The sequence below is a fragment of the Vicugna pacos genome, chromosome 15 (assembly GCF_048564905.1).
Source record: "Vicugna pacos chromosome 15, VicPac4, whole genome shotgun sequence".
NCBI classification, from domain to species: domain Eukaryota; kingdom Metazoa; phylum Chordata; class Mammalia; order Artiodactyla; family Camelidae; genus Vicugna; species Vicugna pacos.
The window spans coordinates 8,223,808-8,327,894 of NC_133001.1; the positions used below are offsets into that span (position 1 = coordinate 8,223,808).

The following is a 104,087-nucleotide window of genomic DNA, read 5'->3' on the forward strand; positions in this document are numbered from 1 at the left end:
GTACTTGTCAGAGCATCCTTAGTTAGTTACGTCCAGCATATAGAATAATGGAGGCAAAAGAGATTTAAAAAAAAAGAATCATATAACATGGCTGCTATAGTCACCACCTCTGTATCTGGTAACAAGGCCGATGTTGATAATCTCAGCTAATTTTTCCACTGCTCATTCCACCTCTGCTTACAGGAAGGCAGGGCAGATTTGCGTCCTTGCTGGTCTTGTCTTCATCGGGTTGCCACAGTTTTGACTGAAACTGTTGGGAAAGTGAGTTCTAAGAGGCACCCCACGAATCCCCTGGGTGCCAAACACAGTCCTGCTTGCCCCCTCTGTGTAGCAGCAACTAATTTCCTCTGGTCAACAAGACCAATCACCCCATCAGGCATATTACCTCTTTCCCTGCTTTTTGGTCCAGTGGCATGAGAAACCCCAAAAGGTGAGAGGGCGGTCTCAGCTTCTAATTCATTAGAGTCACGTCCTTATTTCCTGGTGTATACACATTCTTCTTTTGGGTACTTGGACTTCCAGAAAGACTAGGTCAAGGTCACACAGAAGGGAAATAAAAATCCTTCCAGTGGGTTAGTAGGTATAATAGTGAGGGGAACACCCCAATCCATGCTTTCTGGCCACGGGGGAGATGGTACCACATACTGGTCTCTAATATATAAAGCATCTGTAGCACAACACCCACACCTTCCAGCACGCTGTCTCCAGTTTGGGCCACAACTGGTCTTTAGCAGGTCATTCTACCTATCAGCCAGCAGCTGCGGGGTTATGGAGCACATGGTAAAACTTGTGAAGTCTGTGGGCACGAGCCCATGGCTCACACGTCCATTTATCAAAAAATGTATCTCCTTGTCAAAGTGATGTTGGATGTTATTCTATGGTGATGAATAAGTCCATCCCTAAGTCCACAAACGGTGGGACTATCAGAAGCCCTGAGTTTAGGGAAGGCAAATCCATACCGCACGTGTACGTGCCTGGTGAGGAGAAAGCACTGTACCCGCCACGATGGGAGGGGCTGAATAGTCAACCAGCTAGCAAGTGGCTGGCAGGTTTCTGAAGGGAACGCGTCACACCAGGAGCTCCTCACCCGTACCTGCCTGGTGATGCCAGATGAGGAGTTCCTTCAAAGCTGCCACAGAGACCTTCCGGGTCTCCATGCCTGTTTCAACTGTATGCTCATAACTTTTCTCTTTCTCCCTAAATACGCTCACTGAGGCCACAGGAAACGAGGCGACTCTAGAATCTTTGTAATCACCATCGCTGTCACAGCGACTTGAGTGCCACAGAAGCTTGGTCTTCCGATGCCTGCCCTCCACTGCACTTCACTCCCTGCTACCACTGGCAGTAACTGGAGTAACTGTGATGACACTGCATACCAGATTACCATGTCCTATTCACCCCCGACAAAGAGGTTATCCATGTACTCTGTGAATATATGATCAACGCAATCCCAGAATCCAAATTCTAAAATTTTTCTTCTTGAAATAATTAGAGACTCACAGGAAGTGGCAAAGAAATATACAGGGAGGTTCGTATACACCCTTCTGCCAACGCCCCCCAGCGTTAACATTTTAAGTAACTATAAAGTTATATGAAAATCAGTAAGTGGCATTAGTACAACCCATAAAGCTGTTCAGTTTCACCAGTTATATATGCACTCGTGTGTATACAGCACTATGCAGTTTTGTTACGTGCAGCCCTCCTTAGCCACCAAGAAGATCAAGACACTCAGCTGTACTCTCCAAGACTACTTCACGTCACCACGCAAGGAGAAAGGCCCTCGGTGGACACAGGGAGACAGGACTCAAGCTGTCTGTAGGTCACAGATGCCCATCTCAGCACGTACAGCTCTCCCTACTGAGCGCAATTCCAAGTTTAATGATAATGTATTTCTTAAGTAAGTAAGAAAGGCCTAAAATACAAGCCAATTACTTAATCAAGGGCTCACAGAAGGATAAAAGAGATTCAATAGTGTTCTCTGATAGTTTCCTTATGTTGTGTTCCTCAGGTTTCTAACTAATTTAGCTTTAAATTCTGAGCTAGAAAAACCCACAGCAGATGTTACCAGAAGCAGAAGAAATATCTTCCTAACCCATTAAAAAAATCAAGCAAAGTTTTACTCAAACCTACGTGGGCCAAACACGCCATAATCTAATTTTATCCAGAAAAACTGAGAGTTTTAAGAAGTCTATGACCTGTACAAAGATGGCTGAAACAAAGGCAAATACTGTCATGTCTGTGACTTCCAGTAATACATGAAGAAAATCCAAATATCCCGAGCCACAGTGGTTGCAAGAAGCCTGTCTGCAATCAGAGGCAGGCAGATCCTTAATAAATCAGTCACAAACACAAGCTTGTATTTTAAATATACAGTAGGAACATTTATTTAACACTTCTAAAAGATATTTCTCCATGCCTGATGATTTGATATAAAAATCAAACCCATCATACTTTCCCCATCAGTCTCTCTACATCAAGGGCAATCAGAAATTTGTACAACATGAATATTCGCTTCTGAAACAAAAATTACAAATTAAGTGATAACAAAAATACACAAATCAACTGGACCCTAAACGAATTTCTAATGAGTTCTTTCCCCTTTCCCCCAATCACCTAGAGCTTCTTTCTTCAGCCTCATTCTGCTCCTTTTCCTTCCTTTGCTTGGCCATGAACTTCTGTTAAAAGCAATTCATAATATAAAATATTTATTAGATGTTGCTTTGCTGTGTATACAAACATATCTAATATATTTCATTTACAATTTAAAAGCACTTTGATCCTACAAAATGAAGATTAGAAACACAGTGCCTTACATTAACATTCCTTCCTTCCATTCATGAATCATCTGATATTTATGATATACTAGGCATTATGCTTGATGCTTGGGGACTCAGTGGTCAACAAGATAGGTAAGGCCCTTTACCTCATGGAGCTTACATTCTAGTGGGGGAAAAAAAACAAAAAAATAAATAAACAAGATAATATGGGTGGTGGTAAGCATTATCAAGGGAAGAAATACAGCAAAGCAAATGAGACTGACACTTTTTTGGGGGTGGGAGGAGAGTTCTACTTTAAGCTAGGTCTTTCTTAGGCAAAGGCCTATCTGGGAAGCTATTATTTGAGTCTAGATCTAAAAGATGAGGAAAAATCAGCTATCCAAGGGGGTCTGAGACAGGGCAAAGGAAGAGCGGTATCAAGGTGCGAAGGCAGCAAAGGGGCCTTTCTTGTATGAAAAATAAAACAAAGAGAGCCAGAAAAGCTGGAAAACAGCAAGCAATAAAAAACAGATCAGAGAAGTCGAAGAGAATCAAATTATGCAGGGCCTTACAGACCCACAATAAGAAGTCTGGACATTATTCCAAGTGTAATGCGAAGCCAGAGGAAGATTTCAAATGGAAAAATGACGCCATAAACTCAAGAGCACAAGTAGCACAGCACAACGGTTGAACACGAGTCTAGAATGACACAGACACGCAAATCCTCAATCTGCCACAGCTTGGCCATGCGACCTTGCGATTAGATACTTGCGTTTAGATACTCTTTAAGCCTGTTTCCTCATCTTTAAAATTGGAACGATACACCTACCTCATAAAGTTGATGGGGGGGGGACTGAATAAGCTTCTAGCAAGAAACAGCTCAATGAATGTTAGATGAGTGTCTGTGCCACAAACAGAGGACATAGAAACCAACTCTCAAACATGTAGGAGGAATCAGAGCCATTGTTTCAATTATGGCTAATGGTGACTTTCTACAGTTCTACTCTAAATGCTTCCCAAAGTGATGTATAACTAAAAGGGGAGGGGGCAGAGTGAGGGGTGTGACTAAGTCAGTTTAGGAAATGGGTTAAAGTTTAGTGGATTCTTTGGTCAGACAATTCAGAAACTTACATATGCTATGTCTACGACTCTGCAAGAGGGCATCAGAATACAGTTTCCCACATTTTAATGATATCACATGGGACTAGTGATGTGCAGCATCTACTCTGGCAAATGCTGCCAGAGGAAAAGGAATAAAAACTAAAAGTCACTGGCAAGGTACAGTGAAGGACATGAATGGGACTCTGAACTCAAGAGAAACATCTTGCACAAACCTTACAAAGTTCTCCCACAGAGGGAAGGAATGCATGTTTCGGGTGGAGACATCAGTACTTTGGCTATAATACCACTACTTAAAGGTTTTATGAGGAGTAGAGAATAAAAAAATTTACCTCTGTATTTTGCTTATGACGTGTACTCTTGCAGTGATTTGTCATTGCTTTTTCACCTGAGTAGAAGAGGGAACAAATTGGACAGAAGAATCCAGCCTTCGGTACAAGAAAGTCTAAATCTAGAGGACCGGGGGAGAGAAAGGGGGAAGAGGGAGGGAAAGAATGAATAATTTACCTACAGCTGTGTTAATCAGTTTATTTAAACATGATAAACACACTAAGCACAGTATATACTTATATACATACATAACATATACTGCTGTATATCTAGGGATCAAGGACAATTAAGCCTTTAATCACAAAACCGAGGTCTTTATTTTTTTTTTAACAAATTCTGTAATATTCCAGTGCCTCCAAGAATGTCATGGAATTTCTTCAAAATAGCAATTCATCAGGAAAGAACCTAATAGTTTTTGAAATAAACCTCTTAGGAATCTACTGTTTAAAAAAAAAAAACCAGGAAGAAGAGGCAGAATGACAGGCAAGTCTGCTTGAAGAATATACTGGGTAAACTAACAAGGTGCCCCTTAGCTCAGCTGGCCATGAACAGTTTACCAGCTGAGCTTTTTTAGCACGTTATACTCAACTGGAAATGCCTGCCTAGGCAAGGAGAACTCAATTTTTACCAGAGTAGCAAAGAAAGTACGAGGAATACAAGAAGAGACACACCCCAGACTTCAAGAGTGCAATAAAAATATCTTTGCTAGGTACAAACACAGCTCAATAAACTGTTCTCAGAAATGCCAATGTGCTAATTTCCACCTTAAAATAATCTTCTAAGCAAGGCTGTCCCATTACTCATCTAAACAACAGAACACTGATTATTTCACATGGGTAAGGAAAAAATGTCATTTGTACTTTACCTTCAGGGACATCAGGTGCCACTGATTTCCCTAAAGAGTCGTCCTCAGTCTTCTTGCGTTTTCGTTCTGGTTCTGAATCCTTTAATTCAGATTCTTCATCAACTAAAGTCATTAAATTTTTCAAGAAAGAAAGTTATTCAAAATAGACGTACTTACTTTGTGCAACTAACACAGATAATCATCTCTCAAAGTAAATCTTTCTTGGTTAATCCCATCTGACTACTCTTTCAAGATTCTTTATGAAAGGAATAAATGGGTAAATCTGTTCAATCTTATTACATGTATTTAAGGATATGGGACTAAAGCTTATAGCATATTTTATTTATCCACAGTTCCAGAAAAAATTTAAAGGGTAACAGAAGAAGTTCAAATTCTATGTTACTGGCAAGTTAACACATGTATGCAAAGTGCTGGGTTGGGGGAAGAGTGTGGATTAAGGGGAAAAGGACACGAGCAGACAGTAATGCTGACGCCCTGTACTGAAGACCATCCAGTCAAGAAAAACAGAGCCTAAACTGATGGACTAAGACCCTTGTCAGACAGAATCACAAGTGACGTTACAAACATTCAAGCCCAGCAAAGTGAATTAGCATCTAAGAGGCGCTCAATGTTATTAGCAGACTGCATAACAGATGAGAGGAAGACAAAACAAAAACTAGTATCAAGCAATTCTGGTTGCCCTCAGCAGCTGAAATACCTAACTGTTGTACATACAGTACTTGACAAATCCCTTTCCCGTATATGTCATTCATTTAGCTTTTATCTTGTGTGAGACACAGAGGTCAAGTCATTATTAGCCCCATTTCTTCACAGATGGAGAGAACAAAACCAAGAGAGTTTTGTAAAAGACTGATCTGTCCAAGATTGCATAGTGAGTAAGTGGCAGACTTGCGACTTCAAGTTCAGTGCTTTCCCCATGCAATTAGGCTACTCTTTACCAGATCTGAGGGGATGGCTACAAACGATGAAATCATTATTTACTCTTCTCTTTTTCCTCGAATTTACCAGTCACCAAGCCCAAAGATGGTCGATTAAAAAAGCTGCCTCTTCCTTTTCTTGACTTGATGGTTAAAACAGCCTCTGGTCTCTTGCTACAAAAATTTATTCCCTCACCAGAGTAATAATCTTCCTCAAACACATTTTCTCCTGCCACTCCAAAGGCACCTTTATCTAACAACAACAACAATAATAATATATTATATATAATTATATAATAAGTTTAATAGGTTAAAACAAAAATTTTAAGTTAAAAATCGTTTAAAAAATGACTTTTTCTTAAGCTAGGTTCTTTTGTCAAACATTGTCCATTAATGAAAATATAATATGGTTATAAAAGCAGTAAGGAAACAATCCTCTCTCTATTCTTCCATTGAAGTAAGGCAGTTCTAAGCAAGCTGGTAGCTGAAGTTGCCCTGTCACAACAGAAATTCTGGTGGTGGGGGAGAACCCTCATGAAATCATGTTAGAAGCATTTATCAGTTAGTAAAACCACTAGGTATGGCTTGGTATCAAGGAGAGAGCAATAGAAAAGAACAGAAAAAGGAAGAACACCCACTTGGCCAACCAAGGCAGAGAGCAAGAAAGAGTATGGGATCAACAGTAACAAATGATGCAGAGAAGTCAAATAAGACTAAATTAAGAAGAAAAAAACTCAGTAAATCCAATCTGACAGCACACAGAAGGGTTTCAGGTTTCTACTACACCTGGTTAGGAAATGGGAAAGGAAGGAGGCCTAAATAGTGGAGCAGCACTGAGGACCCAGCTGAGATGAGACTCAATGAACTGAATCACAGCTGGTAGTTTTTTCTTATAGAAGGTAAGATACAAAAGCAAGAGGGCAACGAGGGTGCTACAAAGAGAATGACACAGGGGACATCCTTATAGTGCTGTTTAAATCACACCAGTAATTGACTTTTTGCTTTACCTCTCTGAATCAATCAACTCGAGATCTGGACCTGTGTGCTTTTCTTTTTTTTAACTTTTTTTTTTTTTTTTTTAGCATTTTGCTATGAATATAATGGACACAATGACAAATGCTTGGTAGGTAACTGGAGTATTCTCCCTCACTAGACACTGTTCCCTATTTGTTTCAACATAAATCGTATTAATGTTATTAAGACATCTTATTTAATTCATTGGCAGGTTGCTTGGCAGCATCCAGAAAGCAAGGGATCTGGTCCACAAATAAGAGCTAGTTAATACGTGGTTTCTACTTGATGCTGCAATACGGTCAGAATAACCTATTGTGGATTCCACATATTTGTCACATTCTATTATATAACAGGACTGTCTTTATTATCCCACTCCATTGTGTTCCATTATCTCTGTGAGTTACAAAGACAAAAATCTTCATCCAGATCTAGTCGTTGTAAGGCTGCCTTCCCCCACCCCCTCACTCCTCCCTCTGCCCAGGTCACTGTTTTTCTATTTTTCTTCTTAAATGGTAGATCTTTAGAACTTTAACCACCTCACTTCTATCAATCCTGCTTTACCTTCACTAATTTGGAAGGCCTCTTCACCTTTCGCTGGTTCTGCCAAAACAGCTTTTTCTGATGGTGGTGTTTTCCCAATTCTAACTCTCTTGGTTGGCACTTTAGCTTTAAAAAAAGAGAAAGTCTCCTTTATTGCCACAGTAACAGAATTTAAATTGCTTTTAATTCTGAACAACAACTTTAACTTTTTTTTCCTGCAAACAAGATAGATATTACTCAAATTTGGGAAGGAAACTTATTTCTAGGTTAAAATAGGAGAATTTTATTTTTAAACATCCAGCATTAATCTAAGCATTTTCCTTTTATCTTCCCATTTATCTTGATCAAAATTACACCTTCCTACCTGCTTTCTTCAAGGAGCCTACACGTATTTTTTATTTTATTCCACAAGACTGTGGGACCTACTAGTATTTTTTATTCTTAGTTTGGTTAAATTTTTCAAGATTTTTGTATTGAAAATTATTTTGATCTCCCTAAAGTACTGAGTGAGCTGACCTGTTATTCTATACCATCAAAATATTACTTAAAAGTGAAATGGTACCTTCACAAATTTTTCTAAATCCTAAGTCTAAGCAAAAGCTAGGAGGCAGTCTGATATAAACATCCTTCTATTTATCAAAAGCTATGTTTTCCCAAAAATACAAACATATTAATTTTCATTCCAATTCTAATGGGTACTCCAGTTTGCTTTCTGGTTTCATCAATTTTTCTTAAGGTATATATAGTACCTTGGGGGTAACGTCTGCTTTTGAACTAAAAGAAATTTGTGAAACTTGAACATATTTATTTGGAAAATATCATCTGGCTGTAAACCTGTCGGCTTCTTATGTCAAAACACAGTGAAATTGTTAGTAATGGCTGCAACATATACTTAAAAAATTTTAAATGTAGTCCTCTCATAAAACAAAAACTACAATTTTTAGGCATCTACCTGCTAAGTGTCTTTCAATCATGGTTTTCAGATCTTCTTCCATAATACTCTCATTTACTGGGCCCACTTGGGACAAAGCTTCAAGTTTTGTCTTCTTTGTGTCCACAGCTCTCTTTTTTCTATCCCCTCTTTTTTCGGTAGGATGGTCACTTCTGCTTTGTGCTAGCTCCACTTTTAAATCGCTGTCTCCGTCCTCCTCCTCTCCAACTTCATCAACAGTAACAAAATTAAGCTCTTCTTTAAGGTTGTTAAAATCTGCCAGAGAGTCTTCATCCTCTTCAGTTACTTCATCTAAAGTCACTAAATGCAGGTCACTGCTGTCATCCTGGATCTCATCTACAGTAACTAAAGTGGAAGGGTCTTCAGGCATCTGAGAAGAAATGAACCCAATGGAATCCCTCCCAGTATTTCCCTCATCTCCTTTAGTACCTAAAGTGCCAAAACTTATGTCTGTGGACTCATTTAACGGTAGTTCTTCTACTTCTCCGATTTCATCCACAGTCACCAAGCGTTCCTGTTTGAGAAGATCTTGTTCTTCAGCCACAGACAGTACAGTGACATCTTTAGCTTCACTGTGGGAAATGCAATCATCTTGATCAATTAACTCATCTAATGTAAGAAGTGAATTTGAATTTTTTACCATTTCTTCCATATTTATTTCTTCTTCATCAATTACTTCATCCACAGTGACCAGAGCTTGTGCTAGAGGCGCAGCTGCATCTTCCTCTTCTCCGATCTCATCCAGTGTCACAAAAGATAATTCTCCCTCAACCACGCGAGGAGCAGAGATTTTCCCCTTCTTCTTCTTTAAGTTAAGTTCAGAGGAGGGGGTATTTTTGAGAGCTTCTTTCCTTTTCCCTTTTAGTGGATTCTGTCTGGCTTGAAAAGGATTCACTTCTTCTATAACCTCATCCACAGTAACAAATTCATCCAAATTAAATGGAAATACATGTTCCTGTTGGAAAAGTTAAGAAAAACAAAACAAAACACAGAATTGTGAACAATTACTGACAACTGGCCAGGTTCCAAACAATCTCAATAAATGTGCAATATAATTTGTGAGAATTTCAGTGTAGACACGTTTCCTAAAACTAGTATTAGTTATATTTTTTAAAGCCCTACAAATAAATCTACAAAATAACACAGAAGGTAAAATCCTAATGGTATCAATCTAATTCCACCTTTACTTAATTTCAGTAAGATTACAGCTATTTCCTAAATGATGTACAAGTTTTGAAACATGATGCACAAAAATACTATATTTAAAGCATTTATCAAACAATTAATATAATGTAAAGAATTCACTGTTCCATATGTTAAATAATATCTAGCAAGTCTTTTGGAGACTTTGTGGACTATTAAAAGCACCTCAAAGGCAACTAGAAAGTTAGTAGCTAACTAGATTATTCCACTGATCAATTTATATATATACACAAAAAAATTTATATAATACGTATTTTAAGATATGCAATACTAAGTACAGGCATATCTCATTCTATTGCACTTCACAGATAATACATTTTTTACAAATTGAAGACTTGTGATAACTTTGCAATAAGCAAGTCTACTGGCGCCATTTTCCCAACAGCATTTGCTAACTTCATGTCTCTGTACATTTTGGTAATTCTCACAATATTTCAAACCTTTAATATTATTTTATTTGTTGTGGTGATCTCTGGTCAGTGATCTTCAATGTTACTACTGCAAAAAGATCACGACTCAATAAAGCCTCAGATGATGGTTGGCATTTTTCAGCAATAAGGTATTCTTTAACGAAGGTATGTACATTGTTTCTGAAGACATAACGCTACTGCACACTTATTAGAGTACAGTACAGTATAAACATTTTTATATGCACTGGGAAACCAAAACAATTCACGTGACTTGCATTTATTGCAATATTCCCTTTACTATGGTGGTCTGGAAGTACTTTATCCACAGTGACTAGAGCTTGTGCTAGATGTGCAGCTGCATCTTCCTGTAGTATCTGTGAGGTATGCCTATATGAGGTGTTTTTTTTTTTTTGGAGAAAGTTATATGGAAAAATTAAAGCCAAATAGAACTGCACTTGAAAAAAAACAGTATCTGTAATTTGAAATATGGTGCCAATACTAAAGAAAATAAATTCCTGGCAGCCCTCCTACACATTTAGTATGCTATCAATGGTCAATTACTAGCAAATATAATAATGATATCAGAATATATACTCAGTAATTTTGGGGTAGGGGGAGAAATCTGTAAGCAATTGTACTATCAATTTATTAAGCCATGGAACGAACCACAATCCTTATTTCTGCTTCTTAAACTACTGACATTTCTCCTTGCCCCAACAAAATCGGCCTTAATTTATTCCCTACCAAGGGAAAAAATACAGTAACTGAAAAAATATTCTATGAATGATGGAAACCTAAAATACCAAACAATCAAATATAAACTGTTCTATGTTTACTTGGCAGTAGAGGCCAGTACCAAGAAAGTAAATCTTAGAGCCCATCCAGTGGGTTAAACTAAGCCATACCCAAAGGACCACAAAATGGAGAGGACTCCAGTTTAACACCAGTCTCCTTTACACAGATGCATTTATAACGAACTCCTATCGATACGAGACTGGAGGTGTCTTCCTACTCTAATTCCCTTTCCACCCCTGTGTAACCTTTTGCCCTCCACCAAGAACACAAACTATTTAACTTAGCTCAAGGTCAGATAAAGAACTGGTGATGGAGGTCAAAGGTAAATTTCTCATTCCTGTCTCTTGCTATCAAACTAGTCATTGCAGGAAAGACACAAGTTACACAGTAGATGAACTCTTTCATGGAGTGATGGACTAGATGGGTTAGTATGAGTGGCCTATTTCTTACCTCTTTGGATTTGGAACTTCTACCAGTGGTGCTTTTAGGATTCTTAGTGTTTTGCCCAGTCAAAGTCTGAAATATTAAATAAGAAACACAGAAAAACAGAATTTATAAAGAGGTTATTAATGTTCCTTAAAACAAAAAAGAATTCAAACAGCAAACAGTATCCAAACACGTTCATTTATACAAGTATTTAACAGGTATACCAAGCTAAGTCAACAATCAGTTAACAGGACAGGCATCATCTCTGTAAGTTGTAGTCAAATTCAGTTTTACTGGTCTTTTCTTCCCTTTAGGCACAATGTCTAAGTTGGGCAGTCAGTAAGCTGATAAAGGAAGCTTCAATTTAAAAGAGAAAACCGGTTTCCCATTCAGAAGCAGAGCGCTAAATCACCTTAGGAGATTCACTGCAGACTTTTTAAACACAGTTGTATTTCTGGCCACATTTTATTTATCCAAACAATGCTTTCAAACCTGTTAATAAATTACAAGCTTGAGCTTATTATTCTAAGTGTCTATTGGTTTAAATCAAAGGAATCATTTAAGAAAGGGAAATGGGAGCTTGGGGGTGAAGGGAGTGAGGAGGTGAAAGCATAAAACAAGATTACATCTCCTACTCCTTAGCTACAGCAGAGAGCTAATCACTTCAAGGATACTCTGGGCCGCTCTTCCTACCCGCCTCACCTTATTGTTGCTGTCATCCCGTTTCATGACGGAAGGTTTAGCCTCTGTTTCCTGAGATTGTTTTGTAATATCCCTGTAATCCAGTTTAGAATCCTTGCCTTGCAGGGCTGAGATCCTTCCACTGCCTCCTCTGGTAACACCGCTCTGAGTGGGTTTCAATTTACTGCTGTTTTCAGCCAAGCCTGACCTGGCACTTGTAGGTTTAAGCAGACCCAATTCCTTGGCTGAAAGTTTCTTTTCTGCATTTATTTGATCTCTGAGTACAGATTTTAGAAAACTTTTCTGATTTTCAGATTTTGAGGCCGTAGCTTTTGCCTTTGGAGAGGAGATCATACCAGCCTTGATGCTTGACTTACTGCTAGATGCATTTGATGCAGCCAGCATACTGATTTTACTAGTTTCATCAGGCTTATTGGCCTGACCCACTCCTTTATTTGGGCATGCCTTGGTCACTGAATTTTCTGCAGGCTTTTCTTTTATTGTAGCCACAACCTTTTCCAACTTCTCTGCAACCATCCTATCATCATTCTTCTCAGCCTTCTCTATTCCCATTTGCAGATCCATTCTGGTTTCCTTGGTATTTAATTCATTCACCTCCTTTTCATCCATGTTACTTTTTTCAGAAATTCCCTTTGTGCTCACTGCCTGCTCATCCCCAGTGGAAATTCCCGGTACTAAGGACACAGCACAAGTAGATGGTATTATTTCTGAAACAGTTTCATGTTTGTCTACTTCAGCTACAGCTTCTATCATAGACTGTGTAATCCCAGAAAAGAAATCTTCCGCTTCACATGGCGAGTCTTCTAGAATTCCTTTGATGTTCCCTTCTTCTATAAATACACTATCAGATGTTGATAATTCTGTTTCAGGGTTAATAATTTCTGCCTCTTCCTTCTCAAAGTCACTGGTATACACCTGTTGATTTAAAACAGACTCCTCTACATTGTCAGTGAATAAGTCAATACTGCCTGGAGTGGATGCGACAAGAGGAATTTCCACTTTGACCTCCTCTCCGTGGGTTTCAACTTCCAACGTTTCAATAACAAAGTCAGAGTCACACAGTGCTTTTTCAGGTTCTTCCTCACAAGGCTCTTCCTGCTGTATAGAAGTTCCTATTTGAATGTTGGAAACAGATTCTTCTTCAACCTCACTAGGTTTAACAGAGAGACTATCAGCTGCTGTTTGCACCTCACTTTCATCAACTGGATTGTTTTTCAAGTCAGGGCTAAAAGTATTTAAAAACAAACAAAAAGAACACAAACAAAAAACACAAACAAAAATCAAACTATGATGAGAATCAACCATCATAAATAATCCTGTCAATGCTAATTGTTAAGACTTCCTGATGCATTAGCAGTAAGCATTGGGAAATCCAGCCAATCAGCATTAAAAATGGTTAAGTTTTGATGTAAATATATAAACAGTGTAAAATTTTAAAGAGATCCTCCACTGCACTGAAGACTTCTTTTTAGTTAAAAGGAAATAATAGCAATATGATATGATCCTTTCACTCATGTAAGTTACAGCCAATTTTTTTCCTTCTGTGTCAAGTTTGCCTCTGACATCAGAAGACCGTATGTGAACTTGAGACATCTCAAATTATTAGGTCTCATTATCCCAACAGTTGTAGCTGAAATAATATGTTTATGGTTCTACAATGAAACTAATGATCTATGGATTAAAATTTTAAATTTTGTAAGTGAGCCTTACCTAAAAGGAAGATAAACAGAAAATGATAGGCCAGACTCTAACCACTTCTTTTTTTTGGATGTGTAACAGATTTGTTTTTAACTTCCCAAGAACTGTATTTATTAGTAATACTTAAAAGAAAACTTTCTTTGGAAATATCTTTTAAATACACTTTTGGAGATTTAAAGTTAGAGGCAAAGCTAATAGAATCACCTTAACATAAACATGTAGTCTTATTATAAAATATACGCCTTTGGGTATATTATTCAAGAAATATGTTAAAAGAAATCTTTCCAGTTACAGAGAATAATTTAAAATTACAATACATAACTTAAGATTTTAAGTAAAATTATTCAGAAGAAATGCAGAAAATACACGGCAAGTACATGCGATTGATCTCATTTCACCATGGTCCTCCGAAATCCAACATTTTTAAAAGTATGTGATTCAACTATTTTCACTGACACAGAGAGGATAAACTGTTTTGATATTAATGCTCCATACATCAGCGGTTTTCTTGAAGAGTAACAAGGAAAATCTTAGCTTCTGAAGACAATGTTCAGCACGCTATCAACACAAATTAAAGTTTAAGAGATACATTCACTTAAGTACATCAGAATAGCAGCAGGTTGGAAAAAGACACCAGAGAGTGATCATGCCATATCAGTATCTCAGTATTGACTTTTCCCCCTACTTTTTAAGGAAGGAGGGGATGAGACATCCCCTTTGATATGCTTCTCACAGGGTGGCCATATACTCTCAGGTTAATGTAAGATGACGTTTATTTGTATCTTGAGATGTTAATAATATTTCAGAAGTTTGGAAGAAGTAAGCACTACCACATCAGGGTCCAATCATATGAGCCAATAAACCATTCTTCCCTCCACAAAAGATCGTAAGTTTAAACTTCCAAAGGAGAAAACTTTTCTAAGAGATCAAAGAAATATTGAAGAAAAATTGAAGAAAAGTTGTTAAAGCCAAAAAATCTGAGGAATTTATTTAAGTTAAAAAGTCAGTAATCACAGACCTTAATCAACGTGTATTCTATTCATTTGTATAAGCTACCCTTTGTATGATGAAAGGGTTTAAAGTTTTTTTATTTGAAATAATTCACATCCCTTATATTCAAAAATAACAAAGACTAATTTCCAGTGTTCCAAATTCTTAAGACAAGTCAAAATAAAACTTGTTGCCAAGCACAAATATGACAAAGATAAGAAAAAGTTGTGATGTTCAGTTACAGCAGTTATGTAAATATTTTTTCTCAAAAAATAATCTTTCATTTTTAGGTTACAAGACTCATTTCCAATAATGACTGAATTTAAATTCCTGCCTCATTACATAAGAGGACATTAATCCTAAAGGCTTTACAAATTAGGGCTATACAAAAACACCAGTTTACTGGGCTAGAAGGGTAACAATGGAGATTTTGATTCCTGGCTCTAGGGTATAGCAAGTCTTTCCCCTTTACCTATTTATATCTTGCCAATAAATTTAAAAAGCTATTATCTTTTATACAAAATGAATCACTATGCAAGTTCCATACTTCAAACAGACAGCACAAACCTATTTGGAAAAATGGCTTAATTCCATATTTGTTCTTGTGTCAATCTTTTAAAATTGCAAGTGCTTTCTTCATAGGATTCATTTTCCAAAAATTAGTATCTAGTTTTCTGGCTAACATAGCAAAAAGTTTCAGTGTTCATCAAGTAAGCTTGGAAAGTCAGTTTGAGATGTCAAATAAACAAAATTAATACCAGAGTTAAAAAAAAAAAAGTCTTCTAAAAGATCAAAGAAAACATAATCATATTCTGGGAAATGGCCCTAAAAAGGATTGCAGAAGGGCTAGATTCAGGATACAGATATCTAGTTTCCCACCCTCCTGTCCTACTCCCATCCCTCCATAACACCAAGGTTTCAAAATCTTCAGAGAATGTACACAATAAAAGCTGGCCATGAGAACAAAGGTTAGCGTCATACCATACACTTTCCGAGAAACTTTAGACTGAGACTTAACAACACTGAAGATTAGTATTTATTTCAGAGGGCCACTGAGTACTTCCCAACATTGTTAATGAAGTGGTGAACATTTCATCTTGCATCTGTATTTGGAGCCTTAATCACATAATAAATAAATAACATTCACTTGGGGGGGGTGAGAGAACAGGCAAAATGTAGAATTTTATTAAGTTATTAATATATCCATGTGAAATTTCTTTAAAGAGGAAATAAATACTTTACATTAATTATAAGCAATAGGATCATATTCATGATGAATTAGCACCCGCAAGCCCTTAAAACAAAAAACAAAAGACACAACAACCACCAGCATTTTCCCAGAATCAGTTTACTCCAATAAAGAAACTGTGAAGTATTTGGCTACATCCAATGTATTTTGTCTCTAATGTCATACAAGTCAGAAAAAACTGATTGCAAAGCGGGAATTAAGAAATTATTAGTGCTAGAATTTTAAAAATTAATTTTATAAGATTAGACAACTATCTGAAAATTCATTAAGAAATACCTGGTTTTAAAATATAAGAGAAGTCAAAACAATGAGAGAGAGAGAAAATGACCAATACAGAGACAATAACCATTCTCTCAGATGTAAAAGAAACCGTCAAAGAAAATATACAAAATGGACTTTTGGAAGAGCCTACTTACTTACCAGCCAGAGTTACTTGTGGCCAAACTGTAGGTCTATTCATAGTACTACACGTGGCACTGTTACCTTCTCAGCCCTCTGTGGGCTTTTCTACCAAGCACTGCTGCTGGTATTACTTTGCAGGCGTGTAAATATAGTTGGTATGATGATGTGCAACTTAAAAACTTGCTATGTAAACACATACAGCAAAAACCTATTGCTTAAAGTTACCAATATACTTTTAATGTACTCATAATCATCTTTATCACTTTAAAGTCTCATTGTATAAAAATTAATCACTGAGAAGAAAAATCCGTAAGACTTTTTATTTTTTAAGAATCTTATAATTAGGCAGTGCATCAAATAAAATAATTAAACTTTCTGTATTTAAACACTTTCAAACTGATCAGCTCTTATTACACTGACTAAGAAATAAGGGTAAATCACCTAGTATAAAAGAAGAAAGAATTATCAGTCAGTGATTCCCAACAACGAGCAGTAAAAGGGAGGTTATTCATTGGTGGGACAAGGGTGGAGTTCATCAGGATGAGAAAGTGACTAAGAAGAGGGGTGTGTGTGTGTGTGTGTGTGTGTGTGTGTCTTGAAAGCAAGACTGTGAGTTACTAGTTTAGTTACTGCAGATTCTGAAGAACAAGCTTTCATCCTCTGAAAATATAAAGCAGTGTACATATTATTTTGTTTTACACTGAAATACATAGTAATTATTATCTTTTTGGTTTTAAAGTCAGTGAAATTTAAAAGGATTACACAAAAATATTAAAAACTTACTACCGTACCTAACTATTCTGGAATAGAAAAATCTATGAATATAGTGGTAACAGAATTGAGCTGTTCAAAAGTCTTAGCAAAACACGTCATAAAGAAGTCAAATTTATATATTTAATTCAAATTGTGTTTATAGATTCAATTTTCCTTAAAAGAAAATCCCTAAATAATCAAAACAGACCCCAAACAACAACAAACATTTAAACCTTAGGTCAAACAGAACCAAAAAAACCTCCCAAAACAAAACAAAACCAAAAACACCTTCCTAACACTCTTACATACAAAATGATCATGAAAGATAAAAACTTTTTGTTATAAGTGAATGATTACCATGAAGTATAGAAATAAAATTCAGTAATTAACTATATACTATAGAAAATGTTAGCAAACTTAAAGCAACATACCTTTCTTTTCCTAGTTCTGGGTCTTTCTCAGCTTCAACCTGTAATATAATTCCACATTTTGTAAGAGGCTATTCTACAGGATTTAAATATTTAACCCATTAACACAGTATTTTCAGTTCTTAAAATCTAAGCTAAGAAAACAAAACCACACCTTAAAATATATCAAAACAGCTAGTTTTCAGTGTCCACATAACTATCAGACTCTAGAATTTTTTCTCATTTTTAGATAAAGAGCACTAAGTAAGATTAGACAGAATAAATGACACATAGCAATTAATGAGAAAAATAAGTTTCCATAATGATGATATAAATAAGAAATTTTTTAACTTTAAAAGCCCAGAAATACCAGCTTTTGCTAAGAATAAAAACAACTAACTCGAAATATCAACATCTTTTTCGTGCAATTATTATTTTGAAAGACTTTTATAAGGGAGACCAGCTGACTTAAAAAGTTTTCTACTCGGGGGGTGAGGGTATAGATCAAGCGGTAGAGCGCAAGCTTGGCATGCAAAAGGTCCTGGGTTCAATTCCCAGTACCTCCTCTAAAAATAAAATAAGCCTAGTTACCTCCTCCCCCCAAAATATTTTTATTAAAGGCCTTTGAAAGAAAAAGTTTTCTATTCAAAACATGTAAAAGTGCTAGACAAAATTTAACAATAATCCTTTTAAATATGTGTATACACACATACATATATCTTAATCTATTTATAGTCTGTCTCCTCCACTAAAATAGAAGCTCCTTGAGGACTGGGACACTGACTCCTCTGTTTACCAATGTTTTCTTAAGTCTAAAACAGTGCTGGCATAGAGAAGGAATTAGGTAACTGTTTAATGAATTAATAAATAAATGCTAAAAGCTTTCAGAGAGAAAAAAATAGAATACATAAAAAAGGTATGGCTGGAATCAGCCTTCTCCTTAACATTGGTTAAGAAAAACAAAACAATAAAAGGAAGAACAACCTGAGCATGGAATTCTCCACCCAGACATACTATCAATGAAATACGTAAGAACAAAATAGTTATTTCCAAATATGCAAGGAAATCAGAAAGGTTACCGTCCACACATACTTTCTGAAAAAATTATCTGACAGCGTCTTCTAGCAAACAGAAAGTAATCTAAGAGAGTATGAGATAGAGTCCAAGGAATAACAGAAGTAACTCAGAAGAGCAACAAACAGAAAATCAAAGGTATATAGGTGCTTATGAAGCAAATGGCCATAAATTTAAACAGGGTGTCAGAAGAACAGCTCTGAAAAGGAGAGTAGATTCTATTCAACAAACAGTAATTAAGTTATATGACCCAAGTAACATGGAGACAGTCTTCTTTTTCCCTATCAAGAACAACAAAAAACTCCTTAACTATACAGGAAAGCCATAATTCAAATACTGAAGAAAACAAAAACACAGCATCATTTTGAAAAATGACTGAATATAAGACACTTCAGCATGTGCAAGTTACTGACACGTATTTCTTTTCTTTACTCTTTATTTTCCTTACGCACTCATTAAATATTTCAGTCAAGGTATCAAAAATGCAGGTATTGGTTTTCGGTACTTAGAATTACGCCTTCATGCTTTGTATGCAAGGTTACTATAGTTATAGAATTAAAGGCTGTAATGTACTACCTGTGGAAGTAACATTACAGGTTAACAAAAATGGGGGGAGGGTGTTAAAGAGAGGGTAACACAGGATGCTAATTCATTATGAACATGGTAAATTTAAAACTGTTATTAAAAAATCTGGGGGCAGAATTTATTTCCATTTCATAGTCTAGCTTAGGCTTTCACTCCTTTTCACATAGACCATTGCAGTATCTTGAAATTAGTCTACTTGCCTCGACTTATGATTTGTTGAATGGATATAATGGACACTATGTGACATGCTCGAGATTAGGAGGCTCTCTTATCAGTAGTGGAGCTAATAAGTCTTCTACAATAAGTCAATTGTGCTCTCCAACTTAATGAGCTGAGTCAGAATAAGGCTGAGTAAGGACCTGGGAAGCAAAGCATTAATTCAGGCAGAGGTTTCATATAATTTCCACTTGTTTCATTAAGTCTACTCGGGACCTTGGGACCATATTTCTGGAAGAAAATTTCTGTATAGCCAGAGTTTATTCTAATTCTGAACACAGTTGAAAGTAATAACCTGAAACATATCAAACCCACAAAATCTTTAAACTACAGGTTCTGTTGAGGAAAAAAATGCTAAAAACTTTAAAATTTTTTTCTGAAATCAGGTTAAACAAGCCATTCAAATTTGTGCTTAAGTCAGTACCTACCATGGTGCATTTACTTAAATGTACTTTAATTTGGATTTAGATGGTGGAATTATTTTTTTTGAGCTAGCACAAGATTTTGGGCAGATTAAGAAAAAACATGCAGACACCAAAGGTAAGGCTTTATTTACCTCCCTATTTACTTTTCACTGAGATACAATAAAACTATTAGAAAGAGAAAACATCTGAGTTTGAATTTAATTCTTCCATAGGCAGACTATTTATAGTTTTCATAGATTATCACTATGCAAGCCAAGAATCTAACATCTTGTTTCTTATATAAGAAGAGAGTTTATAATAATTTAAACAAATAAATGAACTTTCTATCAGAAGGAAATCAAAATGGACTCTGTAGATTCTGCAGTCTGGAGATAATCATATTATATACATGGAATCACTCTGCACATATGTCCATAGTAAGTAACAATGAATATACTACATTTTCCAAAATTACCTCAATTTATTCACATTTAGACAAATTTGTACTATTCCATAAACCATGAAAATTGGAATAGTGATTGCAAAATAAAAATTTAAAACCTAGTGTATCCAAACTCAGAACCAGTTGACTACTGACCAAGAATAATTCTCCAAATTACCTTCTGAGTATATCTTCTACTTTTGGGAGAATGACCTTTAAGCTTTTTTCATTTTCTAAAAGCACAAAAATTGATACAAAATAATCTTACCTTCAATGAATCCATCTTTGGAGACAATGTGCAGGTCAATACATGGTCACCTATGTTCTGTGGATTTTGTTTCAGAAAGCTGTACATTGATTGAGCAGCTTCAGGACTATCTAACTGAAGAATTGCCTTTGGAGTAAACAAAAAAGTATAATTAATAGTTCCTTACAAAATTAAAAGCAGAATTACCATATTATCCAGCAATTTTATTTTTTCGGTATGTACCCAAAAGAACTGAAAGCCAGGACTCAAAACAGTTATTTGTACACCTACATTCATACCAGTATTGTTCACACAGCCAAATGTTAGAAGCAACTGAATGTCAATCAGCAGATGAGTGGATATGTGGTATATGCATACAATGGAATATCATTCAACCTCAAAAGGAACAAAATTCTGATAGATGCTACAACACGTGTTAGAAGAAATTATGCTAAGTGAAATAAGCCAAACACAAAAGGACAAAAATTGTAGGATTCCACTTATATGAGGTACCTAAAGTAGTCAAATTCATAGAGACAGGAAGTTGAACGAAGAATGGTGGTTGCCAGGAAAAAGGGGGATGGGGAGTTACTGTTTAATGGACAGGGAGTTTCAGTTCGCAAAAATGAAAAAGTTCTGGAGATGGATAGTGGTGATGGCTGTACAACACTGTGAATCTACTTAATGCCACTGAACTTAAACTTAAACATTGTTAAAATGCTAAGTTTTGTTATGCATACTTTACCACAATAAAAAATTTAATTTTTAAAAATATTTTTTCTTCCACACTTCAAAACATGATTACAAAAAAGTAAGGTTAGTCCTCATTTCAAAGTAAACAAGAGAAAATATTTTTTATATGTTGCAAAGTCAAGGCAAAACTGAAAAAAACAGTATGTATTTTTAAAGATGGGATTAAAACCATCTAAAGCACAAGTTCTGAATTCTTTATGCCATCTGTCATTTCCCTTCCATCTTAGGTCACACTGTTTCTAAAGTACCAAACATGCTCCATGTATCACTCAGAAGTACGTCAAAGAAATAAGTATCTACTTTTTGGTCAGTTAGACATCTTTTATGAAGCAAACACTGTCAACTTTGCTATAAAAGCAAACACTGCCAATTTTGCTATAAAACCCTATCTACCATTCTAGGTAATATATGGTTGACCTAATTATAAAATAATAAAGAAAATGTGATTTTAACGGACACATCTGAATTAAACAGAAAAGACAGAGGGCATAGTAAATGTAAAGAGGATAACAATTTCTTTTAAGGAAAGAAGCCAATCACGGAAGTAAGGAATGATCATTTTCTACTTCTTTCCATATAACACTTATCTGTGTTTTATGGCTGGAAGGGACTTTAGAAAATACCTGGTTTTACAAATAAAAATTAAAACTGTAAACCAACTTAGCCAAGGTTACAAAGGTAATAAAGGCTAGATGAACTCAAGTCTAAACTTCCCCATAAGATGATGTTCTTTGCACATACTTCCTTGTGCAAGTTTTATTTCCTTTTAAAACTAGGAGTTCTGAGAAGGGGGAGAGAGAGAGAGCATCTCTTCCTTCCAATCACAGTGCAGGAGAAAGTATGCTGGTATATCATAATTCTAAGAGACTGATTAATGTTTACAGATGCTTCAGTTCAGAAGCTGAATTCAAAGTTGCAGACCATAAGAATACATGGTTCAGTACATACATGTTCCCTACAGAATATACAGCTGAAATAGGAGGGATCTTTTTACCTTGTTTTTATTATTCATGTGTATGTGGTGATCCACTTTTCCAAACTGGAGTCCAACACAAAGTACACACTGAAGTCCATCTTCTGGTAAGTTATCAAGATGTACAAATCGATCGTAAATTTTATCTACATTTGCCTATAGTTTTTTTTTTTAAGAAACAGCACAGAAAAAGAGAAACAAAGCTGAAGTATCAAACTGTAAAACACAGATTAACAATAATGTAATTTTTCAGAGGTCAAGTGATGTCCTATCCCAAGAGTAAGAAAATGATTATATGGGTAAAGACAATGAGGTCTCAGTTTTAGATTTGAGAATCAGTGAAACAACATACCAAAACAGAAAGAAGTATAATCTTTCTTCTATCAATGTAGTATTCACCCAAAACACTTAATATACTCAGTATTTACCCAAGCCAGTTAGTATGGCTCCAGTATCTAGAAAATATTTCACATTAGGACTTCTTTACCCTTTCTTATTTTTACCAAGAGAAGACTCATATGACATCTCCATCACCTCAATATTTTACAATTAGTGCTAAGATTTTCCTTAATTCTTAAGAGGTGAACAATAAAATAATCAGTTTCTATCAATCAAACAAGTGTACACAAGCATTTAAGTGCAAAACTCACCTCTGGGTCATTTTCTCTAATCAAAGTTGTAAATACAGCTTCCTAGAAAGGCAAATAGAAGAAGACTGAAGGTATAAGCTCTTTCTCATTTATAAATTTAATTAGTCAAAATTTATAGTAAAATAACCTATATTAAAAAGCATTAAGAACTATTTCATAAAATGAGAAATAAGCAAAAGTTCTGTTTCTTCCAAAATCCTTCCCTCTTCCTAAACAAGTTATCTAAGTCCCACCCAACCCATGGACCTTAATTCTTCCTAGTCCCCTAAGTACATTTAAAGACTAATAAGGTCATAGGTACCATTTAGGAGAGAACACTCAAATTCATATACAAGGAAAAGGAGATTTAACTTAGCAGACAGTAAGAGAATTCAAATTATAAAACAAAAAGTTTACTAAGTAAAATAGGGGATGAGGAAGAGCAAAAATGTAGGCTGGTAAAAACATCACAGGGTTTTAAGTGTACAGTGATTTGGTGCTAATTATAAAGAAGCCAAGAGTGACATGAGACTAGGATGTCAAAGCTGGGAGACGCTAGCTAACAGAAGGTTTCAATGTATAGAAAAGGAACTTTATGAGACTACAGTTCTTATTTTTTTTTTCTCTTTGACAGTAGTACTGACATATATAGAACAACCTTAGCAATTACATCCCATTAGAGTGATTCTCAGTGGAGGGCTTTTCCAAGATGCATGCATTTCCACCTTCCTGTAGAGATTCTAATATCTCCACACAGAAACAATGCAGTTTCTAAATCAGTTAAATTTGATTAGGTTCAAATTTTATGCAGGCTCATACTTTGTGAAAAGGGCTCTGAAGGAGACATAATTGAAGGTAGAAGATACAAAGAGTAACTATTTTAGTTAAGAGTTTTTAAGAGGTGAAGCAATGGTGAATGGGATGAAGAGGGAACAAACTCCAGAACTATTGGAGTTAAAACAGACAAGACTAGTGACCAATTGGTTGTGAGAAATGAGAGGGAAAAATTAAAGATAACCTCTGGAATTCCAGTTTGGATGATGGATAATGGCAGGGAGACAAGAATAGAGTTCTCTACAGGCTGTAGTTCACAATTTTTTTCCATTCCAACATACAAGAGGGATTATATTCCTTCAATATGGAAGTAACTCTCAAACAGTGAGATGGGAGAGTATGGAGAAACAAGAAGATGCTTTCTCACTGTTTGAGGAAAAATATGCGACCCAGCGAAGAAAACTAGAAAACATAACAGCCTACAATAAATTTGATTTAGAAATTTAATAATATTCTAGTAAATATGATGTTAAGTCTATTATTTACCTCGTCTTTTAAATTCATGTTTTCAGGAGCCATACTTATTGAGAGTTGATTTCCATCCATTGATATTGGGAAGCAGGTATAAAATTTTACCATAGAATCTGCAGACTTTCTACTTATTTCTATAAATGCCTTTTAAAATAGAAATTACAAGAATGAAAAAATAAATGTCTTAATTAAGTCACTTTTTCTTGAAAAAATTTAATACGTAAGAGTCAAATGAACTGAAAAACTTAGTAAATATTTTTAAGATAAAAAAAATGCATTCCTTAGAAAGGTGAGGTCAATAGACTTAGAACATTACAACCATAACCAAGAAATAATGAATGACTGAACTCATAAGGCAATATTACAGAGAAATAAGAAGGGACATTGTAGTAAATGACAGTAAGGAAAATCTTAATTATCTTTATTATTCATCACTGTAGCCTTAGTGCCTAGAGCAGTATCTAGAATGTAGAAGACATTTAGTGAACAGTTACTGAGTAAATAAACTTAATGATTGACAAAATATGAGAAATATATGAGAAATGAAAGAACCAAAGAAATATGTAATGATTGCCAAGTTATTTTATTTCATTGTTTACAGTGTAAAACTGTAGTTCCATGCATTTTAATTGTCATACCTGGGTAAGTAAAGAGACTGAACATTCTTCTACATGTCTGATAATTAATGAGGCAGAAATATCCCATACTTTTGTTTATAGTTGTAATTAAAAAATGAATTATCTTTGTCAATTGCCAATGTATTAAACTTTCAATATTTTATAGCATGTTTAAACAAATCCTTTGTTTACCATTTACACAATTAATTTTTACCTCTATTTTGCTTTATGTTAATTTTAGCTTCACAAATTTTTAAAATGTTTGTATGACTAAATCAGATATCTTCCCATCTAACATCTAGAAAAATATTAAATCTCCAAATACTTAATAATTCTACTCAACTCTAAGCAAAATTGGGCATGTAATAATCTAGATTTTCTGTATTTGGACTTCACATTTATCTATATAGACATCTACTTTGGTATATGATGCAAAGTATGAATTTGAATTATTCATTCCCAGATTCACACAATTTCCCCCTATTTCAATGTACTGTCACATAAAATTCTTACATTAAAAATGCATTTTTTATTCTTATCTATCACTGAACATTACAAATAATGTGCTTTCTAAAAAACAGCTTTACTGAAATATAGTTTACATATCGTAATGTTCACTTGTTTAAGTGTACAATTCATCAGTGTTAAATATATTTACAGAGTTGTGCATGATTCAAATAACCTTTCTTCTTTTTTTTTTTTAAGAGTGAAGGTAGATTTTCTCAGCGAGATGCACACTCCATAGAGAGAGTGCAGGCACATCTCAGAAGTCCAGAGAGGCCATGAGGCATGGGGGTAGGTGTTCAGTTTAAAGTAAAAGCAGATACACACTCCAAAGACAGAGTGTGAGCCATCTCAAAAGGCAAAAGGAAGGCCTCAAATAATCTACTTTTAACATAAAGTGAAATTGCATATAACTACTTAAACTCAGTCTCCCCTCTTACTTTGTTTTCTTAAGCACAGTGGCTGGGCTCTCAAAAATCTCTACTGATCATCAACTCCTTTCTATTTTAAGAACACTACTTTCCACCACTCACAACAGTGTTGTTTCCTTTATTTAAACTTGCCTGAAATTTCACCTCCTATAAAATACCTTCCACAAGTTGTTCTATTATTAACCATACATTTTGTTTTGTTTAAAAATTACAAAAGCAATATATACTTACAGAAAACTGAAAACATACACATAAATCTAGGTTGTTCTAAGTTCTAATGACTTCACTAGTCTGAGTCTGAAAATGGTTACTTCTCATTTGAGTACACTGGTCAAACAGCAGAAATACTAGTAAGAGTATTCTATAAAATTTTATAAGTTGTTTAAAACTCTGTATTAACAATTAAAGATGCAAAATACCTTCTGTTAAACCAAACGTTTGAGCAGAACTTTAATGGGGAAATCCATCCTTCCTATCATAAAACTATGTCTGATTGGAATAATGGATTTTTAAAATGAGGGATTATTTGTGTTTTACATTTTAAAATGTCTTAGCTTGAGACAGCTTACTTTGAGGTGTTGCTTTTAAACCCTTTCTTCCTAGTTTTGTGAAGCACATTTTTCAAAATGTGCTTGCAGCCACATGAATTCACAACTATTTTTAACCCTTACCTTTTTATGAGATGATAAAATCAAAATATCCTTTAAGCCACCAAATGGTTTTACTAGGTTGTAAACTTCTTCGACAGAATATCCCTTATTAGGCAAATCAGAAATAAGCACCACACACATCTCTTCTGTTTCCTTCAAAACAAATTTAAAAGTCGACATTAAAATTGAACTGCTATTTAAACACTGCAGATCATGTTAATATTTAAATTGTATTTAATACTAAGTCTGATCAATTCAGAAGGTTGGTCTGAACTACAAGTTAAAAACAAAACAAAATGCAAATTTCCTCTCTTCAAGCACACAGAATAATTTCAACAATCATACCATCTGTCATCTAGTCAAGGTCTTTGGTTCTTTTGCAACCACTGCTTAAAAAGAGGTTTAAAAACACAAGTGTGTCAGTATCTAACTACAACTCCTTCCTTTTGTATACTGTTGTCATTCCTGTGCCTTGTGATGCTAACATGTTCAAGGTCAGAATCTGAGCATATCTTTTTACCTTACTGAGCAAAATAAACCCCCTTTGGGCAATATAAAAGAAGCTTAGTCAGTCTCTTAGAGTCCTCGCTCCATAACCCAATCCCCACAATAAAGTAAATACTTTCATTTCTGCCTTCTCTTCTCTCAGATCTATTTTATTCTTCAAGATGACTCTCATTAATAATGCCAACTGTTCCTTTAGTGGATGTGAAGGTGATCCCAAGTATACATTAGGCAACTTGTGACTTCTTTTGGGAAGGAAAAGGGTGGGAAATTATAATTTTCATAAGTCAGCTGAGAATGATTTTTAACTAGCATATCAATTGCATTCACAAATGGTTCCTTCTAAAGTGCTTTAAGTAAACCTAAAATATTCTATTGATGCTTTAAAATATTCTTCCTAAAAGAAAATAGTAAATTAGTTACTACATGAAGAATGGCACAACCAGTCTAAAATAAACTTACCCTTAGCACCTGAAGGATCTCAAGATTTCAACCAGTAAAATCTAAATTAATGAAATTTTAATACATTCATGACATATAACCACAAGAAAACAATAAAGTGAACTTCCTGCTTGTAAAATAAAAATGCAAACCCTACCTGCTACTCTAAAAACACAAAAACAACTGGTATTCTAAATGTTAACATATCTCCCATTTGACTCTGTGGAAAAAAAAAAGATTTCATAAAATCCTATTGGTTCTAACATGACAAATTGCTCTACTCAAAAACCTAACTGGCCTAACATTTTCTTCTCAGTTAAAAGTAATCTTCAATAACGTGTACATTTATTGATAATCTGCACCTAAATTTTTGTGACTTACTCTACAACTCAAGGTTTTTGAACTGAAACTGTATGTATAAAATCACAAATGTCCAGGATGTTTCACCATGCCAAATCCTGTACATTTTTTACCTGGGTTTATAGTAAGAAAAATATGTTGTGTCAAAATTCCTTAAGCTTTTAAAAAACACATAAAATATAAAAACTGACCTTAACTGGTTCATTTTCTGTGATCTCCAAAGCAGCAGCTTAAGATAGAAAATAACATAAGAATTCATGCAGATATATTTTATTTATCAAGATCCCACTTTATTCCACAATAGACTAAACAGTAGCTACATGAAAATGTATACAATGGGCAAAAGATTAGAGAATTTAAATAGGAAATAACTACAAAAGTTATACTGGCTTTATATAGTACATTTAGTTTTATTTCTTATGAGAACAAAATTTCAGACTAATCAAGAGACAGGGTGAAGATCTGAATCGTAGCATTCTTAATTTCACGTAAATATGACCCTGGTATTGAAAAAAAATATACGTGACACAAAATTAAATATCTTATTTTCTTAAAATTTAATTTTTTACCTTTAAATGTAAGAGAAGAAAATAAAATTTCTATCAACCTACCTGAAATAGTTTCTTTAGCACCATTTTCAGTGACTTTGACTTCCACATTCGTCTTTATTTCAGAGTTTTCTGCATGAAATAGTCTACATTAATAGTCTAGAAATACACACTAATAAAATTAAACTAATGAATCTATAAACAGGAAGATTAGCTAGTTTATTTTGTAATTTCAAGTCTTCCAGGCTGACTTGATTTAAGTCAAAGCTAATACAAGTTTTCCTTTGAAACACAAAACAATCCTTTTGAAGATTTTTAAGCAATGATTTCAAAATATACCTTGAATGTATACCAACAGGGTTTAAAGAAAGCACTGAATGACAGCATTTCAAGCTTACCTGGTACAATCACAGGTTTACTGGCGTCTTTGTTTTTGACAATTCCAGTCTTTTTTACTTCCAGAGACTTCTTTCCACTAGATTTTGCTTTTAAAAGTAGAATCGAACCATTATTTTAAGGTCTATTCAATCAATTAGCGTGTTTCATACTATTAGTAAATGTAGCTTAACTTTATTATAAAAGCAGCTCTTTCCCACATATATATTTCCATTTATTTTCAGTATCTGTTTACCAGTAAGATTAAAAGTAAATTTAAACTGAAATACAATTTTTGTTGAGAGTCATTAACGATTCACAAATTTAATCCTCATATGGCAAAAGCACATCATAATTTCACAGGAAAAAAATCGTAGTTTATAATTTCTACAAAAGGTCTTTAAAATTGCATTAGGCAATTGGAAAAATGTATTAATAAATGGTCATGTTAGTTTCAACATGTTATAGTTTAGTGTTCCATTTCTTTATTGAGGGTACATTCTTACAACATCGAATGAAAACCTTCTTTAAAGTAACAAGTATCAGAGGAATTGTATAAGCTGGGGAAGGTAATATGAAGTGACAACTCTAAAATGAGGAAAACAAAGATTAAACAATTTGTAGGAGGGAGTGGCAGAGCAGTCTGTGATTATATAGCTGTCAAAAATGTTATCTGCAATGGCAGATACTCTCAAAGACCAAAGCATCAAAAAATAAAAGTCTTACGTGTGTCAGGTTTTAAATATCTAAGAAGTATCTACTAAACTTTTCAAGACGTTATTAGATACTACAAATTATATGAATTTAAAATTTGCTTTTGATATCATATTTATTAATTCTTCTAAGGCAACTTTAGAATAAACAATATAATCTCTCCTTTCCAACAGTCTTACCTGTTTTGAGTGAAGCTTTATTACCTTTAGCAGCTACTGTTACCACAGATTTTACAGAACCCGCTGATTTCCCTAAATCACAAAAGCTTGGTCAAAACTGGTTTATTTAACAAGTATCAACAATCCCCAAAGAACTTCATAAAAAATATTTTAAAGAGCAACAGACTACATATTACTCAAAACATAAAACGCTGTCATCTTTAGGACACAGGTCATTTGCTAAATTAGAAATGATAGTTTGTTAGGAAGAGAAACATCACTGCCGTAAGAATTCACCTCTCCATTGAAGTACTTAAAAATAGCCATTCGGGCAAATTAAATAAATCTCCAAATGTGTGAATGAACTAGAAGCAAAATTACTAACTATAAGAACAGAAACAACCCCTTGATGCCTTTAATGGTTCCAAAAGCAGTTATATTTAGGGCCCGCCAGCCCATGCTTCCTTCGCTCCCAGCTGATCAAAAAGCATTTAAGAATACTACATCATGGTCAGGCCACATAAAGACTGGTTTTGACTTACTTCTAATGGGCTCTCTCTGAACAGGACTATTTAAGTTGCTCTGACCCTTCTTTGTATATGTGCATATATTACTGTTGCTTATAAAGACTATAATCATCTAAGCGTCACTAAAAAGACTGCCAAAGAGCCAAAATCTTTTTCCTTCAGAGAACGACAGGTTTAGCTCTGAAAATAAGGATTCCCAACAACTAGCAAGGTACTATGAGGGAAAACCCCCGGATAGAAGTCAGTAAATTCAAGTTAAGTTCCAAGTTAAGTAGTGAAGTCTTGGGAAATTTTACTGATTTCTGTGCACGTCTCCCCGTCTACAAACAAGAGTGGTAATTGTCCTAACAACCTAACATGACTTTTTGTGAGAATATGATTATGCTTTCGAAAAGTTATCAAACAAATAAAAAGAATTATTGACATCTACAAAAATCAGTTGTTTATAAAACCACCCTTTATATCTAAAGACAGATCTTAATTTTTGGTCAAAAAGAGAAAATACCAATCCTTACAGGTTGTCACTTAACTAGTCATTTCTTAGTCATTTCCAAGGTTTGTCACACAGCAGTAACCTCAGCCCCAGTAAGCACTTAAGGTGTTTCACCACCACAAGCCAATTCACTTTACTATTTGTAACTGAGGACTAGAACTGAAGAAAAACTATCCAGAATTAATTTCTAACACTTAACGGTTTTAGCACCCGCTCCCCCAAATCTCCACCAATGACTCCCATAAACTTACTATTAAAGTAATACTAAAGTGTTTGCTAAATAAATCTTCAAAACAAGTTTTCTAGTCACCCCTGACTCCCTCAGATTATTGCTTCTAAGAAACTACTATATGAAAACTACAGATCTGCCATTAACAACGGTATCTGCTAGTTCAAGACTGCTCCCTTTCCTTTCTACCTTTATAAGGAAGACAATTTAATACACTGATCTCTATCCACTTAAGAAAATAATTAACCAGCATTGAGCAGAAATGGGAGGGAAAACAAGGGGATAATGCTAGAAGAAAAAAAAAATTAACAATTACTTTGAAACCCACTATAGCCCATAAAAACTGCAAACAGAATATAATTTGATTTAAGGTTGTTACCTGGACTATTTTATAAAATTAAGCAGAGAGAAGACCTTAATAAAAGAGAAAGAGGGAAATATCTCTCATATTCACCATGAGAAATAGTTTTCCAGTTAAATTATTTTGATAATTATTATAAGGAAAGAGCATTATCTACTAAACCCACTTTCTCAAAACTTCTAGATGACTCTAAATTTCAAAGGTTAGTATATACTCAGCACACACTATGTCACGTGTAATCCAAGACTACTGACAAAAACTTCTTAAATAATTTAAAGTTAACTCATCTGCTTAGAATCCTAATACACACACAAAAAAAATACCTGAAGATTTATTCATTTTGGCTGCAGATATCTTGGTTTGTCCAGTTTTAGCTAAAATAAGAAAAATATATTAATAATACATTATAAATAACATCATTTAGACTTTCACTTAGACTTCGAAAAGAGCTAACTTGGCAATAATTTTGGAAAAAACACTGCAAGAAACATCCTTGTACTCATCTTTGCATGCCCATGGAACTATAACCTATACATATATTCTTAGACATGGACTTGCTGAGACAAAAGGATAGATTTAAATTTTAACAATTAAAATTAAATTGCCCTCCAACAAGGTTGTACAAATTAATGTTGTCATCAATAGTACGTAAGACTGTGACTTCCCCATTTTCACACACAGTATGTGAGAAAAGTTATTAATCACTCCAATCTGAGATGGAAACTAGTATGATTTAATCTTTTCTTTAATTTTAAGTAAAATTATGTCAATTTTTATATGTGTAGTTCATCTCTATTTCTTTGTGATCTGCCTATTCTTAATATTTGCTAATTTATCTTTTGGGTTGTTGAGGTTTTTACATATTAAGAAAGTTAGCCTGTATTACAGAGGTAACAATTTTTAAGAAAACAGTTATGCAAAAATACTTATACAAATATACTTTTCCTGTAGTCAGTGTCTTCCTGATAGGGGAGGGCTTTCTCATTGTGAAATTAAAAATAAACCAAAAAACCCTCCACATTTTCTTTCAACACTTTAAATTACCATCTATGTATCACATTAAATCTTTGATCTTGCTAATTTATTCTGATATTACAAGTGCATTACCTTTACAAAGAGGCTAGTCAGTTTAATGAATAATTAATCTTTTCCCTGCTAATATGAAATATTACCATAATGATTTGCTGATATTCCACGTTTGGAGGAATATCTAGAATCTCTTCTGTTTTACTGATCTTTTGTCTATTTATGCAGCTGTTTGATACTATATAAATATTTAACTTTGTAATATATTTTAGTATCTCTCAGTACTAGTCTGTCCTAATTACTCTTCCTTTGCAGAATTTTCCTGTCTACTCTGTGTATAAACTTTATAATCAGCTTACAGAGTTTTAAAAAAATCTTACTTTAATTCAGTTGGTTTTTTTACTAGGTTCCTAATATTTATGTTTTAATATAAGAAAAAAGGCATATTCTAATAGAGCTTTTTATCCAATAATGAACTGTTTTCTTATTTAAGCCTTATTTTATGCCTCTTAGTATTTAGGTTTTCTTTTCATAGCTTTTACCTTTCTTATTATTGTATATGGAGTATTTTATTAGTATATAAATGGTTACTCCATTTATCTAATAAAGCAATTAAAACTTTTAAAGTATTTTAGAGAATTAAGATGGCTAATTATATTTAATAGCATTTCAATAGACTCTGTTGCGTTTTCCATCAAATAATGCAAATGATGTTTTATCATACTTTCCATTTTGTATGCCTCTTGCTTGCAGTGTGCTGGGTAATGGCTACTAGTTTCAGAACAATATTTATGTTAACTCATAGATATGATGAATGGTATCCTTTGTTTTGTTCCCAACCTTAATGGGAACGCTTCTGCTGTTTTACTCTTAAGCATACGTTGGCTTTTGACTTGATACATGTGTCTGTATGTACATAAATCAAAGTATGTTACACAAACATTCTATCATATTAAGGAAGTAGTCATCTACTTTTAAGAATTTCGCACTTATTTCTCTATTTAAGATAGTAAACTGAACTGACAAATGTCTTAGCTTTGAACCGTCTTTATATTTCTGATATGACCCCCTCTTGGGCATGGTACATTATTCATTTAATGTACTTCCAGATATTATATGCTAAAATTTTACTTAAGAACTTTACATCAAATGAAACTGATCTACAGCTTCAATTTACTATGATAGCTTTATCAGCATTTTAAACCATTTCTTTAACTTTTAATTTTGAGATTATTGTAAATTCACATGGCCTTCTAAGAAATAACAGGAAGAGATCCCATATACACTTTAAGGAGTTTCTTCTAATGGCAATATTTTGCATAACTAAGTAGTATATTGCAAATAGGAAACTGACATTGATACAATTTACACTCAAATTTCCCCAGGCTACATATGCTCAATGTATATTTAGTTCTATGAAATTCTATCATCTACGTGAAGATTACTGTGACCACCAGTCAAGATACAGAACAGTTCCACCACAGGGGTCTTTCCTAGTACTCACTTACAGAGACAGCTACCTCCCTCCCTCCTTCTTCCTCAAGCCCTGACCACCACTGATTTGTTCTCTATCTCTTTAGTTTTATCATCTCAAGAATGTTATGTAAATGAAAGCTTACAATACATAAATTTTTTGATTGATTTTTTCAAACAGCATTATTTCTCTATAATCCAAGTTGTTACACGTATCAATAATTCATTCCTTTTTAATTGCTGACTGGTAGTAGGTATATACCATGGTTTGTTCATTCATTCACCCATTCACTCATTCTCACTGAGTCCTTAAATTTATTCCAGAAGAGACTTCATAATTAAACAGTACTAAATACTAATCACAAGCCTAATACAGGAGCCAATGCAGGTCCCTTCCACTAAAGCACAATAAATAATGTTTTCCTAGCACCATCTTGCAAGAAGTTTCTAGTAAACTGACAAAATATACTCATTTGGAGGAGTATTAAAAGTAACAACTTACTACCAGAGGCTGAAGTCACAGTTTCAACAGCTTTGGAAGCATCTGTATCTTTTCTATTAAAAGAAGAAAAACTTTAACACAGAATGAAATTCTAACTTCTAAAACTTCTAAAGATGCAAAGCTTAAATATAAAAAAGTTTAAAATAGTTCAACTTTAACAATGTCCCATTTAAACTGGAGTCATGGCGATAAAAGGTATTAAAAATGTAGTTGTAAAAATTAAAATTTAATTCATATGCATATTCATTCTCACACAGGAAATCATGGATTTACTTACTTTAAAGTAGATGCAGCTGTTTTCTTTGAATCTGACATCTTTTTCTTCACCTCTTTGTTCTATAAAGGAAAAGTATTTTGAAGAATTTAGCTTCTTCCCTGATTATAAAAGGCTATTTAGAAAATACACAAAAGCATTAAGAAATATATACACACAAAAAATCTAAAATTTTCCTAAAGAATAAATGCTAATTACCTTTTTCTATTTATAGATAAGATTAAAATATTTTCTTCAATTCATGATCATACAGTGTAATTTCACATCCTGTCTTTTATCACTTATCTACATTTTCTTATCAGTATTTTCCAAACACATTATTTCAAACAGTGCTATAACATTTCTGATGTCTAACTGCTATCACCCTGGTCCAATCTACCCCCATCTTTTGCTTTAATTACTACAATAGCCTCGTAACAGTCTCTGCTTCTGTCCTTGCCTTTTCACCCACTCTCACTCCATTCTTAAGGTAGAACCAGATTGATCACGCCATTCCTAAACTCAAAAACTTTTCATCACACTCAGAGAAAAAGCCAATACGTCAGAGTTTACACCACACTCTCCACCCACTCTACCCACAAACCACCTATCCTTCTCTAGTTCTAATCCCAAGCACCCTTTACACTCCTCATACAAGCTACGTAGGCATGGACCTCAGAAGCATTTTGCAGTTGCTGTTCCTTCTCTCTGGAATGCTCTCAATCCAGGGAACAGTTTGCTCACATACCACCTTTTCAATGAGACCTCCATCACTGCCTTACTGAAAGTTGCACAGCTCCTCCTTCCCTGACAAGAGCACTTCTGTTTTCCTTTTCTTGTTATTTTTCTCCACAGCACTTGTTGCTAACAGACATAGTATGTATGTACTTTTAATTTCCTTGTGGTCTTTCTCTTCTTCACTACTCTATCTCCAGTGCTTAAAATCATGCTTGACAATTAGTGAACATTCAATAAATACGTGTAAAATTGATCTGAACTTAATTTTAATTGTCATGTTTTCTGTTTGTTTGGGGCATCCTTGCCATTTCCTTTTGTGCTATGTAGGATTTTATCCCAAATACCTTCCTCACTCCAATGGTTTAGAAGACATTCATCCTCCTACTTCTATTCTACTAATGGGTATCTTTAGTTTTAAAAGAAATTTGAAACTATTGATTTATTCTGTATAAATTTAAGAGCCCTTACCCCTTGGCTTACATGCCAATTTTAATAACACATTTTAGACCAAAATTACAGTTTTTAATTTTAATTGACTTTTTTTTTTACAATTTATGTTATTTTATAAAGATATGACTGTTTAGGCTTCATGGTTAAATGATTTCATTACTCATTACCCATCATTTTATGTCATAACTTCTCCACTTAAGTTCATTTTTATAAAAGCACTATTTTAGGAAAGATATACAGGTGAAATGTTCTCTAAGCTCATGCACGTCTGAGAATACTGTCCTAACACAACTTAGGATCTGACTTGAAACGCATGTACTGAATTACAACTACTCAATCTTTTTCCTATTCATTCTTGAGAATGTGTTGCTAGGCTATCTGAGGCTAGACTACTCCTGTTTGCATTTATACTTTCTGCCTTTTTTTTCCTGGATTACTATAGCTTGTACCTTTATATCTATGAAATTTAAAATATTCACCAGTATTTCAGTGGTGTCCTCTTTCTGGAATTCCAGTTATTTGCAGGTGGGTCTCCTAGATGAAACCGTCATGCCCTTCCTCTTCATGATTTTACAATTTTTAACATTCCCTAATAAACTGAAAGCGCTAAGAAGGATGGAAGTACATTCACCTTGTTCATCACTACATCTTCTACAGATACCACAATGCCTGACACATAACAGATGTTTAATAGTTTTTGAAATAAAATGAAATCAAACTCTCCTGAATTGGCCGTATCTCTTTGTCTTCTCTCTTTATTATTCACTGGATTTTCTGTAACTCTCAAACTATTGCTCACTGCCTCCCAGCACTGTTTATTTCCATGCAGTCTTCTTACATCTTAGCTGACTGCATGCTTTAGGTTTTAGATGTAATGTCCTGTTAATCTTGCTGAAGACCATTAAAAATTTTTAAATCTTTTTTTTGTTTGTTTTTGCAAAGGGTTGAGTTCAGCACTATTTTATAGTTGCAAAGGTTTTGTTTGTTGAAAAATCTGATTATACTTTTTTCTATATCAAGGGCTTTTTGCTCCTTTAAGGAAAATTTTGTGAGTATAAACATGTGTCCATTTCTCTGGGAAAAAAAAAAAAGCTTGCTTTCAGCAGATTATAGGTAGTGGTGATGGAGAGAGTAGCTCAAAAAAGGTTAAGAATTATTGTTAAGGACTGAGGTCTATGCTGACTTATAATTAAAGACAAGGTTATTGAGTTTGTCAGAGTTATGCCGACCCATATTTTAATCCTTCAGGCTTAAATACAGGGATGTGGGAAATTTTTACCTTTTCTCTAACATTTCATTATTGATTCCAAGAAGTAGCAAAATGAAGAGAATGTTCTATGAATCACAGCCAGTGTCAAAGGCAGTCCTAACATAAATATCAAATGTGAGTAGAAAAGTTTTGTTGCGGTTTTGACTATTTACGCCAAAATTAAGATAGAGACCAAGAAAGCTATAGCACTGCCCTTTTTTCTCCTCGTTTGAATTTTTAGCCTATTTTGTGCTTTCTCTGATAGGAAAACTTGATGTCTTCCCCTGTGATAACAGGCCAAAGAAGACTGTCCACATACTCCTAACCTGAAAAAGCCATAACCAGAGTTCTGCAGGGGGTCCCCTCTAGTCAATCCTGAGGCATTTTGCTCTATCACAACAGAGAAGTCATGAGTTAGCCCTCTGAGGCTTCTTCAATTCAGCACCATCCAAACCATATTTAATTGAAGAACATCAATGTTTTGGACAGATAGGTGACATGTTTTCATGTTCCCAGTGCTAGTACTCACCCCATTCATTACTATGAAAATCAAAGTAGTAAATACAACTGTGCTATTCGACTTAAGTTGCTGCCTTACCAACCTTATAAAGAAGTCATCCAAGAGAATTATTTTAATATGTTTGAAATACTCTAATACCCTAAATGTATCCTTACTCACCTATTTTCCCATATTAAACTTCTTAGAATTAAAGAAGACCAATCTCCCCAGTTCTCCACATTTAATGATCAGCAGGTCTTGCTTGAGAATCACTGCTATAAGCTATTTCTCCTTTCTATTCTGGGTTACTAATCTACCCCCAAACCGTTACTATTACTATAATAGTCTGGCTGGCTAGCTGAGTCTTCTAAATGGACTCCAGTCATCTTTTCTCTTCTCTATTTTAATCAATCTAAGCTTTCTTTGCCTTCAGTCATTTACCCAACTAATTCATTCCGCAAATCACTTCCTAATGAATCTTTCTAATCCATCCATTTCGTTATGTCCCAGCCTTGTTAAAAACCTGTAATTAACATTTAACTGTCTACAGGATAAAGTTTAAATTCTTAAATTATGCATTCAATTCCTGCTTCCCCTTACCCCCCTCTGCAACTAGAGGTAGCTATGTGTCACAGTTCTAGTAAATCAAATGTAGGTAAAAGCTGCTGGGGAACTTCTTCTTCTGGGGGAAGGGTGGAGGTGGGGAGAATCCATTCTGTTCTTTTCATTCCTTTTTTCTGTTTAGAAGACAGAAATAATGCCAGAAGATACAGCAACCATCTTATGATGAGGTTGATGCTAAAGATAGTGGAGCACAAAAAAAAAAAGGCTGGGTTCCTGAAGATATTTTGGAGTTGCTGTACCAGTATTGGACCACCTATCTGCAAATTTCCTGTTATAAGATAAATAAACCTCTTATTTGTTTAATATACCACTGGTGAAGTCTTCTGTTAGTCGGAAATGAAAGAAATTCTTAATTGTAATAACTAGGGTCACCATGTAATTCATATTCAAATCAGGACAATGGGACAATGGGATGGGCATGTACATAGTAAGTGTTAATAAACTAGGATGATGGGTTCCTCTAGTAGTAACTAATCAGAAAACATAAGAAACACAAAAAATAAAACTCCTTTCTCTAATCATGACTGAAATACTGTTTATGATATATACAAATAAATGTAAGTAAGAAATAAATGTAACACCTCCTCCAAAATGTACATTATGGAAACGTAACAAACGAATGTTATAGAAAAAAATACAGAACTTTCTGAGGGACACTAAATGAAATCTAAGTAAATGGAGAGATAAGCCAGGTTTTTGGACAGAAAGACTCAGTATTGTAAAGACAAATTCAATATAGTATCAATTAAACTTCCAGCAAGATTTTTTCAGTGAACTTAACCTGATTCTAAAACTAATAGGCAGGAATAAATTTCAAGATTAACCAAAATAAATTTTAATATAAAGAAAAAGGATCCTATTAGAAAAATAGGCAAATATTATAAAGTTATAATTGTTAATAATAACTGAAACCACACAGGATTCATACAAAAATAAACAGACTGAAACAGATCTGTGTGTATAGGGTAACTTATACACATAAAGACAGCTTTTCAAATCAATGAGGAAGTACAAATTAATGGTGTTGGGTCAACTGGTTACCCATTTTGGAAACAGTAGTCATCCCACACATAGTATCACCTATCATAGACTTAAAAAATAATGGAGGGAAGGGTACAGCTGAGTGGTAGATTGTGTGCCTAGCAGGCACAAGGTCCTGAGTTCAATCCCCAGTGTCGCCATTAAAAAAAAAAAAATTTTTTTTAAATAAATAAATAAATAAAGGAGGAAGGAAGCAGTATCTTTTTGGCACTGGTATAAAGAAGATATTCTAAAATAAGACAAAAGAAAAAAAGCAAAAGCCATTAGGAGGAATAAACTTGAGTGCACTGAAATTTAAAACTTTATACATGCATACATACAAGTAAGACTAAAAGAAAATACTTCTCATGCATAATACAAAATTAGTATCTAGGGTATTGAACAACTTCAGACAAAATATTTTTAAAAAGGAAAATGACCCAAAAGAAAAATGTGAGAAGGTCTACACAACTCACTAAAACAGTAATAGAAATAACTAATAATCATATTGAAAGATGCTGAAGTTCAATATACTCAGGAAATGCAACTTAAAACTAGATATCATTTTTTACATGCCAGAATTTAAAACTTAATATTAAAGATTTTAATATTATGATGTCATTGATAATACAGAAACACCAGTACTCACACATATTATCAGACTGTAAATTATAATAGCTATATAACCGGCAGTCTGATATTACTTACTTCTGGATATCCTATAACCCAGCAATTCCACTGTAGATATCGACTTAAAAAAACACTATCATAAATGTGTACAAAGGCCTGTGAAAGCCATACACAAGGAAGTTAACTAAAGTCCTGTTTACAATAATGAAAAATTAGGAACAACCTAAATCTATAAGGAACTGGCAAAATACCTGTAGTATATTCATACAAAGTAATAACACACAGAACTTTAAAAGAATGATGAAAATCTGTATGTACTAACATGGTTTGACCTCCAAATCAAGTAACTGAATGAAAAATGTGTGCTTCAAAGCAGGCATTCTTCAGCAAATAAGAAAATAAAAAAAAAAGAACACACAAACACAAAGCAAAACTTAGTGGAGATTTTAAAGCACTTTTATAGACATTATCTATGGATAAATAAACTAAAGCATAGAAAATTATCTACAAAGAGAAAACTCATAAACATTGATACTTCTAAAGAAGTAAAAGGCCCAAAGGAATATATACTCTACGATTCTGTTTATACAAGGTTCAAAACAGGGAATACTCAACTATGGTATTAGAAACCAAATTGGGGTTACTATGAGGCAGAAGAGAAGGTGTAAGGATTCAGAAAAATGCAAGGGGCTTCCAAGATATTGTTAATGCTATAGTCTGTGACCTAGGTAGAGGTTTCATAGACGTCTGTTAATTCTGTTAAGTATTTTCTCCTAGTCTGTTGCTTATCATTTAATGGTAATGTTTTTAGTGCAATATATATATATATATACACACACAAAGAAGTTGCTAAGTTCAGTGTATCTGAATTTATACACAATCTGCGGAGTGAACATTTGTGTTTTATGCATTTTTCTGTATGTGCCATACTTTTAAAAGTTAAACTGATCAACAACAAACCATATAAGATCTAAATCCAGTTTACCTGTGATTTTTTCTTTCCTGGAACACATATTTTCACACTTTTCCCTTTTATCAGAAGAGGTGTTGTTTCAATGTATTTCATGACTGCAGTAATTGCCTCTTTAAATTCCATTTCTAAGTAAGCCTAAAATAAAAAGTATTCCATTTTTAGTCAATAATCTACTTTAAAATTCTCTGTATAGCATTTCTTTGTGGAACATAAAACTATGAAATTACCTCAAGTCCTGGTTGCTTTTACGTCTTTTTGTTTTGCTAAAGTGTACTCTGATCTTTAGGATGCTTTCACATAAGAAACAGATATTTAACCTTACAGATATTAACCTTACATCACCAAGGTAAGAGGGAAGCAGTGGTCCATGGCAGGATCATGGAACAATAAAAAATGGGAAGGCAAGGCTCACTAAAAAATCAGAGAGAAGGCAGGATCGGATCTGTTCTAGATGCTGTAAGTTTGACATTTTTAAGACTTCTTGCAACAAAGAAAACAATACCAACTATGTTCTCTTGTCTTATCTCACAATTTTATGTTCTGCTTAGTCTAAGGTTCGTACTTTTGGTGAACTTTTAATTATGTGAGTTGCAGGAATAAAGCTATGTAAAAAATACCGTACAAACAAAATCATTTTTTCACCATGACATTACTGATGCACTAAGGCAATGGATGGCAAACTATGGCCTGCCACTTGTTTTCGTAAATAGTTATTTTTGAACACATCCATGCTCATTTCATTTATATACTATCTATATGACTGCATTTGTACTTACAATGGCAGAGCTGAGTAGCTGAAACCCTATGACATGCAAAGCCTAAAATATTATCCAATCCTTCACTGAAAAAGTGTGCTGTTCTAAAGGATATAAATCAATATTTTGGGACCTTGTTAATTCAAATCCAAACATTTACATAACTCTCAATTAACAAGTATATATGTAGTAAAAGCAGCTAAAAGATCCAACAACAGTCTTTATAAAACAGTGACTTTGTATGAATTTTTAGAACAGACTAAATGACTCACCTCCTTTCTATATGGAACAACCAGGACATCATTAACTTTTCCAAATGGTTGAAATAGTTTTCTAATATCTTCTTCAGTACAGCCATCCTCTGGTAATTCAGATATAAGAAGAGCGGAACCATAATGCGAAGACTGGTCTTTCCGAAGCTATTTTTGGGATGAAAGAAAAGTAAACCAAATTAAGTGACAAAGTACAGTTACAATAATTCCCAATATAATTTCTTCCATCATTAATCTCAGTCCTTTAAAGTCTTTTCTAAATATTTCAGCACATTTATTAAAAATTTTAAATGCTACAGAAAAGTGATAAGTATATTTTATATTTTATCATTCAAACCCAACAGTGGTCAGTTTATAGGTAACCAATCACAGAAGCTCTTTTCTGTTTAGAAGCATTTTGTATCAAGTAAGACCTGTGAAATGGTCCACAACTATTAAAGAGTATTTTCCTATATGAGTCTGCATGGCACATCAATAATGAAGCTGAAATTACAGCTTTGTTCATTCCGTGTTCTAATAATTAAAAATCGTATCTAGATAGGAATGATATTTTAAAGGATTAATATACACTACATACAATTTAAATATACTTCAGTGTCAAATTTACCACCTATGTTAAAAATTGACTCAAAACAAAAAAAAAACTTTAATACTTTCAGGATGCTTTATATTTTATTTGCTGTAATAGTAATTTAATTAACATATACAATAAAACAATGCCAACAAAATACACCAATAAATCAGTACCCAGGAGACAGACTAGTATTCTACACTGGACAACAAAGTATTTGACTTTTGAACTGTAATGCAAAAGTATAAAACAGCTTAAAAATGATCAATTCTCAGCAGAGGATCTTACAGCTTACTAACAAAGATTATAAAAGCTCACTAATGCTACTGATTACATCCACTTCCCCAAACAGAGAGCAAAACTCATCACACGGATCTCCTTGTGTGGCTAGCCAAAAACACCAAACCATCAAAATTCTCACTTTGGATGTACCAAATGCTAAACCTCTAGGGTTTGTAAACCAGAAGATTGTAATTACTGGACTTTTATTATATTCAGAAGAGGAACCAATAAAAATATTCCATATCAACATAATTTAACGAGTCACGATTTTAAACTTTCAGAAATATGAAAATAAAAAATTCAGAACAACTTTGTTTTCTCTGTCATATTAACAAATGTATGCACACACTTGCACTAACAAAGAACTACTGACCTTACGTTGCAGAGAAACAGCTTTATCAGACACCTGTTTACTTTCTGGTGAGGTGTCATCTTCAAGATCCTTTAATTTGTAACGAGTACAATGTCCTCCTATACTTGAATCACTCTTTGTACAGCTTGTAGATTTAACTAATGGCTTTGATCCACTGCCAGTTTTAAGTTTTTGTGCTGGTGAGTGTCCTTTTTCAACTGCTTCAAGATGCTTCTGTTTATTGAATTCTGACCCATGCCCAGATCGTTGTACTACATCTTCTAATGCTTTTTTTCTATCTAGTAAAAAAAAGACATAAATACAACGTCAGTTGAAAACAACTTAAGGTAAGAAACATCTCATCACATTATTAAAAAAAAAGAATAATCTCTCAACAGCCCAAATAATAACACTGAGTCATTGTTAGGCCGAACAGGTAGCAGATACACACAAAAACATTATAGTCTTTAATTCTTCACTCAAAAGACTTTTACTTGAAGATCCCTTATTCAGTGAGCTTCTCTTATACCAGTGGTCCTCAAACTTTTGCTTTTCAGTATTCCTTTATACTATTAAAATTGAGGACTCCAAAGAGATTTTGTTTGTGTTAAATTTGATCAATATTTACCATATAAGAAATTAAAACAGAATGTAAAAAATATTAGTTCATTTAATAATAATAAACTCCTGTGTTAACATAAATAATATATTTTTATGAAAAACAGCATTAATTCCAAAGCAAAAATTAGTTAGATGAGTAGCACCATTGTATACTTCCCAAACACTTTAATGTTGGGCTTAAAAGAAAACATCAGAATTCCCATATCTGCTTCTGCATCCAATCTGCTGGATATATTATTTTGGTTGTAATATTTAAAGAAAAGATCTTAGGAAAAAATTATATAAGAGCTATTTCTGGAAAGGTCACTAAACCAATATTAAAACATAGGGTGAAAATATGTATGACTTTAAAATGTTTTAAGTTATAATTCATGGAATTTAAGTCTATAATCATTACTAAGGCAAACCTAAATGTTTGTATATTCCTGGTTTTTAAGTTTGCTGGATGGATAGATACAATCTCCCACATTTCTTCTGATACTTGATGAAGGGAAGAGGAATGGACTAGGTTGGGATGTAGGTAAGATTTCATATGGCAATTCTAAAATTTAATAAAATAGAACATTTCATTTTTTAAAAACCTTAAGTTTTTAAAGGTGAGGCAAATATCTCAAAATGTCAACTAAAAAAAAATTCTTGACAGTCGTATGTAAGTCACCATTTCAATCTTAATAGAAATATGGAAGTAAAAAATTCAAACAAAAAACTAAAAAAGTTTAGTCAAAATAAGTATTCACAACCATAAGTGTACCTGATGATCTCACTGATCTCCTTGATATCTTTTCAGGGCTAACTGAGCGATAGCATTTTGGACTAACTCTAAACGGATTTCTCATTCGATATGGTGAACGGGATCTGGATCTGTATCTAGGAACAAAATGATGGCAAATTCTTGGACTTCGACTTCTTGCTCTATACATATAATGCACTGGGCTTCGAGATCGATGGAACCTGTGACTTGAGCTTGATCTCCTAGACCGTCTAGGACTGGGGGAATGAGACCGTCTTCTTGGAGTTTCATTTTCTTTTCTATTGCCTTCATTTCTACAAAGTGTGGGGGAAAAAACCACAAGATTCACCAATTTAATGTAAACTTAAATTTACATTAAATGACAGATTTACCTTCTTAAAAACAAACTATTAACAATGCCAATATTTATTTATTTATTTATTTTTTTTTTTTTTTTTTAAAGCCAATATTTATTTAAAGTAAAAACCTGTTATGATGCAATATAGCCTTGTAGATAAGAAACAATCAGAGCAGATAACCCCTCTAATTGCTTAGACCCCTCTGTTTTAATAATTTACAAAAGAATATCATCAATTTCTTGCACTTTTCCTATACCACTATTATATCCAATTATGTTTTGAAAGTATTAAGTTACATAAAGAATTTAGGGGGAAAAAAGAATTTAGGGAATGACATATAAAAAAAGTTTTTCAACAATTTTTCCTCAAAGATTATGCCATCCACAAACACTTCTTTGACTGCTGTACTTATATGTGTGTGTATATATATATACGCACACAGTGAATAGGGAACCCTATCCCCAGGGGACACAAAGCTTAATAAAGCCATTCCCAGCTTTCAAGGCATTTATAATCTAGGATCCCACAAACATAAAATAATGTTAAAAGTATAAAATATTTTCAGAAAAGACTGAAAAAAAAAAAACTTCACGGACAGGAGCTATCACATTTAAGCTGGAGTAATTAAAGAAAGAGTCATAGAAATGTTTGCATCTACCTGCTGTTTTAAAGTAAAAATGGTCAAAATAAGACCCTACTCAAAATACTACTTTAAAAAAAAACTACTTATTTACTTTTAAAAGAAAATTAAACTTCAATAATACCACTATTTAAAAAAAGTCAACTACCTTCTTGATGGGAGGATCTCAGGATTCCAATCGGGATACCTAATTTTGAGAATAAACAGTATTAAGGAATAGTTAAAATAAGATTATAAAGCTCAATTAATCTTTCCCTGCAACATATCTAGAGGGCTGTTCAAAACCAAAGTTAAAATAACATTATTTATTAGTATATTAAAATATGGAAATTGTCTTCAAAGTAAAATATTCTGAGTGTCTAATTCAGTAAATAATCCAAGTATTATGTTAGTATTATTCAGGGAAAGGAAACACATTCCTCATACTTTAAGACCTCAATATTCATTTAGGTAAAACAGACAGTACACATAAAAGTGTTAAGAGGTGTAGAAGAGATATAAGACATAAGACTAGGCAGGGGTTAAAGACAGATCTTTACAGAACTCCAGGGGACAGCATTCTACAAAATAAGATATGAATGGTGCCCCTTACATTGTACCAAGTGATACTTAGATCAAGAGAGAATTCACAGAAAAGGTTGCTTTTCACATAGCCCTTAAAAAAGGTCTATCAATAGGCATGGATAGGGTTAGGTTTCATACAATGGCAATACGTAAAAGAAGGACTGGAGGCAAAACATGTGCTCTATTCCAGGAACAGGTATGGCTGCAGCATAGAAATGATGAAAAACAATCATGAGGGGGAAAACCTGGAAAGGCAGCTCAGAGACAAACGGTGAAGGTCCCTGACATCAGGCTAAGGAGGTTACACACAAGTAAAAGGCAATGGAGAATCAATAAACATTTCTAAAGTGAAAGGAACATAGAAATGTTTTCAGAACAACTGGAAATAAGTATCTGGATTAGAGGAAAAGATGAGGGCTGAGATATTTAGAAATCAGGCATACAGAAGCCACAGCTATAGTACTAAGAGTGAGATGAAAGGAGAATGGAGTTTGTAGGGAAAAAAGGGCTCAGGACAGATTCTTATGCACACTAACACTTAAGTTTACTTTTAAGAGTAAAGCAGATAAACTAATGAAAAAGATTAAGGAGTAATCACAGAAAGAAAGGAGGAATTTAACAATAACATCACAGAAGCCTAAGAAGAACACACCTTTTCTAGAGAATCTAGACTTTAAAAGTTAACTGGAAATGGTGATTAAATCAAATCATCAAATCACTGATGTTCAAAAATTTCAGTAACCAAGCCAGGTAAGGAAATAAAGGCTGCAGACTCTTCAACAATTCACCTGGCAGGAAAATAAAGTGAGGTCAAAACCTTACTAAGGGTAAAGTGGCTTTTACTTGTTGCTGTTTGTCTCAGACATTGTTAGCGGGTTAACTAGAAAGCAATTCTCAGTGGGTGGATATACCTCAGTGATAGGTTCAAACCAATGAGACATATGTTCAAAACCACACTGGCAGACTTCTAACCCCTTCTTCCTGTGTTGAGAACAGATATGATGCTTCAAGCATCTTCTAATTATAAGGTGACAAACTATGAAGGTAAAAAAACTTTAATGTACCCATCACCTAGCGTCAACAACTATCAAAACAATTTTGTTTCATCTACTACATTTTAAAAAACTTTCACGACCCTGTACCATTTAAGAAGAAACATTTCCAGTTTTATGGTATTGTGTTTAAAAGCAAGACCTGTGGAATCAAACACAGCAGGGTCTAAGTGTAGGTGATGCCACTTCACAGCCACATATCAGAAAGCCAGTTAATTAATATGAATTAGCTTTTTCTCTTATCTGCAATGCTAGAAATAAAGCTGGTTGTCAACACACATAAGTTATTAAATTTCCAGAGCTCTCTACATATTCTTGTCTCTGTTACTCAGAGCAGAACGGTAAAGCATATACACTATTCTGCAACTAGAGTCTGGACTACTTATATATTACCTAGCTTTAAAAAATGTCTTTCAGAAGCATGATACACAGGCATTATAAAATAATGGCTAAGAACAAAGACCTATGTAAATGGCATTATCTGTGTCCCAATGTGATGCAGTAAGTATATACACCACCTACCAATTTTTTGTGACAAAAATGTTCAACTTGAATTTATTGAGGAAAAAAACTCCAGAAAAGTGCAGAATGTGGAATATTCTACAAGACAACTTTCATGGACACTTCAGAAGTCAACTATTGTGAAAAATATCCTTCTCAAATAAAAAAATGATTATAAAATCACTGTTAATCAATATGTTATACTGTGGTTGTAACAGATAACCACTATAGAAAAATTTCCTTATTCTTAAGAGATAGATGTTGAATTAAGGAGTGAAGTGTTATAATGCCTACAATTTATTTTCAGGTAGTTTTTAAAAATTTATATAAAGATGTAATAAAATAGATGTGGCAAATGTTAATAATTGGTTAATAAAGATAAAGAATATATGAATGTTTACTATCCCTTCAACCTTTTTGCAGCTTAGACACTTCACAATAAAATGTTGAGGGGAAAAAAGGAGCAAAAAATCCATGAGCTAGACAGATTAGTTGTGTCAATTATTTGCTGTGTAATAGCAAAAAAAATTGCTTCTTAGTTTCCTCACTGGTAAAATCACAAATATTCGTTACACATTTCATAGGGTTGCTTTGAAGATTAAAGACGCTATGTAAAACACTTAGAAGAATGCCCAGCACACAGTAGGCATATAGGTCTTATTATTTTAATATTAAAACTCTAATGCACTGTATCTTAAGTTAACCAACTACTCTTGTGTCACAATCCAGAAGGATCCAACAAGACAAAGAGAGGGAAGAGACAATAAGCCTTAAGAAAAGGAATTAGAGCCTAAATACACATCAGCAAAAGAGCAACCAAATAAAGTATAGAAACACAATACAACTTACAACACAATGCAGCTTAAAAAAAAGAATGAAGTAGTATGTATCTTGCCATGGAGAGATCCAAAGCACCTAGTCAAATCTTATGTATTTGTTAAATTTTTCTTGCAGTAGAAAGAAAGCCATGAAGAAATTATTCAAGAGCACATAACTTGAAAAAGGTAAAAATGTAAGACAGAGCAATGAAGTAGCAAGTATGGGAAACACACGCTTTAAAATCAGGGTCCCATGTGTATGAAAAAAAAGGCTCATCTAGACAAAAGGCTTTAAATAGGTATACATGCCATATGACGTAGTAAATTAATGGCAATGCATGTAGCTAGAACCCTCTTACTAGCATTAATGCCTACCTACAGCAAATAAGTAACCCCTACCTAAATCCATTACCTTCATAAAAATTAGACATCCCATCGGGTATCTGTGGGAGACTTACGGCTTAGGAGAGATTTTCTATTTACAGTGGCAGGAAGGACTATCCAACTCAAGTAACAAATTATCTTTGTATGATAACCTATGTTTGTGTGCACAAGATCTATACAGGTAAGCAACTCCATCTCTAGTCTTAGTCTGTATGGTTCAGGCAATGCTTATATCACACTCAGCACCAGGAGTGGGCACACGACACCAACTGAGGTAGCGTATCCTATTCCCATTGAAATTGGTTTAGAGATGAACAACTAACCTAAAGTGGACTGAAAGAGTCAAACCAAGAACTTCTACATAATTTACGAGGAAAGAAGGGTTTTTATTTAATTTTTTAACTCCTGGAATTGTTAGCTATACAGATCACGTAAGTCTGGAACTATGGGGTCACTCTGCTTTGTGCAGCACTAAGTGTGCCTGGGATCTCGTAAGGCCAAAGCAGAAGAGAACAGCCAAAAAAAGAAAATATTTCTGACACTTTCGTTTTTGTCTGAGCATCTAATCCAGCTGTCTCTGAAAGCAGAAATACTCCTGAAGCTTCCCAGTTTAATGTGCGAACAAATTCCCTTACTTTAAAAAACTAGTCTGAGTTAAGTTTATCACATACGACTAGAAGAGTCCTGAATAATCTCAAAAAGTTTTTGTGATGTTTTCATAAAGAATAAAATCAAAAACCAAAACAGCCGCCACAAATCCATTTGCTCAAGAGCATGTTAACTATCGTCAGTCTGGTGACCAGGAACTTGACACACAACTGTATCAGCATGTTTAATGATGCTAGGGGAGCACAATTTAACATCACGTAACTCCAAGGGATACAAAAAAATTCTGCTAAAATCACACTTTGCATCTTCATAGGTGCCTTGTCTTTTATTTTTTTAACTAAAATATATATGATTTACAATCGTGTACAGCATAGTGTTTCAGTCATACATATGTATACATACATATAATGAATACAGTTCCTGTCACAGGTGCCCCGTCTTAAAGGAAAAGGTGAAAGAACTGAAGAACCAATGTTAAGAAAGCACCGTATCTAGCTTGTTCATCTCCTACTTAAGGTTTATTCTGAAAATAGGTTCTAAACCAAAGAGGTTTAGACTTGAAATTAAACACTAGTGTTTGGTTTGGGTGCTTTTTTAGTTATTTACCCTTTGGGAAATGGGCAAGACGGAGGGGGAGGAAGTATAGGAAAAGTGAAGACTATGTGCTCTGAAATGAACCATTCCAAGGAAGGCAAGCCAGCAAGGAATGACCCAACGACATTACAGTCTATATACTGGGATTAAATTAGGAAGGAGTCAGAAGAAAAGATCATATTAATTTCTCTCATTTTAGAAAAAGATTAATATATTTATATAAAATTACTATTTTAAATAGGCAATAGCTTTCTAAAAATATTTTTCTCCAAAGTATCACACTAAAGGTATTAAGCAGTCATACCTGAAACATTAACTATTTTGTACACTTGCTACATATAAAAAAGAAATTGTTCTTACTGTTGACGTAACTGCCGGCAGCTCTCAATATGATTAGATGTATTTTGATGCTGAATCCAATCCTATTGCAGAAGAAGAAAAGTGCATAAATTAGAATATTCCTCAACTAATAGTTATTAGGCTTTTAAAAATGACACAGCATACTTAGGTTTTTCAAAAATTAAACAAATCTAATTATAAATAGCATTTAGCTACTTAATAAAATTTTCACAAATAAAAATAAAAGGCCTCAAAACAAAAGCACTTAATATCATACCTCATTGATGCCATTTTAACACATTTTAGTATAGACAACGTTTTAAAAAAATCACACCCATGGACACTCAATTTGAAGAAAAATATGTATTTAAACTTGGAGAAAATAAAAGCATGAATCAGAAACAACTCATCTCAAATATGAAACAACACTCCAGAGAAGACCAAGAACTCTATAAATAGAATGGTTATCTGAAATGGCATCTTCAAAATATCATCTCAATGCCCTACACCTCTAAAATTCAGGCAAACATTAACAAAAAAAATCCTACCTCTTAGGCCAATACCATTCCAAACAAAGTACTCACTATATTGGCAAAGGATAAGATTAGTAAAAATATGAAAAAATGCTGCTGATTAATTCTAATTTATTGTCAGGATATAAGGGAAAGTAACACCATTTCAAAGACACAGTATCCCTTACATATGAAGCTTTACAATGAACAAAAGGCTTTCTTATACACAGCTTCATTCACAAACCTGCCCTAAAATTACAGTCTGTACTCATAAATAGCTCCTGGAAGATACATCTGATTTTTTTTAAGGCAATACAATTTTTAAAGATACAGTCCCCCAATTGAAACAGTTAGTTAAAAGCAACATGCATATTACTCAATGTTTTATTGTTTCTCCAACATTTAGACAGGCAGAAAACTTACTGAACAGCTCCGTATTTTAAAACTCTCCTTGAGGAAAATATTACTCATTTCATTTCAAGAACATTTTAGTTTGTCATTGCTAAAGATGAACTAGAAGTATCCAGAGTTAAAAGCCACAGTTCACACTAATTCTGGAAACTTCCTTGTCAAGAACTATCTGAAAATAAGTGCATGCCACTTGGAATATTCAGCAATAGCTTATAACAAACACTAAATTATTTCATTAAGCCATGAACTGACTATGGATTGCAAAAAAGAAATGTTTCTTATCCTGCTCAGTGATACAAAGAGAAACCTAGAAGAGACTGGCAGTTAGAGTTTCTAGAACTGCTAAACCCATGTCTTTGGCATTAACTGCATATTGTTTACATCAAACAGACACACTGGCAGGTAGTGATTTGGGCATGACTTAATTGGACCATGAAATGTTTTATTTGAATAAGTTGCCAACATTTAAAATACCACAGATTTCCAGCTTTTCTTAAAAATACATGAAGATATAATTAATACTGAACATGTATTTGATGGATGAACGATCAGCTCATACTGATAGCTAACTTGTTTAAGGCTTACTCTCTCCAGTTCTACACACATACACACACACACACACACACACACACACTTTCTACTGTCTTTTAACAGGCCCACTTTACTCACTGACATTACTTGCTTCAAGCTCAGTAAATATATCTATGCCACCCCAGACTCTCCAGTAAGACAAGGGTCCAAAAGCAGTACTGCCTCTCCAGAGGAAAGTGATAATTACCTGCTAAGCAGGAGATGCTGCAAGGACTGTGGACTAGCATGGGCCTTGAATCAAACTGCGAAAATACCAATCCACAACAGAGCTCATTCTCTAATCCTCCAACTATCTCCAAAGTCTTTAATGCCAGTCAGCATTTTTTTGAACTGAATTACTTCAGTTTAAAAGTCATGGCTTCTAAACCAAGGACAGGCTTCTAAACCAGCTGGGGACAGTCAAATAAAAAGTAATTTCTAAACTAAGCTTCTTCTCTAATGTTTAAAACCCAATTTAGAAAAGAAATAATTTCACATTCTACTGTTGCCTTCTTTAGGCTATAGTTTTAAAGACTCAGAGGTGGGGAACATATTGTCAGATGTTACTTAACAAGAAAAAAATTTGCAGTTGGTAATTTACATTTATTGGTTACACATTTATAATGTCAAATACATGCTCACTTACAAGGTAGCAAAATATATCACAGAAACAAGAAAGGCAGTTCACCACCTAAGTCCATGTTCACAACATCTGTCATCCAGCAGTGAAGAATTCATTAGTTAAGTCCAGTATGCTGTTAAAACGTCTTTATTTTAAATGGCAATCAATCTCTGTGAACTCTAACGATCATTAAATGATTTCTTTTCCTAATTTTTACATTTATCTTATTAACCCATATGTTTACCAACTTACGTCTGAGAAACTAGGGAAGCTTCAAATTAGGTGCCTTACCCCACTCTTCTCATTCCTATTCATCCTGCACACATCAGCCAGATTTCCCTGAAATACACTTTTAACATATCACTTCACATATGAAGAAACTTAATTAGCTTCCTAATGCCTCTCCCCTCAAGTCTTAACTCCTTAGGCTGGCTTTTCAAGGTCTTTCATACTTGTTGCTCCTACCTGAAACGGCATCCCTCCTCCCCTAGGTGTATCTAAGCCTACTCATCATTCAAGACTCATCTTCAACCTACTCTGTGAAATGTTCCCTCCCAGATTACTCTAGTCCAGACAGACTTAGTGCAGTCAGTCACTCAAGTAGTCCTTACTAACTAGATTACAGAAGTCTCCTGATGTCAGAAAGTATACTTTTTCATTACATACTACTGAATACACAATAGGCGTTGGTAAATTGATAATGTTGGCCTGAACTGACATAAGCCTACAATCAAGATAGAAATATTAAATATCTGTCTTCCTACAGAATACACAATAAGTTAATTACAATTACTGAACCATTTGTTGCCCTCCTCCAATTTTTAAAAAATTATTTAGGTGTGAAATTTTTCTCCTCAGTGAGACTGTATAAACTGCTTAAGAACATGTAAATTTTATACAGCTCTTCATTTCCCTCCTAGCACTTAATATAATCTTATGTAAAACTGGTAATCAGTAAATGCTTACTGAATAAATGTGTATCTTTTCTATCCTACAGATTAAATATTATAACTTCAAGAGACTTTCCTTGGATTCATCATGACTAATTGAAAGTTCAAAATAAATGGAATACAGAGAGCCTAACACTCAATTCAGTATTTAGGCCAGGGCTGCTTACAGATTTTAACTAAGTGCTATGAATTATTCTGAGATTTTTCAGTACTTTGCTATCCCTTTTGATAGGGCTGGACAATAATTATTTTATTACAACTCAGCAAACCTGGCTAAAATGAGGTAGAATGCTGCTTTCCTTTGCTAGAGGCTAGCCTTTATGACAAAAGCATCAATTCTAGGTATCAGATTCTTGTTGGTTGAAACCTGGTGAGTGGGTAATAGAAAGACAATAAAAAGGCAGCACTGGAAGGAGTAAAAAACCAGATAATTAACACCTACAGACTCTTAAGCCTATTTAAAGTATAGAACCAATGTTACGGCCTTGAATCACAGCTTATTCCCATGGGAAGTACACTGCTTCTGCCCATTTGTAATATACATCTTCAAATCACATTAGTAAATATAAAAAACAGTGATTTCCAAATACATATAAGTATATAAAACATACTTGGAAATTTCTACTCAAATCCACCAACGATTACTATCAAAAAATATATTCTACATTATTCTTCGACACCTCTGTAAAATACTTCCTTCTAACTATTATAACCATGAAGATACCTAAAGCTTCGTTGTTTTTAAAAGATTTGTTTCTCTAAAGTTCTATCATTCTACACTCTATATACTCTGAGCCCACAGCCGGTCCCAAAATAATTCATCTTAACTCAATTTTGCTATGGATTACATTATTTTAGAAAGCTCTTTCTCATGAAACACTAAAAATCCTATTCCAGGTAAGAGTCAGAAAACATCTGAATTGACAGTAACTGTCTTTAGCCCAAGACTGGTAGACACATGCAAGGCTATGATATACTGTCTCTTAAAAGTGTGCAGTACAAAGGTTTTATTTCAACTTTTTATACTAACAGATTCTCTTATTTAGATAAAAGTAACTTCATGTGACATTGTCTTATAAGTACCCAGTTTATGTCATATAAATTTTTTGTTGTATTTTCTGGGATAATTTATCAAAAGCTCAAAACAAATGGACAAATCCATGTGGTGTGCCCAGTCACAGGAATACAGAAAGCCTAACACTCAGTTCAGTGCTTAGGCCAGGGCTACTGAGATTACATCTAAGTGTTGATGTTGCAATCAAAACTAGTTTCTGCCATTTCCTTAATGACTAGTTAATACCAGCATACATATGAGAATTTAGAGGAAACTTGGGCGCTGAGTATCATGATACAGTGATCTTTTAAAAACACTCACCTTCAAATGACTACATTCTACGTTACACAGAGAACACAAATGTGGAAATATTCTTGGAGATGCTGCATAATAATCATTCATCATAGAAGGAGTTGGAAGTCTCTTCATCTTCTGGGCATCAGCATGTGAAAACTTTGGTAGCCATGATGCTTTCACAATCCCAAAGGGAGACTGAATGGGAATATCAGCCTCTGGCTGGTAATTCTTTTTACTTCCTCCCGGTCTATGTACATTAGATGAATTAATGACAGGTTCATGTGGGATTCGCTCTTGCTGGCTTACAGCTGAAATCAATTCTGATGAAAAAGGCTGCTGGTTCACAGATGGAGGAATCAGAGACTGACTCATTGTCTGGTTAACTGTCTGGCTAATGGATTGGCTGACAGATTTTACAGGTTCAAGAACTGACTGTCCTGAAATGTGTAAGCCTGACATCTTGGTTCCACTCTCAACTGGGAAAAACGACTGATTATTGGAGGACTCATTGGGGAAGTCCATCTGTCGAAACACATCTTCAACAGGAAACATAGAATTACATATCACATTTGGAGCGGGAACAGATGCAGAAATGCTTGACTGTGACCGAAATTCATTCTTGATCTCATCAGTTGGAATTTCAGGATCATAAATACGTACTTCAAGTGGATCTTCGGTGTAGCCATATTTGCTTGCATGCCCATAATCAATCACATTACTCGAAACTGCCTCACTACCAAGTGTTTCTTTATTTCTGCTCTGAGAAGGTAAATTAGGTAATCGGCGCCCCATTTTTCGCATTCTTATATCCCTCAAAATTAACGGCATGTTTTCAGGAGTTAGCTGTTCATCAGGATAGCGACTGAGTTCTTCTAAGTCTTCATTAGATAATCCAAAACTTGCTAAGATACTTGAGGCACTCTCCTTTGTATAGCGGCTCTGTACTTTAGGACTCTGCTCTGTGACCTGCGTTACAGAGCTCTGTTTCACTCCCACTGCTGCAGATATATGAGGCTCATCATCCCACCGGCTACCATGAGGCTTTCCCTTCTTTTGCTGTGCTTCATGAAAATCCAACTTTTCTTTGGTCAATCTTGGATCAGTTCGGTGGTGTGTTACCTGAACATTCATTCTCTGTGGTCCCATATTCTGGTAAGATTCATGACCAGCAAATCTGTGTGGAATTCCACGGGCTCTCCCTGCTGGGTAAAATCTCGGGAGACCCATAGATCCAGGCCTCATAAATGGTCCTGGAGGCCTCATCCCAGAAGGGTTAGGTGCTCGTGGCCTCTGAAGTGGAAAGCTTCCTCGAGGATTAAACCTGGGTCTCGACATGGCTATTTTCAAGAAAGCCTGATTTAATAAAGTATAAGGTGGTGTTGAATTATGTGAGGCAACGGCATTCAGCTGCTGAAGAGCCAACTGAGTCTTAATCTGAGCAAAGTGCAAAGGAGATGGGCCCAACAGAAGTGGGTTTGCAATGCCCAGGTTCAAGGAATTCACAAGTGGTGCGAAATTTTCCAAGAATAACACAAAGCTGAAAGTTAAAACACAAATATTAGATCATTTTAACTCAAACTACTTCATGAAGTGGGTTCTACAGCCAGTGTAAAACATTTTGAAACAAAGCCATGAAACCATTCTGCATTTCATATACTTTTAGAGTAAGTGCTTATGAGGATTTTAAACTTCCCCAAAAACTTTCTCTTCTTTTCTTTCCCGAATCCAGAATACAAACCCCAAACCTCAAGCCAGAGTTCATGTACACTGTGTTGCACTGGGTGCTGTCCTAGGTGCTGAGCGGTAATTACAACGCCTTTTAAAACTTCTCAGAAGTGTCCAAATCCTGCATGCCACTGGGGGAAGGGGTGAGGATATACATTCAGTTGCTGTAGTCAGTTAAGTTCTCAGTAGTTGCTTCTTTATCACCATAGATCTTTTTCTCCCTTCTTTTTGATTTTAGTGGAAAGGGATGAGTTCAGAATCATTCATTCAATTTATTAAACATTTTTTGTCTAATATGACAGTCATTATGCTAGTCTCTGGAGTTTTAAAGCCAAATAAAACGTAATTCCTATAGCCAAAGTACAAGCAATCTAATAAGAAAAACAAATCAACTGTAGTAGGGTCTGTCAGTATTAACAACAATGCTAAAAAGTATCAGAAAAGGATTTATTTCTGGAAGAGGTCATGAATTCTTGAGTTTTATAGGATGAGTATCTTCTAGAGTTTTGAGGGACCTGGGAGAAGAGAGATTTCAGATAACAAGGTCTTACTAAACCTGTGTTTATCGAATTTTAGAAAATGCAGAATAGCCTAGGTTAAGGTCTCTGAAATAAACTGTAGTAAGATGAAAACAGCTTGCTGGAATGATCTAAAAGTTTATAACTAACTAAACCTATTAACTGCATGTTTATGACAAAGCTATAAAGTTCTGGACGAAGATAAAATACAGCTTCAGTTAAGACATTTGTATCTTCAGTAGCCCCATGACTATTTAATAAAAATCATCTAAGAAGTCAGAAAAAAATTTGCCAAGAACCTATCTCCCTTATGACAACTTTCAGCGACTGTTTTTACTGACTTTGGAACTTTCTCCAAAAACTACCCATTTTCAACCCTGTTTTCTACAACTTTAGTCAATGAGGTCCAAAAACATTTTATTTTCCATTTCTAACTAATCATAAAATTCTATGTATTCCTGTCAATATCTCTAATATGTACCTTTCCTTTCACCACCATCACCACTACAAGCTCTTATCACTCTATACCACAGCTGGCCTCCATCCCTATTCATTCTGTCATTATTGATTAGTATCCTTAAAATACTTCTTTCAATATCACTCCTCTACATAAAAATCTTTACCACTTTACTGCTTGCCTGTAAGATAGTGTCCGAACTTGTCAACCTGGCACTTAGTATATAACCTAATCCCAATCTATCTTTCACACTTTACTAGACAATATTTAACAAAAGTTTACACCCAAATTGGTTTATTTGCAATCTCCTGACCACTTTCAACATACTCTTGCTTCCATACTTTATTCATACCCCACCACCCAGAATACTCTTAGCTCTCTGAATCAAACTCACTCTTCAAACACAAGAATCTCTTTGACCATCTCCTATGGCACACATGAAACTATTAATCTAATAAATGCAGTAATATATGCAATGTTTCAAATTCATTTCTAAGCTAGTATCTCTGTATGTCAGATGAGAAGGGTTTGAATTCTACTGGATTCACCATTTACTACTGAGATCTTGGATAAGTAGTTAACCTCCAGATCATCAGTTTCCTCATCTGTAAAATGAGGAAGTTATCTTCCTCTCTGGATTACTGTTAAGGACTAAGTCAGATGAAATATGAGTATGTATAGTGTCTAACAAAGGAGCTGCCCAATAAATGTTAGTTCCACACTCCCTACCCTCACTCCACTGAGCAGGGGCCTTTCAGGCAGACAAATCACAGTCCTAAGCATCACTATCTTTTAAATCTGTCTCTGCAAAGCAGAGAGTAGTTAAAATTTAGACAGGTCAAAAAAAAAAAAGCCTAAGAGATGAGCAAAAGCAGAAATTATAAAAATAATTTCTATCCCTATTCACACACAACCTCTTTCTATCTTAACAGATTCTTAAGAATACAGTTAGCTCTCCAGAAAACAAAACCTATCTTTGAAGAACTACAATATAATACATGCTCTGGAGGCCCAAAGGTGAAAGCAATCCAAAAAGTCAGCTGTGCTTTATAAAACACTGTTTTGAAGAAATTAATTCCCAATAATGTTAAAATCTTAAAAACAAAAAACAAAAAAAACCTCAAAATGCAAAAAGATTTAAAAAAGGCAAGCTCCTCAACCACACAATAGTATGTTCCAGTCTAAACACTAAAAACACTTTTTCCTTGGCTATTATAAACTGAAAATCTAGTTATCCACATAGATTCACTGAAGCACTGGCATTTAAACAATCAAATATTATTGACTCCAGAATCTAAAAAGGGAAATGATGGAATTTGGGATTTTCATTAAAATTAATCTAGTAAACAAAGGATGCACATCAGCAGGAGGGAAGGGAGCAGCTGGTGGATGAGGGAAGTCTAATGAAGCACAACTGACAAAAATATTTGTTGTGGAAGTTGAGTGACGGGTCCATAAGAATTTATTACCTTTCCTCTCTACTTTTTTTTACATGTTTGAAAATTACCAAAATAAAAAGTCAAAGTGCTAAATATTAGGTATATTTTTAACAGAAAGCAAAAAAGGGGTGTGGGAGAGTATAAAACCGACATAATTTCATACTTCTCAATCTAACATTATCACACCAAGGTCTAACAAAAGCCAAGAGCAGCTAATTTGTTATGATTAACAGGAATGTACATGTAACAAATACAGATTTAAGTCTAAAATCTCATTTTAGTTCATTTTTACCTACATCTTTCCTTCCCACCTGACTCAAATGACAGCATTTATTAAACAGTTTCATATTTCACTTTCTGTTTCATTCTACCTTTTGGTAGGAAAAAACTACTTGTGAGATGAAGAAAGTAAAATCAAGCAAAACAAGCAAAGGGCTCTTGATACGAAACCTCTGATTAAGAATTAGGTTACACCACACCAAAGAAAACAAACCCTCAGTTTTTCAAGAATGAAACTGATATAACCTAAAAACAGCGTGATAAGAAACAAGAACTAGTAAGACAAGGGTAAATTTGGCATTAACACATGGAAAACAACTGAGCAGACAACAATTATAAAGCCTTTTTCATTTAACTCCAGTTCTGGCCATAAAGAGGTTCCTTAACTTATCAGAATTTATGGAGAGTCAACTTCATTAAACTAACTAGGAAAATCTGAGATCTGAGTTCTTAATTATTAACTTCTTTGAAAGTAACTGCAATTAAATTATACTAACCCTTTAAAATAAATTTTATTCCTGATGATAAAAATAACATGCTCGTTAAAATAAAAAGTAGTAAATGAAATCCTTACCAGTGAACTACTAGCTTGATATAATTCTAGTTTTCTGTACGTGCATACATACATGGATGGGAAGGGGAGGAGGGTATAGCAAACTTTACTATACTACTGAACTATACTACTTGTTATTTTTAATCAGCATTTTCCTGTATTTAAAAATCTTCAAAAATATGGTATTTTATGGTCACAAAACATTTTGAACTCCTAAAAATTATTTTGACAAGTAGCAGTTCAAAACTCTTCTACATTCTACTAAGAACTAACATATGCCACTCTTAAACAAGAAATAGTCAATGTCAACCATAAAAATTCTTTTAGAAGCATCTAGATGAAAATGAGTTCTTGAGGTAGACATGAAGAAATGAATTAAAAAGATATCACCATTATACCTCATGAGATATTACTGAGATATCCACCACCATGGACAATCAAAAACTACCTGCTTTTTTGATGCAGTCTTTCAGAAGGAAGGGAATCCTTAATTTTCTTTACAAATATTGATAAACAAATCTGAAATCTAAAAATATAAAAGCATCATCAAGAATTAGCCAGATCATGATATCTCCATTAGATTAATAAAAAGATTTACATTAAATCCCATACTTGAACTTGACAGCACTTCATGGTTTAAAAGCACTTTGATTTTCATTATCTCATTTAAGCCTTACAACAACCCTGTGGGCAAGTGAATCTAAGTTTGCAGATTAAGTAAAGCCTTAGAACTAAGTGGCAAGGTCACAAATAGAATCCATAATTCCTCTCAGTGTTCTTTCCATGCTGTATTCTAAACAAATAAAATTTATTTTATAGCTTTGCTTTTTCTAATTTTTTAAAAAAGCAAAACATGTTCATTACCATCCTCCCCTAGAAGAAAGAAAAATCATCCTCATGACACACAGAAAAGAATAAAAAGTTTTCTATAATCTTATCGCAAAGGGAAAATTACCATTAACATTACTTTTCTAGGTATACACCCACATAACTCATTTGATACCCTTTCTTGGAGCAATTGTTTGTCTTAGAATATATAAAATCTTTCACACCTTAAGAATGCAGATACTACACCAGCCAGTTAATACAGGGTGAATACAAGTCATTCTGTGCTTCTTTTCAGTGTAACTGTTACTCAATCTTCTAATCTTCTCTAGTATATAGATATGTTAAAAATGCCAAACGTGGTACCTCAATGAAATTATCCAAGAAACAGAAAGAAAAAAATAAGCAGAAAATTAGAAATAGTTTTATCATGAAGGACATCACAACTTCACTGCTACCTGGAAAGACTGATAACCATGATTTCAAACTTGAAAGAAAATGGAAGATCAACTTACTAACAATGCACAATACCAGGAACAGATCACCATGAAAACCATTAACAATCTTATATAGCAATGATTTAATAGTTATTATTTCCAGGAAAACAACTTGTTGATAAACAGGATATGTGAGTATAATCTGATGATTTTCTTTTTTTAGGATTATGTGCATGCATAAATGGGTCTCTAAAGACAACATAGTATTCATAATAAATGATGCTCCCCCTGAGATGTTCATTGGTGGTCCTACTTATTACTTTGCTTATTACCTCAACAAATACAACACATTAGTCCAAGAGAAACCACCAGATCCAAGTTGGAGTAAAGAAATCTCTTCTGGGATTTTTTTAACTAGAAATAAGGAAGGTCGTGAATGCTGATAAAACTCAAATGCTGTTGATAGCATACTTACTGCCTTAGGAAGAAAGCACAAACACTGAAACAAAATAAAGCCAATAAACAGGAAAGCAGGACCAACGGGTAAATACAGTATTGAAGACACTCACTAATCAGTTCCAATTGTTCTTGAGGTCAAACTACACCCTTGCCCTCCTTGCCATGTGATTGTTCACTTTAAGTGCATGAGCCAAAAATTGTTCCCATCTGCCTAAAACGGGTTTCCAAAATCTTCAGTTAAGAATACCTAAACTACCTGGCCAAATGCCTTAAAATGGCAAATGCTTTAAAGTCTTCACAAAGTACAAAAAATTATATATACTGTTACTTTATATAAAAAAAAGGAAATAAGAAAACCTATCTGCTTATGGTTACAAAAATAGACATAGGGTAACACAGAAAACAATGAAGTTGGTTATTTATAAGGGGCAACAGAGACAACTGAAAGGAAATAAATGGGAATGATAGTTCATGGAGTATATCTTACTACATAGTTCTGATTTTTAGAAGCATGTTAACAATCTACATTAAAAAAAAATTAAAACAAGGATGGGAGGGAGGCAAAAAAAGCTAAACCTGAAAGCAAACTAATTCATTTTTCAAATAAGTACCGTAACTCACTGATGGGGAAAAACACTAATGCAAGTAATTTATGAACACACTATTTGATTTATACACTCTCAGTTGTGGTGGAGCTAGAAGAAAAGGGAGAACTACAAACAAATTCTCTTTTTAGTAGTTTATTTTGTTTTTTGCTTTTTTTTTTGTAGTGGTATGGGAGAGGCAATCCTTAAATTACTGTAGATAATGGTAATGAGTAAATAAGCAAATGTTTTGATAGTGCTGGGAACCAGAGCTCTTACTGTGGAAAACAAGACATATATATGTATCTGTGTGTGTGTGTGTATATATATACATATATATGAGAAACATATATATATATATATATATATATATATAAGAAATGGGAGAAAGCAAGAAAGAACTGGAAAGTAATAAGTTACAAATAACTGCGAAGACCAGGAGTCCATAACTCCATACCAATCAATCACTATAAATGTACAGAAACTGCTAAGTTGGAAAATCTTTTTGTAACCAATATAGTAATGTAAAGACTGGCTCAGACAAGAATCATCTATACATGTTAAACCTTGAGTGAAATTTTGAAAAGGAATAGAACATTTGCATAGTCTTGAAATATCTTTCCACAGATCAATTAGTTCAAGGGGAAAAAGAAAAATCAAATGTTTTAACTAGACATATGATCAAACATCATATTATCCATGAGAAGCAGATGGACTTCATGCATCTCCAATCTGACACCACTGGGGAAAATAGCAGTTTGAGTTTTCTGGCCAGGGACACATAATTTGAATCTATTCAAGAGAAAACACCAAAAAAAAAAAAAAATCCAAAATAAGAAATGTTCTATTAAAAAAAAAAGCAGATAGTATTTTTCAAAAATGTCAACTTCACAAAAGATAAAGTGACTAGAGAAATATTCCAGAGAAAGGAATACTAAGAAACATGACAACGAAATGCAATTACCTAACCCTAGACAGACTCTGTACTGGAGGGGGCAAAAACATGCTGTAAGAAACATTATTGAGCCAACTAATAAAATCAGAATGTGGTTAAAAAAAAAACTGATAACTGTACCATAACTACAAAAGAAAACAGCTTATTCTTAGGACATAAACTATTAAACTAATTAATACACTAATAACCCATATAGGAGCACAATACATGCACCTTATTCTCAAGACAGTTCAGGAAAAAAATAGGGGTGAGTGGGTGCATGTGAGCTGGCAAAGGACAAAGGGAAGGGAAATAAGGAATTCACCCATCAGCAAACAGTTAAATTAATTCAAAAACTAGTGAATCAACACTGGACTATCTAACATCTTAGAATTATATGCTAAGTCAGAAAAGGACATAAGCAAGTATGCCAACAGGCAGAAAGCCGGCAATATGGTAAAGAGCATCAGCTCTAAGCACATTTTTGGATTTGGTTGTTCTTTTTGTGCATCATGTTCACTCCCTAACTATTGACTGTTAGTCAGCCCATTACGCAATTCATAATAATCTGATCTTTGGGGAAATTTCCACTGATCTGAAGATACCCACCCTGCTAGAAGGGGTGCGCCAGCAAGTGACTTCATGCAAAATTGAGTAACTCCCATAAGTAAAATTTAGCACTAATGTAGCATAGTGTTTTTTAAGAACTCAGACCCTAGACTCAAGTGTTTTAATGCTGATCCTGTTGGTTGCTAAAAATGTGACCCTGAGCAAGCTGATTACCCAAGCCTCAGTGTAACGACACAGAATGTTGGTGTCAAGACGGGTTAAAATTACACCCCTTGACATACAACAGATACTTAAAAAATGTTACATAGTAAACAAAATGTTTTATTTAAGAAGCAGGTAGTTGTTTGCTCCTTTTATTAAGACGGGTAATTTCTGAAAATTTCAATACGGTAGTAGAAACAGAAATTAAGTTAATATGTGTATTTACACACATATGTGTATGGTGTCTAAGAAACAACTGGGGAAATCTGAATATTGACTGAACATCTTAATATTAAGGAACTATTTTAGGTGTGATAAGCATGCTTTTTCCTAAATATTTTAAAGAAAAATTCCAAACTATAAATTAACGAATAATATGAGATTTACTTAAAAATAACAGGGTGGAGGGTAGAGACAAGATTGATCATTAGCTTCTAACTGCTGAAACCAGCTGACAGACACATGAGCGAATCATATAATACACTCTGTTTCGTGTGTTCAATAAAAAAATTTTTTTAAAGTGAAGAAATTCAAAAGAAAAGGAAGTTGGCAACATTCACTCATTAGCAGGGACAACAGGGAAATCAGTTGAAAGTTTAATAAAAAAATGAAGACTGGAAACAAGGCAGGGGAAAAAGTATAAAAACTGCAGAATGACTGCAACAGTAAGTATATACATTTTTAAGGGGTTCAAGAGAGTTGAAAAATAATCCAAAATACATGTACTCCAAGGTAAGCACTAAGAAAATACCAAAATATGTGTACCTTGAAACTCTTTATACTCCCTGAACATTTCTCTTTTCTACAGAAAGCTCATTATTCTTGATCCTCAATGATTATTATTGGAGCTATGTTTTATTTCTATACTTCAGCTTTCCCTACCATTATTTCTTCCTTTCCATTATTCTGTTATTTTCCATATACCTATCTTCCTTCCATTTTCATTTCAACCACAAATTTCAGACTACAGTAAATAAAGTTGAAGCAATGTAAGCATAAATTGGATACAAAGATGGCTTAACAGCTTTAGCCACAAATGTAATTACTCTGTTTGGAGGATCTCTAAACCACATTTTAACACCCAGTAGCTTGTTTCCTTGCAAAACAGCCCAAAATGTGTTATTGGATACCTATACTGGAAGCAGTGTTTCTTAATATATAAAGCATTTTATTAATTATTTGGGCAGGTATTTCCTAAACTTGATAAGGATACATTAAGCCATAGGAGGAAGAGCTCGATTTGGACTCCAAGGGCCTGTGTTCTGATCCAGAGAGTGAATAAGTTAAGGATAAGCTGAATCAGCTGAGCTCATTCACTCAGCATGTGAGCATCTAATACATACTAGGCACTGGAATAGATACAAAGATGAGCGTAACAACCATGTAAGTAAATGATTACAATGTATTTTGATAGGTGCCACAAGAGAGGTGTAAAGTTTATAGATTAGCAAAATATTTTAATGAAAGATTAGATGATCTTTCAGCTCCAAAACTCTATCAATTTTATCAAAATTCCTTTCAGCCTTTTCTTTTTAATTAAGAGGGAGTAGCCACAGGTTACAATTTTCTATCAAAAGATGCTGCCTAAGCACTTAAAAATTTGCAACCGCAACAGCTAACATTTATTAAGCACCTAGTATGTACCAAGGGATAGGGGCTTTTCATACACTGTCTCACTTAATCCTCACAATAATCCCAAACAAGTAGTATTATCACTATTTTACAGATAAGGAAACAAAAATTCAGAAAGACTAAAATAATTTTTAACTCCAAATCGCACTCATATAGTAAAAGGAAAACAGGGATTCAAAGTCTGATCTTCTGATTCCAAAGTCTATTCTCTTTTCACTATTTATCTCATTTTCTTTCACTACATAAGAATTTCCAGAGATCACCTTCTTAAGAGCACCCAAGAGAACTTTTAAGACAGTATGAAGTACAAAGTGATCACTGATTGTATTTTTTTAAACTGGAGTATCTGCTGTATACACCCTCCAAAACAAAACACAAAAGATTACAAACCTAAAATATAACCAATACTCAAGGTAACAGATATATGTGACACGACTAAATACATTCTGAAAACTAGTTAATGAAAACGAATGAGGAATTGTGATTTCTTCCAACTGTTTTATCTTCACCCTCACTTGGTGCCAACAAAAACAATCAGGAAGGGACTGGCCCAGCATATTTTAGTGTATTAACAACATGTTGATTCCACATAATTATTTAAAAGTGTGTATCACAGAATATGAGAACACAAAATAAAGTGTATATGAAATACCGTCAAAAAAAAAAAAAAAAAACCCGCAACATAAGCCCACTAAGTCTAGAATACCTAACCATCAACAATATTTAAAGATGTGTTGGAATCATGTAAATTTTGCGTCACTTTTCCTTTATCAACTTCATTACACTCACTTTTTCTTTTAATTTTTTTCAGTTTATCCATGATAATTGCGAATGTGAACCAGCAAACATCCTTTAAAAATAAGTTAACCCTCTACAACAAATAAAGAAAAAAAAATGTGTGTGTGCACAATTCCGAAGCTGGTTAGAAAAAGAGTCTGAATCAACATAAATCGAGGGATCCTAGTAACAAGTTTTTCTTCAGAACTCCTCCGGATTAAAATAGTATTTCCCCCCAAATTTCGCCAAAGAGCAAATTCTAAGACCAAGAAAAAACATAGCTTGAGGCAGCCTTCACTGCCTAGTTCAATTAAAGATTTTAAGTCTCCCTCATTCACAGTTATTTCAAACAACAAAAGATTTGTTTTAGATGTCTTCAAGGATTCTCGTACAGGGTATAAATTCTACCCCCACCTTCAAAAGAACGGGGCCCAAGCCAGGAATCACACAAAACTAAATCACTAACGATCCGCATTCTCGATTCCTCTGAGAAATTCTGAAATAAGTATCAGAGCAGTTCATGAGCCCTCCGTATCCCGCACAGAGGTGACATTTCCTTTGCTTTCATGCCCGCACAAGGCAGACGGAGGAAACACCAACCGCAAATGCCGCAGACCACCACGTCCCCCCTTCACCCCAGCTCCCCTTTCCCCGGCCCCAAACACAAACACGCTCTTCTCTCCACGCTTCTTGCACAATGTCGCTTGCCAAAGGGCTCAGCTCGAGCTCCACCGCCTCTCCTCCAGGCCCGACGGGAACGGTTCCTCCCTCGGCGACGCTCCCGCACCACCGCTTCCTCCGGCTGTCAGGCCCGGCGCGGTCTCGGCAGGCCCTGCGCCGATGGGGAAGGGGCCGCCACGGCCTTGCCAAAGGGCTGTTTTCGTTCAACGGCGTCAGGCGGCTCTTCCTGAGGCAGAGTCCTAGCACCGGAGCCCGACCCGGCCCTCCGGGGCAGCGCGGTGAGCCGACGCGGTGGCGGGGCGGCCGAGCTCCCCTTCCCATCCCGGGGGTCCCCCAAACTCCTCCCGCCCCCGCCGTCTGCCCGCCGCCATTTTGTGCGCAGCCGCTGCGACACAGATACAATAGTCGGCCCGGATCTCACAGAAGAGGCTCAGGACCCCCGCGCTATGGGCTCCCGCCTTCCAGCCCCCTGCTCCCCACAAGGCAGCCGTCCGACCTATGCCTACCCGACTAACAGCCGGATCCCATTTGCGCCCCACACAGTTTAGCACTCAGCCTCCAGTCTCGACGCCGAAGAAGCTACCGCCTCCAGAGAGCTGCACGCATGCGCGCCTGTCGAGCCTTCGCTAGCCCTCATCGGCTCCCGGCGCCTGCGTATCGCCGGCACCGCGCTCTCCCCGAGGCACGGGAAAGGGGCCAGAGGGACTTGGTTCCGGAAGGGGGCGCTCTCGCGTCGGCGTTCTCGCAAAACTGGGGCAACAGTGGCTCTGCCTGCCGTGAGCCAGTCCTGCGTTGTCCTGTCCCTGCGGGTAGGTAAGACCTGCACTGTCTCACCTCCTCCATGAAGTCTTCCCTGATCATTATTGCCTTCAATAATACATTAAAACACATAGTATTCATCTGACATTGGATATCGTAATGCTTTGTGTGGTTAAGATTTAGCCTGCTTTTATCCTCTCTATAGATACATATAGACACAGGAATAGATGTGGATTTGAATCCCTATAGCAATGATGCGAGGTATAGCATAGACACTGAAAATGTCAGGAAATTTGAATTCAACTAAAGCCTATTGAGCTAAAAGCTTAATACTTTGAAAATCCTTTCTCGAGTCGCTTCACAATAAAGATACCTACCTAAAGTGGTAGGTATTTTTAACCTTTATTTTAATTGTTAAAAACTTTAGGTTGAGAGAACTTGAGTAACCTCTCAAGGTTACTCCACTACATCAACATAAAAATTCAATCACTGGGCAAAATCTGGTAAAACTCACATGTCCTGCCCTATGGACACCACACAATTCACACCATCTACCCTGAGTCTCAAGCATCAGCCTTACCTAGTACCCAAGCAGATGTATTTCTTTTATTCTCATTAAAATAAGCATAGAAAAGGCTGAAAGAAAAGTCTTTTATAAAATATATCTTATCAGAGTTTCATTTCAAACTAAAAGTCCTGCTAAAACCCTAATTCTAAAAGATACATGCACCCCAATGTTCACAACAGCACTATTTACAATAGGCAAGACATGAAAATAACCTACATGTCCACTGACATTTTATATATACAACAGAATACTACTCAGCCATAAAAAAGAATAAAATCATGCCATTTGCAGCAACATGGATGGACCTAGAAATCGTCATTTTAAGTAAAATAAGCCAGAAAGAGAAAGAAAAATACCATACAATATCACTTATATGTGGAATCTTAAAAAAAAAAGACATAAATGAACTTATTGACAAAACAGACAGACTCACAGACATAGAAAACACACTTACCGGAGTGTTACCGGAGAGGAAAGGGGTGAGGAGAGAGAAACAGAGTTTGGGATTTGCAGATACTAACTACTATAAATAAAACAGATAAAACAACAAGGTCCTACTGTTTAGCATAGGGAACTATATTCAATACCTTGTAATGGCCTATAATGAAAAAGAATATGAAAAGGGATAGGTAGGTAGATAGATAGATAGATAGATAGACAGACAGACAGACAGACTGTATCACTATGCTGTACACCAGCAATTAACACAACATTGTAAATTGACTATACTTCAATAAAAAAAAAAACTCCTGCTAGAGGAAACAAGCCAAAAACAAAAAAGAAAAAACCAACAAGCTCTCCCAAAACTCCAAATAACAAATGTTAACTTTAATATTTATTTCCTTCCATATATTTCTTTCTATTCCTACAAACATACACAAATACAAACAGCCTTACCAAATGATAGTTTTATTTCCAAGGACAAGAATCCCAAGTGAGACAGCTAGATTACAAGAGAAAGCAAGAAAGAAAGCAAGAAAGCAAGAGAGGAAGGAAGGAAGGAAGGAAGGAAGGAAGGAAGGAAGGAAGGAAGGAAGGAAGAAAATTTAATTTTACTAGATTATTGTCAGAATACTTTCAAAAAAGCTTATACAAATTCCCACTGTCACTAAACAGGTAAGAGAATGGACATTTCTCCATAACCTCACTTCTTTTCTAAACTCTGAAATAACTGAAAAATCATTGGACCTGTCTGCTCTTTAAGATTGGTAGGATTCACCTTTGAAATATCTCTTCTGGTACTTTTTCTAGGGGCTGCTCTTGAATAACTTTCTCTAGATACTTTATAATATATAATTTCATTAGATTTCTCTCTCTCCACAATCATTTCTGTAATTTACATTCTCCTAAAAAAGCATCTACTCGATCTAGGTTTTCAAATTCATTTCCCTGAGAGTTGGGCAAACTAACCACTTCAATTCTTTTCATTTCCTTTATGTCCCCTTATATGGTTTTATTTCTACAGCACCTAGCACCTTCTAACATACCATGTTATCTCTTATTATTTCTTAACTATCTCTTTCCACTAGAACACAAGCTCTATGATGTTAGGAATATTTGTCTGTTTTCTTTACTGATTTATCTCCAATACCTAGAATGATACTTGGCACACAGTAGAAAATCAGTGCATATTTGATGAAAGAATGAACGACCCTGATGGGTTAAAAAAAGAGAGTATGTATGTATGTGTGTGTGCATGAAATTGTTGAGCATCCTTTCATACCTAGTGGCCATATGCATTTCCTCTTTAAAAAAAAAAACACCCTTTAATATTACTTGCTCGTATTTCTTTTTTTTCTTTTTTATTGAAGTTTTTTATTCAGTTTACAATGTTGTGTCAATTTCTGGTGTACAGCATAATATTTCAGTCATACATATACATACATGTACTTGTTTTCATATTCTTTTTCATTATAGGTTACTACAAGATATTGAGTATAGTTTTTGCTCGTATTGAGCTAACTGTCCCTTTTTTATCAGGAGATAGTGCTTGAATATAAAGAGTATAACCCTTCGTCAAATATGTTGCAGTTGGTTTCTCCCCATTAATATTTTGTTTGAGTGTCTTTTGCTATTATAAAATTTAAACATAATCAAATTTGTCAATCTATTCCTTTATAACTTCTGAATTTTTTTTTGTCTAAGAAGACTCATCTGATCACCCAGAAGCGTAAACACCCAGAAATTATACAAAAATTCTCCTAAAATTTCTGAAGTTTTGCTTACAATTTTATAAATTTATTTTTTGCAGTTAGATGCTTAGTTAATCTAAGATGTATTCTTTTTGTGATATGAAGTAGCAATCCAACTTTGTTTTCCAAATGTATTAAATCAGTCATGTGATGTTTCCAGATACTAAGTAAACCACCATTTTCCCCCTCATTGAAATGCTTCTTCCCTTTTAAAAACAGCAACAACAAATTATTAAGTTCCTATGAAAATGGATTTAAGGACCTTCTAGTCTGTCCTACTAATCTATCTGTTTACCCATGGGCTAGGACCATTTATTCATTCATTAACTAATCCAATAAATATTACTTGAGGGCCTATTCTGTGCCAAGGACTCTTCTGAGTACCAAAGAGTCAGTGACAGATCAGAAGGCAACACCAGCTCTAACTCCGGCCCTATGACACGTACAGCTTTGATGGGAGAGATGGACAATCAGTAAGTACATAGGATGTCAGAGGGTAATAAGTGCTATGGAGAAAAACAAACATAGGGGTCAGGACACAGGGAACAGGAGGTGATGAGGCTTGTAATTTAAATAAGATGGTCAAGAAAGGCATCACCAAGAAGGCAGCATGTGAGCAGAAACCTGACTGAAATGTGTGAATAGCTGAGCTATCTGGGAGGAACAGTATTCCAGGCAGAGTAAACACAAAATACAAAAGCAATGAGGTGAAAGCCATCTTGGCATATGTGAGAAACAGCAAGCAGGCCAGACAGGCTGCAATAGCATGAGTAACAGGGGACATAGGGGATGGGATGGAAGGGAACCGGGAATACTTACAGGCTGTATGAGTCAGCTTGGGCCGCTGTAACAAACACACAGTTTTGGAGGCTGGAACCCCAAGGTCAAGGTGTGGACAGGTTTGGTTTCTTGGGCTTTTCTTCTTGGCAGCTGGCCACCTTCTTGCTGTGTCCTCAAGTGGACTTTTCTCTACGCGTGTGCATCCCTGGTGTCTCGCCCTCTTCTTATAAGGACACGAGTCATATTGGATTAGGGCCCACCCAGATGACCTCATTGAACTGTAATCACTTCTTTAAAGGAAAATAAAGCCAGGGAGGGAAAATGATGAAGCAGGGGCTGGGTAAATGCTTTAGACAGGGTAATCAGGGAAGTCCTCACCGGTGAGGTGACAGCTAAGCAGAGATATAAAGAAAGAGGGGGGAAGTCATACAGATACCTGGAAGAAAGCTTTTCAATAGAGAACACATCAAGGACAAAGGCCCTGGGACCGAAGAACGTTGCACATGTCTGAGGAATAACAAGAAGGCCAGCTTAGTTGAGGTGAAGTGATGCAGAGGAAGGACAAGGATGGAGATGCAGCAAGGAGTCAGATCATGAAACTCCTTATAAACCACTCAAGGCAATATTGCACACTGAACAAGACACTGGATTACCCTTCTAGCCCCAGCTCTGATACTAACCTCATTGTATTTCAATATCTTACAAGGGAGAGGACTAGGTTAGCTTGCCCATAAGATGTGAGTCTGGAAATCTTCTGTAAACTGAAAGATGCTCATCAATATTCATGGCATTCCAAAAAAATATTTTTTAACTCTTAGAGTCCACTATATCCATGCTACTCCGGGCTCTTATATCATCTAGTCTCCTTGGACCACTTACAGACATTCTAATTCCCATCCAAAGATGTCAGTATTCTTGATAGAAGAAAAGCTAGCTATCCAACCCCACATCCTTGTCTCACCATCACTCTATTCCACAATTCCCCGTCGTTTCCTTTTATGTACTCTGTTTTCTGATTGGCCAGAAGAGTACTGAGCAGCTCCATCCAGAGCTCAGCTTCTGCTTGTTCAGCACAGCCACAGCTCTAGGCCCGAACGTGTTAGAAAAAGAATAGTCATCACAAACTGTCCCCTGTGACTTGTTAACATAAATGGGGCTTTGTTTCAGTGACATAAAGAATCTCACTGCCATTTCATCTCAAGTGCAAGTGTCCCAATAAATAGGATCTGGGGGCAACCACTGCCCTCCTTCTGTCTTTAGAACCCAAATCTAACTATTGGGATAGACACAGGGCCAGGATGAAAGTTTGAGAAATCCCTCAGCCATTTCATGTCCTGCAAAAGGACATGAACATCAAGAAAACTTGGTTCTGCTATTTGAATTTTGTAACATTTATATATGTAACTATTTATATATATAAAATAGAAACTAAATAAAACAAGCAGTAATTTTTCTGAGTTTGTATCAAAGCTTCTACAGTGGTGATCAGAAATCAGTTTGCCTCTTTTGTTAAGGTGGTTTCTAACTACGTCCATGAATTCTTTGATACGTTTCACTTCACATGGTGGAAACTAATTCCACTTCCCCTGAATGTAGGGCAGACTTGGCAAATTGGTTCTAGTGAACAGAATGTGGTGCAAGTGATGCTGTGTGACTTCCCCGGGCAGGTCATGAAAAGGGCAGCATCTGACCCTCCCTTCACTCTCTTGGATTACTCACATTAGAGGAAGCCAGCTGCTAGATCATGAGGACATCCAAACAGCCTGTTGAGAAGCCCATGAGGAGAGAAAGTAAAGCCTCCTGCCAACAGCTCCCACCAAATTGGCAGCCGTTTCAATGAGCCACTTTGGAGACAGAAGCTCCAGCCTCAGTTAAGCATTCAAGTGACTGTGGTTTAAGTCAACATTCTGAAAGCAACCTCATGATGGACCCTAAGGAGGAACTGCCCAGCTATGAATTCCTGACCCTTAGAAATGATAAAGATTAAAAAAAAAAGTTTGTCGTTGTTTTGAGCCATTAGGTTTTTTATGTAACAGTGCATAACTAATGCACTTGTTATCTGAAGATTAAGGTCTCAACTTATTAAAAATACAAATCAAAAGCATGATATAGCCATCAAAGACCTAGGATTTGGAAACAACAGAATTTGGACTTGAACTCTGATTTAAGCAATACAAACAAACAGTTTCCTCAAGCATAAAATGAGAATAATCCGTTGCCTTCAGGACTTTCATCCTATGAGTTCCTTACCCCATAGCACTTTGTATAGCGTCTACACACCAGCTACAAAAGCAATTCAAGAAAATGATCCATTTCAAGAATGGAAGCATGAAAAGTTGTACAGACATACTCCCTAGTGAACCAAACATACTGGTGAAAATTATTTTAAAAAAATCGTTTAAAGTCTCTATATATTATCCTCAGGATATACAGCAAATGAAGAAACATTTATTTCAAGAAAATCTACTAAATCTTGGTAAGAAGGGAGAGTTTGTGGTACTTGACCCATGGCCCACTCACTTGCCACTCCCACCAATCTCAGTGCAATGGAAGCTCTACACCAGTTGCTACTGATAAGAAGGTGGGGCTCCCTCTTCCCCTAGCTCCAAGGGAGACGGCATCCCTCCAGGAGGACAGGCCACCAACACTTCTTTCCCTGCGGGCAATGTGTTATAGAGGCTAAATTTCAGGCAAGTGCAGGATAGTGGGTTAGGGCTCTCTTCTTAAACCTAGCCTACATTCATAAGTTGGAGGTTAGGTCAAAGATGAAGCAGGCCCAAAATACTGTGGCCCTGATTGGCCTTGTCCCAAGCCTTTGGTACCACTTAGAGTGGTAGAGATTCCACTCTAAGAGAGGCAAGCCAAGAAGACCAGAGGCTGTGCTGCCCCTACCCAGAGTCCTGCTCATAAGCAGGGTTGTTGTTCCAAAAGAAATGGGCCACTCTCCCCAACACTTGTTCTGGAGCAGTGGCTCGGAAATTTTGCCCAGGGGGAGAGGGAGGCCATAACAGAGATCTTAACAGTATAAGGAAGTTCAAGCCTAAGGGCAACCTCAGAAATAATGAAGAAATTGGATAAGAAATTAAGAGAAAGCTGATAGCTTCATAATATCAGCAAGCTAAACTGGTGGGTCAGCAAGTTTAACAGAGAGAACCAAGGAAAGATAAAGCTCAGAGAGCCTCCTGAGGACAGAAGTAATGTCAGAGATTAGTCTCAAAAAGGACCCCAGCAAAGGAAGCCCGAACTGAATTGGATCAGAGTGTAAAGAAATTTATCTCCCAGGGGATCGTCAGAAACAACACAGCAATCAGCCTAAAAGCTGGGTGTGATACCAACAGAGGCCTATAGCTTAACAGAGAGAGCAGGGGAACAGACAAAGAGAGCCTTGCTAAAACACTGTCATCTCAGAGCAACTTGTGCGCATTATAACCTCTGAGGAGCAAGTATACAGGCTGCATATTGCAGGAGCAACAGACATCACTAAAATAGTCAAGTCACTAAACAAATAAACAAGAACAAGAATAAGTCCCAGAGCACAGAACATCGGTATCCAGATTTGCTACATTACCTAAAAGATCCAGTTTTCAACAACAACAAAACATACAGAAAAACAGTATATGTAACTCATACACAGGAAAAAAAGCTAGGCAACAGAAACTGGCTGTGAGAAGGCCCAGATACTGGATTTAACAGGCAAGGATCCCATAATAACCACTATAAACGTATTCAAAGAGCTAAAGAAAACCAAAGTGGATAAAGGTATGACAATGTTGCAACAAACAGAGAATGTCAATAAAGAGAGAGAAGTAATTTTTAAAAAGAACTATATAGACATTGTGGAGGTAAAATGTACAATAACTGAAATGACCAATTCACTACAGGTGTTCAACAACAGGTTTGTATTGACATAGGAAAGAATCAGCTCTGTTGAAAATTAGAGATTTGATCAATAGAGATTGTGCAACCCAAAGAACAGAGACAAAAAAGAACGAAAAGAATGAAGAATATGCATGATGGAAGTACCAAAAAGAGTGGAGAGAGGAGACAGAGAAAGGAGCAGAAAAAAAAAATACTGAAGAAATAATGTCCAAGTACTTCCTATATTTGATGGAAACCATTAAGCTACACATCCAAGAAGCTTGACCAAGTGGTATAAACCAAAGAGATCCACACACAAACATATCATAGCAAAAATGTTGAAAGACAAAGAGAATTTTGAAAGCAGCAATACAAAACCCACTAATTTCTCATCAGAAACAAAGGGGGCCAGAAGGTATGGAATTATGTATTTAAAGTGCTGAGGGAAAAAAAATGATCAACCAAGCAATCTGTCTTTCAAAATCTATCTTTCAAAAATGAAAGTGAAAAAAAGACATTTCAAATAAACAAAAACTGAGATAATATGTTGCAAAAAGACCTATCTTACAGATATGTAAGAATGCTAAAAGAAGTTACTAAGGTGGAAAACAAGAGACTGCAGACAGTAATTCAAATCCTCAGGAAAAAGCAAAGACACCAGTGAAGGTAATTATGAAAGGCAATATAAATGCCTGTTTCTTTTCCTTTCTTCTCTTGAGTGATTTTAAAATCAACCTATAAAACAACAGGCACATAATTATATTGTCAGCCTGTAACATATAGACATGTAATCCATTTGACAATAATAGAACAAAAGAAGTGCACAGGAGCAAATCTCTGTTGCAGTAAGGGAGTGACACTACTTGAAAACACAGGAACAAATGAAGAGAACCAAAAATGGTAAATCGGAAGGCTACTATAACAAACTCTATAAATAAATACATGTTGCTTGTTTCCCTTTCTTCTCTCAGCTTCTCTAAAAGTCATAAAATTACATAAAGTAATATTTGTAACAATGTATTTTTGGGTTTGTAACATATACAGTGTCATTTAAAAAGCATCAAAAAGGGGAAGAAGTAAAGAGTAACGCTTTTAAATATTACTACAATTAAGTTAGTATAAATCTGAATGGAGTCTGAAAAGTTAAAATGCATATGGTAAACCCTAGAGAAACAACTAAGGAAATAATTCAAGAAATATCTATATAATGAAAAAATATTAAAAGAATTAAGATGTTACACTAGGAAGACATCCACATAATGCAAAGGAAAGTAATAAAGGAGGAATAGAGGAAATGAGACTAACAGAAAATTAAGAGTAAAATGACAGACATAAATCCAATCAGATTAATAAAATATTAAATGTGAATTGATTAAAGAATCCAATCAAAACGCAGAGATCATCAGAATAGATAAAAATATACATTGTCTACAGAACACACACTTCAGACCCAACTATACAAATAGGTTGAAAGTAAAAGGATGGAGATTGAGGGAGAGGGTATATAGTTCACGCAGTAGAGTGCATGCTTAGCATGCACAGGGTCCTGGATTCAATTCCCAGTACCTTCTCTAAAAATAAATAAACCTGATTACCTCCCCCCACCAAAAAAAAAAAAAAAAGGATGGCGATTGTATCCCCTGGACTATTAGCAGGAATGATACGAGCATTGCAGGGAATGCTACAGGAGTTCCAGTCAAAATGGCGTAGTAGTACCACCGTGAATTTGCCTTCCCTCACAAACACGACAAAACCACAACTGAGTGCTGAACAATTACCAATAAAAAAGACTGGAGCCTACCAAAAAAATTCATCAACTGGAGACATAAAGAGGGAACCACAGCAAGATGGTAGGAGTGGCAGGCTTGCCATATAATCTGGTCACATACCCTAGGTGGGCAACCCCACCAGCTGGAGAATAATTGCACTGCAGACATTCACCCACAGGAGTGAGAGTTCAGCCTTATGTCAGGCTTCCCAGCCTAGGGGGGTCCAGCATCAGGAGGAGGATCCCTCAGGGCACTTGACTTTCAAGGCCAATGGGGCTTAACTGAAGGAGCTCCACGGAATTGGGGTAAACAGAGACTTTACCCTTAAAGAAAGCACATAGAATCTCATGTGCACTGAGACCAAGGGTGGAAGTAGTGATTTCATATGCGCCTGGGCCAGAGCTGCCTGCTGATCTTAGAGGGTCTCCTGGGGAGGTGTGGGGCGTCTGTGGCTTACCTGGGAGATGTAAAAGCTAGTGGCAGACATTCAGGAAATATTCAGCCACATAAACTTTCCTGGAGGCTGACATCTTGCCTGGATCATTAGCACCAACATCTGGCCCCAACCAACAGCCAGTAGGCTTAAGTGCTTGGATGCCTCAGGCCAAGCAACTAACTGGGTGGGAACACAGCCCCACCCATCAGCAGAGCTACCTAAGCTACCTAAGGACTTCTTGACCTCACAGCTGCCTCTAGACACGCCCCTAGACACAACCCCTCTCACCAAAGGGCCAGGACCCAGCTTCACCCAGCAGGGGGCAGGCACTGGCCCCTCCCACCAGGAAACTTGCACAAGTCTCTAGTCCAGCTTCACTCACCAGGGGGCAGACACCAGAAGCAAGAAAACAACAATCCAACAGCCTAAGGAAGGAGTCCACAAATGAAGGCCAGACTCTACCCTGGGACCAGCTGCCACCCACCCCACCCCGGCCCTTGGGTTATGAGAGGGGAGTGCACTACTGGAACTCATGGGATGTCACCTACAGAGGGCTATTTCTCAAAGGCTGAGAAACATAACTAATCTACCACATACAGAAAAATACAAATGGAAATTTAGACAAAATGAGGTGGCAGAGGAATATGCTCCAGGCAAAGAAACAAAATAAAATCCCACAAGAAGAACTACGATGAGAAGATAGGAAATCTACACAAGAAAGAGTTAAGAGTAATGATTGTGAAGATGATCAGAGAAATCAGGAGGAGAATGGATGCACATAGGAAGAAGTTAGGTTTTAGCAGACTTAGAAAATATAAAGAACAACCAAACAGAAATGAAGAACACAAACACTTAAATGAATAATATACTAGAAGGAACCAGGAGAAGACTAAATGAGGCAGAAGAACAAACCAATGAGCTAGAAGACAGAGTAGTGGAAATCACCACCACAGAACAGAAAAAAGAGAAAAGACTGAAAAGAAATGAGGATAGTTTTGGAGACCTCTGGGACAATATGAAGCACACTAATTTTCACATTACAGGGGTCCCAGAAAGAGAAGAGAGAGAGAAAGGATCTGAAAAAATATTTGAAGAGCTAATAGCTAAAAACTTTCCTAACTTGGGAAAGGAAATAGTCACCCAAGTCCAGGAAGCACAGAGTCCCACACAGGATTAACCCAAAGAGGAGCACGCTGAGACACATAGTAATTAAATAGATTAAATTAAAAAATTAAAGATAAGGAGGAAATATTGAAAGCAACAAGAGAAAAGCAAAAAATAACATACAAGGGAACTCCCATAGGGTTATCAGCTGATTTTTCAGCAGAAACTCTGTAGGCCAGAAGGAAGTGATACTATATATTTAAAGTGATGAAAAACCTACAATCAAGAACACTCTCACCAGCAAGGCTTTAGTTCATATTTGATGGAGAAATCAAAAGCTTCATAGATAAGCAAACGCTAAAAGAATTCAGCACCACTAAATCAGCTTCACAACAAATGCTAAAGGAACTTCCCTAGGTAGAAAAGAAAAGGCCACAACTAGAAACAAGAAAATTATGAAATGGAAAAGCTCACCAGGGAAGGCAAACATACAGTAAAGGTACGAAATCATCCACACACTAACTAATAAGGAAGTTAAAAGACAATAGTAGCAAAAATCATCTATACCCACAAAAATCAGTAAAAGGATACACAAAAATAATTAGATGTAAAATATGATATCAAAGCCAGCAATCATGAGGGGAGAAGAATACAAATACAGGGTATCTAAAATGCATTTGAAATTAAGAGATCATCAACTTAAATCAATCATGTGTATATATACATAGAGTTCTATACCAAAATCTCATGGTAACTGCAAACCAAAAATCTATAATAGATATACATACAAAAAAGGGAAAGGAATCCAAACATAACACTAAAGATAGTCATCAAATCCCAAGACAAGAGAACAAAAGAAGGGGGTAAAAAGACCTACAAAAACAAATCCAAAACAATGAACAAAATAGCAATAAGAACATACATATCAATAATCAGCTTAAATATAAATGGATTAAACAGTCCAACCAAAAGACTAGACTGGCTGAATGGATACAAAAACAAGACCCTTATATATGGGGTCTACAGGAGATCCACTTCAGAGCTAGAGAAACAGACAGGCTGGAAGTGAGGGGATGGAAAAAGGCATTCCATGCAATAAAAACCGAAAGAAAGCTGGAGTAGCAATACTTATATCAGACAAAACTGACTTTAAAATAAAGACTGTTATAAGAGACAAAGAAGGACACTACATAACGATCAAGGACTCAATACAAGAAGATATATAAATTGCAAATATATATGCACCCAACATAGGAGCACCTCAGTATATAAGGCAACTGTTAACAGACATAAAAGGAGAAATCAACAATTATCCAGTAACAGTAGGGGACTGAATACCCCACTTACATCAATGGATAGATCATCCACAGAAAATCAATAAGGAAATACAGGCCTTTAAATGACACTCTAGACCAAATGGACTTAATTGAAATTTATAGAGCATTCCATCTGAAAGCAGCAGAATACGCATTCTCCTCAAGTGCACATGGAACAGTCCCCAGGACAGATCACATAATGGCCCACAAAGCGAGCCTATCAACCCTCAATCTTTAAAGGATTTTAGAAAATTTTAGATCTGAATACATGACCTAGGTTGTTCCAATCAGACTAAGGGAAAAGAGTTATTTCATTTTAGTGGGAGATGTCCCAAGATATCAGCCAGGAAGTCTGTGTTCTCCATAGTTACTGGCAGCTCCCCTGTTACCACAAGAAGTCAGTCTTAGGTTGAAGCCTCTGCAGATAATAGCAGATGAAGACAGGAACCAATCTGGGTGTATAATGACATAAATGAGCTATTGCTAATCTTTCCCAGTTTAAAGCCCACCCTGCTGCTGAACTTCTGGTTATGCAAAACAATACATTTATTTGTTTGAATTTTTTTTCCTGTATCTCAAAATCAAAAACTATCCTATCATATAATTAGCCACTTCTGACATGTAATTCTTGCAAAAAAGAACAAGCTTCAAACTGGTCCATCTGAAAGCAGATAGGAGATACCATAAAGCCTTGCAAAGAGGTACCTTTATTGCCGACAGACAGTAATCCCAAAGTGGGTGTGAATCAGGTATCACTAACCTTACTAGGTTGCAAAAGCCAAAACTTTTACTGCATGCTAAAGTAAAGAAGGAAACACAATGGGAGATCTGATCAGTATCCAGGAAGAGCCAAAGAACCACCATGCCTGAAAGGCCAAGGTCCCTTCTTCCTTCTGCAGCCCCACCCCAAGCTACTACTAGGTGGGACAAAAGGAACCAGTCTCTGAGGTGCAGACTGGGGACAAGAGGACAATAAGCTGCCCTTCCCTCAAACCCCAATCCACTCAAAGATGACAGAGACAGAGGCCAAGACTGAAACAGTTAAATTTATTGAAGGAGCTTAACAGAGAAAGAGGCCTATTGCTAAGGAACAGAAATGAACTTTCGCTTTCAACACTGATGGGGATGCAGTCTTTCTGGAAGGCAACTTAGCTTAACAAAATCCTTTTTAAAAAATGTCTCTACCCTGGATGCAGCAATTTTTTTATCTAGGAATTGATCCTAAAGAAATAGAGTTACAACAGGTATGTTCTTGTAGTATTCAAAATAGCCAATCCCTGGATTGGGAGAGGGGGGAGCCATTAGTTCTGTCTAGCTTGGAATAAGTAGAGTTTGAAGTGTCTTTGATCCAAGTAGAAATGCTACATAGGCAGTTAGACACCCAGCCTGGGGCTCAGAAGAGGCTTACGAGATGTAAATTTGGAAGTCACTGGCATGTATCTAATAACTGAAGCTGTGAGACATCAATGAGATTACCTGGGGAGATAATACTGAGTAGAAGAGAAGACGGCCAAGTGTTGAGAATAAGCAATATTTAATGACTGAAGGAAAGGATGAGCCTGCGGAAATAATTGAGGTCAAACCACATAATGGTTTTATACTCGTATAATAGAATATTACTCACTAATTACATTTTTTAGATTTGTAAGATTAGCTGAAAAAGTTTAAACTATCTGTAGTATGTTCCCATTCTTAAACAACAACAAAAAACACATATGTAATCATATATCCAAAAGCATACATCATAAAAAGCCTAACAGTGGGAGAGATTGAGAGGTATTTTTTCCTGATTATTTCTATTTCTACTTTCTTATTTTTGTTTTTCTAAAATGACCACAGTTTTTTTTTTCTTATGCCGAAGCAAACTTTTAAAAACTTATGTGCATGCCAGGATACAGTTCTCAGATTTAAAATTTTTACCTGAAACACAGAACATACATCAAAGAAGAGTATTCAAATTTTTTTTAACAGAAGTATAGTCAGTTTACAATGTGTCAGTTTCTGGTGTTCAGCATAAATGTTTCAGTCACACATATACATACATATTTCTTTTTATATTCTTTTTCATTATAGGTTGCTACAAGATATTGAATATAGTTCCTTGTGCTATACAGTATAAACGTTGTTTATCTATTTTATATACAGTAGTTAGTATCTACAAACTCCCAATTTATCCTTTTCCACCACATTTACCCTCTGGTAACCATAAGTTTGGTTTCTATATCTGAGTCTGTTTCTGTTTTGTAAATAAGTTCATTTGTGTCTTTCTTTTTTAGAGTCCACATATAACGGATATCATATGGTATTTTTCTTTCTCTTTCTGGCTTACTTCACTTAGAATGATGATCTCCAAGTCATCCATGTTGCAGCAAATGGCATGATTTTATTTTTTATGGCTTAGTAGTATTCCATTGTATAAATATACCACAACTTCTTTATCCAGTCATCTGTCAATGGACATTTAGGTTGTTTTCCATGACTTGGTTATTGTAAACAGTGCTGCTATGAACACTGAGGAGCATGTATCTTTTTGAATTAGAGCTCCCTCCTGATATATGCCCAGGAGTGGGATTGCTGGATTATATGATAAGTCTCTTTTTCATTTTTTGAGGATTCTCCATACTATTTTCCATAATGGCTGCACCAAACCACATTCCCCACAGTGTAGGGGGGTTACCTTTTCTCCATACCTCTCCAGCATTTATGGTTGTGCACTTTTTAGTGATGGCCATTCTGACTGGTGTAAGGTGATATACTTCATTGTAGTTTTGATTTGCATTTCTCTTATAATTAGTGATATTGAGAATTTTTTCATGTGTCTATTGGTCCTTTGTATGTCTTCATTGGAGAATTGCTTGTTTAGGCCTTTTGCCTATTTTTGGATTGGGTTTTTGTTGTTGTTGTTGTTAACTTGCATGAGCTGTTTATATATTCTGGAAATTGAGCCCTTATCAGTCACATCATTTGCAAATATTTTCTCCCATTCCATAGGTTGTCTTTTTATTTTGTTTATGGTTTCCTTTGATGTGCAAAAGCTTGTAAGTTTAATTAGGTCCCATTTATTTATTTTTGTTTTTATTTCTATTGCCTGGGTAGACTAAGATTTATGTCAGAGAATGTTTTGCCTATGTTTTCTTCTAGGAGGTTTATAGTGTCTTGTCTTACATTTAAGTCTTTAAGCCATTTTCAGGTTTTTTTTTTTTTGCATATAGTATGAGGATGTATTCTAATTTCACTGATTTACATGCGGCTGTCCAATTTCCCAACATCACTTGCTGAAGAGACTTGTCTTTTCTCCATTGTATATTCTTACCTCCTTTGTTGAAGTTTAATTGACCATAAGTCTGTGGATTTATTTCTGTGCTCTCTATTCTGTTCCATTGATCCGTATGTCTATTTTTGTGCCAATACTATGCTGTTTTGATTACTATAGCTCTGTAGTATTGTCTGAAGTCCAGGAGGGTTATTCTTCCAGCTTCATTCTTTTTCTTCAGTATTGCTTTGGCAATTCTAGGTCTTTTGTGACTCCATATAAATTTTGGACTTATTTGTTCTAGTTCTGTGAAAAATGTCATTGGTAATTTGATAGGGATCACATTAAATCTGTAGGTTGCTTTGGATAGTATGGCCATTTTAACAATATTAATTCTTCCAATCCGAGAGCATGGGGTATCTTTAAGTTTCTTTAAGTCATCTTTATTTTCTTTAATCAGTATGTTGTAGTTCTCCATATATGTCTTTCACCTCCTTGGTCAGGTTTACTCTTAAGTATTTTTGTATGTGATTTTTAAAAGGGATTTTTTTTTTACTTCCTTTTCTGATATTTCATTGTTAGTGTAAAAAAATGCAACTGATTTCTATATATTAATCTTGTATCCTGCTACCTTGCCAAATTCTTCTATCAGCTCCAATAGTTTTTGTGTGAATCTTTAGGGTTTTCTATATATAATATCATGTCATCTGTATATAATGACAATTGTACCTCTTCTCTTCCCGTTTAGATCCCTTTTATTTCTTTTTATTATCTGATTGCTATGGCTAGGACTTCCAATATTATGTTGAATAAAAGTGGTGAGAATGGGCATCCTTGGCTTATTCTAGATTTTAGCAGAAAGAGCCCTCAAGTTTTGACTAAAGATTGCCAAAATCACATAAAGATCCTTTGAAAATATAGTCTCTCGGGAATGCTAAATTTGTATTTTTTCTAGCCTGATGCTTATCAAAACTACATACTAGCACCAAGGAAAGAAATAATTTATAAAAAAAAAATCACAAAACCAGAAAGTGTGGAAAACATTATTAAAGGCTAAATGTATCTACAAAAGTATTTGTAACACATATTACAAAGGTCTAGTTCTACTACACAGCACCTGTATATCAATAAGGAAAAAATAACTCCTTACAGTTATTGCTATCAGATTAGCGTATATCCAAAAGTATGACTATGTTGGTAAGAGTATGGGTGATCAGCACCCCCATGTATTCCTATTTTTGAGTGCAACTTGTTAGGACATCTATAGAAGACAATTTGGCAATATCTGTCAAAATTACAAAAGCACATGCTCTTTGAAACAGCAATGCTAGGAATCCATAGGAATTCCATTACTGAGAATTTATCTTGCAGATGTACTCATAATTGTTCAAACATATAAGATTATTCACTGACCATTATTTGTAACTGCAAAAAAATGAAACTACCCTAAATATCCACCAACAAGGTAGTTAAACAAAGTAAGGTACATCCCAGCCAATAAAAACACTATGAAGTTGGAGAAATCAGCAAGGACTCTGTACAATGATCAGGAAAAATCACTAAGTTGTATTTAGTGACAACAGAAAAATAAGAGGCAGAACACTGTGTCCAGGGAGTAGCTGGAGTATACCCTTTGATACCTTTTAAATTCGAACTATGTGAATACATTGCCTATTCAAAATAATTTTTTAAAAGAGTGGGCTAAAAAAAGTTCTTTCAAGTTTAAAGTTAACACACACACACACACACACACAGAAATTGAATAAATAAATACGGCAGTAACGTCAGAAAAAAGATAAAGATGACCACTAAAATAGTTTCCTAGAGCTGCAATAACAAACCACTTAAGCTTAAAACATAGAAATGTATTCTCCCATTTCAGGAGGCCAGAAATCCAAAAGCAAGCGTTATTAGAGCTGGTTCCTTCTGAAAGCTCTGAGGGAGAAACTGGTACATGCCTCTCTCTCCTACCTTCCAGTGGTTGCTGGCAATCCTTGGCTTGTAAATATATTATTACAATCTCTGCCTCCATCTTCACATCACCTTCTTCTCTTTGTGTCTATGTGTGTCTTTTTCTGCCTCTTATCAGAACCCTTTCATTGGATTTTGGGCCCATTCTAATCCAGTATTATCTCACCTGGATCCTTAGTTATAGCTGCAACAACACAATTTCCAAACGAGTTCACATTCTAAGTTTCCAGGTGGACATGAACTTTGTGGGACACTATTTAACTACTATACCCATTTTTCCTGCTTTTTTGGGTATTATATTGGAGGTCCTAGCTAATGAGGTAAGATGTTTAAAAAAAGGCAGTATGAAGATTAAAAAGAAATAGAATTATCACCCTTTGAAGATGCTATGGCTATGTATATAGAAAGCTTCAAAGAATCTACAGATAAATAATTAGAATTAATAAGATAGTTTATCAGAGTAACAATATAAGAGCAAATTACAAAATCAACTACGTGTCTCTACATCAAAAGTCAGAAAATGTAATCAAAGTAACTGTTTATGGTAGTGATAGAAATTTAGGGACCAAGAGTAAATTTTGTAAATGATATGCAAGATTCTATGTGGAAAAATTCTAAAACTTATTGAAAGATCTTAAAGAAGAGCTAAATAAATATGAACTATATACTATGTTTATGCATGGTAACATTCAATACATATAGCAATTCTCCCCCAAAGACATGTATTAACTTAATTGAATTTCAATTAAAACCTGAACTGTGTTTTTTTTTTTGGAATTTGATAATCTAATTCTAAAATCTCTATGGAAGAATAATGAGCCAAGAATAGCTAAGACTCTCCTATGGAAGAAGAATTAGAAGGGGAGAATTGTCCCACCAGATATTAAGACGCATTAAAGTTATAATATATAAGAAAGTGTGGCATTATGCAGAAATACACAAAAAAACTAGTGCAACAAAATAGAGAGCTCAGAAGAAGACCTAAGCATTTATGGAAAGTTGATTTATACATTTCAGAGGTGGCATGCAGATCTGTGAGGGAAACGATAATTACCCATATGAAAAAACAATGGACTCCTTTTTCATAGCATACCCCCAAATCCATTCCAGATAGATTAGATACTTGAAAGTGAAAGGTAAAGCTTTAAAACCAAAAGATACAGGCAAATATCTCTATGACCTACGGGTAGGAAAGAATTGCTTACAAAACACTCAGACAACATACACTATAAAGGAAAATATTAATAACTTCACTGCTTAGAATTAGAAAACTTTATCAGAAGATACCGGTATTTCCCAAAGGGTAAAAATTAAGTCACAAAGTAGAAGAATATTTATCAGACAAGTAATTAAAAACTTTTTTTTGTTCATGTAAGGTTTTCAAACATGCAAATCTAAGCAACATGGTGTATATGAATGTCTATAAATAGGAAAGTACTTTTTAAGATAAAAGATTAAGAAAACCAAAAGTCAGAACGGGGGAAGTTTAAGAAATGGCATGGAATACAAAGGGCTTCCTAGGGGCATCTGGGGCTTCAAAGTATTATTAATGTTCTATTTCTTCAACTGAGTTGTAAGTACATGGCATTAATTCTATATTTATGATTTTATCAAATATAAAAATGTATTTATTATACAAATATATACAGTATCTTTTGGATACTTGAAGTATTTTATTTAAAAAGTTTTGTTTTCTAGATTATCATCCTAACCATTTTTAAATTTTTAAAATTTAATTTATTATTTGGGGGGGAGGTAATTAGGTATTTATTTATGTATATGGCAGTACTGGGGACTGAACCCTGGACCTGCTGCATGCTAAGCATGCCCTCTACCATTGAGTTATACCCTCCCCTTTAAAAAAGTTTTGTTTTCTAAAGAGTGAATGTACAAGTTTCAATTTCATTAGCAGATAGTTTTAATATGATCCTGAAATGGTTATAAATTGTAGCAGTATTTTTTTGGATCTGTCTCCTAAGGCAAGGGAACAAAAGCAAAAATAAATAAAATGACACCTAATTAAATTTAAAACTTTTGCACAGCAATGGAAACCACTGACTAAATGAAAAGACAACCTACTGAATGGCAGAAAATATTTGCAAATGATATGATCGATAAGGGTTTAATATCCAACATATATAAACAGCTCATACAACTCAATATCAAAAAAAAACCCAATAAGAAATGTGCAGAAGACCTGAATAGACATCTTTTCCAAAGAAGACAAACAGATGCCCAACAGGTACATGAAGAGATGCTCAACATCACTAGTTATCAGAGAAATGCAAATCAAAACCACAATATCACCTTACACCAGTCAGAATGGCTATCATCAAATAAGGACCACAAATAACAAACGTTAGTGAGGATGTGGAGAAAAGGGAACTCTCACACACTGTTGGTGGGAATGTAAATTGGTGTAGTCACTGTGGAAAACCACATGTAGGTTCTGCAAAAAACTAAAACTAGAACTACCATATGATCCAGCAATTCCACTCCTGGGTATATATCTGAAGAAAACAAAAACACTAATTCAAAAAGGTACTCTCCAATGTTCACAGCAGCATTATTAACAACAGCCAAGATATGGAAGCAACCTAAATGTCCATTGACAGATGAATAGATAAAAAACATATATATATGCCACGTTTTCTTTTATATATATATGTGTGTATATGTATATATATTCATGTGCGCGCGCGCACACATACAGTGGACTACCACTCAACCATAAAAAAGAATGAAATTTTGCCTTTTGCAACAACGTGGATGGACTTGGAGGGTATTATGCCTAGTGAAAGAAGTCAGAGAAAGACAAATACTGCTTTCACTTATATGTGGAATCTAAAAAATAAGACAAAAAATGACCATTAGAAAAAGGAAACAGATTCACAGATATAGAAAACAAACTAGTGGTTACGAGAAAGGAGAGGGAAGTGAGAGGGCAAGATAGGGGAAGGGAATTAAGAGGTACAAACTACTATGTATAAAATAAATAAGCTACAAGAATATATTGTACAACATAGGAAACATAGCCAGTATTTTATAACTATAAATGAAGTATAACCTATGAAAATTTTGAATCACTATGTTGTACACCTGAAAGAAATATAATATTGTAAATCAATATCACAAATTAAGAAAACCCTCTAAAATATATATGTAAAATCCTGAAATGGTGAAATAAGTAAGCATAGTACCCTTTAAAAAAATCTTCTGGATTATTGAAAAGGTTTTTCTTCTATACAGTTAGCAAATATCTATAAAATAAAAATCTGTTTGCTTTAATCTGTCCTTTTTTTTTCTTCTTTCACTTTCTGGGAACATAACAACCCTATACCCTTTAATAAAAATCTTCCATATAAACAAAATTCGTATCATCTCTTCAGTAACTAATCTAAGGATGGGAAATAGGAAAACATGACTGACAGAAAAAAAAAAACCTATTAAATACCACCTACACCAAAGCAACTATTTGATTTAAAAATTTTTTTTAACAAGAGCAAATCCTGAAACAGTTCACTCATCTGCTTAGTAAATTAAAACAATGCAACTCTGTAAATGAGTAGAAAATATTTGAAACCTTAATTCTGTAAAAAATTAACATTTTTATATGCCAGGCATTGTTCTAAGTGTTTTTACACATATCAGCTTATGTAATCCTGAGAATAATCTAATGAAGAGGGCACTCTTATTATTTCTATTTTACAGACAAAGGAACCAAGGCACAGAGTGAAGCAATTTGCTGAATGTCACACAGTTAATAACTGGTGGTCTGCATTTGAACTCAAACAGTAGGGCTCCACAGCCCATGCCGTCAACCACTATGTCACATTGCTTTCCTCAAATTGTAATGTCTTGGTGGAAGCAGAGAGAGGGATAGAGGTCAGAAAAGAGAGCAAAGGACGGCAGAAGGCTAAGGAGGCAATCCTGATGTCTGTTAAAGTCTGAGAAACAAATATCTAACTCATTTACCAATATTGCTCTTTCTTCTTTTTTCCTCAGCTTTATTGAGGTATAATTTAAAAATAAAATTGTAAGATTTTTAAAGTGTACATCATGGTGATTTGATACAGGTATGATTGTGAAAAGATTCCTCCCATCTAGTTGATTAACGCATCCATCATCCTATAACATTCATCACTCTGTGTATGTGTGTATGTGCATATATATATATACACATACATATACTTAGATTAACCCAACAAAGGTTTTTTTTTGGCTTGTGCTACATGTCCAATGCAGTTTGGTAAAAGGATTCTGTCCCAAGTAGTCACACTGTCCCTGGCTGAGAGTGGTTCCATCTTCTTGTGACACTGCTTCCTTACCATGTGGCTTTATACATATATATGTATATAATACTATATCTATTTTATACTCTATATAAATAGTAATGATATATAAATTAACTACATACTATATATAAAGTATATATATACTAGATATATATGCACATATATAAATTTTTGTAAGAATATTTAAAAATGTTTCACTCTCTTGTTTCTCGATAAAACACCACAATGTTGGTTAAAAAAAAAAAGTTTCACTCTCTCGGTACATTTCAATTATACAATACAGTGTTATTATACAATACAGTCATGTTTCACATCAGATCCTTAGAACTCATTCATCTTATAGCTAAAAGTTTGTACCCTTTTACCACCCTCTCCCGATTTCCCTCACTACCCTCCAGCTCCTGGAAACCACATGTCTACTCTCTGTTTCTATGACTTTGAGGTTTTTTTCAGTTTCACATATAAGTGGATACCACAATATTGTCCTTTAACGTGTATGAAATCCTTCGCCTAAACAATAAGCAAGCATTGCAAAAACTGCCAGAGCAAGTATTTTGATAATTCCATAAGTTTTAAAATATAGACTTTCTTAAACTTACTTTTTCTTGTTTTCATCAAGGAACGTCTGATCCCAAATCTAGCTTTAAAAAAAGTGGCCTTTTAGCATTCTTTTGTCGCCATCTTGTGGTCTTTCATAGTAGTGCTACTGAAAACTCTAAACACTTCTGGGCTGGGCTCCCAAAAAAGTTCAATGCCAATCTTAGGGCTGATATGTTGCCTGCTTTTGATCACTTTGATATCCTTCTATGGGCTCCTGAATTTACATGTCTTTTTTTAATCAGAAAATTTACCCATTTTACTGATGCATTGCAATTGCTCTACATTTTACCATATTATGTAGAAAATACTAAAAATACAAGCTACTTTGTAAAACCAAAGACAAATATTGAATCCAATATCTACATCAATTTTTTTAAAGTGTGGAGACTAAACCTGAGCACAGTCAATTAATGCCGTGCTACACCAAGGATGGCCATGCCCAAAACCAGAAGGGAAAGCTGTCGGACCAAGCCCCTCCTGACGGGAAGTCTGTGTGGCTTTTCACAGTTGTAAGTCTTTATGGTGGATTCATTCTGGGCTTCCTTAGTCTAATCCAATAACACTCTGCATCAAATTAGAATTCTTAAATTAGTCACTGTCGTATCTCCTCACCTCAGGGCTGGTCTCCCCCTCGAGGGTATCTCCCCTTCCCTTCCTCTGGGAAGGAGGAGGGACAGGCTGGCCCTGGGCTGACGAGGCAAGTGCAGATCCCGGGGGAACACTTCCCGATGAGGGTCAGAGGGGAAGACTGATGAGTCTCTTAGGCACATGTCCATTGCCTGGCAGCTCCCTGGTGTAGGCAACTTGACAGCCCAACTTAAACCCCAGAGAGAACTTGAGTGCACTCACCTTACCTGCTTTTCTGCCTCGCTTATGGTCATAATAATCTGAAAATTCCTTATTCAGATATAGCATTCACAGTTCTGTGCAGCCAAGCCTAAACAACCAGGTGGTCAGTTCCCTTAATTCTCTTCACTCAGCTTTCTTTTTCTCAATGATCTTATATTCTTTCTTTCTTTCCTCTAGTGCTCTCAACCTGAGACAGCATGAGCCTAACCTTTGCTCCACCCACTTCTGTTCAAAGATCTGGAGTGGTGGTTCTTTGATTGACCCAATAACTTAGGAACTACCAGCATTTAATGGTTGAGGGCCAGATATACTAAATATCCTGCAATAGTGAGACACTCTTAAAACTAATAATCCTGCACAAGAGTTAAGAAAGCCACAAGGGTTCACTCATCTGGCCTCCCGAATTACACATAACTCTTCTTTATAAATGGTCAGTAAAACCTTAAAATTATTTGCATACTATTCCATAGTCTGTTGTAGGATAGACCACATATTCACAAAGTAGGGAAAAGGCAACAACTGCCCTCTGCCCCTCTTTAATAATATATATTTCTCTTCCTTTTACCTCCATGAATTGGTTGATTTTGAGTAACATAAAGGAATTTTGATGAAATTCCACTGTATCTATTTACTCCTCTGCCTATTTATAAACATACTATTCTGTGCTTTATTTTTGACTTAATAACCATTCTTTGAGATTCTTCTATATTAGTACAAAGAGCTCTACCTCATCCTTTTTAATGACTGCAGAATATTTCACTTTATGGAGCTATTCTAGCATTTACTTAACCAGTCTTGTGGAAGAATTTTAAGCCAAAGAGCATCAAAATTAGATGTATAGTCAGACCTTTGAATTCATTCTGGCTGCTAATTGCCAGATACCACTCATTGTGGAAAAAGGCTTGAAGGTTTGCAATCATTTGTGAGAGGATACTACCATAATATTCCTGGTGAGCAATGATTTTTTTAAATTGCTGCTCTCTAATAATTCCCCAGCAAGGCTAAAACTTGGTTGGAAGGAAGGAAGGAAAGAAGAGAGGAAGGAAGGGAGAGAGGGAGGGAAGCTCTTTGAGAAATATGACACATACACAGGGGAAAAAATAAGACAAGACAAAAATGTATAACTCAATAATTCATGACAAAGTAAATATCTATATAACTGTCACCCAGATCAAGAAATTAAACATTGCAAAGACCCTCTAATGCGCTTTCTCCATAATAAGCCCTCCCTCCCTTTCAGAGGCCCACTATTATGGGCCTGATGGCTATAATAATCACTTCCTTGCTTTCCACTATAATTTTACCACCTAATCTTGCATTCCTAAACCTTTTAATTTAGTTTCTCTATTTTAAAACTTTATATAAATGGAATCATACAGTATGTATTCTCTTACATATAGTTTCTTTCACTCAGTGTTATGTTTATGAAATTCACCTATATGGTTACATTTTCATTGTTCATTTTTATTGCTGCATAATATCCCATTGTTTGAACGTATTATAATTTAACTGTTCTATTGCTGGAGGGTATTTTACTTTGTTAAAAACTAGACGAGTTTCAAAATGAAGTTATTTATCCTAAGCCCCACATCACCAAACCAAGACTTGCTTAATACTTAATTACACTTTCTACTCTCCCAGAAATGGAATCTTAAACCAGTCAGTCTGGAATTACCTGATCAAGACTAATGGGTCCCATAAACCCTTACCATCCCCTAAAGGAAAGTGACCTTGCCACAGCCCATCTGCTTTTTGCTGGTATAACTTCCTTGTCCTTCTCTCTTCTGTATATAAAAGCCTTTCATTTTGAACAGCTCCTCAGAGCTTCTTTCTATCTGCTAGACGGGATGCTGCCAGATTCACGAATCATTGAGTAAAATCAGTAAGATCTTTAAAATTTATTCAGTTGAATTTCTTTTAACATTTGTTTCCAGTTTGGGACTACTATAAATAACGATACTATGAACATCCTTGTGCATGCTTCCCGGTGCACATGTGTATGCATTTCTGTTGAATATACAATAGGAGACCAAATGTCCCAGTTGGCTTAGGACTTTCCCAGTTTTAGCACCGAAAGTCCCATGTCCAAGGAAATCTCCTCTATCCCAGATAAACTGGGATGGTTGATTACCCTAATATAAACCAAAGGAGTAAAAATTCTGGGCCAAAGAGTATGTATATCTTCAACGTTAGTAGATAATGCCAAATCATTCTCCCAAAGTACTCTCTACCAATTTACACATGACGGGGTTCAGGGCATGCTACCATGAAATATGGCTCTATTAGCAAAGCTCTATGGTAACTAACCTTAAACCAGCGCTCCCCACCCCTGGCTCTACTCATCTCTGGCCCAAGCACACTTTTCACATCTTTGGATCACACAATACCTTGCCTAACCCATTGGTTCTTTCCAAAGATCAAAGAAGTAGAAATGAAGAATAAGTAATTAACAGATGATCAGTTCTCTTCCCTAGCTACCCCTCAGTAATCTTGCAAATAGACTGTGTGAACAAGATATTATCTAAAAAAAAGGTCACGGGAAGTCAACAAGCCGGCACACAGTGGGAGAGGGCTGCAAGTTTGATCCCCTGTCTCGATGATTAACTGAGATTACCTCCCCTTTTCCCTTTAAAAACTTCCACGGCTGAGCAGGATCTTCAGAGCTGGTTTTGGGGGGACATGACTCCACCTTCTCCCCAGATGGCTGGCTTTCTGATTGAAAGCAGCTTTTCATTTCTACCAACATATGCGTCTTGGGTATTGGTTTTCGAGCGGCCAGCAGCCGGACCTGAGTTCAGGAATGCTCTCAGCATCATTTACTGAAAAAAATTAGCCCTTTCCCCTTTTCTCTTTAGGGTCAATTTTGTCATATATCAAGTATCCAGATATATTCATCTGTTTCTGGGCTCTGTATTCTATTCTGCTGCTCAATTTTATCTTTCCATAATATGCTACTTTCTTAATAATCGCAGTTTTATATAAAGTCTTGATAGCTAATTTACAGCTCGTCTTCCCACTGCTCAAGACTGGCCCTATTCTTGGCCTTTTGCATGCTCATGTACATTTTAGAATCAGCTTGTCAAGTTCTCAAAAAAAACTGATTGGATTTTAGGTTGGGATTGCATTGATTCAATAGATCCTTTTGATAAGAAGTGTAATCCTCTATAACTCAATAAAAATGTTAAAAAAAAGAAATGAAATCTTTACAATTCTTTACAGTACAATAAACATGTCATATTCTCCATTTAATTAGAACTTCTTTAATTTCTCACAATAATATTTTATAGCTTTCAGCATTGATACAGTACATATATTATGGTAGATGTATTCCCAGATATTTAATATTCCTGACGCTTTATGTCTAGATGCCTTTGTATTTTCTACATACACAATCATTTGATCCATGGCAATTACAATTTTATTCCTTTCTTCCCAAACTTAGAATAGTTCAGGTTTTTTTTTTTCTTGTTTAGTGCACAATCTATGGTCACTAGTACATTGCCGAACACATGTGATAATGGACATTATTGTCTCATTCCCAATCTTAAAAGGAACACTTTCAATCTTTCACCATTAAGAACTCTTTTCACCAGTAAGTTTTCACTTCTATAGGATACATAAATGCCCAAGTGCTACTGCCGGGTTGTATGGTAACTGCATGGTTAATTTTGTAAGAAACTGCCAAATTGTTTTTCAGAGTGACTGCACCATTTTGTATTCACACCAGCAAAGTATGAGGGAGCTAGTTTCTTGGCCTTCATGCTAGTATTTGGTGTTTTCACTATTTTTTACTTCAGCCATTTTAATAATTGTATAGTGATATCTCACTATGGTTTTAATTTGTGCTTCCCTAATGGCTAATGATGTTGAACATCTTTTTCATGTGCTTACTTGCCATCTGTTTGTTTGTTTGTGTGTTTATTTATTTATTTATTTATTTATTTATTTATTTTAAGGGGGAGGTAATTAGGTTTTTATTTATTTTAGTGGAGGTACTAGGGATTGAATCCAGGACTCTGAACATGCTAGGCATGTACTCTACCCCTGAGTTATCCCCTCTCTGCTGTATATGCTCTTTGTTGAAATGTTTCTTAAGGAACTTAAGGTCTTTTTGCTCATTTTCTAATTGATTTTTAAATCTTTAGCTTCTGAGAGTTACTTATATATTCCAAATACTAGTCCTTTGTCAGACACGTGGTTTGCAAATGTTTTTTCCCCACTCTGTAGCTTGTTTTCATCCCCTTAACGAGGTCTTCTGTAGAGCAGACATTTTTAATTTTGATAAATACCAATTTATATCACTGTTTCCTTGTCTAGATTGTGCTTTTATGATTAATTCTAAGAACTTTTTATTTAGCCCTGGATCCTGAACATTTTCTCCTATTTTTTTCCAGAAGTTTTATAGTTCTATACTTTATATTTAAGTCTGTGATCTATTTTGAGTTAATTTTTGTATAACCAATGAGATTTGGGCCAAAGTTCATATTTTTGCCAGTGGGTGTCTTATTGCGGTAGCACCATTTATTGAAAAAGCTATCTCTCCCCCACTGAAATGCTTTTGCATCTTGTCAAAAATCAGTTGGGCATATTAGTATAGGCCTGTAACTAGATTCTCTGTTCTGGCCCATTAATCTATGTGTCTCTCCTTCCAGCAACACCAACAGTCTTTATTACTGTAGCTAAATACAGTAAGCCTTGAACTCAGGTAGCCTGACTGCTCCCATTTTAATCTTACTCTTAAAAATTGTAGCTATTATAGGTTCTTTACCTTTCCATATAAACTTTAGAATAAACTTATCTAGATCTACAAGAAAAATTGACGACATTTTTATAGGAATTGCTTTAAATCTATATATCAATTTGGGAAGAACCAACATCTTCACTATATAGAGTCTTCCAATCCACAGTATTTCTCTCGAAAGAAGTATTTAGTGTTCTATAATTTTTGGCAAACAATTCCTGTATGTTTTTTCTTAGTCTTACACCTAAGTATTTCAGGGTTTTGGAGCAACTGTAAATGGTATTGTATTTTTAATTTTGGTGTCCACGTGTTCATTGCCAGCATTTAGAAACATAATTGATTTTTGTATGTTTTTCTTGTATCCTACAATCCTGCTGAACTCATATATTAGTTCTAGTTTTTCTCTTGATTCTTTGGAATTTCCTATTAAGATTACGATGCCATCTGAAAATAGGAACAGTTTTATTTCTTCCTCTCTGATCTGCTGCCTTCTATTCTCTACTCTAACTTCCATCCCCATTCTTGTTCTCAAATCTTAAAGAGAAAGCAGTCTTGCACCTTTAAGTGTGATATTAGCTGTAGGTTTTTTGTAGATGCTCTTTACCAAGTTGAGAAAGTTCTCTTCTCTTTCTCTTTTTTGAGAGTATTTATCATGAATGGATGTTAAATTTTGTCAAATACTTTTTCTACATTGATTAATATGACCATGTGATTTTTCTTCTTACCCTGTTAATATGATTGATTACATTGATTAATTTTTCAAGTATTAAACAAGCCTTGCACCCCTCACTTGGCCAAGGTGTATAATTCTTTTTATTTCTTGTTGAATTCTATTGTTAATATTTTGCTAAGGATTTTGCATCTTCAGTATTATGAGGGATCCTGATCTGTACCTCAAGAAAAATTCTTTGTCTAGTTTTGGCATCAGGGTAACACTAGCTTCATAAAATGAATTAGAGGGGGAAAAATCATACAATCATCTCAATTGATGCAGAAAAAGTACTTGACAAAATTCAACATCATTTTGTGATTAAAAAACACTCATCAAAAAAATGGATTGGAAGATTTAAAATTATTCAAACGTCAATAATACCCAAAGAGAGCTATACATTCAATGCACAGGTAACAAAAGAAAAAAATCATATAAATTGGACTTCATTTAAATTAAAACTTTTGTGCATTAAAGGGCAGTGCAAAAAGTAAAAATACAAACCACAAATAAGAGAAAATGTTTGCAAATTGTCTATCTGATAAAGTATTAGTATCCAGAGTATAGAGAGAACTCCTACTCAAAAACAAAAGAAATAAATAGCCCCATTAAAATAATGGGCAAAGGATGTGAATAGACATTTCTCCAAGGAAGATACTTAGATGAACAACAAGCACATGAAATCAGTATTACTAATCATTAGGGAATTACAAACCAAAACCACAATAAGAAACTACACACATTAGGGTGGCCATTATCAAAAAACCAGAAAATAACAAGTGTTGGTGAGGATGTGGAAAAATTGGAAACTTAGTGCATGGCTGGTGGGAATGTAAAATGCTGCAGTCACTGTAGAAAACAATATGGCAGTTCCTCAAAAAACTAAACACAGAAGTACTGTACAATCTATCAATTCCACTTACAGCTATAATATACCCAAAAGAGTTGAAAACAGGGACTTCAACAGATATTTGTACCCCAATATTCACAGCAGCATTATTTGTAAGAGCCAAAAAGTAAAAACAACCCAAATGTTTACCCACAGGTGAATGGGGAAAAAAATGTAGTACATACAAACAATGGAATTTTATTCAGCCTTTGAAAAGTATGAAATTCTGATACATGCTACAACACAGATGAACCTTGGGGACATGATGCTAAGTGAAATAAGATAAACACAAAAGGCTAAAGGTTGTACAATTCCACTTACATAAGGAAACTTGAATAGTCAAATTCATAGAGAAAGAAAGCAGAACAATGTTTGTCTGGGGCTCCAGGGAGTCCATTACTAACAATGGTAGTTGTTCCTTAAGAGGTACTGAATTTCAATTTGGGATGATGGAAAAGTTCTGGACATGGATGGGGGTGATGGTTGTACGACAATCTGAATGGGCTTCATGCCACTGAACTGTACACTTAAAAATGGCTATAGTGGTAAATTTCATGTTATGGACATATTACCACAATAAAAAGAAACTGAACACACAATTTCACATACAAAGTCATATATATACTCAGACTTTTTTTCCCCAGTCGATTACTTATACTAAGTAATCAGGATGAGAATAATTGCTCTTGGCCACATCTCAAAAGTAGGTTCCCCTCTGATCAGTAGTTCCTGGGATCCCAGATCTAAGTGACTTCTTCTGGAAGTGCCTCTGTCTCATCCATTACTTCAACAATGAGTAACTGTCATTCAAGGCAGTTAACTGACTGCAGCTACCACAAAGTCCCAGCCAGCTGGGAGAAAGGTCCCCTATTCATCACAATATATATTTTATCCCAGACTCCCAAAGCAATGAAAGGAAGGTATGAAGACACTAGAAGAGTTGTTTGAAAACTTTTGTAGGTTTCCATGTACAAAGCTAACAGAAGTATAATTCAAGTTATATAGAGCAGTGGTTCTCAACAATTTAGTGTACATCAGAATCACCACCTGTTGCTACTCACCATACTCCTCAGAGTTTCTCATTCTGTAGATCTGGGATGGGACCCAAGATTTTGCATTTTCAGTAAGTTCCCAGACTGTACTGGGAACTACTGGCAGAGGGACCACACTTGAGAACTACTGAAAAACATCACAATACCTGATACCTATCTGACCCCAAAGAAGGATCAAAAGGGAGCAAGAAGAAATGTGAAGACTGGAGAGTTGCCATTTTTACCCCTTGATATTATCATTTCTTTAAATCAACAGATTTTCGCTAAATATTCAGCAAAACTAAAAATTTTGAAATTGAACTATAGTCAGTTTACAATGTTGGGTCAGTTTCTGGTGTGCAGCATAAAATTTCAGTCAGACATATACATACATGTATTTGTTTTCATATTCCTTTTGATTATAGATTACTACAAGATATTGAATATAGTTCTCTGTGCTGTACAATAGAAACTTGTTGTTTATGTATTTTATTTATAGTAGTTAGTATCTGCAAATCCCGAACTCGCAATAGATCCCCGCTGGTAACCATAAGTTTGTTTTTTATGTCTGTGAGTCTCTGTTTTGTAAATAAGTTCATTTGTATCTTTTGTTAATTCCACGTGTAAGTGAAAAATTAAAATTTAAACACCCAACTAGACACTGAACTTAAGGGAAAAAATGTTAATAGCGACAATTTAGTACCTACAAATTACTTAAGATTTAGAAAACCTTTTTTCCATAGTCCTCTTTTTCTTTGTTTTCCTTGGGCCAGCTTGGAAACTAGCCAAATTTTTTTTTCTTCCGTGGTCAAAGCTTTACTACACTCTTTAAAGGTCTGTAATTCTATTAAAAGGCAACACACAGCAAGCAATTGAGAAGGCAGAGCCATAGCTGCGTCAGAGCCAAAGAGAGGACAGCACTGCGGCGGAGAGGGGAGTACCAGGCGGCTTCTCCCGCACCGCTCATGCGCGATCCCAAAGCCACGCATCTCAACGACGCAACAGCGGACACTCAGGAGTTACTACAAAACGAAGCACAGACTCTGATTCCTCCCCAGAACAGAACTACCCGTCTAAACAGAGTCTGGGTGGAGTCTCTGATCCTATCGAAGCTTATGGGTGTTGTTTTTCAATGGTTTGCCCAGAAATTCTCCCAGGGAATTCTCACTGAGGGTGCTGCAGGGGGTGACGGAAGAGTGAAGGGAAAAGCTCTTGCCGCGTGATACTGAGAGGCCTAACAGTGTACTTGCAATGTTGAGATAAGTAAGTGTAAATGCTCAATTTTCCTTTCCTAAAACTGCCACCGTGAAACAAGCCACCATGAAAACATGTTTCATGCCTAAGTTAAGGAAAAGTGGTAAAACTGTAAAATCGATTAGAACGATGTGATCACCGTATTTTCGTAGGCATCTTCCCCAAGGACATAGTTAAGATTTACTTTTCAACTATGACAAGGGTCACAAACTCAAATACGTACAGGGGACAAGCTAGTAACATAAATAATTGATCAAGATAACAGAAAATTCAGAGTTAGAAATAGAATCAAACTTTATTATTTGTTTGTTTATTTATTTACTTCTTGATTTATTTATATTCTTTTTCGGGGGGGGAGGTAATTAGCTTTGTTTGTTTATGTATCTATTTTTTAATGGAAGCACTGGGGCTTGAACCCAGGACCTCCTGCATGCTAAGCACACACTCTACTAATTGAACTATACCCTCCCCCCCAACATTATTTTTGAATGATGATTTAGGCATGTAACATAATGCAACCATTTATGCTATAAGAGATTATAAATTTGAAACCAAAAACATACAAATTAAAAAATAGGGACTTCATTATGAAATTTTTCTCATAGCTCATACATTTTTGATCTAAAATAAAAAACTTGAAACCCCTTGCCCGTGCCAAGATTTCAGTGTAGTCAGAGTTGTATACAATGTGTAATATAGCTTTCAGCCCTGAATCCTTGAGCTAAGAGCAGTATGTTTTTTTTAAATTGAGTTTCATGAGAGAAAACAACTCCCCTTAAATAGTTACTTTTAAGCAAAGATGAAATTTTTGTATAGTGAGTTTTGAATTTAGAATAATTCAAAGGTATTTGAGGAATTCTGTTGCTCTGATGTTACAATATTCAGTTTTTAATACTTTCATCTGTAGCTATCCATTCACATTATTGCTACTAACTGAAAAAAGTTCATTTTCATAAAGTGTAAAATCAAAAAGCCTGCTTGGAATTCAGTTTTAAATTCCATAATTTAGGGGATGAAGTTAAGGCCATAATTTTCATTTCTGGAAACCAGCTTCAGCATATGAAAAGTGATCCTGGTTAGTCCTTCCAAAAAACATATATATTTACTACAAATGGGAGAACTGAATCATATAAATGTGGCACTCCTTGTGAATGCTCATGGAAAAAATTTTTTACAGTATTTAGATGAGCTGTGATGTCAGCCAAAAAAAGCCATATCTTTGAACCATTTATCACTGGTAAACTGAGGGTAAAGACTTTCCCTTGGATGACAAGTACAGATTGATTTCTTACAACAGATTAAAAAAAAAGCACTGTCAGCCCTAAACAACATATTGGAGACTAGAGTTGTGCATACTATGAATCCTGAAAATCCTTGAGACACCTGAAGTTCAAGAATCAGTATCCAATTTACAGTAATAATTACTATTTTGGTTGCAATTTTAAGCTTTTGGCCTAAAATTATTCCTAGCAAAATCTGCAATAAACAAATTATTAAATCCATGGCTTGTCTTTTCAATATGGTCCAATGTACTGTCTATAATCAAGCTAATATATTTTTACCCATTCACATTACATTTTGACAGAAATTTCTAATATACATAAGTGAGTTATTTGATACTGGCCTTTTCATGGGCAACAAGACCAAAAGTTCTTCAACTCCTTCAAATTTTCAGATACCACAAATTTTGCTGTGTGATATTATTTATATATGTATTTTCACGAGCTTAAATTGAAAATGCCGTGAATAATTTAAATTCATAATACCTTTTAAGTGTTTGGTCATATCTTCAGTATGCTATGAAATATAATTATGAAGTCTAATTAGAAATACTATTTCCAATTATATTTACATTTATTTAGTTTTTTTCCCTGATTGAAGTACATAATTTCTGCTCTACTCTAAAGGCACTGCTTTAGGAATTTCCTATTGATGTAACGTATTGAGGCCCAGGAAATTTTTTCATCAAATAAATAACTGCATGTTGTAATGGTGTCCCATACTTAATTCCCACTCAAACACAAACCCTATTGTATCGTTTCTGTGTACTAGTTATGGTGCTTACTATGTATGGTTGGTTATAACTGCATCTTAATTTGCATATTTTTGACACAGATACAATTTGCATACTAAAACAGGGGCATTCTGTGCTTCCACAAACAAACAAAAAAAATCTCTCCTTTTTTTAATAATGAATAGACCTTTTTCCTTCTTAAAGCTACAGTAGAAAAACAGCATCATAAGTACAAAGGATAAAGGGCTACTGACACTTAGCCTAGATACTGGGGGCAGGAGGGAATGGTGGGGACATCTAAGTGGAGAGCACATGCCTTTCTAAAAGGGACAGGCACTCCCCAGTGCCAGCCTATTGCAGCCAGGTACTACTGTAATCTCAGTGGTCTTAGAGCTTCCAGGTCTTTAAACACTGGAAATGCAGATTTGTGTGTGTGTGTGTGAAGCTGCTTTATTTTAAAGTGTTGGCAACTAATTCAAAACATACAAAATACTGTAAGGGCCCAACAAATGGTCCACAGCCAATCAATCTGAGACACCTTCCCCTCCAAATACCCTCCCCTAACCCATCATAAGATTCAAATCCTATCAACATTGACCTATATTCTTAGTAAAACTTGCAAAGCAAACAGTAGTCTTTTTACACAAAAGGCCTCCCTTCTTTGTCTGGAGCTTAACGGTCTTCTACCAAACTTTGGTTAACTGCCCAGAACACCCAGTTGCGTCTAAAAAGCCTAATTTTTTTTTTTTTTGCCTTTTTAATGGCCTCACCTCCTTTTTGTCATCCAAACTGCCTTGTTCTAATGAAACTGAGCTCAAAATGGAGTTAGTTCTTTAGCTTTTCTAAACTAAGCCTGTGGAGAAAAATAAATAAGAAACAAGTAAGAAAACTCCTGGGATGAGAAATTCTTGTTTTGTTTCTGCAGCCAGTTCCTGTCAAAACTCCTAAATACATGGCACATAGTCTGTCTGTCTACCTGCAAAGCTATTAGCCCTCCAAGCTCTAGGCAGTGTTGAACTTAAACAAATTGCCAGTCACTCTCCGGACTGGTACGGAAACCAGTCTGGGACCAACTGAGAAGCCTTCTAAATTATCTATTTAGCTCATCACTGATTTGCCTCATAAATCTAAACAAGTTGCTTAAAACAAGCAAGTAACTCAGCAAACAAAACAAACCCAGAATACAAATTGTAACTTCTCCATCAACCAGAATTTTCAGATAGATAATTTTACATGAGCAGGCAAATTAAAATCAAAACTTTGCTGGATGAATTTTGTAAGAGAAAAATGTGTGCTTCAGTGGAAAACTATGCTGCATTTAGATCACACCCTCCTAGATTACTGAGTCCAGCCTTTCATTGCTGTTGAACTATTTTACTTTGTTAGTTACTACTGAAGAATACTGATAATGGTGCAAAATAACTCTTGCCTCTAGGCTTGTAAATTCTGTCTGGTAGAGGTTTAATTGACTTTACTGTGGAAGAAGCCACTTCTGCCTTTGTCTGCAAATTCATTTCAATATTCCTCATCTATAAACGTGTCTGTTCTTTGGATTCTCCCTTTGCACTGGCTGTAACATCTTACTGGTTCTCTCATGTCATTAATGAGTTAAATAAAATAAGTTATATAAAATCATTTTATATCTGCATTAAAATCATGATTTTACCCATTTTTGAAAATTTTCCTTCAACAGCACATCTATCTGAGACAAGAGGGACTGATTCGATGCTCTTAACCAAGGTTTTTTCAAAGCACAGGCTGGAGAATTACACAAACTGGGATTCAGATCCTGGCTCTTTGAGGCATTCAGGTCCACTGGACTACGCACCTCCAGTGGGAGCCATTCACATTGCAGTTTTTGTGAACATGCATCACTGTGTGGTGCTCTGCATAGGTCTGCACTGCATATATGGCAGCATCACCTCCACTTCACGAGCTATCTGAGTGTGCATGGGTGTGTGCACTACAAGAATGCCTGTCCCATCCCTTTGCTTTGGTGATGATGAAATGTTTTATGAATAAAAAATAGATGTATATGTGCTCAGCTATCATGATGTAAACAAACAGCATGGGGTAGGAGCGAATAGGTGGAGGAGATAAGAAAAGCTTCTAATAGCTTTGATCAGCACTGTCCAAAAGAACTTTCTGCAATGATGCCAGTGTTCTACATCTGTGCTGCCCAATACAGTAGCCACCACCCACAGGTGGTTACCGAACACCTCAAATGTGGTTAGTATGACTGAAAAACTGATTTTTAAATTTAATTTTATGTTAATTAACTTATATTTAAATATAATATATTTAACTTACATTTGAATAGCTACACGTGGCTAGCGGCTACCTGGACCACACAGGTAGAGACAAACACCCAGTAAAAGGCAAAAGGCTAGACTCAGAAAAATGGGAAATGTAGGCTTCTCAAGCTTTTTGGTTCAAGGACCTGTATGTTTAAAAAGCACTGGGTGAGACTCTAAAGAACTTTTGTTTATGTGGGTTATATTGATCTAGATTTATTACCTTAAGAAAAACTAAGAAATTTAAAAATCTTTATTATTAGTCCATTTAAAAATAAACAAGTCATAATTTTTATGACAAAATAAATTTTCCAAAACAAAAAAATAAATTAGTGAGAAAAGTGGCACTGCTTTATATTTCTGTGTTCAGTCTATTGCAATATTATGTAGCTTCCAGAAAACTCCATCCTATGCTTGTAAGAAAAAGCATGTAACGGAATCACTTTGGGGTACATCTGAAACTAACACAACATTGTAAATCAACTCTACTTCAGTTTAAAGAAAAGAAAAAAAGAGCAAATATCATGTAAGTATTATTACAAAAAGGGTCTCAGGAACCCCCAAGACTGCACTTTGAGAACCCCTTGCCTAGTCAGAAGAACACAGCAATGGTTTACTGATACAAAATGTTGGATACCCCCTTTCCTGGGGCCATTCTTCCCGTTGTTACAAACAGTTGACTTTGTCAGCCCCACAGGAGGTGACAGGCTGTTGCCTCCAGGTTACCAGTAGAGGGTAAGGATAAGGTACCAGGCAGAAGATGAGGAGGTTAAGAGAAAACCTATACAGTTGACCCTTGAACAACATGGGGTTAGATACACTGAACCCTCTCATGCAGTGGAAAATCCACCTGTAACTTTTGACTTGCTCAAAACTTGACTACTAATAGCCTACTGTTGACTGGAAGCCTCACCAATAACATAAACAGTAGCTTAATGTGTATTTTGTATGTTATATGTATTACATAGTG

The 104,087-nt window shown here is 35.3% G+C and overlaps 1 protein-coding gene and 1 long non-coding RNA gene across 3 annotated transcripts; one reads left to right on the plus strand and one right to left on the minus strand.

The window, feature by feature from the left end:
- Window positions 1–2,354: 2,354 nt before the first annotated feature.
- ZNF638 (zinc finger protein 638) lies at window positions 2,355–67,048 on the minus strand. 2 transcript variants are annotated; one of them, XM_072937579.1, is made up of 28 exons: window positions 66,942–67,048; window positions 54,389–55,901; window positions 49,970–50,031; window positions 45,236–45,274; window positions 44,110–44,402; window positions 42,759–43,036; window positions 41,533–41,679; window positions 40,518–40,640; window positions 34,347–34,405; window positions 34,070–34,122; window positions 31,392–31,442; window positions 29,480–29,551; window positions 28,610–28,696; window positions 28,275–28,343; window positions 27,855–27,892; window positions 26,380–26,511; window positions 24,172–24,300; window positions 22,873–22,914; window positions 22,244–22,378; window positions 20,518–20,643; window positions 17,553–17,590; window positions 12,030–13,254; window positions 11,352–11,417; window positions 8,494–9,448; window positions 7,563–7,667; window positions 5,071–5,172; window positions 4,208–4,326; window positions 2,355–2,675 (listed from the first exon to the last, which is right to left on the minus strand). In XM_072937579.1, the coding sequence occupies exons 2-28, from the start codon at window positions 55,697–55,699 to the stop codon at window positions 2,610–2,612; spliced, it is 5,922 nt and encodes a 1,973-aa protein (XP_072793680.1). In that variant the 5' UTR covers window positions 55,700–55,901; window positions 66,942–67,048; the 3' UTR covers window positions 2,355–2,609. The 2 variants fall into 2 exon arrangements, with proteins under 2 accessions (XP_072793680.1, XP_072793681.1); XM_072937580.1 differs by lacking the exon at window positions 54,389–55,901 and having other exon boundaries at window positions 66,942–67,018.
- Window positions 66,211–67,339, plus strand: LOC116279880 (uncharacterized). The gene is made up of 2 exons (XR_004189167.2): window positions 66,211–66,713; window positions 66,979–67,339. It is a non-coding gene; the product is annotated as an uncharacterized lncRNA (long non-coding RNA).
- Window positions 67,340–104,087: the final 36,748 nt, after the last annotated feature.

Bases quoted from the DNA above. Each gene is read 5' to 3' on its own strand.
- ZNF638 (XM_072937579.1), bottom strand. From the start codon at position 55,699: ATGTCGAGACCCAGGTTTAATCCTCGAGGAAGCTTTCCACTTCAGAGG. The intron at 29,552-31,391 runs GTATTTTTTTTG...TTTGTGATTTAG, and splicing joins CAAAATGAATAAATCTTCAG to GGAAATCAGCGGGTTCTGTA. The intron at 11,418-12,029 runs GTGAGGCGGGTA...TTAATATTTCAG, and splicing joins GGGATGACAGCAACAATAAG to ACTTTGACTGGGCAAAACAC.